The sequence below is a fragment of the Amphiura filiformis genome, chromosome 10, assembly GCF_039555335.1.
Source record: "Amphiura filiformis chromosome 10, Afil_fr2py, whole genome shotgun sequence".
In the NCBI taxonomy this organism is placed as follows: domain Eukaryota; kingdom Metazoa; phylum Echinodermata; class Ophiuroidea; order Amphilepidida; family Amphiuridae; genus Amphiura; species Amphiura filiformis.
Window position 1 is genome coordinate 13,458,913 of NC_092637.1, and position 144,179 is coordinate 13,603,091.

At 38.1% G+C, this 144,179-nt stretch overlaps 4 protein-coding genes across 4 annotated transcripts; 1 reads left to right on the forward strand and 3 right to left on the reverse strand.

Annotated features, from left to right (window-relative positions):
• Positions 1-236: 236 nt before the first annotated feature.
• On the reverse strand, positions 237-30,967 carry LOC140162523 (aspartate aminotransferase, cytoplasmic-like). Its single transcript, XM_072185772.1, has 9 exons — positions 30,762-30,967; positions 15,101-15,282; positions 14,567-14,675; positions 13,697-13,809; positions 11,355-11,459; positions 9,599-9,749; positions 8,463-8,628; positions 7,239-7,381; positions 237-5,188 (listed from the first exon to the last, which is right to left on the reverse strand). Exons 1-9 carry the CDS (start codon positions 30,868-30,870, stop codon positions 5,034-5,036), a joined length of 1,233 nt encoding a protein of 410 aa, XP_072041873.1. The 5' UTR covers positions 30,871-30,967; the 3' UTR covers positions 237-5,033.
• An 8,133-nt stretch (positions 30,968-39,100) lies between these two features.
• On the forward strand, positions 39,101-76,247 carry LOC140161683 (condensin complex subunit 3-like). The gene is made up of 21 exons (XM_072184984.1): positions 39,101-39,190; positions 46,146-46,254; positions 54,291-54,524; positions 55,155-55,383; positions 56,189-56,334; positions 57,351-57,435; positions 58,575-58,770; positions 59,766-59,915; positions 60,502-60,636; positions 61,494-61,707; positions 62,597-62,773; positions 63,746-63,853; positions 64,577-64,696; positions 66,361-66,603; positions 67,478-67,659; positions 68,635-68,809; positions 71,377-71,547; positions 72,357-72,674; positions 74,004-74,172; positions 74,842-74,962; positions 76,055-76,247. The coding sequence occupies exons 2-21, from the start codon at positions 46,153-46,155 to the stop codon at positions 76,245-76,247; spliced, it is 3,468 nt and encodes a 1,155-aa protein (XP_072041085.1). The 5' UTR covers positions 39,101-39,190; positions 46,146-46,152.
• An 8,296-nt stretch (positions 76,248-84,543) lies between these two features.
• On the reverse strand, positions 84,544-120,436 carry LOC140162130 (carbohydrate sulfotransferase 11-like). Its single transcript, XM_072185406.1, has 4 exons — positions 120,181-120,436; positions 89,095-89,224; positions 88,362-88,462; positions 84,544-85,706 (listed from the first exon to the last, which is right to left on the reverse strand). Exons 1-4 carry the CDS (start codon positions 120,193-120,195, stop codon positions 84,750-84,752), a joined length of 1,203 nt encoding a protein of 400 aa, XP_072041507.1. The 5' UTR covers positions 120,196-120,436; the 3' UTR covers positions 84,544-84,749.
• Positions 120,437-130,743: 10,307 nt separating this feature from the next.
• LOC140162524 (uncharacterized) lies at positions 130,744-136,178 on the reverse strand. Its single transcript, XM_072185773.1, has 3 exons — positions 135,760-136,178; positions 133,906-134,142; positions 130,744-131,534 (listed from the first exon to the last, which is right to left on the reverse strand). The coding sequence occupies exons 1-3, from the start codon at positions 135,940-135,942 to the stop codon at positions 130,935-130,937; spliced, it is 1,020 nt and encodes a 339-aa protein (XP_072041874.1). The 5' UTR covers positions 135,943-136,178; the 3' UTR covers positions 130,744-130,934.
• Positions 136,179-144,179: the final 8,001 nt, after the last annotated feature.

The window sequence follows — 144,179 nt, forward strand, 5'->3', positions numbered from 1 at the left end:
AAAAAATGGATAAAAAAATTAAAACAAGATTATAATTTTTAAAAAAGAGAAAAATTCGTGATTTTCAGCTTAAAATGTGTGTAAATTTTTCTTTTCTTTTTTAGGCCTAAATATCATAATATTGATAGGTACCAATCATTTTGATACATGCTGTACACACAGGTCATATTCTCAAAGACCATAATAAATCATACACCACTGTAGCACAAAAATGAAACAAATTGACATAAAAACTGTTCTGCATTTCAGACTTTTCCATATTTTAATACACTATTTCGATGATCTAAGAAAATGTTGAAAACATTCACATTTGAGACTATTATCAATAATGCCACACTGAAAAAATAAACTTGTTTTTGAAAATCTAAATTTCTATTTGAATAGAATATTTCTTGCATTTCAGATTTTTCCAGATTTTAATACACTATTTTATTGTAATGATACTTTAGGATTCAATCATGTTTCACACTTGTTCATCACCGTTTCGCGATTTGTTAAACGGTGAAACATGATTGAATCCATTTCAACAACAAAAACAAGCTAAATATCATCTAATTCACATGATTATTCCATGAGAAATGACAGTTAGTCATTGAAACTCAACCTTACAAGGAGATCTGTGATTTCTCTGTTGATATCAACAATAAAAGTAAGAAAAAAACGACAACGTTTAGCCACTACCTTCAACTGAATTCAACATGTAAACACACAAGTTCCAGGCATAACAAATTTTACACGCTCACGCGTAACGCATAAACACGCTTCTGTTAACTTGCATTCGCGTATAAGTTACTGGAAAAGTGTGGATTCATCACTGATTAACAAGGTTTGGCTCCTGTACAAAGATTAAGATATAGGAAGAGCTGTTGAAATAGATATTTAAATGACCAAACAAAATGTTTAAAACATTCGCATCTGAGACTATTATTATATGTTACACTGAAAAATAAAATTGTTTTACAATTTTCTATTTTATAGAGACCAATTTATCGTTAACATTATCAAAATAAAGGATGAAATTATACAAACTATAATAATAGTTTAATGCACCTTAAAATAAAACAATATAAATTTAAAACCATTTATACAATTATGTTTTCAGACTCCATTCTACACTATTTAACACTATATTTCTAATATACGAACTGTATAATGCACTCCACCAAAGGCTAAGATAGGCAGTGTTTAATGGTGGGTCCGAGGGGAGCATAGCCTAGTGGTGTTTGCATTCAAATATTGATACACATAAAGCCGACACACAAGATTTATGGTATGGTTCGAAAAAAGGAGATCCCAAGGCTTGCTATAAAGGGTGGCATTTCGACCCCATGTGCATGATTTTTCTCGGTAAGGGGAAAACGCCCAACAATTTTGATACATTATTGGCCATAACTCAAGAACCGCAAGACCTATGGAATTATAAATGCAATTATTGACTTCCTTGAATTATTTCCTATAAGATCAATGCAAGAAATACACTGAAGTTTTTCAGTCACATGACTAAAACTGGAAAATTATGGCTCCTGCCATCTTTGTGGCCTTAAAGGAACTTATAATGTCCATTTTACAAAGGTGATTGGTTGCATATAGTTTCTATAACTTTAACCTTTTCCCAACGCTCCAGTGTATTATGAAATTAATTATAGTACACCCTCAAATTACCTTACTACTTAGGCGCCCAATGCACTAATTAGGTAAAAAATGGCAGGGTCTTGTAGACCTAAGATTTTGTAAACCTTAAGATTTACAACCCAATATTTTCATTGAATACATATGTGATTACGGTTCATGGGTTGACATGGTCCCAACATTTTGCTGACCATGTATTACATAACTCATGATATTACAAGCACGCTTTATCCATCGTAACTTCCGTTTTTCAGTTTGCAACAAAAACTTTTCATTTAATTCTTCCCATTGCATCCTGCATACGGGGCTCGAAAAAATGTTAATTTCCCCGGAAGCAAGCTAAATTTCCCACAATTTATAGCATGTTTTTATATACAAAAAGACACAATTTCCTCCGAATACCATAATTTCCTCCAAACACCAACATTTCCTGGGAATGAGCTTCCCAAATTCCCCACTTTTTCGAGCCATGCCTGCATAGATAAACCAAAAAAAAAGTAGTTTGTTTCAAAACTGATGATTTTTCCTACAGCTCCCAATTTGTTTAATTTTTAATCCATAAATGTCAATAAACTGCTGACAAGCATAATATTGAATCTCATTTCATACAAATAAAATATCAATTTTTACAAATCATGAAAAATACAAAATTGCACACTAAAATAAATTCTTCATCAGCTTTGAGACAAACAATTTTTAGCCAAAATAAAGTATAATTTCTGTGTCAGCACAACTTGTTTGGCTGCGTGCAGAGTGTGCACCATTATTGAAGATGCGCTATTCCAGTTGAAATCCATACCCCTATGGAAGACATGACCTTAATCTTCCACATAGGGAGTGTGAATTTCAAATGGGGTTACCTGAATGGGCACCTCCATATAAAATCTACACCCCCTGCATGGGAGATTAAGGTCATGTCTTCCAGAGGGGGAGTATGGATTTCAACTGGAATAGCATGATGCAATTCTGAAACTCATTTGAGCAGAATCATGGCAAGAATTGATTATCTGATACTAACAAAATCTAAAACTTTACTGCTCAAGGCAAACCTGGTGAAGAAATTGACTTGAACCTATGCTACACTATACTATGATTAGCTCATAACAGGCAGGACTCATAACATCGTGGATTAATAAAGAATGGCGTGCTGTACAGAGGGCTGAGCACATCACCTACGCTTTGTGCAAATGGTAATTTACACGAACAACAGCTTCGCGATTTGGTGGGAGAAAGACATTTTTGCTATTGTTATTTTCGCAATTGCTCAGTTTTCTTCTTACATCAAATTCGCAAGATGTTAATTTTGCAGATGGAACTCCCATTCGCGAAATCTACAAAAATAAAACTGATGCGTGCTTTTGTGAATCTACACAAGCGTTAAGTTTAGACTTTATTAACACCTGCAGTAACAAATACCGATAAGTCTCACCTAGTATGAGCTGATCATACTTAGTAAAGGTTTGGCATTTGATGCCAAAAAAATTAAATTGATGAATATTTTGCATAAAGTAAAACGGCACTATCCTCAGCTGCTAAAGCGAAGAAAAAAAAGTTGTACCGGCCCAACAGACCCAGATTTTAATAACAAATCTGGGGTGAAATTTAATCATCCACACTTGATGGCATTCAAACATTTATACGAAAGACAGACATGTTTCATGCTCATTCGGTTGTTTATAACTCATAAACCTACAATTTGCAACTAGTCACATTAATTGCACTATTACAGTTGAAATCTTCTCACCCCTATAGGAAAACAGGGAGTGTGATATCAAATGAGGTTACCTGAATGGGTGACTCCATTTGAAATCTACACCCCCTGTTTTGGATCTCAAGATCAGTAGCATTACCAGCGACAGTTCATTAGGTGCCGATAGGGGCGCCCTGTGGCTATGCCACAGCTTGAGATTCTAGTTTTCATAGACTACTGTCTTCATTCATCAACTTTCTGGGTTGACAACCGAGAAACTTATCGTCGTTGGGTAGGAAAAACCTCCTATGTGTCATTGGCCTCTGAACATGTTTAAATCAAAACCTCCTATGTAACCTGTTGGGAGTTTTGTTTTAAACATGTTCAGGGGCCAAAAGTACATACAAGGTTTTCCTGCCCAACGATGTTATGTGTGAAAAGAGTGTCAGGGTTTAAACCAGAATCTGGCAATGAGACTGCGCAGTTGTGCCATATTGACCTTTCGACCATGTTTCTTTTTGAACATGGAAAACTGCAGAGCATGATCATGTCACACAGCGCGTTAAGACACAGGCACCGAAAGGATATTTTCATAAGTCCGACATGATACGAATGGCAAGTTTTTCCGTCGTCACTACAATTGTAAAACAAATATATGCGCAGTGCAGACTACAAAGGATTCATTTTATAGTTTTCATATTATATAGGACAAACAATTGCTGCAAAATCTTGAGATTGTGACTGATGCACGGTTGATGCACGGCATTGATGTGCCGCCATTATGATACCAAGTTAATTGGTCCTTGTGTGTAAGAAAGTAATACTATAATCTTATTACTGCATGAATGTACGCAAAATTTGATTTTGATAAAATCACAAACATTTGCCACAAGAATGAGAATCCAGTATAACTTTGCTTTGTAAGCACGGCTTCACAGTTTTGAACAGATATGGCCCCATTTCTGAGGTTCAATAGGTCTGCATCATACACAGTACACAATGATTTTTTTTAAATATGACAAGAAAGTTATTTGGGTGGGTCTACCGATTATAATATATCACTTTTCACGTCAAACGTTGCAAACTCTTGTTTCAAAATCTACAGGACCAAGAGAAAATGGCCTTAGGTGACAAAAAAACAAAAAAAACTGTTTTACGGGCTAGACCGACTCAGAGTTTGTGTTTGAGGGAAATTTTTTATTTAATTTTGCTAAAATCATGTAAATCAACTGTTTTTAGCCAAAATTAAGACATTTTGCAATATGTTTGCAAAAAAATCATCAAATTTTGCCAGATTTTTCAAGCTTTCGGTGATAGTTTAAGACTAATAATTTATTTTAGCCTCTAGAAAAGTTTTTTTTAATCTGTTCCGATTGACCCTACTTGATAAGTCCTGTCTGTCCATAAAACGGTTGTTTTTTTGTCACCATTCGACATCCTTTTGTATTGATTATTGCCTCATGTCAGTATACTGTTTACAATGAATGGGGCATTCAGAGGGCTGATAACGATCATCTGGATACATAAAGTACACAAAATTTGTTGTAAGTTTCTCTTTTCTATGTCAAATTGTTCTGAAAAAAAAAAGAATAAACTAATCACCATCTCTGAATGCCCCTTTCAGCTTTTCACATTATTAAAAAAAAAAAAAAAGACAGAAGCAAATAACTTCCATCATGTGCCACCTTCTCCTGGCCCATCCAAGCCAGTATATCTACAGCTTTGGGTCTTCGTGAACTTTAGACACAGCATCATGGATTGCATTAGCTACGTAATCTACATTCTTCGTGGTCAGCGCACACATGTTCATGCGTCCGTCTTTCATCGCATAGACAGCGTAGTTCTTCTTCATAAATTCCACTTGGTTCGCTGAAATAAGGAAATATAATGTGACTTCAGTAATGAAATATATTATGCATTTTTTTTCCACTTAACTCAACCTCAGAGTGATACCCGAGTTAGGCTGGGAGTAATATCGGGGAAATCGATTCCCGCTCGAAAATGTTGATACCAAGGTACAAAAAAACATCTGTTCGATACATTCTGGCCTCTTGTAATTGGATTTTGTGGCTACTAGGACTACAGGGACTAAGTTTATCAACTTGCCATGGGCCAATTGAACTTTGCCACTAAACTTTATTTGTATTGCCTTGCCCTGACCTAGTTTGCATGAAAAGTTTGCCTACAAAGTTCAATAGGCCCATAGCGAGTTGATAAACTTGGTCCCTGTAGTCCTAGTAGCCACAAAATCCACTTACAAGAGGACAGATTTCAATGTCAAACAAAGCTGTTGTTCAACTTGTTTACAAATACTTTGCAGGTATATATTATCAATAAATATCATTGCTACATACACACAACTGCTTGGAGACCATTTAAAAAAACACAAGTACAAATTTTGCATACCACATTTGACTTGATCGATTGTGATACTTGTACCCTGGTACCCGCCTGGAAATTACATAGGTTCCCCGGGCACAAAATTACCCCAAAATCACAGCCTTATACCTGGGCCTCAAGGAAGAACAGATGATTATTTGCATTTTCAACTGATTGAGTGTGCCCGGTTAAAGAAGAAATAAAACAAAACAATACAAACTAGATATGGTTGCGGTCGCCTGCGACCGCGAGCATCACAAACGCCAGGTATTTTAGAAGGTATTTTGTTTAACACCGGAAGTGACGCCTCATAACCTTTGACCCTAAATAAAAATCAATAATGTAAGCGAGATCTGATTATTACGCCTGCGACCGCGAGGATGCACAACCAGCAGTGACAAATGAGTTATGGCTCCGAATCTGTGAGAACCGGAAGTGATCCCTTAATTACCTTTGACCGCGCAAAAATATTACATAGTGCTTAGGATGTCATAAGGAATATTCCTGGTGAATTTTCAGCTTTATCGGAACTTATACATGGATTATGATTTTTTAAATTTATGATTGACCTTTTGACCCCTTTAATGACCTTTGACCTCAATGAAAATAAAACCTTATATACAACGACAAAATGCATTGTTCCACTTTTAATTAAAAAATTCTACTATGTTTAGTTGTTGAGATAAAAATTCTTGAAGTTATTTAGCTAAAACAGGAAGTTACCCCTTAATGACCTTTCACCCCCAAAATAAAAAATACCATGCATACACCATGTAACACTAATTCATGTATGATGGGTATATTACTCTGGTTTGTTTACATTTTGAGATTAAAAAATAAACTTTTTGATAATTTTGGTTTTTGACGGAAGTAACCCCTTAATGACCTTTGACCCCAAAACTGTAGGCATCCTAAAGACCCTAGATAATAGCGATGCATGTGTGCTAATGGCGACTCTCTGCTATGTAATTTGTAAAGACAGTGATTTTTTGAATATTTTTTACAAATTTTTCAGACTTTTACCGGAATTGACCCCTTAATGACCTTTGATTCCAATTTTGTGGTATAACTTTTAGACACTGGCTATAGATGATGCATGTGTGTAAGTGGCGTCCACGGTGCTATGTAATATGTGGGAGGAGTAGCATTTTAGTGAAAATCCAAGTTTTGGCCATTGACGGAAGTGGATGACATTTGACGGAAGTTGATCATGTGACATCTGTGGCACCACCAAGCGGTTATACTGACCAAGTATGGTCAACATGCCTGAAAGCATGTGGCTACGATGGCTGATCATAGTGTTGACAGAAGAAGAAGAAGAAAGAAAGAAAGAAGAACGCGGTAAAAAGAATGCACATCGCCGATGGCGGATGTGCAACAAGGTTTCTCCTGGCCATTTCAGTTGGAATCCATATAACCCCATATGGAAGACATTACTCTAATCTCCCACACATGCATTCCCTGTGTGGGAGATTAAGGTCACATCTTCCATAAGGGGTGTAAGGATTTCAACTGAAACAGCTCAATATGTTATACTTACGTCCCAAGCCAGTGTAACTAAACATGCCAATCTGGTCTGTAATGTGATGCCATGTGCCGGGTGTCCCTAGAGCTTTCAGACGCTCATAGAGCGCTTGCCTCATCGATTTTATACGTGATGACATGGTTGCAATATGCTCAAACCTGTAATATGAAAAAAGAAAATAAATTAGAAATGAGGTTGGAAAATTACATGTTTGTTTAAAGTAGGTCAGTAATTCTCAATTGACGCTTTGCACAGCCATCTCAAAACGAGGTTCCATCCGCAAAGGTGTGCGCGGATATGCATGTCAAACGCATGCTTTAATTACCACATACACTTTGCACAAGCCTTCTGGGATGTTGCAAGAAAAGCACAAGCAATAAAAATGTGATGCGTTTGCAGGGAGAATCTTGTTTTGGTAGCAAGATGGCGGATCCGTGCAAAGGGTGAATAGGCAGCCTGAGGAAAAAAAAAAAAGTAATTTAAATAATGCTCTATTAATGGATAACAAATGGTCTAAAAATGGAATGAAATGGAACAAAGTAGTTGTGACCGTTTGAAGTAAAGGTGAGTTGGAGTGGTGCCTGAGCCAGCAGTGTTTGTGCTTTATTTAGAGAATATAATATAATACGTTGCAAAATAAGAAAACTTTTGTGAGGACATCCTTGTTGTTTCAAATGAACAAAACCGTCATGAACATCTAAAGCCCCTGAACCGTGTTCATTGTTCGCGCATGTGTATCACACGAACGGCCTAACAAACGCATTAACACACAATGATTGAGGATCAACAAGCATGCCGTCGTTGCGTGGCAGCGTTCATGCCGTCTTATATCACTATCCACTATCGTGTCATACTGTATAGGTGAAAACCAATCATATTGGGTGCATTTTTGACAAGACACACCAACTGAATAAAGAATGATAAAATAACCCCCACAGGCACACTCATATGGAAAGGTATGGGTTCAATAATTTATTGTAGAGGATACCAGCAAGTATAGTTTTCAGCACAGTGCTTCAGAGGTCTGCCAATTTTGGCGCAGTTTATGGCGGATATGGAAGTGGGGTCCTGATTGGCTGATTGAATCACATCATCATCACATCGGCACCTCATTTGCTAGTCAAACTGTGTAGCTTTGTGTGACCTAGTTCTTTTTACGCGATAATCAGACAGAGCAGACGGACACTGCTGAAGTAATTTGCTGAATAGTATAGCCGGCATCCACTACTCACTACTTACCACTGAGCCAGTAGAGTTGGATTATTTAATACTGTACTGACGATCCTAGCTCCATGATTTGGTGGGTTGGACCACAAAACTCTTGCAATAATTTCCATCTGCGACTTAATGCGTAGTTTGACCTCTGGGTCATTGACTACCGATGTCAAGCACCCAATACGCTCGTCTGTATAGTGAAAAGAAAAGAAAATAGGGCATGAATAACATGGCAAAAGTGGGCTAATCCAGTTGAAATCCATACACCCCACATGGAAGACATGACCTTTATCTCCCATACAGGGAGTGTGAATTTTAAGTGGGTTTACCTGAATAGGTGACTCCATTTGAAATCTACACCCCTTGTGTGAGAGATTATGGCCATGTCTTCCACATGTAGGGGATGAATGGATTTTAACTGGAATAGCCCATTGAGGGATTTCCAAAGAGATTAGACTGGTCCGTATGCACGAAACAAGTTGGACCTGGTCTAACTTTAGACCCGGTTTAACTTTAGACCTGGTCTAACTATGGAGATTAGTCCTACGAAGAATGAACTTTTTGGTATTTATATGTACCTCATTCTATATTACTGTAGATCCTGTTAAGGACAAATGCATGACTTACATGTAGCTTAATAATAGATGGCGGCAGTTTAACTTTGGACTTAGCTCGAGTAAAGGAGGAAAAGAAAAGAAAAGATTAAATTTAATTCTAACATCCATAGTTACACCAGATCTAATGTTATACCTGGTCTAGCTTGTTTGTTGCATACAGAACTTTAGAGTACAGACTCGGAAGAGGCTAGTGAAGCAACTGCCTTATGGTGTTGTTGTTGTTGTTGTTTTTGCTCCCAAAATATATTTTTTAAATGAAAGAGAAAGGAAATGAATGTAAGAAAATTGAAGAGAGAAGGGGAAAGGAGAGTTAAAGTAAGAAAGAGAAAAAGGAAAAGAGGAAATGGAGAAAGAGAAGAGAAAAGAGGAAAAAGGGGAAAAGAACAAGTTAAATTGTACATAATTTAGTAGGCACATGCCAAAAAAAGCTTTTTACATGTGTGAGGACTCGAAATAAACATAATGTACACACAGTCTAAACTGAGTTCTTCGAGTATGACCAAGCACAGACAAATAAAATATTAAGAGGCAAGATAAACTTACTGTATAATCCAAAGTTCTTTGAGTAAGACTGAGCACAGAATAATTCAATGCCCTGGCTGAGGAAGTATGTTACTGGCCACCTGTCCGTTTCCACTGAACCACTTGCAAACCCTACGTATGCAGCATCAAAGAATACAAACAGTTTCTTGGCCTGAAATATAAAAATAATGTCATTTAGGCGACGGAAAAAACCCTGTTCTACGGTACGGACGGACGGACCTATACAGTTGGGTTGGTTTTTTTGCAAATGACCCAAAAAAATACCAAAAACAAAATGTTGTTTCTGAAATTTGGGTCCGCATTCAATTGTATAGGAAAAATTTGTTTTCCAATTTAAGTAAAATCTGGGTCGGTTGGGCCGTAGAACAGGGTGGTTTTTTTCGTCGCCTTTCGTAGCACAACTTCAACAATGGGCTAATCCATTTAAATTCCACACTCCTGTGGAAATATTTGGAAATATCTTCCAGAGATGGAGTATGAATTTCAAATGGAATTAGCACATTAACCAACTCTCTTTGAAACTTACCCTAGGCTCACTCTGTGGACGATTCAGGTTGAATCTTTCTCAAGAGGGTTTAGGAAATTCAAACGGAGCTGTCTCCAGTGTAATGTCTTCATTCCATTTGAAATTCACACTCCCCTTGTGGAAGATATTTCCAAATTCTTCCACAGAGGTAGTGTGGTTTTTAAATGGAATGGTCCAATATGCTATGAAATCATTCGCCCATAACATTGCACGATTCCGCCATATGACAGGAGAGCCTCGATCTAGCAGCATACATGAATAGGAATTGAACCAGTCACATAACATTGTGTACAGTTACATAATTCTTCCTTTCAGGTCTATTGCCAGATCAAGGCTCTCCTTGCATATGGCAGAACCATGCAATGAGCAAATTGAACTGTACACAGGGATTTGTTCCCACATATACATATATACTACAGCAAGCTTCTATGTGTGATGGTCAAATCTATTAATAATTCAAATCATGGCTTGCCTGCTTCTTGCACAATTGGACAATCACACGGCCATCTCAAAACGAGTTTCAACCTGCAAAGTGTGTGTTGGGTTTGCATACTCTGTCAAACACTTGCTTTAATAGCCGTGTACGCTTTGCAAAAGCCTTTCTGGCACATTGCTCGAAAGTGAGAGAAACAAAAATGCACTTTTTGCGCCTGCGTTGGCAGGGAGAACCTTGTTTTGGTAGCAAGATGGCAGATCCATGCAGTTGTGCAAGACCCAAATGTGAGTGTGGAACACACATGTAGCCCTGCCTCCAACTGGCTCCAACGAAATAGCAAACATTCTGAATGCCACATGTACTTGATGATATGTGATGCGATCAAGCAAAATCAGTCGGAATTCAGAAATATCAAATTTTCAGTTTCTTATAGGTTAGTAAAACGCATTTACAAAGCTGCATTTTGCAGAAAACCCCACTGAAATTGGACAACCAGTTCCGAAGATATGAGCAATTAAAGAGTTTCCAAAACAACAGGAAAAAAAGAAAATATTTCCTTTGTATGGTTATATCTCAAAATCAATATTTCCGAGTTCCGACTGATTTTGCTTGATCGCATCACATATGAGTGCTCTGTCTGTGTACAAAGAGCTATACCTGAAAATGTAGCTAATAGTCAGTTTCAAATATCAGCAAACTGATATACTGTATATTGTCAGTGAAGGCAGTAAAGCTTTGTTATGAGCTCAGCAAACCATTCTGGCTGTACTCCCTAAATAGGTTTGTATACCTACCTTGCAGACCTCAGCAATTTGCTTCCACTGTTCCCAGGTGGGATCTACACCTGTTGGATTGTGTGCACATGCATGCAAGATGACCACAGCATTCTCTGGTGCACCCTATAAGATAAATAATAAAAACAAATAAATAAATGTTGGTATTTATACAGCACCTTTCACAGGTGTCAAAGCCTTACATTTATTAGTCGTTAGAATATGTCAGCTGCCATACAATGCCCAATGCATGCTCGTACCTTTGGGTGGCGCTCAATAGACAATATTCATTCCAACAGCTCCCCATTTCACCACTGGGTAGAGAGAGAGATGCAAATGAACACACTTGCACCGCCAATTGCAAGGTAGCGCCCATGTTGATGATAACACATGGGTAACCAATGGTGAAATAATTCTATTTCCAAAAATAATCAATTTGTTTAACAAGTACCCCAGACATGCCAACTTTGAAATCCAGATTTCCGTACTCAGAAGAACAAAAATCCGTATTTTGCACCCTAAAACCGTATTTTTTAAATAAGTACCTTTTGCATACCTGCCAACCCCGGAAACTCCAAAAGTAGAACACATAATTGAGAGGGAGCACTTGTGCGACCGAGCACGTAACGGCCCGGGTCCAGGGGCCCACTTTACAAATTTGCAATCAAATTTAGCAATACTAAAGAACCATTCCATCAAAGTAATAAATCAATACAGAAAGATGCTTCCTTTACGAGTTATCACTCATTGAAAGTGCTACTTTGCTATACTTTACATGGAAAGCGGCCATCTTAAAGTCGTCATATTTCCTTAATTACATAACTGATCAAGCTGAATTCCGGATATATGATGCACAGTGGAAAATTAATTTTTAAAAGATTTGGTGACCTCAGTCGACCTTTGACCTTGTATGTGACCTTTGACCTCACAAAATTGGATAAAGTATCTAGACCAAACAAATTGGGTTTAGTTACTTCTAATGTTGTTAGAAGCATGCTTTGTTAAAGTTCAGAAAATCATTGATCATCATCATCTGAATCTGAATAAACAAAGTGGGAAAGCATCTTGTAGGCCTATTAAATATTTCTTTAATGTGCATGCATGGTGCGAAAGTCGGAAGTAAAAGGAGGGCCGAAACCTTCTTGTAGGTTTATTCTTTTGCACCAATAGAGCTAAATAGTTAACTAAATACCTTCAGAAGACATAGCATTAGGTGGTTAATAAAAAATATTAATGTGCATGAAAAATCTGCAAGTCAGAAGAAAATTATTTCGGAAACCATCTTGTATTTCTTTAATGTGCATGCATGGTGCGAAAGTCGGAAAAGGAGGTTGGAAACCTTCTTTTATTTATGCCTATTCTTTTGCACCAATAGAGCTAAATAGTTAACTAAATACCTTCAGAAGACATAGCATTAGGTGGTTAATAAAAAACATTAATGTGCATGAAAAATCTGCAAGTGGGAAGAAAATTATTTCGGAAAGCATCTTGTAGGCCTATTAAATATTTCTTTAATGTGCATGCATGGTGCGAAAGTCGGAAGTAAAAGGAGGTTGGAAACCTTCTTTTATGCCTATTCTTTTGCACCAATAGAGCTAAATAGTTAACTAAATACCTTCAGAAGACATAGCATTAGGTGGATAATAAAAAACATTAACGTGCATGAAAAATCTGCAAGTCGGAAGAAAATTATTTCGGAAAGCATCTTGACGGCCTATTAAATAATAATTTTTTAATGTGCATGCATCACCGAAAGTCGAGAGAAAAACGACGTAGGCAACCACTTTAACAGACAAAGAAAGTGGTCAAATGATACCAGTAATTCAGTCAGTAGTCTAATCTTGCAGCTGTTTATCTTTTTAAGACCCAACATTTTATTATTTTAGTCAAAATTCTGGAATACCGTATTTTTTTTTGGGTGACCGTACTACCGTATTTATCACGTTTTACCGTACAAAATACGGTGAAACCGTACTAGTTGGCATGTCTGGTACCCGATTGTTTGAAAACATCATATCACAAGTATCGCTTTTCTTCTCGATTTTTTAAAGTATACCCATGGTCTCAAGATCACATCGGGGAATCCGTTCTCACCATCTCCCTCATGAGCAGTCTATATTTGTTTAACATACTATGACAGGGACTAAAAAAACTTACAAGTTGACCTCAATGACCTTTGACCTCAGTATATGACCTCGTACACCACCCAAAAAAAGTAGCCAGAGTTTCTGACCATGCAGACCTATCTTGAAAATCTGAAGTCAATCCACTCACAAGATACAACATCCGTACGGAAGCACGGACATTGCAAAAACAGTATGCCTCGTGGTGGAGGCATAAAAACTGTGAATATTTATACTCACCCTGAGATCCTCCAGCATTCCTTCAATATGAAGCCCTCTAGTGTCTGCTTTGAAGTAGCGATACTTCCTCAGCTCACTAAACATGGCCGCCTTGAAAATACCATTGTGATTGGCTGGAAAAGAGAAAAAGGCAGGATGAAATATTAAATGCAAATGAGCTAATTGACATGAAATATGTTCATACATTGGGAGTGAAGTGAATGGGAGAGAGGAAGAGATGGGAGCAGGCCTCGAGGCCACAAAGGCCATGTCTTGTGTTGCCCTTAGAACTTGGCCTTGGTGGCCTCAAAAGTGCCCTTGAAAATTTTAAATTGCAAGGCATGGATGGGAGAGAGACACAGTGGAGAGACACACAGATAAACAAAGAGACATACATTTTAACTGTACAGAGCCCCCCGATATTTGAAATGCCTGAAAAAGTTTGACTTTTGTTTAGAATTATCACAATTTTAAATATAATTATGTTTTACAGATTTCAACCACTTTGATACCAGCTATGTACACCCAATGTCATAGCCAAGAGCGCTGGGAAGGGGGCAGAACTCTTACCCTACTGTGGGATGCTGGCCGTCCCGATATTTAAGATTTTGAGGCCTTTAATCTGTACGGTACTTTTTAGCCCATTTTTGACCATTTTCGTATCATAAAATCCCCAATCCCCACCTCTGAAAAAGTCAAGGCTATGCCACTGTGTACACCTTAGGCTTGGGCATCATCAGTCTTTTGCATATTGCCTGTCACTATTTCTACATATCGTCATCGCGATAAGAATTTAATATCGCGATATATCGCAGGACACAATATCGCCCATGCCTAGTACACATTTATCCAAGAATTAGAAGTGGGAACAATATCTCTGTCTATACTTACGCCAGGTAGGGTCTGGCAAGTACACAATATTATACTTGGCTTGCCTTGACAGAAACTCTGCCCCCAAACGTAGTGCACCAGTACCGCTAAGAGCTTGAAAACCAAGAGCCTGTCAAAAAAAAAAAAGAATTATGCAATGTAATATAACTTTTAACAAGATCAACATCAAACATGATGAACATACATCATCCTTTTTAAAAGTACAAGAGAAAAATTGCATGGAATTGGCATGGTCATACATACATGTACTTACTGGCAAGTGCCGAGTAAATGACTACTAACAGTAGCAAGTTCAATAAAGGCTGTCAGCCTTTCACCATCTTGTGGGTACAAATGATACATGTGTTCATGCGACGAACATTACATTACAGGGCGCAGCTTGCCACGCAGCTGTTATCACGCATGGAAATCGAATGACCATCGCAGCGTGTACCCACAAAATTGCGGCATATGACATCACGCTGACGGCCTCTATACAAAAAGCTGATTGCTATGCAACAAAGCAAATCACTTAGTGCATTCACACATACATACCCTATTCTCCAAAACTGCAGGGTTATCTGCTCCTAGGATGAGGTTAACTGATGCCGACGTGAACTCTGGCAATCCACTGATGGGTAGGTACTCATGATTCAATGAGTGGTCTGCCGCAAGCTGGGTTTCCACCTGACGCACAACTGGCAACACCCATGGCTGGCTGTCGTCAGTACGGTATGCTAAATAAAAACAATTTTACACAGTCTGTCAGTCATATTTTTAAGCTAATAAAAACGTTTTGTAAAAATACAACAACATTGGTCAAATACCAATCGCTCGGCGACAGAGTATAAATATAGCTTATTTTGTAACGAACACTACGCCTGAATGACAACAACAGTAAAATACAACAACATTGGTCAAATTATACCAATTGCCGCAAAAAGGTTAAATTTTTGTTTTGGGACTTTATTGGGGGCAAAAGTTCTGACTGGGGAGCATTTCCCCGCCATTCGCCATTATACCAATTGCTCCTTGACGGACGGAGTATAAATTCAGCTTTTATTGTAACTCAGTGGCATGCGCACCTAGCAACGCAATATTAGACTAGAGCCACATGATTGGCTACATGGCGTATTTCTATTGGTTAGTTTACAACCTGTGCAAAAATAAATATTTACCTGATGTTGACTCTGTGCATCAGATCTCCTAGCTGCAATGCATGAATGCCTAAATCTGATATTATTATTATTTTAATCTAAGCCAAATCAAGATGCAGACATGCATGCATGCCATCACACACAAGCTAATATACGACAAAAAAGCCAGTATTAATTCTGAAGAATGGGTGCGCACAGTAGGGTGTGCCGAAAACACTTTTTTCTCAGATCGACTTGGAACTCTCCTAGCATTTTACTAGGGTAAATACTCCCGAGGGGGGGTTCTCAGTACAAATGACCATACGAGGACGTGCCGCAAATATGGGTAGCATTTTCAGCCTTTTGGTATATCAATGACCCCTTTTTCAAAGCCTATTTTGGTATATGAATCGGTCCTTTTTTCAAAATTTTTCTCAATTTTTTCGGAAAATAGCCTTTCCTTAATCTAGCCAAAATTTTCAACATTTTCCCAAAATTTTGGGAAAATTTGTAAAAACTAAGACAATTTGGGTTAAATTCGGCCGAAAAAATTTTGACTTTTGGTATATCAATGGGTCCAAATTTCTTGAAAAATTAGTATATTTATGGGTCCACTTTCAAATTCTCAGCGGCACGTCCCTATCAAAACCAAACTTGAGTACCCCCCGGGTAAATAGTACATGTACTACTGTGCTGAAATATCAGTGAGGAAAGATCAGAGCATGTTTTACCCAGGCAGTAGATTTTCACAAAATCCCTACTTATTTGCAATTTCTTACTGTATGACTCTATATAGAACCCGGTAACAACAACCTGGGAATAGTAGGCATTCAGATGACAACATAGCATAAATACAATATATTAAACACTTTGGTCAGTATGCACAAAAGAGTTAGACCGGGTCTAAAGTTAGACCTGGTCTAAGTGAAATTAGTCTCAGGAGAAAGGTTTTTTTCCTTTACATTTGCTTAAGTTATTTTGTATTATTTTTGAACATATTGCATTTTAATCTTTAGAATTTGCTAGCTACCGGGGTACTCTAGGAAGGAAATAATAGTAAAGGGCCATTCCTGATGGAACTAAATTCCACTTAGACCAGGTCTAACTCTTTTGTGCATACGGACCTTTGGGTAGTTTGTTTGGACCATCCAACAGGTAGTAAAAGTCCGTAAGTATATTCCGTAAGTTCGTCAGGATTGTCATTTGTTAATTTTCTTGTTATCAAATGCAGGTTAATATTGGGTAAAATGATGTTTAAAAATTTTACAAATGATGGCTATATTATTGTTCAGGTAATTAACAATATACGCAAATATCTATATCCCCATGAGAACTACCTGCCGATTGGCCAAAAAGAAGTTTTCATTATCAATTGGACCAATCAGCTTTCAGCAACATTGTTAGAATAATAACCACGCAAAAAAATTGGGGTGAATTATTTGCAAAGCTCCATTCTGATTGACGATTTAAGTGCAGATATCATGTAATTGACCAATCAGAGGTAATGTTAGATTGGCAGGTAGTGCTCAGGGGGATATGGTATTAGAGTTGCTAAATTAAGGGGTTGAGGTAGTAATATGGAGTATTTCCCAAGTTTTACTCTGTTTCATTTTGCATAAAAAGCACAAAAATATAATGAGATATGATTTAAGGTTGGTCTGAACCTTGGTCAAAATTCAAAAAAATAAAAAAACGGTCCCTAGATATTTTTATCTAGTTTTTAAAAATTAATTAAAAAATTTTGGGGGCAAACAATTTTTTTGTTACGTTGCACGAACAAATTTGGGCCAAAAAACCCGTTTTGGGGGATTTTCTCCAATTTCTCCAATTTTCTCCAAATTGGACCTCACAGATGAATTCATCAAATCATTTCCATTCAAAAATGTATACTTTTATATTCTTTAGACTAATAATTTAGCCGTTATGAGGCCCGAAAGTTTTCATAATTCCAGGGTTCAGACCAACCTTAAGTATGAATTATTCTGTGTAATTTTTCTTACATTGCACAAATACTTTTAAACAAAAGTGTAATTACGTAAACACAGGTGACGAGTTGCATTCAAGGAACACAAATTTGTGTTTTCATCTACAACATTTTGCTAAATCTAAAAGTTACATGAGCCTTGCATTCGTGTCACGGTATGACCGTGCCATGGCGAATCATCACTATCAGACAGGCCGCGACAAATTTTATTTTTTAGCTTGCCCGATCGGGCAGGCAATATCCAAAAATTGGTTGCCCGAAATTGCCCGAAATTAACCCATATTCCTGGCAACAATTGTCGACAAAGTCACATACCATACTCATCATGCAGTGCAGTGCATAGTACCGTAAGTGTGCCGAATTGGGCAGTTTCATTCTTACGGAAATCCAATACTTTTCTCAGTTAAGTTGATAAATAAAGGAGTATTCAGGAAATGCATAAAAAATTTCATTCAATTATTTCACTGTTTGTTTCTTACATGTGGAAAATAATGTGTATTTTATGTGAAATTTTGTCAGTAAAGTCACGGCGATTTACATATTTCGCCAACCACTAGTACATCTCAATCTCAATCATATGCAAATACATGGCCAGCTGACGTCATTGACGTCATGATATTTGCACGAAACAGGTTCTATAATTGGCCAAACTTCCAATACGTCACGTAACGGCATGATGTTCATTAGCATATATATACACATGTGGTCGCATGTCATGAATTGGTCATCTTTTGTGTAACATAATGTAAAATGAGGAAAATATCACCAATTGTGATTCACTTCAACACAACTTTTAATAAATACATTTTAGACCATTATAAGTATATATTTCTGGAAAGCTTATATTACAAGGATGTCAAATCAACAAAATATAATATCATAATACAGGGTGGGTAAGAAATATACAGGGTGGAACATCAACAAAATTAGTAGCATCTTTCTTGTCACAGTGAACCCCATATTTTTCTTTTCTGAAAGCTATGTAGCTCAAAATAAATATGGATTCAGAAAGACATTTCATGGGCCCATCAAACAAATTAGGAAGAAAGAGTTTGGTATCCCTACAAGTGTTAAACATACAGGGTGGTCCAAAATTGTAAAATAATTTTACAATTTTTATGACATTTATCAATCAAAACTTTTTTCCCCCATTTCTGGCACTAAAACTAATAGCATAATTGAATTCCTCATCAAATTTCCTTAAAAATATGTGTACTTTTGAATAAGCAGGATGATTCGCGCCAAAGATAGGCAATTTAGAAATGTCAGAGCATTACGTGTACAGTAACATATATAGGAAAAACTGTCTTAATTAGCATTTAATTAGGCAATTAATTAGTTACATCTTTTGTTACAGTTGATCTACTATGAGGTAGATCTACAATCCAGGATGTTATATGTGCAATTTGTGGTCCATGCTAGTTGTACTTTTTAAGATACAAAGGTTTGAAGTTTGCCATATTTTCACAATTTTGTGTACAACCCTATGGGGCTCCCCCGCCCCAGCTCCCCCGCCCCGGCTCCCCCATTGACAAATCTTTCATATTGAAGTATAAATCTCAAAGTAGTTGTCCAATTAACTTGGGGTTTTTTGTATTTGATAAAGAACATAATTAAATTATCTACAAAATGACACCAAACTTTCCACAATAGGTACTATACTTTTAGAATAAACCAAACTTGAAGTGTGAAGAAAGCATTTTCATGTTATGGCTCCTCCATTTTTGGGTGACCTATTTGTGACATGCGACCATATACATTTGGTCGTGCGCCATGAATTGGGGGCCAAATGCGTTACATACTAAAAAATTCAACGATTTACATGTTTTTGTACTTAAACTGATCTAATTCATATTCTGTTCGTCAAAACCATATAAAATTATACATCACTGTAAAGCTTAGAGTACCAGGAATACACACAAATATTTGGTCAATATACAGGGTGACACAAATGTCATATACCGTATTGTTTGTAATAAACGCCCCGGGGGCGTTGCATTTTTCCAAAAGGGGGCGTTTATTTGAAGTGAATTGTCAGTGAAAAAAGCTTTAAAATCGTGTTCAATTTCCCGATGGTGCTCCTATTAAAAGGAGGGATTCACACTATACATGATGGCGGCGCCCACGGAAAATGATATTTTCGTGGGGAATACAACAAAATTACACCTGTAAGTGCATGGAATTAGTGAAATTCTACCATATTAGGCAATGAAATGGATGGGAGTTGAGTCATAATAGGTTTTGTCCATTCAATTTAGCGATCGTGACTGACATGACTGATGCAAGTTTTAAGGTAAGCTTGTCATGGAAATGTTCGCATTTTTGTCAATTTTTCACAGAAAAATTGGGGGGCGTTATTAGAGGGCAGCCCTCGAATTAACCCACGGCACCGACGGCATATTGCCGTGGGTGCCCAACCCCACTGCCGTAATGCCCTCAAAAAATGTCCTTGAAAAAATTTCTGAAAGCTATGTAGCTCAAAATAAATATGGATTCAGAAAGACATTTCATGGGCCCATCAAACAAATTAGGAAGAAAGAGTTTGGTATCCCTACAAGTGTTAAACATACAGGGTGGTCCAAAATTGTAAAATAATTTTACAATTTTTATGACATTTATCAATCAAAACTTTTTTCTCCCATTTCTGGCACTAAAACTAATAGCATAATTGAATTCCTCATCAAATTTCCTTAAAAATATGTGTACTTTTGAATAAGCAGGATGATTCGCGCCAAAGATAGGCCATTTAGAAATGTCAGAGCATTACGTGTACAGTAACATATATATAGGAAAAACTGTCTTAATAAGCATTTAATTAGGCAATTAATTAGTTACATCTTTTGTTACAGTTGATCTACTATGAGGTAGATCTACAATCCAGGATGTTATATGTGCAATTTGTGGTCCATGCTAATTGTACTTTTAAGATACAAAGGTTTGAAGTTTGCCATATTTTCACAATTTTGTGTACAAACCCTATGGGGCTCCCCCGCCCAGCTCCCCGCCTGCTCCCCATTGACAAATCTTTCATATTGAAGTATAAATCTCAAAGTAGTTGTCCAATTAACTTGGGGTTTTTTGTATTTGATAAAGAACATAATTATCTACAAAATGACACCAAACTTTCCACAATAGGTACTATACTTTTAGAATAAACCAAACTTGAAGTGTGAAGAAAGCATTTTCATGTTATGGCTCCTCCATTTTTGGGTGACCTATTTGTGACATGCGACCATGTATATGTCTGCAAGTCTGGTGTGGGATACGAGTGCCTAGCGAAATTTGAGTTCCATTTCAAGAAGTTTTCTACTTTGTTTTGACGTTTTTTTACTTCTGTGAACATGCCAAGTTGGACAGAAATACTCCATTTTAAATCATCAAGCTTTAATTGGTTTAAATTTAGACTTGCCCGACCGGGCACAGCTCTTCAGAGTTTTAATTGCCCGACAAAAAATGTGATTGCCCCGGGCTATCGGACAGGCGATTTGTCGCAGCCTGCTATCAGATCTCTTCAACTACAATGTATATGTAGGCTGGTTGCAGCCAACCCAGGCCCAAACCTATGTATCCACACTTAGATTGTAACATCCACCAATTACATCTGTGCAGCTCCCCAAATTCCTTTGGGTGAAGGAAGGAAGTTTTTTGATAACCAAAGAACTAATCACCGATTTTTGATAGTAATGAGGAAACTGGAGATCCCAGAGAAAACCTGTGAAAGCAAGCATAGATCGGGATAAACCAAGGGCACATACATTCGCAGCTGGGGCTTGAACCCGATCCAAAAAAAAAAATGTTTTTGTATGATTTCGCAAAATTTTGCGCATGCAATTTATGTTTTAATGAAGCAAAGGGGTTTTAAAGCATTAAAAAAAGCAACATTTTCGGGACTTTCTGTTCCGCAAGTTATGTTATCCGTGCCAAATACCAGTTACATAAGCTGTTGCAATACAGTGTGTGGTCTAGATAGCGAGATCGATCTTGTGTGGTCTAGGGAGATACGCAAGATCAATCTCGCTGAATAAATGTATAGCGATCGCTGAATTGGAGATGCGAGGAGGTGACGTAAAGTTCTTAAGAACAGGACATGTTTAAATCTTAAAATGCTGAATCAAAGTCAATTGACGTCAATTGACTTGAAATTTGAAATGCCTGAAAAGTTTTATTTTTGTTTAAAACTATCACAATTTGAAATAATTATCTTTTATTAAAAAGATTTCAACCACTTTGGGTTTAGAATGGGGCAGTTTCCCTCTGTGAGATGAGAACTCTTACCCCACTGTGGGATGCTGACCGTCCTGATATTTAAGAGTTTGAGGCCTTTTCTGTACTTTTTAGCCCATTTTTGACCATTTGTAAAATCCCCCCTCTGAAAAAGTCACAGCTATGCCACTGTGTACACCTGCGTCCGAGAATTAAAATGGGAACAATTAGCCCTGTCTATAGGGTCTGGCAAGTACACAATATTATACTTGGCTTGCCTTGACAGATGCCGTGCAATGAACATGCGATTAAGTTATAATTGTGTCATGGCTAATTGCAGTATATATAATGAGTAGGACGAGCTTCTTGAACCTCTTCGTCTTACGTATAAATATATTTTTCTCAAAAAAATCTGGTTGCTCTGCATATGGCTCCCAAGCTGAAATACAGCAAGATAAAGCCATGGGAATGAAAGTTTTAGATAATTTGCATCCACTGCAAATGTGAAAGAAAAGCACTGATATTAAAAAAACTTTAAGGTGGTACTACACCCCTTGATAAATCTGTGACTATTTTTGCATTTTTCTCAAAAACTAATAAAACACTGGTAACAAAAGTTACATGTATGTATATTATAGGGGTAAGGAATCCAGTTACTACTCTGAAATTTCAGTGACTCAAGACAAGTACCGTAGTTATTGATTTATTGATCAAAAATTGGTTTTCCTTTATTTGACTGTAACTCCACAACTGTTGTCTGTGCTGAAATAAAATTTTCAGTGCAGTAGTTGTAGTCCTTGCCCCTATAATATACATCTTATTTGTCACCAATGCACTTTAATTTTTGAGAAAAATGCAAAAATAGGCACAAAATTGGCCAGGGGTGTAGTACCACCTTAAACTTAAAAATTACCTCTGCTGGGCTTAGCTCTGCAATCTTAATCCAATATATAATGGCTCAAAATATGCTAAGGTGTCATATTATAGCCATATATTTTGACATCTTTTTTTTTAAATAATAATTATAGAAATGGAATATTTGCTAGTTTAGTGGCAAGTTTAGGTAGTAAAGACATAGCATACACAATTTAAGTAAAATCCTTTCACTCTAAATAATAAAAAAATAAAAAATAGCTGTAAAAATGCCTATTTTTACACTTTTATTTGTAACATGCCAAGAGACGCCTTTTTTCAACAGCTTTTAATTTTTTTTATGGATCCTTATAGAAATTCATGTGACCTGTTTCCCAAAATGGTGCAGTAAACCAATCAAAAAAACAGAAAGAGGCATTATGAATTACAAGTTAACAGATCAAAAAAGGATTTAAAAGTTTGCCTTATGTATGTTACTATTGTCTGTCAAACTTTTGATTGATTTTGAAGTCCCTCAGTTTTTTAAAAACAAAGACTTGAAGCATAAACTAAAGGGTAAATCTATTGTAAATAACTTCATTTCTCCATATTATAATCAATTTGTAAGTGGCTGCCATCTTTTTTGAACATATAACAATTTTAAAATTTTTCTTGAAATGTCTGTCAAATAGTAACATACGCAAGACGGTGCTGTAATTCCTGCTAAACTAGGGTGATACAGCTAATTATGCTACATGACATAGCATTTAGCTCCACCTAGCTTTGTGGCACTATCACTTTGTGAGGAGAAGCTTTTTTGATGACACAATCCATTGTTAAGTGTTGTCTGTCAAACATTTGTACGCAAGTAACATACGCAAGATTTGTATGTGTCTGTCAAAAGTAACATACGCAATACGTTTAAAAAAAATTAAAAATCACTTGATGTTCACATTATGATGATAGTTTAGAGTTTATAAAAGTGTTTTAAAACATGTGATTTATAAACTGCATGTGATCTTTATTTAATTTCCCATCTTGAACTACTGTTTTTGCCAAATTATTATTCTGTATGTTACATTTGACAGACATCTTGCGTATGTTATGGCTTGACAGACACACATATATTTTATTTATAACAATTTATCCTCCTTATTGTAATATTTGGACACATTTGTTTCCACAATCAGTTGCTGTAGGTCCTACACCTAAATAACCACAAAATACCTTATGTAATACTTTATAAATTTTTATTTGATTGCAGAAAATCATCAAAATTGTGTCTGTCAAATATAACGCACGCAAGGGCTAGACAATCAAATTCGTGAAGTAAATGGTCTATAACTTATCTTTCTTTTAGTGTATTATGAACGATATATGTGCATACTATAATTTAAACCTGGTTGGAGACCAAAAGAAAAGAGCTGGAAAAATAATTGTGTGTTACACTTTTATGACACCTTAGCTTAAATTTTGAGCCATATATATGTTAAAAAAATATTCAAACCCATGACACCATGTTGACACTGGTTAAATAAGCTGTATTTTCACTCGCAAGGGTGATAGTCACTGACAGCGTTCGAAATTTTGGTGGTCCGGTTGCCCGGGACAACTAAAAAAGTCGCCGGACAACCAAAAATACTGATTCGGTTGTCCGCCGGACAACCATAAATCTAACCAAAAGTCACATTTGTAGGCCTACGGACAACCAAAAACTTAGACGGACAACCAGAAATTGTAATCTGGTTGTCCGTGGGACAACCATCTATTTTTCCTAAATTCGAACACTGGTCACTGACACTTCTTAAGAACAGTTCGCCCTTTGAAAAGTGGACTTTGACGTATGTGATGCGAAACTTTCTTGTCACCAGTCACCAAGTTTTTTTTACGTTGCTTCCCGATTCTTCCGATTATGTGGTTAAGCAGTGCATGAGCGGCAATGACACAGTCACAGGGCAATAGCTTAGCTGCCTTGAGCATGGCAGACTGGAACTCATAATATTGTGCAGTATATACAGGGTGTCCCAGAACGATTTATACCAGGAAAGTTGAATTTTTCACATGAAAAGCATTATTATTGGTAGTATTGTTTAAATTTCTAAGATTTACATACATTTAGCTTTCTTAGGAATTTTAGATTTTAGAAATTGGACGTTTCCAATAGATGTTACAGGATATTGCGTAAAAATGGTGAATTCCAAGTTTTGACAAAGTTTTCTACTAAAAAGTCGATAACATTATCTATTGATTATTGATGATATTAAGAAGCAATCCTTGTACATGGACTATGAACTTTGACCTCTATTGAATTAGTGCGCCACATGATCCCACTTCTTTTTTACTTGCTATCAGTTATACATACATATGTATACACACCTCTAACCAATCATCCAAAAAGTAACATGCAATCTTGTTGGCGCACATTTCTATTACCAGTCAAATTTCCACTTTTGTGCTGCACATAGGCAATATAATGCCAATTTGGAGCAAATTATGAACTTTGACCTAGCTATTAATAAGTGCGCCACATGATGCCAAGTAGCTCTTGCTTGTTTATTGTCTACTAGTCATCAAAGAAGCTAGATGATGAAAAATGAAATTGGGATCTTGTTGGCGCATCTTTTTGTAATGCACTAAAAAACCCAAATTGTGCTGCGCGTCATTGTTCAAGGGAAATGAGGTCAAATTGACCTCCACAATGAGGCCAAGTCAATTTTCAAAAAATCATTAAAATATTAAGATCAAGAGATCCCAAGCTCATTTTGTCATTAATTGACAAAGCATTATGTCTTCTTTGATGAGTTGCTATTCTGAGAGTCAGGTGACGTTGGCGGCGGCGGCGCGCATAAATACAGGCATGTAAAAATGCCTGAAAATAGGGAATTTTGACCTTTGACCTCTATTAACTGTGCGCCATCAAAATCCAAAAAAGTTTTTGCTGGAAAATGAAACTTACCATGGAGGTCTTTAATTTCAATATAATTTTTTAGAGAAAATTTAACTTGGCCTTGGCTATTTAACATTTTATGGGGCACCGAGGCCATGATGCCAGGGCACCAGTCTTTATTATTTAGTTATTTATATATTCATTCGTTCATTCATTCATTCATCCATCCATTATTTATTCATTCATTTATTTATATTTATTTATTCATCCATCAATCCATTATATATTTAATAATACATTTATTTATTTATATATTTATTTGTTCATTCATCCATCCATCCACCCATCCATTATCTATTTATTTATTTATTTCATATATTTATTCATTCATTCATCCATTATTTATTTATTTAAGAGCCAGTCTCCCTAATTATGTACCCAACTGCGATACCAAAAAAAAATTCAATTTTCTCTAAAAAATTATATTGGTACCGGTACATATTAAAACCAACAACTCACATGTCAAATATGAACGTGCACAGCGCCCTCGTTCAGCTGAAACAATTCCTGAAATTGCGGCCTCTCTGAGCTTAGTTTACAAATGACAAACTTTGGAGGGGCATAACATCTTGCCCCATCATTATCCCAACCTGCATTTTGCATTTTTTGAAGTACCAAATGATTACATCACAAAAACCAAGAAAAAAAGTTGGGATCTTGATGGCGCATAAAAACAGCAAATCCAATGTTTTGATGAAAAGCGCCCTCGTGCAAACTTCAAAGCATCATAACGGGCTGCGCCATCGAGATCCCAAGTCCGAACAAGTTTGAAATTAAAGACCTCCATGGTAAGTTTCATTTTCCAGCAAAAACTTTTTGGGATTTTGATGGCGCAGAGTTAATAGAGGTCAAAGGTCAAAATTCCCTATTTTCGGGCATTTTTATGTGCCTGTATTTATGCGCGCCAACGTCACCTGACTCTCGGTGCCCCCTAAAATGTTAAATAGCCAAGGCCAAGTTGGCCTGCCCTAAAAATAACGAAATTCGAGGCTTGCTTGCTTACGTATAAATATATTTTTCCCAAAAAAATCTGGTTGTTCTGCATATGGCTCCCAAGCTGAAATACAGCAAGATAAGGCCATGGGAATGAAAGTTTTAGATAATTTGGGTCCACTGCAAATGTGAGAGAAAAGCACGGTATAAACTTTAAACTTAAAAATTACCTCTGCCGGGTCTTCCAATATGTTAAAAAAAACGATGACACCATGTTGACACTGGCTAAATAAGCTGTATTTTCACTTGCAAGGGTGACAAGTCACTGACAGTTCTTGTCGCAATTTTGCCATTTTGATTTTTCGCAGAAGACTTGACCTTTTGAGGTCATTTTAAGTAGACTTTTTTACCAGTCGTTTTGTTTTCGTAACAACAATTCGCTCTCTGAAAAGTGAACTGCGACGTCACTCATAAGCCAGAATTGGCTGGTCTCTATGTGAGAGTGTGAGGTTAATAAAGATTAATTTAAACTAAGGCTGCTAAGAATACGCAATTGCGTTATTTGCACTTTTTTTTTTTGACGATTTTTTTTCTTCACGGATTTGGAGAGTCCCTGGAGTGACCTAACATATAAAAAGTGCTACCATCATTTTAAAAAAATTTTAAAAAAAATCTAAGATATAGACTTGTGTACAAAACCAATGCATTTTTATTATAGACTATGCAGTGAACAAAAGTTACAAATTTTTTGGTAACTTTTTTCCAAATTTTTTAAATCAACCACAAATGATTGCAGTACTTCACTCTAAATCCGCAAAAAAAAATTGTAAATTTTTTATTTATTTATTTTTTTCAAATTTTTTTTAATGATGGTAGCACTTGATGTTAGGTACAGAGACTCTCTAAATCCGCGAAAAAAAAACTTTAAAATCACAGATTTTGCGTTTTTGGCGGGAAATCACAGATTTTTGCGTTTTTTGGCCTCCAAAATCGCATATTCTTAGCAGGCCTAAACTAAACTAAACTATGTGGTGCGAAACTTTCTTGCCATCAGTCACCAAGTATTTTTACGGTGCTTCCCGATTCTTCCGATTGTTAGCTTAAACAGATAGCATGAGCGGCAATGACACAGTCACAGGGCCAAGAAAAAAATTGTTTGCTTGCCCTCAAATATGAATTTTAACAATTGGGTCATATGACTCAAATGTCATAGATACATTGTCTATTGATCTACCGTACTTGAGCTAAGGATTCTTGTGATATAAAACTTGTTTTGATTGGATAAGGGGAACAGGGTGACATTTGGCCCTAAAATAGGTAGACGAATCAGCCGATAGCTACTATCGAGCATGGCAAACCCGGATGTCTATTGTCTATCAATCGTCATGCATGATGTGCATGCATGTAGGTATGCTAGCTAAATTCAAATTGCCATCAAACTGCATCATTTTATATATCAAATTAAAGCCCAAACAAAGCCAACACTTAAAACCTTTTTTTCATAGCACTTTCCGTAGCAAAGTTACATCTTGTCAAAGATTGACTTTCATCAAAAAGATTCAGCTAGCAAAATTCCCCAAAACGGCATTTCGGGGTGTTTCTAGATCTTCTCATTATGATAGCAGTATTAGCAGCTTTTTTTAATGGAACTGCTATCAAAATCCCTCTAAAATTCCATGTGCGATTGTCTTATCACCATAAAAAATCATATATTTGGGTCAAGTGAAGTATAGAAAACATATTTAAGTAGGTTTCCTTCTTCGGCCAGTTGTTTTAAATTTCTATATGTAAATATGCATTGACATTGTCGGTGAATTTGGTTGACTAGCATGGCAAATGTGTTAACTAAGGTTTGCCTGGCATACCTAATGCATGCATGCATGGCGATCATCCATATGTCATTATTGTGCATGCTCATTGCATAGCACAGCTGTCTGGTCAAATCTTTTCTGCACGAAAGTGGGCCTAACTTTTCCATATGGTTCAGAACAAGAAGTTATGAGCTACCAAAGACAGTAAGTGTAATGCACTTATCAAGTCTTTCCCGGCCCTGGGGACCCGGGACATAGCGGGAACATGCCGGGACGTGGCCGGGGATGTACACAAAATCATTGCCCCGCAGGCCGGGAAGTTAGCCGGGACTTGGCCGGGGATGTACAGTAGATCGTCCCCGCTATGCCGGGCCAATCATTCATGTTAGCGGGGCTTTTGCCGGGGTGTACAATTTTTTCCCCCGCACTGCCGGGACAAAGCGGGGACTTTCACGAAGGAGTCACACCATTAAAAAACATCAGTACCCGGTACCGTATACAAAGAACTGCCGATTTTGACATGCATACTCTTCTGTAATGCTAGACATGTCCACATTGCTTATTATAGAGGGCGACATTCAATCCAAAAAGTTGTGTCCACAGTAGCTCACAGTCAATGGCTTAACTGTGTAATCCCCATAGGGAAATACAAAATGTGAAATTTGGACACCAGAAACTTGACGACGTAGTCTAAAAAGTGCTGGTACTTTATCCTTGATACAGAAGTCAGCATGCAGTGAAAGTTAGATTTCATAAAATAAAATCGCCTTTGTGTAAAATGGATCATCGTGGTAAAAAATGATGCATTACATGCTTTTTTTGTACAGTAAGTCATTGTAAGGCATTGTCAATGATGGGCGCAGAAAAGTGCAGTTTTTAAAAAACAGACATTTGCCCATAACTTCGCTAATTTTTGACCTACAGACATGGTTGACCCCTCATTTTTAAGTTAAATAATCACCTTTTTAAACAAAATAATTTCAATGTGAAATATCCTACTTGAAAATTTTGTGAACATGCCTAGTAATGCATTATTTTCACGATTGTGGCGCTACAAAGCAAACTGAGGAGTGGGGTAATTACTTGTTATATAAGTAGGTATCCTAGGTGAATTCAAATTTGCCATCAAACTGCATCATTTTATATATCAAATTAAAGCCCTTGAGTAAACAAAGCCAAAACTGAAAACCTTTTTTTCATAGCACTTTCCGTAGCAAAGTTACATCTTGTCAAAGCCTGACTTTCATCAAAAAGATTCATCTAGCAAAATTCCCCAAAACGTCATATCGGAGGTGTTTCTAGATCTTAGTCTCATTATGATAGCAGCTTTTTTAATGGAACTGCTATCAAAATCCTCTGAAATTCCATGTCGGGTGACTTATCACCATAAAAAATTATATATTTGGGTCAAGTGAAGTATAGAAAACATATTTATGTAGGTTTCTTTCTTCGGGCACAAGTTTTAAATTTCTATGTAAAAATGCATCAATTGACATTGTCGGCGAATTTGGCTGACCAGCAAATGTGTTAACTAAGGTTTGCCTGGGTTACCTAATATAAGTAACCAATATTATATTTTAAAAACCAATTTCGTGCATCTATTTAAATGAAAGTCTATTTTTTTTTAAACACTTTATTTTGTTTTTAAAAATCCTTGCGTCTGCATGTAAGTTAAGGCTTAAACATGTCGATGTCTTTTAAATTATCGGCATGCACTATTAAATCGGCCGTGTTGTGTACGATCACTGCTATCCAAATAATCCAATCGATCTTTTTTTTATTAGGCCTATAATGTCGTTCATTCAATAATCGACACAGGTATATTAAACTCTGCAAGATGGGCCGGGGCATAGCCGGGATTGTACATTGTTTTAACGCAAGTCCCGCCCATGGGGTCGGGATTGTGCCGGGATTGTCACACTGTAGCCCGCTAGCGGGGCCGAGTCATAGCGGGGAATGTACAGAAAATTTATGCCCGTGGCGTAGGCCGGGACTTTAACGGGGTCAGTGCCGGGGATGTCACGCTGGCAAAATGTACTTCCCCGGCTAAGTCCCCGCTAGTCCCGGGTCCCCCAGGGCAGGGAAAAGACTTGATAAGTGCATAAGCAATGCAATGACACTCGCGAGTGCTAAAAAAGGGGGTCCAGGCCAAACTTCAAACGGCCATTTCTCAAAAACGACATGGCCTATTTAGGCCAATTTTTAGTATGGGTTCATTGTGGCCACAAAGATTATTCTAATGGAATTTAATCAAAATCTGAGAGGGTCACCTGGGGACCCCTGGTTGATTTGACATGGACTGACCCCAATCATGAATTTTAAAAACATTGATTGTAATTTGTAAGCTTACCTCCCACACCGCAATTTACTTTATTAGGATTGCTGTCTGCTTTGTAAGCTGCTGTCAGTGCAAACACCGCAACTGGCGGTGCTTGTTGGATTTCAGAAAATCGAGACATATTTGGTAAAATCTACCGTTTTCAGGTCAGAATCAAGCTCGGCTCAGCTGGGAAAATTATTGCGGATGCCTGGAAGATCAAAGAAAGATAAGGTCACGCACGTACGATGAAGTTTAATTTACACTACATCGCTGAGGGATATCGCAGATTCTTACCCAGATTAGCCAATGAAATATATCGCTTTTTGTTGCGCTGGGAAAATTGTGCTATCTTATTGGTCAAATGCAATCGCTCATTGCTCAGCGATGGAGTGTAAACTACGCTTTTAGAGATGGGCAATATCTATGATTTTGATCCGACTGTCAACTGCCACAGACCGATCCTCACTGCTAGCATGCTGCATGGGGGAGGATCGGGGAAGGGTATTAAACATTTCAAAACCAAAAATTGATTGCCCCCCACCCAATCTCAGCCTGTCAAAAATTGCTAATACTCCCACTCTCGGCCTGCCAAAAAAATCTTTGCCACACCCCTTGCGTATGCCAAATTTCGGTCAATCTCATCCCAGCGAAAGTAGGCCTAGGGCCTATATTTAAAAAAATTAAAATATAGTCCTATCATCACTCAAAATAGTCCAGGCCCTAGCTAGAACCCGGCCTACACCGGATAGGGCAGAGATTTTGACACTTGATTTGGGTTATTGGACCTTTGAGGTTAAAGAATCACGGAGGTGCTTTTGCGAAAGCGGCTGCGAATTCGAGAAATCCAAGATGGCCGCCGGCGGCCATTTTGAAAATTTTAAATTTTAGTTTTCACTCAATATTCATGTGTAATACATCATTCTATAGGTTTTAGCATACAAGGAATCAATTTCTGACATTATTTTTATGATTGAAGGTCAGTATAACATGTTTACATTCAAAATGGCCGCCAAATGGTTGCCAAAAGATGGGGTTTTCATTAAAATGTATTTAGAATTCAACATTTTAAGTTACTTGATGTTAAAAATAACCATGGGTTGCTGATATTATGGTGACAACAAAGCACAAGTCGTCTATGTCATTTCTATCATCTCCTGGATATGTTTTGAAAATCAAAATGGCCGCCAAAATAGTCTTTTTCATTAAAATGTGTTACAGGAGCATATAAAGTACCAGATTTACAAGGAAATGGTGTCAAACATTGTGTTCTTTTGTATTCAAAGTATCTCTCTGGTAACGGGGTAACAATATGACATCGGCATCAATTAATATTATCTCATGGGCATGTAAACATTCAAAATGGCCGCCAAAATGGCTCCAAAAACATGATTTTTTTCATTAAAATGTTATTTAAAACAGCATTTTAATAGATGTTGTGTTAAATATTTTCATGGAACGCTGATGTAATGTTAAAGTGGTATTTCTATCCAAATTTCTTCCTGCTCATGTGTTATGAAAGAAACTTAAATCCAAATTTTCATGCAAATCGGACATTCAGTTGGCGAATTGTGGGCTATAACATATATTTCAATGGTCCATAGGATTGTGTGTGATACCTTTTGTTGGCGACAGAATGAAATTCAAAATCGAACATTTCAGCCGGTTTCTCTAGATATAAATTATAAATTTATAAAATAAATTTGCAAGATTCCTTTTGCACATGATCATTATGCACCTAGTAAGGGAGACCGGGGCAGGTTGGCCCCCTTTTTCCCACTCGTCTGGAGAGCTCAGTTTGTGGGTTAGGAGGCTCTCAATTTGATACTTGAGAGCTGTTAACTCTAGGTAAATGCTAACGAATTTATATGGCTCTGTGACTTATGGTAGTTGTAGGAGAGAGCGAAATGAAAATTAACCAGGCCGGGGCAGGTTGGCCCACCACACGGGGCAGGTTGGCTTCTATGCACAATTTACCGTGTGTTATTGCCATATTTCTTTCCAATGAAACATTATAAATTTACAACTGCAGTAAGATAATACCTATTATAGTTCCAAGACATTATCTGTCAACAAATGAAATTCATTTTGCGCCATCATGGGTCATTCTTGAGGAAATAGCTAAAATCAAGGAAATAACGTTAACCAATCATCTTATAAAAAACCCATAACGAGAAATTGAAAGGCTGTGGACAACAATTATAATTGTCTTTTTTGTTCATTATTAACTATTCTGAGTGATGAATTACTTTTTTTTGTACAAATTCCCAATTATAAAAAAAATATGATATTGAAAAATTGGTATTTCTAGTCAAAAAGTGCTCAAATAGGACGACAACATAGATTTTTTGTGTAAATTGTATTTTGCTTCATTTGACACGAAATGGGTGAAAAATTGAGAAAGTATGCATAGTTCTTGCCCATAAACGCAAAGGGGACCAACCTGTCCCAGCGCAAGTGGGCCAACCTACCGGTGGTACCCCATAGTGTATTTTTCGTTTTTCCATCAAATTCCGCAGAACAGAAACAGGATGGACAGCTTTCAACTATATGGCATTTTAGGCAAGACCCACACCTTCCAATTAATCATGTTAGAATTAAACTATCACCGTACGCGTATTAATATGTTGAGGAAATGCGATATTTTCTGAAACCAAAAAAGTTCACTTTACATGCGAAATAATCGTTTTCCTTGATAAATCCGGAACTAAAAGGAGTATGATCATAAAATTTTATATGTATATTTTACATGACATGGATAACTTTTTAACACCCCAATAATTCCATATCAACACCTACAAAAATACCCAGAAACACAAGGTGGGCCAACCTGCCCCGGTCTCCCTATATAAGGGGTCCTGTTGGTGAAAATCTCAAAAAGCTTGGTGTGAAGTGGGGGTCGGACAAAGGTTCGCGAAATGGCCCTTTAACAACAAAGCTCAAATTAAAGATGGCTGCAATAAACTTCATGTTTTAAAAACATAGAATATTATGCCATTTCCATGCTTGACATTTAAAAACTGCCAAAATGGCCCCAAAAATATAGGTATTTGTTTTCAATTAAAGATATCCAGCAACTTACAATTTACCTAATGTATTATTTGCAACAATAGTGCTTTCTTTCCTTTCTTTTTTCCAAAATGACCATGCAAATAGTTTTTAAATTGATAATATTATGTCTCAACAACATGTAATTTATCTGATTTTCAAGGAAATGGCGCCACATGAGTGCTTTCTTCGAGATCCAAAAGTATCTTTGTGGCAGAGGGGTAAAACATGTCATTCAAAATTATCCCATGGGCAAGTTCAAGGAATTAAAAATGACTCCCAAAATGGCCACCAAAATATTATTTTTTCATCAAAATCTGTTACAGCAACACTAGGTATCTGGTTTTCAAGGGGATGGTGCCATAAGAGGAGAGTATTTTCCCACATAATCATTATAGCATAGCAGTAATAGGAAAACAGCATGGTCTTATGGGCAATTGGGCATGTTTAAAATTCAACTTGGCCACCAAAATATATTCTTTAAATGACTGTTACACCAACATACAAGATACCAGTTTTTTCTAGGAGATGATGTCATTTCTTCAGCTTCATGGCATATGGTTAACATTCTGTCATAAAATGATCTTGCCGACATGCTCGTACCAACGGGACCCCTTATATACTAGGTGCACAATGATCATGTGCAAAAGGAATCTTGCAAATATATTCCCTTTCCAGAGAAACCGGCCAAAATGTTCGATTTGGAATTTTATTCTGTCGCCAACGAAAGTATAACACACAATCCTATGGACCATTGAAATATATGTTATAGTTCATAATTCGCCAACGGAATGTCCGATTTACATGAAATTTTGGATTTAAGCTTCTTTCATGAATGTAAAAACACATGAGCAGGAAGAAATTTGGATAGAAATACCCTTTAACATTATATCAGCGTTCCATGGAAATATTTAACACAACATCTATTAAAATACTGTTTTAAATACCATTTTAATGAAAAAATCATGTTTTTGCAGCCATTTTGGCGGCCATTTTGAATGTTTACATGCCCATGAGATGATATTAATTGATGCCGATGTCATATTGTTACCCCTTTACCAGAGAGATACTTTGAATACAAAAGAACACAATGTTTGGCACCATTTCCTTGTAAATCTGGTACTTTATAATGCTCCTGTAACACATTTTAATGAAAAAAGACGATTTTGGCGGCCATTTTGGCAGCCATTTTGATTTTTAAACATATCCAGGAGATGACAGAAATGACATAGACGACTTGTGCTTTATTGTCACCATAATATCAGCAACCCATGGTTATTTTTAACATCAAATAACTTAAAATGTTGAATTCTAAATACATTTTAATGAAAACCCCATCTTTTGGCAACCATTTGGCGGCCATTTTGAATGTAAACATGTTATACTGACCTTCAATCATAAAAATAATGTCAGAAATTGATTCCTTGTATGCAAAAACCTATAGAATGATGTATTACACATGAATATTGAGTGAAAACTAAAATTTAAAATTTTCAAAATGGCCGCCGGCGGCCATCTTGATTTCTCGAATTCGCAGCCGCTTTCGCAAAAGCACCTCCGTGATTCTTTAACCTCAAAGGTCCAATAACCCAAATCAAGTGTCAAAATCTCTGCCCTATCCGGTGTAGGCCGGGTTCTAGCTAGGGCCAGGACTAAAGTAAAGGAGTCATCAAAATTGTCATCCTATAGGTATTTAAAAAATGAAAAAGGAAAAAAAAGGAAACAGCATCATCGACAACGTTGAAGCCCAATTTAAAGCTTTAAAATGAAGTAGGCCTACTAATCACTCTCTTTAGTTAAAAATATTAAATGATAGGCCTATTCGTATTTTTACCATGAAAGTTATTTTGGAAGTCTGAATAGGCAAAATTTTAATAATTTGCATGATCAAAAATTAATTCAAATTGAATTGAAATTTTAAAACCATTTTAAAAACTCCATAATAAAAGGTTAATTTCCGTAGCAAATTTCTTTGAAAGAGTAACAATCCCCGTCGGCTATAAGCTGTTATAATAGGCGCCTAAGTAGGCTAAGGCCTATAGCTCTAAATAGCCTATTATAGGGATAGGTCAGATCTCTCTTGGGTCCATTGTATTGTTAGGCTGTGTTTCACAAAAAAACTTACCTTTAATTTATATAGGGGATTATTACTTTTTCAAAGAATTGCCCACTCCGGAATTCGTAAGGGGGGTCCCAAATTTACAAAAAGTCGGCGTCAATTGCGCCCCCCCCCCCCCATTTCGGAAACAAAAATTGTATGACCCCACCCACCCACCATCGATACACCTTATGGCCTTAAGCCTACCCCTAAAGAGGCTAAATCAGTCTTTTTGAATACAATAAACCAGCTTAAACCCACCTGTACTGTGGTCATCTTGTGACTCCCTACATTTTATTAGTCATCAAAAATTTTAAGCTATTTTATGCCCCCCCTATTTTTCTTTCCAAAAATGTATGACCCCAGTATATTTGGGACCCCCCCCCCTCCCGAAGACAATGCCATCACAGCCCCCCTAACACTAACGAGTATATAGCCTAGAAGCTTGCGCGCTTTTGAAAAAGCTTTTGCTGCATAGTCATGATATTTAGGGGTGGTGCAATAATTATGTGTACCCCCAGGGTGGTGAATTATAGGGAGGGGGCAAAGATTTTTTGGCAAGCCAAAAGGGGGGCAAGCATTTTTTGGCAGGTCGAAAGGGGGGGGTCAAGCGATTTTTGGCAAGCCGAAAGGTGGGGGCAAGCGATTTTTGGCACAGATATTTTGGGCAAGGGGTATGAACGTTTGGACATTTATTTTGGGACATTAGAACACATCAGACATATCGAATTGCATTCTGAATACGAAGAATGTCCTTCTGATATCAAATAATTTTGATTTTTGAAATTCGCAATTTAATACACATTTTATGGCAAATCATTAAAATTGATATTTTGATATTTAACAGTACTCGAAGTAAACTTTATAAATCTGATGAAAGTGTATGTAGGTGGGATGAAAAGCCGACGATCAATTGAAAATTTTGACCTTTCGTATTGAAGATATGGATTTTTTTCCCAAAACACCAAAAAATTAGGTCTTTTTGGGAAAAAAATCCATATCTTCAATATGAAAGGTCAAAATTTTCAATTGACCGTCGGCTTTTCCTCCCAGCTACATACACTTTAAGAATATATCATTAGATTTATATAATTTACTTCGAGGACTGTTATATATCAAAATTTTGAAAAATGTAAAATTTTTATAATTTGTCATAAAATTTGTTTTATATTGTGATTTTCAAAAAATGAAAATTATTTGATATCAGAAAGACATGCTTCATATTCAGAATGCAATTCGATAGGTCTGAGGTGCTCTCATGTCCCACAAAAAACACTGTCGAAACGTAATAAACGCGACACGTTCAAATATGCAAAATTTTCCCCCAAATCTTGCATGTGTAAGGAGGGGGCAAAGATTTTTTGGCACATCAAAAGGGGGGCAATGGTTTTTTGGCACGTCAAAAGGGGGGGGCAAAGATTTTTGGCACGGCCAAAATGGGGGAGGGCAATTCCGGCAAGCGATTTTTGGCAGACCATTAAGAATTCACCACCCCGGGGTACACATGATTATTGCACCACACCACCCCTTAGTCATGATAGTATGTCATCAGGTGGTGGGCGCCGTGCATTCTCTAAATTCAGTAAATTTCCATCGTCAACCGTGTAATATTGAATGGGATTATTTTGTAATTTTAAAATGAAATAATATAGGCCTAAATACAAGTTAAACCCGTTGGGGTTCTATAATGAACCACACAAAACTAACCGAGTATTATGATGGAAAATGCAATACACGGCCGAGCGGTTTTGCCGGCTCGGACCTCCAACAGTTTCCGACCATCATCAGTGCCACTCAGTCGTCGACTGATGTCATGTCATGCCGACCGGTGGGGGGGGGGGGGCACTCAACTTTAGAAGTGGTATAAGATGTTGTTTAAAAAAATAAAAGAGGGGGTTCATTGATGGGTACAAACAAAATGAAAACGGGGGTCATGACAATATTTTGAAAAAGAGGTTCATTGGGTATGAAATTTCAAAAAAGTGGTCATCGGGTAGACAAAATGGAGCAAATGATGCCTCTTTGTTCCAAATTTCCCAAATTTACAACACTGCTGAAAGTTTTCACATTTTATACCGAGTAACATTTGTGGCATCGTTTTGATGCCCGGGTTTTGATGATGATCTTTGAGAAAAAAAAATGGGGGCGGTCATTGGGTAGCGGCAAAATGGGGGTTATTGGATGACCGTATAATAAATTTTCAGCGGGTCATCGACTTCAAAAAGGAGGTCTATTGACATGCACATATAATCATATTTGCCATATTCAGCAAATGTTATAATATGGCTTTAGTTCCCCCCCCCCCAGCTCCCCCTCCGGATTGTCTTTTGGAATGGGCCTTCAAGGAATGCTGTTTAGAGCATTTACAATAGAACATAAGGATCGAGAGAATGGTAGCTAATGGTCAACTAAGGAGACCTTGATCACTCACCTATAGGCGCACTCGCTCTCCGTGCCCCAATGATATTTCGGGGCTGTCCAATATGTGTACCCCCGGGGTGCATGAACTGGTCTGCCAAAAATCGCTTGCCCCTCCCCCCCCCCCCAGCTGACTGTGCCAAAACATCTTTGCCACCCCCCCCCTTTTGACATGCCAAAACTCCCGGATCATCAGAAATTTTGCCCCCCCTTTCGACCTGCCAAAAATCGTTTGACCCCCTAATTGGACCTGACAAAAATGCCCGCCCCCCCCCCTTTGGCCTGCCAAAAAATCTCACCCTTCACCACCGTAGGCCCTAGGCCGTAATTTAGCCTTACACCACCCCTCACCCTAGCTCCTTATTTCACCGTGAGACATATTTTAAGGTGGAGGCGCACTTTTGGACATTGAATTATTTCATTAATTTTTCACCCTGGTAAGTCGGGTAATTCAAATAATTAAATATCCAAAGCTAACGCTAAATAGGGCCCCTCCGCCTAATGAACATCGGACACTGCACCGGAACAGCCGATGAACATTTACGGTATACCGCCCTGCACTAGATAAGCAGATGCTTTGAAAGGTCAAAGGTTGTAAAACGAGCAGTTCGACAATCCCATTATTAAAAAGGTATATGAAAATTTTATTTTGTTCCAAAGATTCATAAATAATAGAAACTTCACCAAAATATTGCCAATTGTTACAAATATGTTGAATTCATTATGCTGCTTATGTGATATTTTCTTTTATAGTGAGCAAAAATAGTTTGAAACTTGCAACATTTAAGATACTTTATAATAATCCTACCTTTGAATTTTAGACAAGTCCGTCATATTTGCGATTCATCAACAAATAGCGGTAATTCCAATTTGAAAATACGGAGTTACAGAAAACAAGGTAGGTGACATAAATGTCAATAAAAACAAATTAAACATGCAAAAACTACATAATAAAAAGAATCTTTGCTTTAAGAAGTACTTATTCAAGCAGGTGCACCTACTTGACTTGCCGATTGTCATAATACTACTCAGAATTTCATGATCTACAACCGTCGCATTTTGATTTTCAAATCGTGTTCATTATCATTGTTGACATCAATTGACATTGCCAATCATTTGCCAATTTTTTTGCCGTCATTGCTAGCCCGAGGTACTCACACCTCCGTCACTTCGATTTCCACTGTCCTTCTCCGTACGAAGGTCTGCTAAACGAATTAATCTGCAAGAAATATTTTGTACATAAACATTATGTAGCCAGAGGTTTCCAGTGATATAAAAATCTCCACTTTTTTTGAGAAAAGTGGGGGGATGAGGCTGTGCCTGGCTGTGGATCACGAAATGCCCCTTTAAAGGTCCGTAACCCGATCGACAGCATCATCCCCCCCGATTTTTTTCATTGTTGATGAGGTTTTGGTATCACATAATAGATAATATTTTTCTCATTACTATCCTGAAATTTGACGCTCCAAGTCGATGTATTTCCGGAGAAATCATGAATCACAGCGGTTTTTACAGGTATACCAGTTTGTAAACAATGGTAAATACTTTGGATTTCTGGGAGGGAATTATGAACGAAATATCAGTCACCGCAACAGCTACTTTGGTTTCAAGCGTCATACACATTCTGTGAAAAAGCGAACCACACTAACTGCTGAGGAGACGGTGCGCCGTATATAGTTATGAAAACGGCAACAGTTAGCGTGGTGTGCTAAATAGCTCAATTGACTAGCGCGTGTGTTTTTTACCCGAGAGGTACCCGGTTCAAAACCCGGTCTCGGAAGGTTTTTTTTCCTCTCCATTTTACCCAAACTTTTTTATATTCATTTGCAATGTACATATTGCAAGGGGAAATATATTTTGTTTCCTTTTTTCTGAAACGGTACGAAAAAAAAACATTTTCCGTTCAATACGGGCCGGGCATTGTACAGCATGTCAGCATTCGTCATTGCCTGCCCAGAATGCAATTCACGATACCAAGGTATTGGATTGCAAATTTGGCTATTTATTCACATTTACGCTGAAAATGCTCTCGCTTTTTCACAAAGCAGCATAAAGGAGGCGATATTTGATATTATTATGTAATTTTAAAGACAATCCATATCCAAAACCAATAGGGTTACCCCCCTTTAAATACCACTTCCTACCATTCCTCACATGATGAAGATGAGACTTAAACAAAACATATTTGGTGCATGTTCATAAATTTTGAGCACATTTGAGGATGTAAAAGACCAGACTTGTGACTGTTATCGTCATGCCGTGTTTTGAATTCTTCCTATAAATAGATGCCGTCAGTGTGACGTCATCACCGCGACATGACTTCACGGTGCCCCGTTTTTACGTACGTATGGCACTCATGGCCCTAGCATGCCTAGTGAGGAAGGAACAGGGTCAGGGCCATGATGTTTCGGGCTACGTCATTGCATGCCCAGTCCATGAGTCTATGATTGCATACATGTATACTATATGTATACGCATGTACAGTGGGCACAATTGGTTGCTACTATGTTGTGTCAACGTCAATATCTAACGTTGGACGACGGTTGCCTGGAGGATGGATATGAAAGTTTTTTTGACGCCAAAATAGAACGTTGGTACGACGTCGACGTTCAGCGTGGTGCAGACGTGAGCAAACGTCGATCCAACATTGACCCAACCCTAATAAAGATGTAATTTGTGACGCTGGGCTAACATAATATCGTTGATGTTGGGCCAATGTTATTAATCCATCCATTGACCAACGTTAAACCAACCATTAATCCAACGTTGATCCAACCATTGGCAAGTAACCCCAAAGAGACGAAAAATCATGAAAAAAAGAAAGAAGAATATTATTTAGTAGCATATACTCTGCTTACACAGAGTCTTACACTTAATACTGTCTATATTACAACGGAAGCAAATTTCCTAGCTTAATTTTATACATAACACTTACCTTGATGTACCTGCCGGGATTCGAACCCATGACCTCTGGATTATGAGACTGATGCCCTACTGACTGAGCTAACGGGGTTTACATATTCTATGAAGTGTTTTAAGTTAATATACCGGTAAGCAATATTTTGATGGCTAAACCTGCTAAAGTGCATTATTTAAAGGATATTGATCAAATTTACTGTAAATATTGATAACATTTACTAAATTTGTTGATTTTTTTTCTTTTTTTTTTTAAATAAAAAATCTTACTGACGATTGAATTCCAAAATTTTATTGTTAGTATAAATATAATTATATATTCATTATTATTATTATTATTATTAGTTTATCTAGTGGGCTTTTATAGTCTTTATTTAATGTTACACTTTAATGCGCCTAGTAAATAGAAAATTTTGGACCAACTTGACCATTCCGATGACTTGGAAACAGTAGGCCTGTCAACTGTCATGCTGTTTACCAACGTTGGTCTGATATCGCGGACAGCATTCTGACCGTCATATTAAGGTTTGTGCGACGACGTTTCCCCAATCTCGGCGTAAGAAACTGTCATTTTAAGACAATATATAAGCCAAATGCAACATATTTATCGTCGGTCGTATCGATGTCGCCAATGAAGTGTTACTTCAACATTAGTATTGAGGTCATACGACAACCAGCGTAAGGCAGACGATGTCGTCAATGAAGTGTTACCTCAACGTTATATTGAGATCTTACAACAACCATTGTACGGCAGTCATTATGTGACCTTAATACAACGCCTTTATCGCAGTTGTACCGATGTCGCCAATAAAGTGTTGCTTCAACGTTAGTATTGAGGTCATACGACAACCATCGTGACGGCAGACGCGTTATTGCGACGCCTTCAATCATTGGTGTACCGATGTCGCCAATGAAGTGTTACCTCAACGTTGTATTGAAGTCGTACGACAACTGTCGCAGGGTAGTCAACAGGTGACGTTAATGTAACATCTTTATTGTCAGTTGTACTGATATCGACAATAAAGTGTTGCCTCAACGTTATATTGAAGTCGTATGACAACTGTCGCAGGGTAGTCAACAGGTGACGTTAATGCAACATCTTTATTGTCAGTTGTACTGATGTCGGCAATGAAGTGTTGCCTCAACATTGTATTGAAGTCGCACGACGATCGCCTTACGGCCGACATTACCACAACGCTTTGTGCGACTGACGCCCTAGATTATTACTTGTGTTAACGTTGGAATTTGGTTGCCCGACGTCCGATCTTATTACAACGTCCATACAACGTAGTTTTTCCCGATTGTGCCCACTGGGAGGGTACCTCCGGCGTAGTTCCAGTAACTGTAACTCGTCATGCATACCTAGCATGACCTAGAGTTACAGTGCACTCTACAATGCTCTATTAATATCTATTCCAGTGCTCTATTAATATCTATTCCACAAATAAGAAGTTACATCACAATATGTGGGCTCATTTTGGGCTCTTAGGATGTAGCTGAGGAACTCTCTCAAGTTGTGGGAGACTCAAGGACAGTTTGGGCATGCACTGCGCACTGATGATTTTAATCCCATTGTAGTCAGGGTTTGGGCGTGCGTGGATGATTTTAATCCCACTGTACTAGTCTATACCGTACTCACAAAGTTAAGGTAATTGATCTACATTAATAACATTGATCTCATCTTTTGGGTGGGTTCAAAAATCCCTGAGCTGGCAAAACCTGCAATCTTCATCATGTTCATGGGAGTAATTTACTTCTAAAGTGCAAAAGTGGTCAAAATATTGCTCTGCAATATGTCTTGATTTTCATGATTTGGATTTATCATATTGAGCAGTATTCTACTTGTGATGTTTCTACCCTGTGTAGAGAGAGTCTACAGCATCTCTGAGGTAAAACTGACAAATACAAGCCACAAGGTATATTTCTTGATGCTTGAAGTTTGGATTTCTTAAACGTACAGTGGCAGTGCATCCCTATATACTGCTGCAAGACTTCAGGTCCGTACATGTAGATGTCATTATGTTTATGATAAAGACTGAAGTCTTGCTGGCAGGACTACCTCCGGCGGGGCACAGTGTCGACACCCTATAAACTTAATACTCCGTTGGTGAGCGACGGCCGATTGGTATTTCACCGAACGCAAGAAAAGTGAGCCCCATCTGATTGGCTAGAAATCGATCGATAGATCGCTCAGTGGTGGAGTACAAACTCAAAATGGAGAGATGTATTCGATTGAAATCAGTATTCTATTATTGACGCAGATAAAGAAAGGGGTATAGTCATTTTTAATTTACACACCCAAACCTGTATGCAAAATTAGTCACAAAATTTATCAGGGGGTGTAGTACCACCTTAAGGGAACTTTGATGGGGAATTATGCCATTGGTTTTGGTGTAGGGAATGAAGTATTGAGAATGAGAAAGTCATAAAATTAAAAATATTAAAATTAAGGGCATGTAGGGGGCCTACTATGTAGTAGGTATGCCAGGCAAACCTTAATTAACACATTTGTTAATCAACTAATTTTGCCTAGAACACAATACATATTTTACATAGAATTTTAAAAGAACAGGTAGGTCAAGGTCACAAGGAAACCTACATAAATATGTTTTCTATACTTCACTTGACCCAAATATATGATTTTTTATGGTGATGAGACAATCGCACATGGAATTTTAAGAGGGATTAGAGGGATTTTGATAGCAGTTCCATTTTAAAAGCTGCTATCATAAGGCCCTTCGCACTTGATTATTAGTTTACTGTTTATCGCCCGCGTCCAAAATTAATTATTTTATTTTTATTTCTAATTTTCTCCTTTAAAATAAAGTTTCTTTCAACAACTTCTACTTGCCATTTTCTGACTTTAATATATCAACAATAATGATGAATGAACAAAGAGTACAACTCCACCAGGTCCACCTTCACTTATTTATAAAATCAAATATTGTTGTGAAATAATTAAATGCCCGCTCTAGTCAAAACGAGTCAATAGTTGCCTATAATAGTTCAAACTAAATAAAGAAAATAAAAGTTAATTAATAATTAAAAGTCACCTCGTCCCTTTTTCAAAATCTTTAACAGGAAACTAATAATCAAGTGCGAAGGGCCTAATGAGACTAAGATCTAGAAACACCCCCGAAATGCCGTTTTGGGGAATTTTGCCAGCAGAATCTTTTTGATGAAAGTCAATCTTTGACAAGATGTAACTTTGCTACGGAAAGTGCTATGACAAAAAGGTTTTCAGTTTTGTCTTTCTTTACTCAAGGGCTTTAATTTGATATATAAAATGATGCAATTTGATAGCAAATTTGAATTCACCTGGCATACCTATATGGCTCAAAATAAGCTAAGGTGTCATAAAAATGTAACACACAATTATTTTTCCAGCTCTTTTCTTTCTGGTCTCCAACCAGGTTTAAATTATAGTATGCACATATATTGTTCATAATACACTAAAAGAAAGATAAGTTATAGACCATTTACTTAACAAATTTAATTTTCTAGCCCTTGCGTACGTTATATTTGACAGACACAATTTTGATGATTTTCTGCAATCAAATAAAAATTTATAAAGTATTACATAAGGTATTTTGTGGTTATTTAGGTGTAGGACCTACAGCAACTGATTGTGGAAAAAAATGTGTCCAAATATTACAATAAGGAGGATAAATTGTTATAAATAAAATATGTGTGTCTGTCAAGCCACAACATACGCAAGATGTCTGTCAAATGTAACATACAGAATAATAATTTGGCAAAAACAGTAGTTCAAGATGGGAAATTGAATAAAGATCACATGCAGTTTATAAATCACATGTTTTAAAACACTTTTATAAACTCTAAACTATCATCATAATGTGAACATCAAGTGATTTTTAATTTTTATAAACGTAATACGTATGTTACTTTTGACAGACACATACAAATCTTATGCGTATGTTACTTATGCATAAATGTTTGACAGACAACACTTAACAATGGATTGTGTCATCAAAAAGCTTCTCCTCACAAAGTGATAGTGCCACAAAGCTAGGTGGAGCTAAATGCTATGTCATGTAGCATAATTAGCTGTATCACCCTAGTTTAGCAGGAATTACAGCACCGTCTTGCGTATGTTACTATTTGACAGACATTTCAAGAAAAATTTTAAAATTGTTATATGTTCAAAAAAGATGGCAGCCACTTACAAATTGATTATAATATATGGAGAAATGAAGTTATTTACAATAGATTTACCCTTTAGTTTATGCTTCAAGTCTTTGTTTATAAAAAACTGAGGGACTTCAAAATCAATCAAAAGTTTGACAGACAATAGTAACATACGCAAGGCAAACTTTTAAATCCTTTTTTTGATCTGTTAACTTATAATTCATAATGCCTCTTTCTGTTTTTTTTGATTGGTTTACTGCACCATTTTGGGAAACAGGTCACATGAATTTCTATAAGGATCCATAAAAAAAATTAAAAGCTGTTGAAAAAAGGCGCCTCTTGGCATGTTACAAATAAAAGTGTAAAAATAGGCATTTTTACAGCTATTTTTTTTTTTTTTTATTTAGAGTGAAAGGATTTTACTTAAATTGTGTATGCTATGTCTTTACTACCTAAACTTGCCACTAAACTAGCAAATATTCCATTTCTATAATTATTATTTTTTTAAAAAAAGATGTCAAAATATATGGCTATAATATGACACCTTGGCATATTTTGAGCCATATGTAGGCAAGGTCTTAGGTAGGATTTGAAGGTTTGTGTAAATTCAAAAACCTGGGTGTGTAAAGTAAACATTTCTGCACAAAGTATTGGGCAAAAACTGGGTGTGTTATTAACAAATTTAGGTGTACCTTTCCTTGTATACATAGGGGCATGCAATGCTGATGCGCATTGATGATTGTGGACTTGTCATGCTTGTTAATCAGTAAACCTTTTTTTTACTTTAGATCGAAAATGGGAAAATCCAAGACGATACACGAGGCATTTGTGGAGTGTCAGACGACCACTGCTGTACACACCAAACTAATATCAGGCTTGAAGAAAACCTATGATAAGGTAAGGGCCAAGACGATACACGAGGCATTTGTGGAGTGTCAGACGACCACTGCTGTCCACACCAAACTAATATCAGGCTTGAAGAAAACCTATGATAAGGTAAGGTCCAAGACGATACACGAGGCATTTGTGGAGTGTCAGACGACCACTGCTGTCCATACCAAACTAATATCAGGCTTGAAGAAAACCTATGATAAGGTAAGGTCCAAGACGATACACGAGGCATTTGTGGAGTGTCAGACGACCACTGCTGTCCACACCAAACTAATATCAGGCTTGAAGAAAACCTATGATAAGGTAAGGGCCAAGACGATACACGAGGCATTTGTGGAGTGTCAGACGACCACTGCTGTCCACACCAAACTAATATCAGGCTTGAAGAAAACCTATGATAAGGTAAGGGCCAAGACGATACACGAGGCATTTGTGGAGTGTCAGACGACCACTGCTGTCCACACCAAACTAATATCAGGCTTGAAGAAAACCTATGATAAGGTAAGGGCCAAGACGATACACGAGGCATTTGTGGAGTGTCAGACGACCACTGCTGTACACACCAAACTAATATCAGGCTTGAAGAAAACCTATGATAAGGTAAGGTCCAAGACGATACACGAGGCATTTGTGGAGTGTCAGACGACCACTGCTGTCCACACCAAACTAATATCAGGCTTGAAGAAAACCTATGATAAGGTAAGGTCCAAGACGATACACAAGGCATTTGTGGAGTGTCAGACGACCACTGCTGTCCACACCAAACTAATATCAGGCTTGAAGAAAACCTATGATAAGGTAAGGGCCAAGACGATACACGAGGCATTTGTGGAGTGTCAGACGACCACTGCTGTCCACACCAAACTAATATCAGGCTTGAAGAAAACCTATGATAAGGTAAGGTCCAAGACGATACACGAGGCATTTGTGGAGTGTCAGACGACCACTGCTGTCCACACCAAACTAATATCAGGCTTGAAGAAAACCTATGATAAGGTAAGGGCCAAGACGATACATGAGGCATTTGTGGAGTGTCAGACGACCACTGCTGTACACACCAAACTAATATCAGGCTTGAAGAAAACCTATGATAAGGTAAGGTCCAAGACGATACACGAGGCATTTGTGGAGTGTCAGACGACCACTGCTGTCCACACCAAACTAATATCAGGCTTGAAGAAAACCTATGATAAGGTAAGGTCCAAGACGATACACGAGGCATTTGTGGAGTGTCAGACGACCACTGCTGTCCACACCAAACTAATATCAGGCTTGAAGAAAACCTATGATAAGGTAAGGGCCAAGACGATACACGAGGCATTTGTGGAGTGTCAGACGACCACTGCTGTACACACCAAACTAATATCAGGCTTGAAGAAAACCTATGATAAGGTAAGGGCCAAGACGATACATGAGGCATTTGTGGAGTGTCAGACGACCACTGCTGTCCACACCAAACTAATATCAGGCTTGAAGAAAACCTATGATAAGGTAAGGGCCAAGACGATACACGAGGCATTTGTGGAGTGTCAGACGACCACTGCTGTCCACACCAAACTAATATCAGGCTTGAAGAAAACCTATGATAAGGTAAGGGCCAAGACGATACACGAGGCATTTGTGGAGTGTCAGACGACTACTGCTGTCCACACCAAACTAATATCAGGCTTGAAGAAAACCTATGATAAGGTAAGGGCCAAGACGATACACGAGGCATTTGTGGAGTGTCAGACGACCACTGCTGTCCACACCAAACTAATATCAGGCTTGAAGAAAACCTATGATAAGGTAAGGTCCAAGACGATACACGAGGCATTTGTGGAGTGTCAGACGACCACTGCTGTCCACACCAAACTAATATCAGGCTTGAAGAAAACCTATGATAAGGTAAGGGCCAAGACGATACACGAGGCATTTGTGGAGTGTCAGACGACCACTGCTGTCCACACCAAACTAATATCAGGCTTGAAGAAAACCTATGATAAGGTAAGGGCCAAGACGATACATGAGGCATTTGTAGAGTGTCAGACGACCACTGCTGTCCACACCAAACTAATATCAGGCTTGAAGAAAACCTATGATAAGGTAAGGGCCAAGACGATACACAAGGCATTTGTGGAGTGTCAGACGACCACTGCTGTCCACACCAAACTAATATCAGGCTTGAAGAAAACCTATGATAAGGTAAGGTCCAAGACGATACACGAGGCATTTGTGGAGTGTCAGACGACCACTGCTGTCCACACCAAACTAATATCAGGCTTGAAGAAAACCTATGATAAGGTAAGGGCCAAGACGATACACGAGGCATTTGTGGAGTGTCAGACGACCACTGCTGTCCACACCAAACTAATATCAGGCTTGAAGAAAACCTATGATAAGGTAAGGGCCAAGACGATACATGAGGCATTTGTAGAGTGTCAGACGACCACTGCTGTCCACACCAAACTAATATCAGACTTGAAGAAAACCTATGATAAGGTAAGGTCCAAGACGATACACGAGGCATTTGTGGAGTGTCAGACGACCACTGCTGTCCACACCAAACTAATATCAGGCTTGAAGAAAACCTATGATAAGGTAAGGGCCAAGACGATACACGAGGCATTTGTGGAGTGTCAGACGACCACTGCTGTCCACACCAAACTAATATCAGGCTTGAAGAAAACCTATGATAAGGTAAGGTCCAAGACGATACACGAGGCATTTGTGGAGTGTCAGACGACCACTGCTGTACACACCAAACTAATATCAGGCTTGAAGAAAACCTATGATAAGGTAAGGGCCAAGACGATACACGAGGCATTTGTGGAGTGTCAGACGACCACTGCTGTCCACACCAAACTAATATCAGGCTTGAAGAAAACCTATGATAAGGTAAGGTCCAAGACGATACACGAGGCATTTGTGGAGTGTCAGACGACCACTGCTGTCCACACCAAACTAATATCAGGCTTGAAGAAAACCTATGATAAGGTAAGGGCCAAGACGATACACGAGGCATTTGTGGAGTGTCAGACGACCACTGCTGTCCACACCAAACTAATATCAGGCTTGAAGAAAACCTATGATAAGGTAAGGTCCAAGACGATACAAGAGGCATTTGTGGAGTGTCAGACGACCACTGCTGTCCACACCAAACTAATATCAGGCTTGAAGAAAACCTATGATAAGGTAAGGTCCAAGACGATACACAAGGCATTTGTAGAGTGTCAGACGACCACTGCTGTCCACACCAAACTAATATCAGGCTTGAAGAAAACCTATGATAAGGTAAGGTCCAAGACGATACACGAGGCATTTGTGGAGTGTCAGACGACCACTGCTGTCCACACCAAACTAATATCAGGCTTGAAGAAAACCTATGATAAGGTAAGGTCCAAGACGATACACGAGGCATTTGTGGAGTGTCAGACGACCACTGCTGTCCACACCAAACTAATATCAGGCTTGAAGAAAACCTATGATAAGGTAAGGTCCAAAACGATACACGAGGCATTTGTGGAGTGTCAGACGACCACTGCTGTCCACACCAAACTAATATCAGGCTTGAAGAAAACCTATGATAAGGTAAGGTCCAAGACGATACACGAGGCATTTGTGGAGTGTCAGACGACCACTGCTGTCCACACCAAACTAATATCAGGCTTGAAGAAAACCTATGATAAGGTAAGGGCCAAGACGATACATGAGGCATTTGTGGAGTGTCAGACGACCACTGCTGTCCACACCAAACTAATATCAGGCTTGAAGAAAACCTATGATAAGGTAAGGGCCAAGACGATACACGAGGCATTTGTGGAGTGTCAGACGACCACTGCTGTCCACACCAAACTAATATCAGGCTTGAAGAAAACCTATGATAAGGTAAGGTCCAAGACGGTACACGAGGCATTTGTGGAGTGTCAGACGACCACTGCTGTCCACACCAAACTAATATCAGGCTTGAAGAAAACCTATGATAAGGTAAGGTCCAAGACGATACACGAGGCATTTGTGGAGTGTCAGACGACCACTGCTGTCCACACCAAACTAATATCAGGCTTGAAGAAAACCTATGATAAGGTAAGGTCCAAGACGATACACGAGGCATTTGTGGAGTGTCAGACGACCACTGCTGTCCACACCAAACTAATATCAGGCTTGAAGAAAACCTATGATAAGGTAAGGTCCAAGACGATACACGAGGCATTTGTGGAGTGTCAGACGACCACTGCTGTCCACACCAAACTAATATCAGGCTTGAAGAAAACCTATGATAAGGTAAGGTCCAAGACGATACACGAGGCATTTGTGGAGTGTCAGACGACCACTGCTGTCCACACCAAACTAATATCAGGCTTGAAGAAAACCTATGATAAGGTAAGGTCCAAGACGATACACGAGGCATTTGTGGAGTGTCAGACGACCACTGCTGTCCACACCAAACTAATATCAGGCTTGAAGAAAACCTATGATAAGGTAAGGTCCAAGACGATACACGAGGCATTTGTGGAGTGTCAGACGACCACTGCTGTCCACACCAAACTAATATCAGGCTTGAAGAAAACCTATGATAAGGTAAGGGCCAAGACGATACACGAGGCATTTGTGGAGTGTCAGACGACCACTGCTGTCCACACCAAACTAATATCAGGCTTGAAGAAAACCTATGAAAAGGTAAGGTCCAAGACGATACACGAGGCATTTGTAGAGTGTCAGACGACCACTGCTGTCCACACCAAACTAATATCAGGCTTGAAGAAAACCTATGATAAGGTAAGGTCCAAGACGATACACGAGGCATTTGTGGAGTGTCAGACGACCACTGCTGTCCACACCAAACTAATATCAGGCTTGAAGAAAACCTATGATAAGGTAAGGTCCAAGACGATACACGAGGCATTTGTGGAGTGTCAGACAACTACTGCTGTCCACACCAAACTAATATCAGGATTGAAGAAAACCTATGATAAGGTAAGGTCCAAGACGATACACAAGGCATTTGTGGAGTGTCAGACGACCACTGCTGTCCACACCAAACTAATATCAGGCTTGAAGAAAACCTATGATAAGGTAAGGTCCAAGACGATACATGAGGCATTTGTAGAGTGTCAGACGACCACTGCTGTCCACACCAAACTAATATCAGGCTTGAAGAAAACCTATGATAAGGTAAGGTCCAAGACGATACACAAGGCATTTGTGGAGTGTCAGACGACCACTGCTGTCCACACCAAACTAATATCAGGATTGAAGAAAACCTATGATAAGGTAAGGGCCAAGACGATACACGAGGCATTTGTGGAGTGTCAGACGACCACTGCTGTCCACACCAAACTAATATCAGGCTTGAAGAAAACCTATGATAAGGTAAGGGCCAAGACGATACACAAGGCATTTGTGGAGTGTCAGACAACCACTGCTGTCCACACCAAACTAATATCAGGCTTGAAGAAAACCTATGATAAGGTAAGGTCCAAGACGATACACGAGGCATTTGTGGAGTGTCAGACGACCACTGCTGTCCACACCAAACTAATATCAGGCTTGAAGAAAACCTATGATAAGGTAAGGTCCAAGACGATACACGAGGCATTTGTAGAGTGTCAGACGACCACTGCTGTCCACACCAAACTAATATCAGGCTTGAAGAAAACCTATGATAAGGTAAGGTCCAAGACGCGATACACAAGGCATTTGTGGAGTGTCAGACGACCACTGCTGTCCACACCAAACTAATATCAGGCTTGAAGAAAACCTATGATAAGGTAAGGTCCAAGACGATACACGAGGCATTTGTGGAGTGTCAGACAACCACTGCTGTCCACACCAAACTAATATCAGGCTTGAAGAAAACCTATGATAAGGTAAGGTCCAAGACGATACACGAGGCATTTGTGGAGTGTCAGACAACCACTGCTGTCCACACCAAACTAATATCAGGCTTGAAGAAAACCTATGATAAGGTAAGGTCCAAGACGATACACGAGGCATTTGTGGAGTGTCAGACGACCACTGCTGTCCACACCAAACTAATATCAGGCTTGAAGAAAACCTATGATAAGGTAAGGTCCAAGACGATACACAAGGCATTTGTGGAGTGTCAGACGACCACTGCTGTCCACACCAAACTAATATCAGGCTTGAAGAAAACCTATGATAAGGTAAGGTCCAAGACGATACACGAGGCATTTGTGGAGTGTCAGACAACCACTGCTGTCCACACCAAACTAATATCAGGCTTGAAGAAAACCTATGATAAGGTAAGGTCCAAGACGATACACGAGGCATTTGTGGAGTGTCAGACGACCACTGCTGTCCGCACCAAACTAATATCAGGCTTGAAGAAAACCTATGATAAGGTAAGGTCCAAGACGATACACGAGGCATTTGTGGAGTGTCAGACGACCACTGCTGTCCACACCAAACTAATATCAGGCTTGAAGAAAACCTATGATAAGGTAAGGTCCAAGACGATACACGAGGCATTTGTGGAGTGTCAGACGACCACTGCTGTCCACACCAAACTAATATCAGGCTTGAAGAAAACCTATGATAAGGTAAGGGCCAAGACGATACACGAGGCATTTGTGGAGTGTCAGACGACCACTGCTGTACACACCAAACTAATATCAGGCTTGAAGAAAACCTATGATAAGGTAAGGGCCAAGACGATACACGAGGCATTTGTGGAGTGTCAGACGACCACTGCTGTCCACACCAAACTAATATCAGGCTTGAAGAAAACCTATGATAAGGTAAGGTCCAAGACGATACACGAGGCATTTGTGGAGTGTCAGACGACCACTGCTGTCCACACCAAACTAATATCAGGCTTGAAGAAAACCTATGATAAGGTAAGGTCCAAGACGATACACGAGGCATTTGTAGAGTGTCAGACGACCACTGCTGTCCACACCAAACTAATATCAGGCTTGTAGAAAACCTATGATAAGGTAAGGTCCAAGACGATACACGAGGCATTTGTGGAGTGTCAGACGACCACTGCTGTCCACACCAAACTAATATCAGGCTTGAAGAAAACCTATGATAAGGTAAGGTCCAAGACGATACACAAGGCATTTGTGGAGTGTCAGACGACCACTGCTGTACACACCAAACTAATATCGGGCTTGAAGAAAACCTATGATAAGGTAAGGGCCGTGATCTGATCTGCAGGGTTGCCATGTCAACCCAAATCGCGGGTCAAATAATTGAAAAGTCACCCAATTTTTCTCTTTTAAAACCATTGGTTTCAATGGGACATGAAACTACCAAAGTTGTGGGAGCCAATGATGAAAAGAACTTTTTTTTTCTTATCCATTGGTTTCTGGAAATCTTCCTAGCTGGCCCAAAAGGGCCAAGTGATTATTGCTCCTTATGTCTACCCCTGATTGTGTGAATATTTTAAGTGTATTTTGCTATTCAATCTCAATGGATGACCATGTATACTTTTTATAGCTCAAATTCCAAATCCATGTTTCAGGTAAACACTTTTTTGCAATGTTATATTGTTAGCAAGCCTTGCATACATCGGTTGTTTGATTGACTTTCAGATTGATTTAAACTTACATTCATCCAGACCAGGGTTGTAGCTACACTGGGCGGTGGCGGGTGGACCCGCCCGGCACTCTTTAATTTCCACTCGGCAATCAAGTTAATTTTGAGCCCAAATACCCGGCACTCCATTCTCAAATGTTTCAAAATCAATGAACAATCAGTATAGAAATTATCAAAAAATTTTTACCATTTCATATAAATTTCACCCAGCACTAAAATTTGCCTAGCTATAACCCTGATCCAGACTGAGGAGGATAAATGCATTCTTCAAAAATAGTTCTGTCAATGTCTCAAGTATGCCATGGTGTGTGATGGCTTGCATGATTGATTGATCGACTGATTGATAGAGTGGTTGATTGATTTCAATTCCCAATACAGCTAAACATTTGGTCAGTACCTCCAAGTATGACATGGTATGTGATGACTTGCATGAATTTTATCGATTGATTACTTGATTGATTAAAAACTTGATTCATTTTAATTCTTATTCATCCATACAGACTGAAGACAAAGACACCTTCCACCAAGAGTTCCTTCAGCATCTCAAGTATGCCCTTATAGTGTTCAAGCGTGAGCCTGCTGTGGAGAGAGTGTTGGAATTTGCTGCCAAATTTGCAGCCTCCGTGACAGATGAAGAAGTGGCTGTTTGTAGCGCTGATGATGAAGGCGAGGCGGAGACCAGTGGTAAAGGAATGGGAGATTTGCTGCTGTTTGTCTTTAATTTTATGTTGAAGGTTAGTAGTGTGGCCCTTGAATGTCGACATTTATGCAAGAATGACTTGAGCCTAAATCTCAGGCCAAAGTTGAGACGATGTATCGCATTGATTGTTTTTTACAACTTCACAGATCTGACAAGTTTCAGGAAATTTCTTGAAATTTTAAAGAAAACTTTTGCTCTACCCTTCCTGTGCAAAAGAATAGGGAAAAGTGCTTTTTCAGAGGTTTCCATGCTTATCAGGGAATGTTGACAACATTGAAGATAGGGGACCTGATCAACAGCCTCATCGCCCCACTTTCCTATCAAAATGGAGATCTTGGCATTAAAGCTCATATTTCTCATAATCCCAGTGAAATTTTAGGCCTAAAAGATAATTCTATGGGCTGTTGTGAAACACGTTTTTACTTCTAATATCAAAATTTGGGAATTGGATTATTTTGGTACAGGCTTCAATGTGATACAAAACATGATGATACGAAAAAATCTTACTACCTACATTGTACCTTTAGGTGGCATCTCTGCAACTTTCACATAACTGGCACTTAATTAAAAAGTACTATGGATTTACTTTAAGTTATAGTCAAATGATTGAAATGTATGCTAAATTAAAAGGAACTCAATCTTTTATTACAATTTTCATTCAAAGGTCCATGGTGCAAGAGACCGTGCTGTCCGTTTCCGGTCGTGTCAGATGATCAACAAACTCTTAAACAGCATGGGACAGGAGGCTGACATTGATGATGACTTGTACACCAGGATATACGACGGGATGCTGATTCGTTTAAGAGACGTGGAGGCGTTGGTTAGGGTACAGGCTGTGTTGGCATTGGCCCGGTTACAGGACCCAGAGGATGCTAATTGTCCTGTTATTGCAGGTACTGAAATTGGGTTCAAATCAGGAACTGCCTTTTGCTCTCCTGAAACCTGATATAGGAGAGTGATTTTTAGCTCTCCTAAACAGCTCTTCTTGAAGGTTTCAGAAGAGCTATTTAAAGCTCTCCTGCAAATTCCAAAAGACAGTCTCTGTTAAAATCTATTGCTCTCCTTAAATCTGATATAGGAGAGTGATTTTTAGCTATTCTTAGTTGACCATTCTCTCCTTACATTGTAAAAAATGCTCTAAACAGCTCTTCTTGAAGGTTCCAGAAGAGCTATTTAAAGCTCTCCTGCAAATTCCAAAAGACAGTCTCTGTTAAAATTGGGCTATTGCAGTTGAAATCCATATGCCCCTAAGACATGACTTTAACCTCCTACACAGGGGGTGTACATGTATATTTCAATGGTGTTACTTATTCAGGTAATCCCATTTGACTTTCACACTCCCTGTGTGGGAGATTAAGGAAATGTCTTCCATAGGGGTATATGGGTGTACTGGAATATCCATTAGCATGTGTACACATTTAAAACAATCCTTCGTTTTGCAATATTTAGGCTATTACTGAACATTGACAACTGGAAAATTATAATTTCCCACAGATATGGATTGAAAGTAACATGTGTTTTGTAAGTGTGTCCATGAACACATGCTGACATAAAATAAACAAATTGGGAAATTCATTTTTGAAGACTTGTTAGCTGCTATGATATGATGTGTCACTATATGCAGTTGGATTTGGGCAAGATGTTGTTTTTACGATATAGCCTATATTTGTAACTTTAACACTTTGTTTGTCTTACCAGCTTACATGTACCTGCTAAAGTGTGATCTGAGTCATGACGTACGACGTGCTGCACTCGTCAGCATAGCGCCCTCTGCCAAGACATTGCCAACTATTCTAACGACAACGAGAGATGTGAAAGAGTCCGTCAGAAAGCTGGCATATGAGGTGAGACTTGTTGGACACAAAAGAAAAGGGCTATAACTCATTTGAAATTCACACTCCCTGTGTGGAAGATTAAGGGCATGTCTTCCATAGGGGGGTGTATGGATTTCAACTGGAATAGCCCAATTGCATGTTTCATTTGTGAGTGTTTGGTGCCATACCTGCTAAGGCCAAAGGATGTCGCGTTATTGGTGCATGACTTGTCCAGTCCAGTTTGGCCATTATGAAGGCCTTGTACCAAAAAATCTCTGAATGGTCAAATTGGCCTGTCAATAAATTTTGGGGTACTCAAATTTATTTGCTTGTGGACCATGAAGAGCTAAAGACATTTAAAATATGTGTTTGAGGGCCAAATATACTTTGTTTTGCTGCATTTTGCATTGCATATCATTTGAAAACCCCCTATGGAAGACATGACCTTATCCTTCCACACACACGGAGTATGACTTATCGCTTTACCTGAATGGGCGATTCCATTTTAAGATTAAGGCCATGACCTCCATTAGCTATAGTTACAGCTTGTAGACAGCAGTGCTTTGATGTGGATAGATCATCATAGATAAAGTAAATTGTGATTTCAGTCCAGTTCTGGACTGGATTTCCAAAGACGATAACGTTAATGCTGATATTCTACTTCATCGTGCCACATACACTTTTCTAGCGGTAGTCACCCAGCAGCACCTCGTTGCTGCTGCTGAAGGACTCTGAAAGCCAATATTGCCGCTCTGTGCTTATTAACCAAAAATCGTATTCTCATTCGTCAAAACTAAAGCGGAGGAGTGATTGGTATATTGGCTTGCTGCTGGTCACCACAAAATCGATGTGCAAGCAGCAGGAAAATATTAAACCAGCATAAGAGAATTAACCACAATCCAAAGTAATTAGGCTAATCACCTACATGCATATGTATGGCCACTAGAAAAAAATGGTATGTTGATGGTACATTCCACAGTGATTATTCTAAGACAAGTGAATACTTCTAATGTCCTCTGGTGTTTAATTTATTCATTTTGTTACAGATTATCTCAGAAAAGGTTCACATTCGAGCTTTGACCATAGCCCAGCGAGTCAAGCTACTCAAACATGGACTATCAGATAGGACAGGTAAGATGCCACTAAAATTTGCCAGCAAAGTGTTACGTATAATCCTATTATCACTATGTCAACTGGATCACGCTTTTGAGTCCTGCACCAAGATCAAAATGATCACAACACAAAGTCTATGGCATGACTACCAATTCCAAAAGGTGCATGATCCAGTTACTAAGGAGTTATGTAACCACTTGGCTGGGGAATTGACAGACATGTAGCTTTGCTGGAATTTTTTTTTTACACTTCAGCATAAAAACTAGCAACAAAAAAAGGCCAAATAAATTTTCAGGATCTATTTCACTTTTAACCCTTTGTAATTCAAGTAACCGCTTGCAAGTTAGAAATATCCTTTTACTAAACGTAAGTTTACGAAGGGTCCCTGTAGTTTTGTTATAATATTCAAAATTTGTGCTAGTAATACAAGTTTGTATCCTGAGTGACTAGCGCAAACTATATGTTGCCCAATGCCCGTCATAAAATAGAATAAGCTAAATTGGACTTGGACAGCAGCAAGAAATCACTCTGTGTGCAAATACGCAAGTTGCGCACATGTGCACTGTTCCATCGCATACAAAGCGTGCAAAGGGAAGTCATTGTCAAAATACCATTAGACAGCTTGGAACGACTATTCAAGGCTCATCCGGGTCATTGAAAAGACCATTTACCGCTTAACCCCATGAGAACTACTTGCCGATTGACCAAAAAGAAGTTTTCATTATCAATTGGACCAATCAGGAACATTGGTAGAATAATAATTATTTCACTACGCAAAAGAATTGGGGTGAATTATATATATGCAAAAGCTCCATTCTGATTGGTGATTAAAATGAGGATATCATAACCATGTTAGATCGGCAGGTACTACTCAGGGGGTTAAGAGGTACTATTTACGGGTGGGAGTACTATGGTAGAATTCTTTTTTGGTCATGAGAATGTGATTCGCTCTTAACCAATCAATGAACAAGAATATGTTTATGAAGTATATAATACCAATTGAGAGGCTTCAAATGGACTTATTGGACTATCTTTAGAAAAAGAAGTTCACCCAAAGGTCTATTTTACACTCTGTTAACTTGGCCTGGGTTTAAAAAAAATTTGCTAGATATATCAATCAATCATTTGTTTTCAAAACATTTTATTTTTTTAATCAGCTGCTGTCAAGGAGGCATGCGCCACCAAGTTGTTGCAGTCCTGGCTGCGCACATTTGACGGTAATGTCTTGGACTTCCTCAAGTGTCTTGATGTCGAGAATTCTACTGACGATACGGCCGAGTTGGCTCTAAACGTGATTTTCAACAAAGTCTCACCGGCAGAACTAGTGGACAACTTTGAATTGCTGAATGAAAAGTAAGAGAAATTGATGTGACAATATTATATATATATCAGCAAGTCATGTGTCATGGGCAATATCAATATTCTTAATTGACTCTGATCAGCTCGTAATTGGTGGGATTCTCAACATCGGGTATTGATAGTGAATGGCATACACATAGCTGGGCTCAGCACCTATGGGAAGTGCATATTGCATGACTGACACATGACAGAGAAATTGATGTGACTATATTATATATATCAGCAAGTCAAGTGTCATGAATTTATGCAGGCGTAAGTTGGAACTTAATGACTCACGCAAGTAACAAAAAACATCAAATTCTCGTTTCTAAAAATTACGTAACAGCATTAGCATAAAATCAATAGACTAGGGACACTGCCAAATCACGCAAAAAGGCGGGCCTTTTAAATTACAGCAAAGCCACATGTTTAAAATGTCCAAGAACAGCAAAAGTACAAGGTGCGTATGGCTAGTTTTGGGCAGGAATAAACACTAGGTCCTAGGTAAAATATGAGACTTGCCATTAAACTTGGGTGGAAATGGGACGTCTGGAAACTTCAACAACTTTAGGCTTTGAATGGAATCAAATTTATTCTGCAAAAATGGCGAAAATGATAAAGCAGTTGTTACAAATGACATTAATTATCTCCCAAACAGAATACTTAGTCATCATCTAGGCCAAGTTGCCCCTACTTGCAGCTGAATTGTACTTACTCTCTGTATAATTATATACCAAATTATTCTTATTATAATTCAATCAAATGTCATTCCTCGTCAAGTGCAGGGAAGTTTGCTGAAACGTTCACAAGTAAATTTGTGCATTATGCATAATTGGGTCAGATACAATGAACATTTCAAAAGTCAAACAAAATGGAGGCTAAAAGTCAAGATAGTGTTAGACCAGTACAACAATGTATTTTAAGACATAGGTTTCTCAGTCATCAACCTAGACGTTGACCGATTGAGGACAGCATTCTACTACACAACTATTGAATTTGTTTTCCCTCAGTCATGTGATTCCAGCCACAGATTTGACCTGTGAAGGCGCCCTCTATTGGCATCACTTATGCGCTTTCCTGAAGACACAAGGAGCCACTGGGGAGGTTCTCATTGACAACTTGGTTCCAACAGTATCTGCTTTCTGTGAATACCTTCAAAGGTAAGATGAAGGGAACCAGCATAATGGTTGTGTTTCCAAACTCAAAACATACTATAATTGGAGATAATAAGACTAGTTTGCTGACCTGTGCAGTACGGCATTTTTGGTCTGCTTGACAGGACGTCATACGCAAACTGGTCTTTTTAATTCGGTCTTCAATTATAAACATAATTACAAAAATGGACCCCTTAAATAAGTCTCAAATAATATAATAAATAATGGGATTTATATTAAATGTGCGGTTTGACATATCCACCAATTGCTGCTGGGAAGTGCAAATTAATGCTGCTATAGTGTGTGCAGGCCCTGGATGTCTTTGAGGGCCCTTAACTTTTTATGTGCACAACATTCCCATCGTCTTCATAAGAATTACCTTGAGGACCTGCATAAAATTCTTACTTATTGCAAGGCCTGCACAGTTAGTCTTTGAATGTGCAGAAACAAAGGGAACTTGTTAAAATCATTAATTATCATTATCATTAACTGGCACCCTGACAATCATCAGTTGTAAAGTACACAAGTATTATGTGAGTTTGAAGAGTGTTTCATGTAATGCTGACAATTTTTGTCTGTTTTGAACCTCTAGCTTTGTGAAGACCTTGAATACAACTGTCGGAGATGCCAATGAAACCGTTGTGGAAGAGTTACTGAAGAATGAGTTCATTGCTGAGCAGTTGCTACATATAGCAAGTCTCTTGGATTTGTCTGATGAAGTAGGCAGGTAAGGGTACTAAACATAATTCCTCTCTACAGGGTGTGCATGTGCAAGGTTCGATTTACTTTGAAAAATTTATTTTAGGCGATGTTCTTATAATATTAGCATATATTTACATTGTAAATAATTGCTATACAAGCTGAAATTTGTGTAGCAGGTTGTCCAAAATGGGGAGCATTTTGCTCCACGACACCAGTTGAATCGAACCCTGTGCATGTGTCACAATAACATGTGTCCCTATGTCAAGTCCAAAAATCAGCCACATTATACTTACAAGTTACATTGCATAGATTGCTACACTAAAGATTCAACAGCAGATTCAACTATTAAATTGGAACTGGGGTGTAATATAATGTGAGTTCCAAACTACAATCAATTGCCAAATTGCTACAACACTTGCACAGTTCAATGACCCTCCCTGCTTCCCTTATTCAATGTTGCTTAGCAAGCGCCTCACTGTTGTGTAATGTGTTACTGGTGTCCGCTTATGTGAATTTGCTCGAGCGTAAGTGAGGACTTTATTTTGTCGTGCTAAGTAACAAAAAACCGAATAATTTTCCGTGTTATAAGCCAACAAACTTTACTTGTGTGCTTCAACATTGATAGGTGGGGTGGGATGGGATTCAAAATAGATTGGAACCTATATACAAAAACAATATTGTATGGTAAACTTCACATGGACAGTATGAAATATGAACAATTACCAGGTACTTTTGCACTCAATTGTAGACACCAATGCTTCTTGTTAGGTATGAAATCAAAACTCGGACGGAACCGGCGGTCAACAGCTGGTCAAGTTTTGATTTCGTCCTCTAAGCCTACTATGCAGTGTGCATTATTTTATTTTTATTTTTATTTTTCAGGAAACGCCTTGACAGCACCATACAAGAGATGCTGATAGCACCCTATGTTCCGTCTCCTCTCGTTAAACAACTGGTGGAGCTCTTTAATCGCATCCACAGCAACGATGAAGAGCGCATCACAATCATGGCTGAGATCATTGCTGATGTGAGGGAACCCATCACAACGGTGGAAGTAGAGATATCAGATGAGGAGAAGAGAAAGAAGGAATTGAAGGTAGGCTGGAGCTGTACTGGTAATGTTGAACGTGGGTGTCGACTGCAGACGACAAGTTTCAAATTTTGTTTTTAAGATTACACATTTTCAGAAATGTAACTTTTCATGACCATATTTGGAATCAGCATGAAAAATGCATTAAAATGAGTACAAACAAGCCTAGTATTGCTTCAGTGGCTCTTAAGATAGCTCTTGATATTTTGAGAAACTATCTCAAAACTTGGGACTTTTTATGTTGAAGTCTAGTATGCAGAGCATTAAATCAAGATGCTAGTATCCATAAATAAGTTCATCAGGATTGTCAATGAATAAACTTTGCAAAAGTTCTTGTAAAAAAATCCAAAGGAATTTTGAGTAAAATGATGTATTAAAACATACCTCAATACGTTTTGTGCTATGATCAAATTGATTACCAATTCTCCCACTCGGGGTTGTAGCTTGAAAATTTTTAGTGCTGGGTGGTATTTGAGGGAATTTTCGTGAAATTGACAATTTTATTGACAATTGTCTAAATTTGGCCAAGTTCTATGTGATTTTGCAATTTTTGACACTTGAGTGCTGGGTGCTAGAGTTTAAATTGTTTATCAGTGGTGGGCTCTAAATCTGAGTGCTGGGCTGTGCCGCCCTGCTTCCACTCGTCGGCTTAATCGTCTGATTTCTGTCATAAATATGCAGTCATCGACTGCGAAGATGCAATGCAGAAATAGCAGAGCAAAACAGAAATAGAAGACACATGAAAAAAGCAATTTGCATCTGGAAAAAGAGGCTAACACACTAATCTGAAATGAGGGAAATCATTTTCTATCGCATATATATGAACAGCTCCTGCAACCCAAAACAGGTTCTAAATTTGAGCCCTTGATTATGAATTCTTGTTTGTTTGTTTCAGTTGGCAAGTATTCGTGTACAGCTCAACGAGACGCGAGACACTTTGGAAGACCTTGTCGCCAAACAGGACTTTGGCAAGGCTGCTGAGTACAAGAATATGCTGGAGGACCTGGAGATGAGTAAGGCCTCTCTGATGGAACAATCTAATGTTAGTACTTATGAGAAGAAAGAAGAAAAGGTAAGGTTGGCAAAAGTGGTGTAGCCAGGACTTTTTCAGAGGGTGGGGCAACATTTTACGAATATGGTTATCAAAATGGGCTAAAAAGGACAAAAAATGGCATGAAAATCTTAAATAGCATGGCGGCTGGCATCATACATGGTGGGGGCAAGAGATCTCATTGGGGCAGGTGCCCCCCTGGCTATGCCACTGAAGTTCAAATAATCAGTACCCATCTTAAAATTTTTGTATGTTTTTTACATACTGTTTGAGCCTAAACATATAGGGCTGACAACATCTCTCTTGTTGGGATATTAGGATCATATATATTTATATATAAAAGTTTGAATAAATAAATAAATATAAAGATGGATCAGTTCATTAAATCTTATTCATATCCTACAAACTTGTTTCAAGAAGACTGCTGTCTCCTCTCATCAGGGATAGTCAAATGTAATGAAAACAAAACAAAACAAGATGAAGTGTATCTTTCCTGTGCGTAATTGCGGTATTAGCGTGCGCATTTAACTCTCTCGCGTGCATTTAACTCTCGCGCGCGTATAGGTTGTGTCTATGCGAGATTTTTCAGTTTGAAGTTTGCCGCATGTCGGCATGCGCTAATTAGTTCAGTTTTTTTATTTAAAGATGCCATTTTGGGGTGGCGTATGATGGAAGTATTTCTCCATGATGCATAGGTTGAATATATATTTTGAATATATAATCTATGAGATATGATAAATATATTGTGATGATGTAATAATTATGCAACCTTATTTGTGTGAAAGACAACTTGATACCCAAATGGGCCAATGACAGTTCCTTGAGGAAAACCATACTCCATAGGGATTTACTTAGAGCAGTTTCCATCAACATCTCTATCATCGTATGTTTGCTAGAGAAAATGACAAATAAACAGCTTACTTTCTAATACAAGCTTTTAAAATTCAAATTGTTGATACATTGTGATTTGATTTTACATCCATCCTCTCCCAGAGTGACCCTGCTACGTTAGTGAAATGTATGCGGATAGCCAGTGAAATGATGCAACAATTGTCTGTCAACAAACTCAACCCAACTTTACAGACTCTTATTGACACATTGGTAAGTTCACCCCTACACCCACCCCACATGCACAAACTCCCTACCTAAAGTTTTTTTTTTCTTCATGGCGCAAAATTATCTTCATAAGGTTTTACCTGAATCCGTAATCGGCTCTACAGGGTATACCCATGGAGACCTTTACTGTATTAATATTGTGGCAATCAGTCTGCAGCAATTACTAATGCCCTGTGGAATATTTTTCTTTAATGGAACATTATTTTGTGTCTGCACAAGGAAAATGATCTTAGGTTGTTTTGGCTACACGTGATGATAAGACCCCCCTCTTCCCATCCCCTCACACACCTTTTTCCCTGCATCTGTCTTCTCTTCCTCCCTCCCTCCATGTCTCTTCATCTCTATCTCAATTTGTTTCCGTCTCTCTTTTCCACCCCATGTTTCTCTCTCTTTCCGTCACTGGTAAGGGACGCACCATTAGATTCTCAGGGGAGGTAGGAAGTTAGGGCCGGGGAAGTTGTTTTTTTTTTCGCAGCAGAGTGTTGGTCCCTAAGATGCGCCAGATGTCAACTTGGTTTCTATTTGCTTACATCCACAGACACCAAACCTTGAACATCCCCAATCTCAAACCTACTTCAGGATGCCCCAAATAATGTGAGTCCAACACAGGTATACCTAGGTGTGAAGGCTCCATGGATTGATAACAATTAAATCTGAATCTTAATAAATCTTAAAATGCTATACTCATCTCAATTCATTTCTTTACAGGTGTTACCAGGCATACAGAATCAAGATCCAGCTGTCAGGAATCTGGCAGTGAATTGCATTGGGCTGGCATCTCTACTCAGTAAGACGTTTGCTTGTCAACAACTACTTCTTTTGATGCAGGTAAGGTACTAATGCTGGGCCAGTTCCTGATTTAGACTGAGCTTCAATTTGGGTTTTCACAAAACAGATTTACAAGAATCAATTTGCTTCAAACATCTCCAAAGATCACACACACAGCCGGATAACCAAGAGATCTGTAAAAAGAGATAAGGTCTGGATAAGGGAAGTTGGACTGTATGTGTAAATTTGTAATTATACTGACTAGCGGGACACCCGCGCTTCGCGCGGGTCCCCGCTAGATGAATAAATGGGAGCGTTCACTATAACAGGAATAATTACTGAACAGGCAAAATCATTGAAAAGGTACATTTTATTTACCTAAATCTATCTCTTCTTACATTTTCTTTTTTAGTTTCTTATGCTTAGCTTGTGATTTTCCGCTTCCATGTTATTTATTTAACCCCGCTCCCATTATTTTCTAAATCTTGTTCTTTCTTACATTTCCTTTAGCTTCTTTGTTTATTTGCTGCTTGTGATTTCCCGTTTCCATGTTTTTTATTTAATTCTGTTCTCATTATTTTTAGCTTCTTTTTTACTTACATTTCCTGCTTAGTTTCTTTCCTTCTTTGTTTCGCTCCTCCCTTTCATTTAGTTACTTTAACCCGCGTCCGCTGGCCTATTACTCGTATTTTTTTGTCCTCATTTTAATTTTCTTTTCTTTATAGTACCGCTTCATGTTGTTTATACAACACACATCCTATTCCCGTATTTATTATGTCCTCTCATAGCATGTCTCAGGGTGCGTTCACCCGTTATCACCCGTCCATGTACCTTTTTGTCCTTTATTTTTCCTTCTTACCGTATTATATCATGTCCACTGGCCTCTGACTCGCAAGTTGCGTGGCTCTGCGCCGTTACGCGCGCATTCGCGTAGTGCGCAATACGCACGCGGCGCCGACGCGCTGCCGGCCAGCTGCAGTGACGCTGTAGGCTGGTAACCAATTTTCATAACAAAACCCCGCTTTTACCCATATTTTCACTGTTTTGCAACCAATTCTTGACCGCTTTTCAACCAAATAAAGTTTAAACACGCTCCCGTATATTCATCGATCTCCGGTATGAATTTGGCGACATTTGGATCGAAACTGACGGAGCTTTTCCGTTCACACACCCACAACATTCCCCTATTTATAGTAAGATGAATGTCATTATGACCCTGATATGGTAAAACAGTGAAACTCAAAATTTAGACTTTTTTAGTTCAAGTCTGTTTTGGGGTAAATCAAGGGCGCTCTTTTCATTTCTGAAAGTCTTAACTTACAAAATCTTACCGATTTAAAGATAGCTTAACATATCTCTGCCTTGATTTTGATTTAAAGTTTTGATCCAAACACAATGAATTAATTCCTACCTCAGTATTTTCAGATGGTACTCCATCTTTCATCAGCAAATTAGTGACTGTATCAGGTCATGATCTGTAAATTCCGAGGTAGGACTTAATTTCCTTGTGTTTGGATCAAAAGTTTAAATCAAAATCATGATTTATACCAACACAGATGAACTTTCATGAACATATCTCTGCCTTATTTTTACTTCTTAGCAATTTTACGGCAAAACAATGTATCTGAATTTGTGTATGTGTTTTTCTCAAAAAGCTTTTAGCATCGTTGTTTTTCCATACCAGGCCGCTTACTTTTGTTCCCTGTCATTTTGTTCCCTGTCAGATATCCCAAGTGGACCAGGAAACCATCAAAGTGACTGCTCTCCAGGCTGTTTTTGATCTCTTGCATCTCTATGGTCTTGAGGCTTTTAAAGTTGACGGAGCTGTTCCCTCTGCCAGTGATGATGATGCTGATAGTGAGGAAGATGAGGAGGATCAGGGGGAGGAGGGGGATAAAGAGGAAAAGCAGAACAAAACTGCTGCTAACAGTGCTGTTGCTATTCTGTCTGGTCTTCTGGATAGTGAGGTACGTTTTAATATCAATGTTTCTCTTTAGAATTAGCTTTTTAAATAAATTTTGATCAGATTTGTGTCCATCCATATCAAAATGATGCACTTGTTGGCTGCTACATGTGTCTCTTTTTACATAATAGCTAAGAATAAATACCAGACTCACTTCAAATCATCCCCAAGGCACATGTTTTAGGAATGTTCTTGGTATTCCTAAACCATGTGATTTACGGTTGATTTAAAGTGACCTTCACTTGAGATGAGTCTGGTTAATTCCTAGCTTAATTCCTGACTATTAATTCCTAGCTATTATAATTCCTAGCTATTATGTAAAAAGAGACACATAGTGGACAAATGCATCATTTTGATATGGATATACACATTTATAGGCGAATGCGCATCATTTTGGCAAAATTTGGGCTATTCCAGTTGAAATCCGGCGTGGTGGCCTAGTGGTTAGAGCGTCCACCTCACAATCGGGAGGTCGAGGGTTTGAATCCCGGCTGGGCCATACCAAAGGCTTTGAAAAAATGGTACCCACTGCCTTCTTGCCAGGCATTCGGCATTGAAAGAATGGAGTAGGGAAAGTTAAACACATGGCTACCAGTGGACTAACCCCCTACTGTAGCTTTTCTGCTTGCAGACATGTAGCCTAGGGTTATGAAACGGAGATAGGCACCGCCCAATGGGCCGAAAGGCTTGGGAAGGATTTAACTTTAACAGTTGAAATCCATTTCACTCCTGTGGTGTGGAAGACGTGACATTAATCTCCCCTTCAGATGGTGTAAATTTCTAATGGAGTCGCTCATTCTAATGGAATAATCCCATTTGAAATTGTGTACATGGTGCAAGTGTTGAAACCTCTGTATGTCCCTATGCTTTATTTACAGAGTTCTGAGATTCGTACAGTGGCAGCAGAAGGAATGGCCAAACTGTTGTTAGCAGGCCGTGTGTCAAGCCCTAAGTTGCTGAGACGTCTTCTCATCCTTTGGCACAACCCAACAACGGAGGAAGATCTGCATCTCAGGCAATGTCTGGGGGCTTTCTTCCCTGTGTTTGCTATGGCTGGAAGGTTAGTTAGTTAATCAGTGTGGTGTGGTTTCACTTTTTTTCCCTCGTTTGTTTGCCACTCCAGTGAGATTTTTGGAGTGGGTCAATAGGTCGGAAAAATATTTTTTATGACTCGCTACTGTATAGGCTTATAGACAATGAACATTGGTCACGTGGAATGGACAGTTATGAATGTTATATAAGTTTTACTGTTATGATTTTCTTCTTTATTATTTCAGGTATATTTTTATTAAAATTCTTAAGAAAATGTTGACCAAATTTAGTTTTGAAATGAAATTTACACACAGAAAAAGTAATAAAAAACTATTAAAATTATAACTAAAAAAAAATTGAAAAGGGCATACCAGATTAAATCAAATAAACGCCTGCTACATTTTTCCAAGGGGGGGGTTTATTAGAGGTCATTTTAGCACGACAATTCCCGTTAAAATCATTAGGTAAGCTTAAAAGTCGCGCTAAAATGACGAACTATGAACTTTTGACACTGACTTCTGGTTCACTTCCGGGTTTCTGATGCAGATTTTCGCCATTTATTGCTGCTATTACCGACCATGTGAGCAACTTGGTAAGCTTACTACACAAGATAGCATGGAAATATCGGAATTTTTGAAACATCTTGGTTGAAAAAAGTGGTGGGGGGCGTTTATTTGAGGGGGGGGCGACTATTTGACGAAATACGGCACCCTTATTTTGGCCAATTTTGGGTCGGTCGGTCGGTGTAGGGCAAGCTTTTTTTTTTTACCTAATGTCAAAGTGGTACTTTTTTTTAACTTCCCAGAGCCTTGATTTGGCAAGAATTAGAGAATCAATTCTTGCAATGATTCTCTGAGACTTTTGACCAATCTTCATGCAGTAAGACAGTTGATTCTTGATAAGTTTGCAAGAAGAAATTCTGATTCAAGCAAAGTGCAACAAAATTGAGCCTCTTATTCCACTGTGTAATAACTTCCATTTTTGCTACTCTAATTTCTCATAGGTCTCAGCAAGAGTGTGTCGAGCAAGCATTCCTACCGACATTACAGACGCTATTTGAAGCTCCAACCACCTCACCATTAGCAAGTATCAATGAGAACAACGTGGCAACATTCTTGGTCCATCTGACTGATCACAGGAATCTCAAGATTGCAGACAGCCAGGATACAGTTGTAGAGGTAGGAATTGAGGTCAAGAAGTTTTACTTCGCTTGTTCCCCTAGTACCTCCCCCGACTGTCCCTGTTCCAACCACCTCCCCATTAGCAAGTATTAATGAGAACAATGTGGCAACATTCCTGGTCCATCTGACTGATCACAGGAATCTCAAGATTGCAGACAGCCAGGATACAGTTGTAGAGGTAGGAATTGAGGTCAAGAAGTTTACTTAAGCGCTTGTTCCTCTAGTACCTCCCCCCCCCCCACCCCGACTGTCCCTGTTCCAACCACCTCCCCATTAGCAAGTATTAATGAGAACAATGTGGCAACATTCCTGAATCATCTGACTGATCACAGGAATCTCAAGATTGCAGACAGCCAGGATACAGTTGTAGAGGTAGGAATTGAGGTCAAGAAGTTTTACTTTCGCTTGTTCCCCTAGTACCTCCCCCCGACTGTCCCTGTTCCAACCACCTCCCCATTAGCAAGTATTAATGAGAACAATGTGGCAACATTCCTGGTCCATCTGACTGATCACAGGAATCTCAAGATTGCAGACAGCCAGGATACAGTTGTAGAGGTAGGAATTGAGGTCAAGAAGTTTACTTCGCTTGTTCCTCTAGTACCTCCCCCCCCCCCACCCCCGACTGTCCCGGTTCCAACCACCTCCCCATTAGCAAGTATTAATGAGAACAATGTGGCAACATTCCTGGTCCATCTGACTGATCACAGGAATCTCAAGATTGCAGACAGCCAGGATACAGTTGTAGAGGTAGGAATTGAGGTCAAGAAGTTATTTCGCTTGTTCCCCTAGTACCTCCCCCGACTGTCCCTGTTCCAACCACCTCCCCATTAGCAAGTATTAATGAGAACAATGTGGCAACATTCCTGGTCCATCTGACTGATCACAGGAATCTCAAGATAGCAGACAGCCAGGATACAGTTGTAGAGGTAGGAACTGAGGTCAAGAAGTTTACTTCGCTTGTTCCCCTAGTACCTCCCCCCCGACTGTCCCTGTTCCAACCACCTCCCCATTAGCAAGTATTAATGAGAACAATGTAGCAACATTCCTGGTTCATTTGACTGATCACAGGAATCTCAAGATTGCAGACAGCCAGGATACAGTTGTAGAGGTAGGAACTGAGGTCAAGAAGTTTTACTTCGCTTGTTCCCCTATGCCCCCTCCCCCACCTGGCTGTCCCTGTTCCAACTACCTCGCCATTAGCAAGTATTAATGAGAACAATGTGGCAACATTCCTGAATCATCTGACTGATCACAGGAATCTCAAGATTGCAGACAGCCAAGATACAGTTGTAGAGGTAGGGATTGAGGTCAAGAAGTTTACTTCGCTTGTTCCCCTAGTACCTCCCGACTGTCCCTGTTCCAACCACCTCCCCATTAGCAAGTATTAATGAGAACAATGTGGCAACATTCCTGGTCCATCTGACTGATCACAGGAATCTCAAGATAGCAGACAGCCAGGATACAGTTGTAGAGGTAGGAACTGAGGTCAAGAAGTTTACTTCGCTTGTTCCCCTAGTACCTCCCCCCGACTGTCCCTGTTCCAACCACCTCCCCATTAGCAAGTATTAATGAGAACAATGTGGCAACATTCCTGGTCCATCTGACTGATCACAGGAATCTCAAGATAGCAGACAGCCAGGATACAGTTGTAGAGGTAGGAACTGAGGTCAAGAAGTTTTACTTCGCTTGTTCCCCTATGCCCCCCTCCCCCACCTGGCTGTCCCTGTTCCAACTACCTCGCCATTAGCAAGTATTAATGAGAACAATGTGGCAACATTCCTGAATCATCTGACTGATCACAGGAATCTCAAGATTGCAGACAGCCAGGATACAGTTGTAGAGGTAGGAATTGAGGTCTAGAAGTTTTACTTCGCTTGTTCCCTATTCCCCCTCCCCCACCTGACTGTCCCTGTGCAGGGGCTGCAGCAGACACCAAACAGGGATTCAAATTTGAGGAGAACAGGTTCTCCTGAAGGTCCCAGCTGGATTACAACTAGGAGAACCAAAATTGGTTCTTGTAAGCTTCCAATTCTCAGATTGCATGTTCTATTATATTTTACCTAAATCTGCAACCGAAATATGATTTGATAATCTCATTAATCCAAAAATATAATTCTGAAATGTTGGGGAAAAGGCATCTTCGCCCTGTCCATTTATTATACAATCATGGATAGGAATCCATGGCCCATACATGCATGTAGCCTACTTTCAATGTTTATATTACTCAACCATCCCATAATAATAGATATGACCTTGCTAGCATAGTAATGAAAGTGTCTCCATTGGTTGCTTTCGCTGTATAAGTGATCACATAACAGGGGAACTACTAGCAATAGATGAAGACAATTTTTTGAATATATCGCCCTGCACTACAATGTACAAGGTTCTTGCAAAGGCCCTTTGCGATAATCTCCCTAAACAGGTTACCCCAATTGATTGCGAACTTGAACCCCTGCCAAAACATGCTTCCCCTTTACCTTATTGCAAAATTTAGTGTATACATGTAGATCATTGTTTGTCTTACTATATGATGACTATCTTTTTCTCAAATCATTTTCTTATAGGATAGTACAGTCCATGACAGCTTAAGCTTGAAGATCTGTAATGAGATTCTTGTGGAGCCTGATGCGCCAGGCATACGTACCTTATGCAAGACCCTGAACATGCTGGCCGTGTCACACACAAACAATACACTAATGAAAGACCTGAGTCTCCTGTCTGGACAGATGATTGGCGTAAGTATGAAATCCATTACACCCCTTATGGAAGACACCACCTTAATCCCCCACATAGGGTGTGTAGATTTTAAATGGAGTCACCCATTCAGGTTACCCCATTTGAAATTCATACAACCTGCATGGAAGATTATGGTCCTGTCTGCCAAAGGGATTTCAACTGAAATTGCCTAATGCCATCAGTGTTGATAACCTTAAAGGTATGTAAAAAGCATTATTATGTATCATCGCGGCACAATGATGCAGTTGTCTGCAAGTTCCATTTTGCGCTACAGACCGGTAAAGTTGAAAAAGGGTGAACAAATGATGGGAATATCAATTCTGAGATTTGCCACATCTTGTCAATGCATGATTTTGGTATCATTGTAAAGGGAATTGAGTGATATCAAAACCTTAATATTTTAATTTTGACCCAACTGCACCCTTTTGCCACTACTGCCATATGTTATGACAGCTACTACTGCCCGAGTCTCGTATAGTTCATGCCTTTTGCGTACCGTCAAGTCACATGACCTTGCTGTGAAAGTTCCCAGATCTAACTTTGTGAACCACAAGAGATCATTTCAGCCCTTTACGCTCGTACTGCCAGCATATGGAATGCCCTTCTTGATTATGTTGTGTCAAACCAGGATAAGCTGAGCTTCAAGCAGGAGATAAATTACTATCTTTTCAACAACCTGTCAGCATTACCTGTAGTATATTACTGCTATTAATGCCCTGATTGGCTTTTTAAGCATAAAAAGATATGCTGGTGATTTCATGATAAAGCTGTGCAGACATTTATTTTAATACCATTTCCTTCCAATCAGGCTGTTGATGAGAAACTCTCCAAAAAGCAGCTAGTAAAGTTCCAGCAAACCGTAGAGAAAGCACTTAACAGTGGTGCTGGTGCTGAAATCAAAACAGACCATGAGATGGGTGCTTCGAGCCAAGAAGATGAAGGGGTGAATAGTCAAGAGGAGGATACACAGGACACCAAGGATACACAGGACACACAGGAGCAGCATACAGGAGAGGAAGGAAAGAGTCAAGAAGTGGAGGAAGAGGAAGCAAAGAGTCAAGAAGTGGAAGAAGAGGACAAGGTGGTATCACAAGAAACTGAAGAGACAGAGGTCACTTCTGAAAAGGTGAGAGATGGTATCAACATTGGGTTATTCCAGTTGAAATCCTTACTATGGAAGACATGACCTTAATCTTCCGCACAGGAGTGTGAATTCCTTTTGAAATCTACACCCCCTGCGTGCGAGATTAATGTCATGTCTTCTATAGGGGTGTGTGGATTTCAACTGAAATAGCCAATTTCATAATAGAATGCACACATTTTTTTAGGGATGGCGAATTAGCGCAGTGGTAGTTCCCTCGCTTTGCACCACTGAGGTCCCGGGTTCAAGCCATGTCATGGCCCAAGGACTCACGTGCACTTGGTTTATCCCGATTCCATGCTCGCTCTCGCAGGTTTTCTCCGGGATCTCCGGTTTCCTCCTGCTTTCAAAAAATCGGTGATTAGTTGTTTGGTTAACAAAAACTTCCTTCACCCAATGGAATTTGGGAAGCTGCACAGATAAATGGTGGATGTTAAAAAGTGCGGATAGGTTTGCACTATTCCGGCTGCACAATGCCTAGTCGATGTGATCTGATTGTGATGATTCACCATGTCAGCGAAATTACAGCGCTTTGAACACTCCGTGATCTGTGGTAAAGCGCTATATAAATACAGAAATTTATTTATTTATTTTATTTATTTTACTCCTTTGGTTTTTTTTGATAACGTATTGCATGTGGAAGAGGGCTTGGGGTTATCGCAATGATTCTGTCCCCACCATGCTTGCATTGAGCTGTTCCATTCAAAATCCACACACCCCCTGTGCCATCCAGTTGAACCTTATGTTCAATCAGTCCAGCTGGAAATCTTTGCTAGTTTTATATAAATTATATAAATTCCTGATGAAAGTTTGAAATTGATATAATCTGGTTGAATTTTTACACAATTTGGCCTCAAATGAGTAAAATGTGTTTGGAATTCCAAAATCTGCTGCACCTTTTCAATTTTTTGTGGATGAAAATCATTGGATCTGAAATTATTTGTACTGTTAAATTTGGTTTGAATTCCAAAACCCTTGAGCTATTTGAAAAAAGAAAAAAAAAACATTTTGGAATTAGATCATATTTTGAGCATGACAGAGAGCGCGGGGTGATACAAGGTAGGCTGTTGCTGGGATGAGTTCTCCATAATATTCATTTCACAGGCATGAGAATCTTCAGGTTTAAGCCTTTTGGTTCAAATTTCTGCACTTTCTTTTAATTTCAACCTGTTTTGGGCCTTTTTAGCCTAATTGGCATTCCTGATATTCAGGATTTGTACAAGTACCTGTGTTACATGTACAATTTTCTTGAATGCTTGTCTTTTACTTTGTATAATTAATTATAATTAATATAATTAATTGTCCCAATTTCAGTCTGAATCACCTAAACCAGTTGAAGAGGAAAGCATAGTTGAAGAGAGTACATCCAAGAGAAAGACCAGAGGCAAATCAAAGAAGATCCAAGAGGAGTCCATTGAGGAACGATTTGCTGCTCCTGAGGAAGAACCACCAACAACACGGAAAAGCACAAGGAAACCTAGAGGTATGGTGTGAGGATTACTGGTGGATATGCCGAAGGGTTATGCTGAAGGGTCCGAAAACTCAATAACCTGGTTATTAATAGGTTAATAAAAGAGTATCACCTCACTGTGAGTAAAATTGTACCGAATGCATCGAATGTTCGAGCCCCACTATTAATCCGATGTCTCAAATTAAAGAACACATCAGTTACTGTATGATGCTGGCTTTAATTAAATTGACATTATATGTCACAAATTCGTAGGTTTAATGTTTGAAAATATGATTAACAGTAGCATCTTTACATAAATTTTGACTACTTATCCCTAGGCCTGGAAAAAATGAGCAATTAGGCAATCTCCTTCCCGGGAAATTTGATGATTTGGAGGGAAATTTTGCTTTTCTGGATAAAGAAATACATAAGAAATGGTGGGAAATCATCAGTCAGAGGAAAATTAGCTCTCTTGCCGGTTCCAGGCCTGGTTATCCCAGCAAACACAAAACTTTTTTCAACATTTTTTTGCAAAAGGTTAGAAAAGATTGCCAGAAATGTTTAAATGTCTGGTTATATAAAGGGTTAGTGACAAACTTTTTCATGAAATTTAAACACTTTTTTGTTGTTGAAAACTTGTGCTTTTGCATCCAAACTCTTCAAATATTGATTAGGCCTGTTTTCATGCTGTTTTGTTTACAGGAAGTAAACCCTCTGTCAGTAGTAGCAGTCAGAAGAAGGCTACATTCAAGACTCCTGCAGAAACCACAAAGTCAACACGGAAAGGAAGGACTACTAGAACATCCAAAAAATCTGTTTCTGAGTAAGTTGCTTGCATGATATTATTATATTTTCTCACTGGCCACAGTGGTCTACATTCATTTCAAACATCTGTGTTTGAGTGCTAATTGCAAGTACACATTGTTGTGCTATGTTAACTGTTTATTTTCAGAGCTGTTCCAGAGCCAACCACAATAGACCTTTTCAAACTGATTCATTCCGATAAAACCTGAAGCATGAAATAATTTCCCCCATCGTGTGTGCCTAAAAATACCTCTTCAGCATCATCTACAGTGCAAAGTTCCAATGTGTAACAGGTATCATAACTGCGATGAACTTTTGACGCTCAATTTAGGATGGGAGAGGTACTTTGCCAAGGATACTCAACGTGCAATCAAGCGTGTGGTAGTATGTCTTATGTAAGAGACTGACTTGTGGAAGAGGTGATGCATACATGTATAGTCGCGGTTCTGTAAAAAGAACATTGGCTTAATAAGCTGTAAAAGGGTACAATTTGGTACAATTTGACCCCCTAGCTTACTGAATAAATAGTACGGTTTTCCGATCTTGATTCGAAATGGTGTATTGGTAGCGGGTCGGATCGGGCCCACGGACTGCTTATTGAGAACCCCTAGAGTCCCCTCATACATGTAACTGGGCATATTGAGTATGGCCAAGTCACACACTGTTTGATATTCACAATCTAAGTGCTGACAGGGTATGCAACTTGTAGCAGCCACCCTCAGGAAGCGATCTGATTCTAATATCACCAATAAGCAGCAGCACCTCAGAATATGATTTTGCATGTTGCAATATAAATGTATTTGTATGTATTTCTGAAACTCCAGGAGGAACTCGGCTGGGGCGATTGCAATCACGCCAAGCTGACACACGGTCAATTTCTATAAACTTTTACGTGTTTGGAAACATCATAGCCTGATAGTCCATTTTTGGATGGTACAATGATTACTCTTGGGTCAATTGAGTGGAGGCAATGGTCGAGATGGGGTTCAAACTCCCAACCTTGCGATCATGAGTCCAATGCTCTAGCTACTGCGCCACACGACCCAAAAGTTTGTTTATTAATTGATCGTGTGCGTAATTGTATATCTTTGTCTCTTTATTTTTACCACAGGGATATAGATAGTGATATCTTGGCGAGCCCAGAAACCATTGCTGTCCCTATGAAACGCAACATCAAGAAGACCAAGGTCAATCTGGCAGCGCTCCTCAGCGACAGCGAATCTGACGCTGAAAACGTCGGAACCAACACCGCCACCAAGCACAGGTATACAGAATCAGATAGCTCATGGTTTGATGACATCTGATAAATGCATGAACTATAACCTCCACTATGAACTTTGACCTCAACTATGAACTTTGACCTCAGCATTCACCTGTCATCCTTTCATCATCCTGTACTTCGCCATTCTGTATATCAAGCTAAGCTCATCTGTCATCCAGATAGTTTCTGTGACCTTTAACTCTTAGTAGTCCATGTAGACATCTTTCTCTGCAACTCAGTGTGAAGCAAATACCGGACATGTGTTACTGAGCTCAGACTATATGTGACGTGTCATGTCAAAAGGAGACACTTTTGGGCAGGTTATCAATTTTGAGGATTTTACATTTCTTAAATATAGAGATATTTTGCTCCACAATGCCGTTTTCACCAATGAAATCGGACATTCCTAAGCGAAGATATTGAGTTTGTATGTTATGGTATTATAAAATTGGAAATTGAGATATCGGCCTTTAAAAATATTATTGACAATGTTGAGAGTAGGAATTACCTTGAAAAATGTCTCAAAAAATACAAGATGCCAGTAATATTCCGGTCTGAAACATTAATAACATCACAAATGCGCAACAATCCCAAATTGTGAAAAAATCACCCCCGGTCAGATTTTTGGATATTTCTCCATTTACGATCCTGCCCAAAAGTGTCTCCTTTTGACATGACACGTCACATATATCCTGCTACTTCTACCAGCCATCATTTTGTCTTTGTCATTCTGTATCTCGTAAAAACCTCTGCTGTCATGCAAAGTACCAACTTTCACTTTAAACGAGCAGAGCAGTTCTTCTGGGGTGAACCAAACCTCCAGGGAGTGAATTGTCCTTGATCATGTTAAGAAATTGTTGCCAAACAATTGACTCTGGTGTGGTATAAACATAGGCATTAGCTAAGTTACTTGTCATGCAATTGTCACTGATTAATTTGACAACCAGGCAGGTTTGGTTCACCCCAGAAGAACTGCTCTTTGGAGCTTCCTCTTTAAACCCTGTGTGTCATCCCCAAAGAGATTAGAGTTAAAGAGGACCAACTCCGCCACGTTTGTGTGTTGATCATGGAGGACAAAATAGTGCACTTCCGTGTTATTTTGCCATGCGCATGGTAAACTTGCCAATAACTGCAGGAGGTACGCAATTTTGGTGTCCAGGGGTGACCCAAGTTGGCAGTCACTTTTGGGGCAATTTTGTTCTCTTTTAATTGTAATCTCTTAGGTCATCCCATTTATCTTGTAATCTAAGCTTGCTGTGAAGTAATATGTTGGCAACCAAAAGCTTCTGCTTCTGTACGTACCCGCTCACCTTTGAACTGTAGTGAACTTTGACCCAGCACTAACTACCCTTGCACAAAAGCTAGCTTCCTGCCAGTGCATTAACCGAGCTGATTTCACAACATATTACTTGCAATTAATCATAAGCCTCATTGGTATGTATGGGAATGGATTTAGATAACATCTTTGAAATCAGGCTTTGAAAAGCAAGAACGAACATTTTCCAAAGTTGGGTCATAGATCTCTATTATATACTCATCTTTCAGTCACACCAAAACAATACTTGAGTGACATTTAGACAATTGCTTGGAGCTCAAACCTGATAAAAGCATTTAATATCTCACATCCCAACTTGTATTATACATCACTGCATATTGCATGTAGCCAACCAACTTTCTGCTGCATTTCATTCTCTTCAATATTTGGGATATTCCAGTTGAAATCCATACACCCTCTTTAATTGGAGTCGCCCATTCAGGTAACACAATATGAAATTCTCACTGTGGAAGATTTAAGGTCATGTTGTGCATAGGAGATGTATGGATTTCAACAGGAATATCCCAATAGGTGACTCCATTTGAAATCTACACCCCCTCTGTGGAAGGTTTCTTAGGGGGCATATAGATATCAAATAATGTAGAATAGCAATTTCTTTCCAGCTCCTGCTCCACATGATCAAAAGCATGAAGCATGTATAAAAGTGTTTTTTACAACAAGTAAAGTAAAGTAAGGTTGTGTAAAAGCATTGCCCACTGGCTGAAGTGGTCATCTGTTCTTTCTTTGGTATTGGGCTATTCCATTAAAATCTACACTACCCTGTGGAAGATTTTGGAAATATCTTCCACAGGGGGAGTATGAATTTCAAATGAAATGAACACATAAGGCAGCTCCATTTGAATTTCATACACCCTCTGAGAAAGATTCAACCTGAACCTTCCCCTGGGGAGAATGAGTTTCAAATGGAGCTGCTAATGTGTTATAGTACTTTCCAATGATTAATTTTGATTTGATCCATGTCTTTCTCTACACACAGAACAACACGTGCAACACGAAGGGGTGGGCGATCACTACGAGTATTAGCTGATCTCTCAAACACCGATGATGAAGAGTTTTAACTTGATTTCTTAATTAAGCAAGAAGATTGAAGAAGCCCTATTAACTAGTTTTGATAGGGAGGGGGTTACAACCCCAGGGGGGCACTTAACTGAAATTTTGGCAGGGGTGTGCAGTGCAGAGCGCCAAACTTTGGGAGCTTAGAACTCATTTTGGGCAAAATAGGGACTTTATGAACTGAAATTTCAACATTTTTGATGGGTCTTGCAAACTAAAATTCTGCCAAATTATAGCCTTTGGAGCTAAAAAATCCAAAATTTTCCAAATTTGAGCTAAAGAGCTATAATTGTCAGAGTGTGAGGCTCAAAGAACTGGAGCATGATCCAAATGTGGGTCTTAAGGAACTCCCGGAGAGCCTGGAAAATTATGTCAATTAGGTTTGTTATAGTAATGAAACCAATGTAACCTTTTTATAATAAACTAGTTTTTATATACCTTCATCAATCTTTTGGTTCTTCCAAGGATCATGTAAATAAATCAATTGAATTTCTCTGGCTACAAGCTAGCGAAAGATTCCATTAGGACCAAGCTTATAAAGGACATACCAACTATATTGTTGTGGTTGCAGCACAGAACAACTTCTGGTATTGCCTTCATCATGTTAGCCTACATTAAATTAGCATATTGTCAAGACTTTATTCGGTAAGATAATTCCTGTTTTTATACTAGGCTAACTTGAAGGTAATACCCAAATCCCAGACACCATCAATATTATCTATGATCATTTTCCCCTTTTGGAAAATGCAACACCCCTGGGGCGTTAATAAGATAGAATACAGTGTACATATAGTACAGAGCATTCTGAATTATTTAAGAAGTAGATGGTATTATGATAGAAAAGGGACTTACGAATTATACAGAAAACTTACTAGATAGTTATATTGTATACTGGTTTGGCACAGTGGTATAGGACTATTCCAGTTGAAATCCATACACCCCTATTGAAAACATTACCTTAATCTCCTGCACAAGGAATGTGGAGTCACTCATTTGTGTAACCCCATTTGAAAATTCACCCTCCCTGTGTGGGAGATTAAGGTCATGCCTTCCATAGGGGTGGTATAGATTGCAACTGAAATAACCCAACTGCTCATAACTGGAAACTGTGGATCTGTTGGTGCATGTCATACCAGTTTTTTATTCTATACTTGACAAATTTGTTTATTTTATATTTGCTGAAATTTGTCTCAATTAATAAAAGACATTGTAAATAATTCCAAATATGAAAAAGAAGAGTTTTTGTTGTCATTTTTTGTGCTACTACCAGGCCTGATTATTCCCCGATTTAAATTGGTTTTCCGATTTTTTCTACATTTTTTTTACATTTCCGGAAGTGGATGATGATATTTCATCATAAAAAGCCTATTCCCAAATCCTAAAAACATAATTGCCCTGGACCCCACCGGGCCCTTAAGCGGCCCTTGACCCCCGCCGTGAGGGCGATACTACCACGTCGCTCCGCTCCTCCGTTCGCCAACTTAAACCAAAACTTTTTTTTTTTTAGGACCACAATCAGGCCTGGCTACTACATAATGATAGACCATCAGGGTTTTATACTCATCAGTGAAAGAAAATCCTTCGGGATCTGCTTGAAATGATCAGAATTTATATTTTTATGATCTTTAATAACATTAACCTACATATCAACTGTTCAGTGCCAGAAGTGGGTAAGTGTAATAGCTGCCTTAAGTAAGTTAAGTAACTGCCATGAGTATATGCGTACAATATACTGTGTGTAAATTGCCAAATGTTCACAGGGCAGCTATTGCACTTACCCACTTCTGGCACTAAACAGTCATTATTCTGTGGATCTTATCAAAGGGTTAGTACAAGTAGGCCCTATCTGCAATACTCTGTGTTCAATCAGCTATTGCTGGTAGGGGCTAGGCTCTTGCACTAAATGCAGGTTATGTGGCATAATCACTGGAACTGATGGCCATCAATCACGACGGAAACTGCCCAGCAAACAAAACGTCTACAGAAAATGTCAGTTACATGAAAAATATACATGTACAACGTTTAAATAACATTCAAAAACATTTATGAAAACTTACTGCAAAACAGTCCAACATAATAAAATGTTATTTAATTGTTGACAAACTATTTTGCCCAAAAAAAAAATTACAACAACATTTCGACATTTTAAAAATGTTTTGTAGTGTTTGTTCATGTGAAACATTTCAAAAATGTTTTATGACTTGACATTTAAATCTTAGTAAAACGTTTACCAACTCGTTTTAAAAACATTTGTGTGTTTGTATTCAAAAATCAATACCCTATCTAAATTTGTGAATCATTCAGGTAGATAAACATAATAAAATGAGTATTTGTTTGTTTTTTGATAGCGACAGTTTCACGTCTCATCCAAGACGCATCATCAGGCCGACTGATCTCCCCTGTGACGTCATACCATCAACTGTATCACAAGTTAATATAATTGAAGACCGAGTTAAAGACTAGTTTGCATCTGACGTCAGAGCAAAGGCGCGATGTGATTGGTTGCTGACCTGCGCAGCACAGCATTTCTGGTCGAGTTGACTGGACGTCATACGCAAACTAGTCTATTTAATTCCGTCTTCAATTATTATAGTTCAGTGCCTGATCAGTCAGCCTGATGATGCGTATTGGATGAGGCGCGATACTGTCGCTATCAAAAATGGTAAGTCCAGATAAACAGGTTTAATACTCATTTTATTTTAAATACTATATCTACTGCTGATAGCAAGAAGTTCATTAATGCCATATGATGAAAGCAAGTAGTTCTTCAATGCATATCTACTGCTGCATAGCAAGTAGTTCACCACATTCCAGCTACTGCTGATAGCAAGTAGTTCATCAATGCCCTATCTACTGCTGATGGCAAGTAGTTCATCAATGCCCTATCTACTGCTGGTAGCAAGTAGTTCACCAATGCCCTGTCTACTGCTGATAGCAAGTAGTTCATCAATGCCCTATCTACTGCTGATAGCAAGTAGTAGTTCATCGATACCCTATCTACTGCTGATAGCAAGTAGTTCATCAATACGCTATCTACTGCTGATAGCAAGTAGTTCATCAATGCCCCATCTACTGCTGATAGCAAGTAGTTCACCAATGCCCTATCTACTGCTGATAGCAAGTAGTTCATCAATGCCCTATCTACTGCTGATAGCAAGTAGTAGTTCATCGATACCCTATCTACTGCTGATAGCAAGTAGTTCATCAATACGCTATCTACTGCTGATAGCAAGTAGTTCATCAATGCCGTATCTACTGCTGATAGCAAGTAGTTCACCAATGCCCTATCTACTGCTGATAGCAAGTAGTTCATCAATGCCCTATCTACTGCTGATAGCAAGTAGTAGTTCATCGATACCCTATCTACTGCTGATAGCAAGTAGTTCATCAATACCCTATCTACTGCTGATAGCAAGTAGTTCATCAATACGCTATCTACTGCTGATAGCAAGTAGTTCACCAATGCCCTATCTACTGCTGATAGCAAGTAGTTCATCAATGCCCTATCTACTGCTGATAGCAAGTAGTTCACCAATATCTATCTACTGCTGATAGCAAATAGTTCATCGATACCCTATCTACTGCTGATAGCAAGTAGTTCATCTATGCCCTATCTACTACTGATATGATGTAGTTCACCAATGCCCTATCTACTGCTGATAGCAAGTATTTCATCAATACCCTATCTAAATTTGTGCAAGTAGTTCACCAATGCCCTATCTACTGCTGATAGCAAGTAGTTCACCAATATCTATCTACTGCTGATAGCAAATAGTTCATCGATACCCTATCATTAATGCCATATGTTGAAAGCAAGTAGTTCTTCAATGCATATCTACTGCTGCATAGCAAGTAGTTCACTAATGCCATATGTTGAAAGCAAGTAGTTCATCAATGCATATCTACTGCTGGTAGCAAGTAGTTCACCAATATCTATCTAATGCTGATAGCAAGTAGTTCACCAATGCCCTGTCTACTGCTGGTAGCAAGTAGTTCACCAATGCCCTATCTACTGCTGGTAGCAAGTGGTTCACCAATGCCCTATCTACTGCTGATAGCCCTATCTACTGCTGATAGCAAGTAGTTCACCAATATCTATCTACTGCTGATAGCAAATAGTTCATCGATACCCTATCTACTGCTGGTAGCAAGTAGTTCATCAATGCCCTATCTACTGCTGATAGCAAGTAGTTCACCAATGCCCTATCTACTGCTGATAGGAAGTAGTTCACCAATGCCCTATCTACTGCTGGTAGCAAGTAGTTCACCAATGCCCTATCTACTGCTGGTAGCAAGTAGTTCACCAATGCCCTATCTACTGCTGGTAGCAAGTAGTTCACCAATATCTATCTACTGCTGATAGCAAGTAGTTCACCAATGCCCTATCTACTGCTGATAGGAAGTAGTTCACCAATGCCCTATCTACTGCTGATAGGAAGTAGTTCACAAATGCCCTATCTACTGCTGATAGCAAGTAGTTCACCAATATCTATCTACTGCTGATAGCAAGTAGTTCACCAATGCCCTATCTACTGCTGATAGCAAGTAGTTCATCAATGCCCTATCTACTGCTGATAGCAAGTAGTTCACCAATATCTATCTACTGCTGATAGCAAATAGTTCATCGATACCCTATCTACTGCTGATAGCAAGTAGTTCATCTATGCCCTATCTACTACTGATATGATGTAGTTCACCAATGCCCTATCTACTGCTGATAGCAAGTATTTCATCAATACCCTATCTAAATTTGTGCAAGTAGTTCACCAATGCCCTATCTACTGCTGATAGCAAGTAGTTCACCAATATCTATCTACTGCTGATAGCAAATAGTTCATCGATACCCTATCATTAATGCCATATGTTGAAAGCAAGTAGTTCTTCAATGCATATCTACTGCTGCATAGCAAGTAGTTCACTAATGCCATATGTTGAAAGCAAGTAGTTCATCAATGCATATCTACTGCTGGTAGCAAGTAGTTCACCAATATCTATCTAATGCTGATAGCAAGTAGTTCACCAATGCCCTGTCTACTGCTGGTAGCAAGTATAGTTCATCAATGCCCTATCTACTGCTGATAGGAAGTAGTTCACCAATGCCCTATCTACTGCTGGTAGCAAGTAGTTCACCAATGCCCTATCTACTGCTGATAGCAAGTAGTTCATCAATGCCCTATCTACTGCTGATAGCAAGTAGTCCATCAATGCCTCATCTACTGCTGGTAGCAAGTAGTTCATCAATGCCCTATCTACTGCTGATAGCAAGTAATTCATCAATGCCCTATCTACTGCTGATAACAAGTAGTTCACCAATGCCCTATCTACTGCTGATAGCAAGTAGTTCACCAATGCCCTATCTACTGCTGGTAGCAAGTAGTTCACCAATATCTATCTACTGCTGATAGCAAGTAGTTCATCAATGCCCGATCTACTGCTGATAGCAAGTAGTTCACCAATGCCCTATCTACTGCTGACAGCAAGTAGTTCACCAATGCCCTATCTACTGCTGATAGCAAGTAGTTCATCAATGCCCTATCTACTGCTGATAGCAAGTAGTTCATCAATGCCATATCTACTGCTGATAGCAAGTAGTTCATCAATGCCCTATCTACTGCTGGTAGCAAGTAGTTCATCAAAGCCCTATTTACTGCTGATAGCAAGTAGTTCATCAATACCCTATCTACTACTAATATCAAGTAGTTCACCAATGCCTATCTACTGCTGATTTTGCCAAAAAAAATTACAACATTTCGACATTTTAAAAATGTTTTGTAGTGTTTGTTCATGTGAAACATTTCAAAAATGTTTTATGGCTTGACATTTAAATCTTAGTAAAACGTTTACCAAAACGTTTATAACGTTTTAAAAACATTTTTTGTGTTTGTATTCAAAAATGCAATGAACGAAAACATTTTACATCGTCTTAGTACAGTGCTTATGTTCATGACTACCGCTACACGATATGTTTTCAAGTTCACAAGGTTTATTGTTGTATTGAAAACTATTTTTTACATGAAAACATGTAATGGATGAATAATGCTTTCAACTATATAAAGGACTTACCATGTTTGCTCATTTTCTAGTTTACAATAGGCCTAACTACAAATTTGTAAATGTCAATTTCACCCACTTTTTTGCAAATAAATTTTATTTAGTTTATTCTCCGGGCCTCCCTAATCTGGGCCCCTCTTGGATCCTGGGCACAGGGCCCACGTCCATCTGGCCCTGTGGTAAATCCGACTCTGCTTCTTCATCAAACACTCCTTGGACCAGACTTGTTATTGTATCATTAATAGAGTACCCAAACATCTCATAATCAAGCTCATAATATTTCCACAGCCGTCGTAAAGAATTCAAAGGCACCGTCTGATAGGCTTGTATAAGAGACTGACTCGCGCGGGATGCATGAACCGGCGGAAATCGAACGATATTATCCACACCCAGCCAGCGTAGCACGTACGGACCTTCGATCTCTAAATTCTCAAAATGACCTATAAAATCGTACTTGATAACACACGGGTTAGCGACGCGATGTATGGGTAAAAAATGATCTCTGAACTCATCCATGTTGATCTCGCTACCCATATCTGTAATAAATTGTATAATTTCATCTAATTGTATATTTAACCACTCTGTAGAGTTGATATGGTAATTAGCATACGGGCGGTACTTTGCAATTATCTCCCTGCCGTAATAAGTCTCCCATATTTTTTGCGTTTTCAAATGATTAGGAGATTGAAATTTGCTTAAATAGGCGGATAGCAACCTTGTAATTGGTTCTCGGACAAATAACACTTTCTTATACGTGTTCAACCTTTCTTTTATTTCGGTATCGTTATAATCCTTCAGTCTTGGAAAGTAGCCGCCATTGGAATGGAGTGACCTCAACCCCATGAATATTTTCTTCCAGGTGGTGCAGGACACCTTAGGAACATAATTAAATAAAATTTTATGATGATCATCCACGATGACGTGTATTGTATAATCATATTTTTTGAAGACCATCCAGTGTTTTTTGTATAGAGGTAAACGTTCGCGCTCACAAACGCGTTGTAGAATCTGTTGCCGTTTTTCCTGCTCTCGTTGTATGACGTCATCTAGTGATTCAGTTGTCTGAAATTGAAAAATATGAATTGCGCATGGCATTAATACAGCTGATAGAAATAGTCCGTATTAGAATGACTATATCCACGTGTGACGGCGTGGAGTCCTTCTTGACGGACTAGATAGAAATGTATGTGGTCTCTCTCTGGACATGATAGAGTTCCAATTTCTACCTAAGACTTTAAAATAAATCGAGAAGTTTTAAACTAAATGTGGCCGCCCACCACAAACCAGTCGTAAAGTCGGCAAATTGTATTCTGAGTTACAATGTAAAATGTACATGAAGGTCGTATTCATAGGGACCTCAAGTTGGTGCTACATGTATCTCATTTTGCTAGTGCCAGTCAAACACCTTTTAAACCAATCAATAATCCGATTGTTGAAGAGGATAATTAATGAGCTTCTATTTATGTCTGTAGAATTCTTAAATAGCTAGTCTTTGCTTTGGCTAAATCCTGTTCAAGTGGTAGGTTACAAAGCATTGTATTTTGTCTATAGATATGTATATCCAACAATTAACAATGAGAGAACATTCCTGAACCTCGTTCACTTGGGGATGATTTGAAATGACCGCCCATTATAACTTTTTGATATTTGAAAAAGAGACAAATGTAGAACCGAAATAAAGTACCATTTTGTTGAAGGAGCAAAGTTCAACAAACTATAACCCGCTCTGGATATCGTTTAAAGTCAAATGATATACAAAATTATTTTAAAGCTTATGATATATTTTTTCTAAACACGAAATAAAACTAAATTGTCCGGGCCGACTTTATTGTGGTTTGTGGTGGACGCTCACAAATTTGAAAAATATAAAAGTTACGGTATAGATGAGGTGACATGTGTTTACATTTGATACGCCCTCTGTTGGTCTGTGATCAAAACTGTCAGGCAAAAAACACTATAGTTTACATGGAAGAAGTTCATTTTTATTCATTAACTTTGGTTTCAAAGCAAATAATACAAAAGATGGTATCAATCTTGTTTATAAATGCATCAAGCTATATACATAATATCACATTAAACTTCAAAGGTTTTTAAAAGTTGAGTTTTAAAGAGATTTATGTGGTCTGTCATAGACACTTCTGTGTTATTTTGCCTGACTTGAAACAACAGAGGGCGGTCTGAATGTAAACATGTGACATCATAGGTCACCTCATCTATTGGTAGCCTATTTTGCCTTCTACGTGTTCCAATTTACAATGTCTGTAGACAAAATGCTGTTGTGAAAGTTGCAGGTCAAATCCAAATTGGGCTATTCCATTTAAAATCTGCACTACCCTGTGCAAAATTTTGGAAATATCTGTACAGCGGGAGTATGAATTTCAAATGGAATCTTCCCCTGAGGGAGAGTGATTTTCAAGTGGAGCTGCTACTAATGTGTTAGTTCCATTTGAAATTCATACTCCCCTTGTGGAAGATATTTCCCAAATCTTCCACAGGGGTAGTGTGGATTTTAAATGGAATAGCCCATTACACGTTTGGACATTGGACCTTACTACTTTATGTGTGGAATTTCTCACCGTAAATTCAAGTCTTTAGGGTTTCTGTAACACTGGTAGTTAGGCGTTTAATTTTTCATTTACACAGTAAAGGTATAGGACAGTTTCACTGGGCTAACACCAAAGTAAACACATAAACACCAAGACTAAACACGTGAGAGTATTTATATTCTAAACATTTAACATGTTTACTTTCAAATTGTTTAGAAAGTACACAACAAATCTTTACAAAGTAAACACCGTCTGCATTTTAAAGTAAATGTGTTTAGAATCTACATACTCTGTCTTTACTTTTGGTGTTTAACGCAATAAATGAAAAATTAAACGCTAGCAGTGTTTAAAAATTGTACAGAAACAAACCTTAAACTTTTGACAGTGCATGCTTATCAGAAAGTGCACAATAGTTTGGGAGCTTAGCAGCTGTAGTCTTGCTTGTATTTTACAAGTTCTGAGTTAACCCGTATCGGACTTTAGTATAATAATATTCTGAATTCATTTTTTACACAATTCGGGCCTATTAAAAGTTACTGGTAGCACATTTTGTTTGACACACAACTGGTCCATTCAATTCTCCGCGGAAACATGGCATGTTGCCTCAGGGGATCGATGCTAAGTCAGGTACCGCGTGAGCAAACTCAAAAATAGCGCAAACAGGCTGAAACAGCGCGAGCGTACCGTACACAAAAGAAACTTCGCGAGTAAGATAAGCGATGTCGCCAAGTCTGTACGCTGTACCGGCGTCAGCTGAATTCGAGTACGCTTAGAGGGCACAGGCATGGAAAATTCCAATCTGTGTATTAATAATCTAAGGCCTGACCTATGTTTGTTTCTGCATGATGCTTTGTATTAAGCATGGTGAGAGTTAAACCCAGGGCCAGGGGTCTCTTCAAAAACATTTGTACGGGGATATGTGCCATGCTGACTTTCTAGTTCTATATATACTTTTTGCTGGTTTTACTACCCATCAGTATACCAATTTTCAACAAAAATCATCCAAATTTGCCCTAATTGAGTGCTTTTAATGGCACGTTTGCCAAAACCAATGGCGCATTGGTCTTCACTGAAAACCCACGCCCATCGATATACCAAAATTGCTGAAAATGTACCCTCAAAACAGTGGCACATCCCCGGAGTTAAACATGATAAAATCAGTTTTACTCACAGTGATAGTAGTGCTATTTGGAGCCAAAGTAGATGTTGGAGATAGTGTTGTAGTTCCTTGCTTATTTTGTACCGCAAAAATCCTCCTTGCTGAAGGTAGTTCTTGAAATAAAGTACAATAAAATAATTATAATAATTATATATTTAATATGGTAATATCAAAATTAATGTGCGACAGTAACAAGAATGCTATTAAAATGCTATCTAATCGCTCTATGTATAAAAATCGATCACGAGAAAAATATTGGTTTTAGGGTTATAAAAATGATTCAAACACGTTTAAAAGTGTTTCCCGCCCCTTTTGAAACAGGTTCTTCGCGGCGTGACAGTCGAATAGAGTTCATTGTCTTCGCTGCGCAAATTTTAGCCGCTGCGTCTGTCCATGATGGAATTTAAGTTTTTGAAAATTATTGAAAATAATCAACACCGCGACCACCATTTGACACTCTTCTGAGAGAATTGGCCTTGTTCGTTATGCCATGATCTGTACTGCACAGATTCTTCGTCCAGGATCCACAACATGCTCATCTATCAGGGGCACATTCTTTAACCATGCAATACGAATAACCCCTCGTACATTTGTTTATTTATTGCATGACCTTTGAAATTATGAGTACAAAAACTCATACTCTGCAACTTGAGATCAAATTTTGCACTACGATTGTTTAAATGAGGTTATTGAACTATGCCATTGGAATGAGGCCATTGTAATCCTTAGTGCCTAATACACTTACCAAGTTTCCAATTTGCGCCTAGAATCCACGGTTGATTATCTTGAGTCCAGTTGTAATATTTGCCTATACTGAAGCCAAGTAACAATGCTATGAAAACCAATATCGCTGGACGATATGACGTTCCATTGGCCTTTAATATGAAATAAATCGGTAAAAGAAATAACAATCTAGCAAGACAGAAATAAGAAGCATTTTGAAAAGTCAAGCCAAATAAGGGGCCCCGCCGTAGCGGGCGCCCCCAAAATACATGCAGTTACTTAGGGAACAAACCAAAAGATCGATTACGTCTTATAAACGAAACTAGTTTCGTTTAAGGGGGAGGGGGTAAAAATAATCGATTACGTTTGTACAAAAACATCGGTCTGAAGAATGTGTCATTATTATTAGCCTATGTCAAAATGTTCAACATTTCATTACGTTTCTGGCAGGGAGGGAAGGGGTCGGCTGAGAAACGAAACTAGTTATTTTGCTTTGTTCCCTTAAGGCCCAGCAACGGTCTAAAAAAATTAAAAATACAAATTTTATGGCAAATTACTAAAAATTAAAATTTAAAAAGAAAATCAAAATTATTTGATATGCGATTTGAAGACTATTTGATGTGTCTGACGTGCAAACGTTGCTATACTAGGCCTATCCCTTAAAAGTGAAGTATAAGTCATGAATGAAAATTGTCATTAGGTATAGAGATATTAAGAGTTTTCTTTGGCTTAACCACTCTGTTAACACATCCCTGGGGCATTCCTATTGGCACGCGTCATGTGCCAGTGATCCCCTTTTTTTTAGAAATTGACTCCAAATTTGTTTCAGCAATTTTAGTTTTAAAAAGGCAAAACTTTGTCACAGAAACTTATTTTTCACAGTCAATGACATCCAATTTAGCATTTCCATGATCCCCATTTTCTTGGAGCCTAGCCGCCACTGAATGACCCCCTTTTTCGACAAAAATCGCCACCGATATAGGCACAGGTATGTCACTTTCATATTCGAGTGCCCCCCCCCCCCCTCTAACACATCTATGTTGCTAACGAAGGTGCAAAATTGATGATTTTTACGATTTCCTAATGAACAAATCATTGAGTATGCCTTTAATAAAGTGTGACATACGCTAATGCTGATTATGATATCAAAAACTGATTACAATATAATATTTGATTGACATTATCTTGTTTATTTAACGTTACGGTGAAATTAAGAATCGTAAAATCGATATCAACTCAATATTATCTTTTATGAAAATGAACTTTTCCATATTTGTATTTCATAATTGTGCTGTTTTCTGGCACAGCTGAGCAAAAGGTACATTTTACTCGCCGCAAACTAAGGCCTTTTTATCCATTACAAAAACATAAAAACTTCGGTAAATGTATATCCCTGACCCTGAACACAAAGACTAGATAAAGCCTTTGGGGCTTCTTTTAATTAATTAATAATTAATTAATAATAAATTATTCAACTATTTATTTATTTGTTTGTTTTTGGTTTGTGTTTTCTTCATCTTTTTCTTCTTCAATCCTAGAAAAACCGATGAACCTCCGAAATCCTTTCAAATTGTACTATTAAGAAGTATTTTAAATAGCTTTAAGGGATCTGGAATGAGCGTTTTGACAGTATTTTTGTGGGACATGAGAGCACATCAGACATATCGAATTGCATTCTGAATACGAAGAATATCTTTTTGATATCAAATAATTTTCATTTTTTGAAATTCACGATATAATACAAATTTTACGACAAATTATTAAAATTAGATATTTTTGATATAACAGTCCTCGAAGTAAATTTTATAAATCTAACGATATATTCTTCAAGTGTATGTAGCTGGGAGGAAAAGCCGACGATCAATTGACAATTTTGACATTTCATATTGAAGATATAGATTTTTTTCCCCAAAAGACCTAATTTTTTTTGGTGTTTTGGGAAAAAAAATCCATATCTTCAATAGCGGCCTTGCATGTGACGTATCATCCCGTAAATATGGCGGACTACTCAAATGCATTCAACAAAAGCATGATTGCAATCTACCGTGGCAGTTCGTCAACTACGATCAAATAGGTTGATGACAACATTTGATTGAATGGACTGCACTCCGCCATAACTACGGTGAAGGACACCGGCTCAAATCCTTTGTTTGGAGCCAATCGATAATTTCATGCAGGGCCTCAATACGAAAGGTCAAAATTTACAATTGATCGTCGGCTTTTCATCCCACCTGCATACACTTTAAGTATAAATCATCAGATTTATAAAGTTTACTTCGAGTACTGTTAAATATCAAAAATATAAATTTTAATCATTTGCCATAAAATGTGTATTACATTGCGAATTTCAAAATATCAAAATTATTTGATATCAGAAGTAGGCCTACATTCTTCGTATTCAGAATGCAATTCGATATGCCTGATGTGCTCTAATGTCCCACAATAAATACTGTCCAAACGTTCATACCCCATCCCTTAAATGAATCATTGAAAATTATAGGAGCTTGGCATAAACGGAGGATGTTCAAAGTTAATTTCAAAATTTAACGACGTGTAATGAAAACAATAAGATACAAAGCAATCATACCCTTCTTTTATCCAAATCTCATTATCATTACCATTTTACTTTCTCATAGACAAGATGAGAATATTTTATCAATTAATTAATTTTTGCAATCGTTAGTATCAGCAAAGCCAATACAAAATGTGATCAAGCCTAAATGAGGAATATATGCATACAACTATTAATAGGATTTTACAACAAGAGTGGTACAATATTGTTCATTCTATTGTTTTTAGTAAAAATTAAAATAATATTAATTTTTAGGAACCGTATGCCCAAATTTGATAGGTATAATTTAATCATAACCACCATGATAACTGGTATATAAAAAAATGTTTGCTTTATAATATAGCAAATCACAGCTTGTAAGATAGAAAACAATAAATTCAGGAATCCAAAGGTATCCTTAAAGGTGAACCTCATTGAAAATAAAGTTATATATCAATGGAAAGCTTATGATATCAGGATATTAAAAATAATTTTTTCCGATTTTTTTGATGGCCAATAAAGCTGAAAAATTAAAAAAATGATTGAATTTTTAGTCTTTTTTAAGGCGCCCAAAAAGCACCCAAATCAATCGTCTTTGACCTTGAGATTGCTCGTGACGTAAGCTCAGGGTTCGCAGTCACGTGATCCTACTCGGAAACATGTAAACAAGACTTGCTTCCTGTACTTTGCAAGCAGCAAGCTGCCCGGCAAGTCTGATTTTCACAATAAAGCTTGAAATGAGAAGAATCTTCAAGTTGCTGATTCCTTCTATATATATTAGAAATAATAGAATTATTGTCAACACGAAAATGTTACGTAAATTCTTGACAAAATCAGTCATAACTGGCTGGGTATAACTGGGTAATTGAGTTTGAATTTCGCGCTGGGATCAATTCCATGCGCAAATGATTGCTGCTACCGTATACCGTTCATGTCATGGACTGACTAAACATGATCGAATAACAAATTAAATAACTTGTTTGTGACATTCGCTATTCTTGATTCATTTAAAAATATCTGATTTTTAAAAATATCTTGTAGTGTGTCTTGTAGTAATCAAAAATTAAAAAACCGCCGATTTCATCAAATCCAGCCCATAAAGGTTTTCATATTATAGCGCATTGCGGTAATACATTCTCCCGGTACATTCTTTCCACACAATCACGATTGAAAGAAACAGATACTTTATTATAAAATAAATACAATTTAGGCTTAGTAGACCGTTATTTGATGGAATTCTGAAATCTGAATAAAATTAAAATATTGTCACTTGTGTCACGATTCTTTTAATGATAACAGTGTACTGAAAAAGTGAAACATTCATGTTTTATGGATTACCGAACACGATGCGTAAATTGCTGCTTTTATGCTGAAGAAATTACAGGCAGCCGCGCCGATCAAGGTGGGCAAACACAGCGACTCGCTTCGTCTCTCCGGTAGCACAAGTTCAAGTTGCGCCGTGTTTCAGCAGATTTGATCAATCGTTCCCTTATATTTGGAACATCTACAGGAATAAATTTTGCTGATGAAGTAGCAATAAGTTGGAAATACTGTAAAGCTATTTAATTTCGCTAGTACTTAATTTCGCTAATTGCCAATGACCACCATTTTTGTGGGTATTTAATTTCGCTAATCCAGCAATTTATGTGTACAATTCAATGTAAAACTTTTCAATTTGCGGGTATTTAATTTCGCGAATTAAGGCTTCTAGCGAATTTAGCGAAATTAAATCCCTAGCGAAATTAAGTGGTTTTACAGTATCAGAATGTGAATATCAAATCGGTCATTTTGTCTGCAAGTACAGTACGTACAGTCGCGGATACGGAACACTCGGCGACTGAGTGAGTTCACCCCGCCACGTATGTATCTACGAGTTCGCCTATCATACATGACCGGTTGTAAAGTTAAGAAATAATTAAAAAATCCCGTACATGTACTTTATTATATTCCTTCATTTTCTCATTGTGATAAGTTCATCTCAACTTGGTGTGACGATCTGAACTGGTAGCACTAGCAGTTATTTTTTGCAATCTGTTTTCATTCCGGTTCTTCGGCGAATATTCGCTCTTCGTGCTTTACTGTAATATTCCCTGCATATCGTGGATGGCTTGGCCTATCCCAAATCACCCCGGCCGGCACTTTTCCCATTTTTTAATCCACACACTTTATTCAGGAACTTCATTCTTGATTTGATCATGATGTATTCTTCATGTTATTGTGGAGATGTATGGTCGTGCGCCCCCTCCAGCCAAAGCGGGTTCTTCCGACTTTTCTTGTTGGGTTCTCCCCCGATAAGGCGGGATCAAAAAGAGGGAGAAAGACTGATGGAATCCCGCATGTGTTAGTGATTTTAAGATGAATAATAAAAGGCTAATAAAACTGTTCCTGAAATAAACCATGAAACCAATTTGTCTTATTCTGATCATCACCCTTTTGTCGTTGTGGCCCCGAACCTCGGCACGCAACATATGGTGGAGGAGTCCGGCGATTATGACTTTGTAAGTTGTAGTACACATCACATGTACACGGTACCTCACGCAGCCAAGCCAAGCCAAGCGAGTGACTCAGGCATGCAGGACTCACCATGCACCGATACCGTAAGAGCTATCCCCGCAGTGTTTAAACTGATCTAACTTTCATGACCATGATGATGACTTTAATTAATTAACTGTCCAGTCAGATTTTGATTTACCTGCCACAAAATGGCGTGTCAAAACGCATTCAAACCGACCCCCTTTAATAGGTATAATACAAAAAAATTTGAACTTTTTTTGATTCTCATCAAAGTAATCTCATATTAAAGAGCTAAATGAAAGAAAACTGATGAGGCATAAATGAATGTCATACGACATGTGGTTGCGGAGATATGCTAATTTGAATGTCTCAATTTTTCAGCCAATTTCCTGTACAAACTGTTTGTGCATGCACATATTAAAATGCTTATAGGCCTACATGTATACTGTGCATTGTGAGTACACAATTTTAAGAAACAAGCACTTGTCATTTACCGGTACTGAACTGTAAATGTAATCCTAGATTGATTGAATTTGTATTGATGTGAACATAAGGGCCTGGATCATTTTCCTTGGGAAGGGGGGGGGGTCCCAAATATACACAGGGGGTCGGGGGTCCTTTTTTTGGAAAGAAAAATAGGGGGGTCATACAATTTTTGATGACCAAAATGTAGGCAGTCTCAAGATGACCACAGATAGTGTGTTTATCTTATTCAAAAAGACTGAATACAATTTTAGCCTCTTCATGGGGTACATAGGCCCTATGGTGTATCAGTGGGTGGTGGTGGAGGGGGTCATAAAATTTTGTTGCCGAAATAGGGGGGTCGCAATTTTATTGATGCTGACTTTTGTAAATTTGGGAGCCCCTTCCAGCAGAAAATGATATCCCCTAATATACAAATGAACATGTATGAGTAACATTTTGTTTTATTTCTGTTTTCTGATGCAGATTCCAGCTTTGACAGAGGATGGTAACCAGGGACTGTCTTTTGGAATTTGCAGGAGAGCATTAAATTAAAGAGCAGTAGAGAGTGATTGCTCTCGCTCTCCTCAAAAGGCAGTCCCTGGGAAACCACAGAGAGGGCCAACATCATGCAAAAATAAAGAAAAACTGAAATTTGTGTTCAGGTGTCTTATTTTGTTTTGTCATTGAAAAACTCACGGTTTCTATACTACCCACCCGAGTACACCTTTTCACTGATACAAGGGGGGGTAATTAATTATTATAAGCACTAGCTGATGCATTCACCCCCCCCCCCCCAGGAAAATGTTTTTGAGTAGGCACCCTTTGGAGCACTGGCTGGCGCATGCTCCCTATTCTGAAGACCATTGCGGAAACTCAAGGGCCAGTTCACTTGATCATCAGAATGGGGTCATTCCTGCTCACGTATGAACCCCATTGCCCCCTTCCCCCGGCTTAAGTTTTGTCTTTGAGCAGGCACCCTTTGGAGCACTGGCTGGCGCATGCTCCCTATTCCGAAGATCATTGCGGAAACTCGAAGGCCAGTTCACTTGATCATCAGAATGGGGTCACTCCTGCTCAAGTATGAACCCCCCCTACCCCTTCCCCCCAGCTTTAAGTTTTGTCTTTGAGCAGGCACCCTTTGGAGCACTGGCTGGCGCATGCTCCCTATTCCGAAGATCATTGCTTGAAACTCGAGGGCCAGTTCACTTGATCATCAGAATGGGGTCACTCCTGCTCAAGTATGAACCCCCTACCCCTTCCCCCAGCTTTAAGTTTTGTCTTTGAGCAGGCACCCTTTGGAGCACTGGCTGGCGCATGCTCCCTATTCAAGATCATTATGAAACTCGAGGGCCAGTTCACTTGATCATCAGAATGGGGTCACTCCTGCTCAAGTTACCCCCCCCCCCATGACGTAGCGTCATAGGAGTACGTCCCCCCGCCCCATCAATTTGAACATTTAGAAAATCAAATAGGAAAATGGCCAAAAAACGGCCTGTGTCCCCCCCCCCGGCCATCATACCCGATGTGCCCACCCCAGTCATTCAGCATCTATCATAGCAAAAATCTGCTAGCGCTATGCATGATGGGATAGGAATAGGAAAGGTCCAAATTTGCTTCTTCCCCCGACTCATAGTCGGCACAGAATGAGAATCTATCCCAGCATTCACAGCATGAGCCCATTCAATTAGTATACGCAAACCATGCCGGGTTAAACATGTTCACTCACTGGCAAAAGTCGCCGAATTCGTACTACACAAAGTCCCCAGTTCACTCACTTTTTGCGCAAGGCATCCATCAAATCTCATCAAACCAAACATTTTTATGTACAAAAAAAATACCTTTATTCACCGCGTGCTCCATTTAACTTACCGCTCAATTCCGTTATTTAGATATTTGGAGAGTAATTTCCGAAAAAAATTAGATCGAAATCGTCACTTTCAAACCCACTAGAAAGTCGCCAAAATTTGCCGCGACCACGTGCGAATCATCTGACCTCTTCCGGGTTATGATCAAGTTTAACCTTTTGACTTGGCCTTGTAAGCTTTGGAACTGTTTCTAACTCGATCTAAAAACATCGCCGTAAAATTTACTACCGGTAATGAATTTCCAAAATGGCGCCGGGTGCGCGATTTCCCCTATGCTGAGAGAGGCTGAATATTGCGCATGCACAGGTAAGGAATGCTCACATACCTACCTTTAAAGGCTCACATCAAGACGTTGAAGATTGGTTAGACTCTTTTGTCCGGTATGCGGACTACGCAAATTGGGACGACAATATGCGCTTCAATGCTCTGCGGGCTTTACTACAAGATTCAGCTGCGCAATGGCTGCGCGACAAGCAGCAGAGGAACTTGACGACTCACGAAACGCTGCGTCCAGGCATTGTTGGAGAAGTATAAACTCCAACCAGCTCAGATGTTTCAGTTACGTCAAAAGCTTGCAAATACGACACAAGGTTGCCGCGAGGTAAAGGACTATACGGAGGAACTTGCCAATCTCTGCCATAAATTGCAAATTGACGAGGATGGGCAGTTACACCACTTTATAAGTGGCTTACGCCCCCACATTAAACAGCAGGTTCTTCGCTGCCAACCTGCAGACCTGCAGGAGGCACTCCAAGCAGCCATAGCAGAAGAAACGGCGGCAGCAATTGTCAGCAGTCCTGCAGACCACGCATCGACGTCAGCTGCTCCCATGGTCGCGACAGTGCAAAGTCCCCAATGCCAACTTTGTCATGCTTATGGACATGTCGCACCACAATGTTCTGTCATGTACCGTCCCCCACCCCCACCCCCCACCAGACGCCCCAGGATTCCTCGCAACCAAGTGCAGTGCTATGCGTGTGGTCAATTTGGACATTATCGGCGTGAATGTTTGCAGGGAAACGGACAAGGCCCACCCCAACAACCTCAAGGCCGGCGCTAATGGAGGTTGGGCCCCACAAAACTGCTAGCCCAATGAACATGTGTGATAATAAAGTACAGCGAACAATAAAAGCTACTATAAATGACAATGTGTTGGTATCAAAAACAAATGTTGAGTCAAATACAAATACAAATCTAGGTCAACATGTGCATGTAGGTACACAGTCAGTACATGTAGATGTTTTGCCCAATGATGTTGTTATGATGTCAAATAAATATGCAAATGTGAGTGACATGTTAAATAATGAGAATGTTAGGCCAAGTATGTGTGATTCCATCAAATGGTGAAACTTATGTGTCAAATAATGTTGATAATGATATTTCAAATTTGCATGTCAAGTCAAATGATGTACATACCAATCCAGGTGTAACTTTTAGTACAGGCAATGTTATGAATTGCAGTGATGGTAAACAGTCTGGGTCTCATACGTGTAGGCCTATATCACACATTTCTTCTCAGGTCACTAACTGCAGTCCTCCTTGTGATAAACCCCGTGTTGCAAAGGTCCATACAGTCAAGTCACCTTGTTTAGGCAATTATACATCCGTTCAGATTCAAACACTCAAATTGTTTGCTCTGGTTGATTCTGGGGCGGATATTAGCTGTTTCAATCCAGACTTGTTTAAATATCGTGAATTTCATAGGCTCAAAATTCATGCCTCAGACAGGGACTACATAGAAACAGCCACCGGTGACCGTACACAAATTCAGGGTATGATTTTTGTCAAGTGCAAAATTGCAGGTCACATGATTCAATGCCCTTTTATGTTGTACCCAATGTTCAGCCATCTCTCCTATTAGGGCAAGATTTTCTTACTGCGTATGAAGTTGGACTGCAGTTTGGCAGAGACGGAATGATGTCATTGTCAATAAACCCAAAACGTCAAATTGTGTCAACAACCCAGGTCACTGTACCCCCAAAGTCACAGGTAGCATTTATTGCACGTGATCGAGGTTCACCCCTACCCCGGAGGTGTGTGGCGTGACTTCGGTTCATCTAACTTGTTGTCAATGGGGCTTTTGTCTACCAAGTCATTATCTGTTAACAAACATGGACTAATACAGTATGCATGTGCAAATTTCACAGATGAACCAGTGCTAATTTCAAAGGGTGCAAACCTTGGTAAGTTCACAGCCCTATCACGTCAACATGAATTGTATCATATACCTGATGATAGAGAGGTGGGCACACAGGTTGCTACAGTACATGTAGATTCAGGGCCAGTACATGTTGGTAAACAAGAGTCAAGTTCTGTTGTACAAGATACTGTTCAAAATATTACTTGTGTACAAAATGGTGAACCAATTCTTTGTAATGTGCCCAATACCAGTCATGTCTCAATTCCAGATGTTGATGCCACCAAGAGTAACCATGTACAGGGTGCGACAAATGTACAATCTAGTAGTGATCATGGTGATACATGTAGTTCTCAAGCATATAGGGTGTCACAAAATCTTGATTTAACAAAGTCGAAAGTTACTGACCAAGAAAAACAACAACTGTGTACCTTAATTGATAAGTATGAACATGTCTTTGTGGGGCCAGATCAGAAGTTAGGTAAGTGCGATGTTATCCAACACAAGATACAGATTGATCCACAGCACAAACCAATTAGGCAGCGCTATTATCCAATGGCCCCAAAACAAAAGGCTATCCTGGAAGATATGATTTCTGATATGCAAAGGCAGGATATTATCCAGCATTCCACATCCCCTTGGGCTGCCCCATGTTTGTTGGTTACAAAAGCCAACAACAAAGGGTATCGATTTGTTGTTGATTACCGCGGGATCAATAAGTTGATTGCGTTGGAAGCGAACGCCTTGCCTACCACTGAAGAAGCTCTTACCAGTGTTGGATCCTCACATCCTACCTACTTTACTACTTTAGATTTACAGAGTGGATTTTACCAAGTAACTATAGATCCTAGTTCCACTCCTTACACTGCTTTCAGATGTCATTTGGGTGTTTTTGAATTTAAGAGACTCCCCATGGGCCTCCGAAATAGTCCATCCACATTCCAAAGGGTCATGGAAGCTGTATTACATGGCTTAAACTGGAAGTACTGTCTGGTATACATGGATGATGTGTGTATTTTCTCGCCACAGTTTGATTTACATTTACAACACATAGAAAGCGTTTTGCAACGCCTAGCTGCAGCGGGTCTAAAGCTAAGACCAGATAAGTGCCAATTTGCTAGAGACAGTATTCATTATTTGGGACATGTAATTGACAGCACTGGTATTTCCCCAGACCCAGCTAAAGTATCAGCAGTCAAAGAGTACCCCACACCCACCAATGTGAAGCAGCTCAGAGCCTTTTAGGTCTTTCAGGCTACTACCGGCGTTTTATCAAGAATTATGCAGCTGTCGCTGCCCCTTGTATGCCCCTCACCAAAAGGGTATTGAATTTGTGTGGTCCCCACCATGTCATTCAGCATTTGAACAATTGAAAGATGCATTGACATGCTCCCTGTATTAGCCTATCCTGATTATGAGCGCCCATTCAAATTGTTTACAGACGCTAGTTCCTTCGCAGTGGGAGGTGTTTTGAGCCAAGATGACACAGAGAGTAGAGAACGTGTAATATGCTATGTTGGTCGCTCGTTGTCAGACACAGAACGAAATTATGGGATATCTGAGAAAGAATGTCTGGCACTGGTATATTGTGTTAGAAAATTAGACTGTTATCTTCGATTTTCACATTTTACAGCCATTGTTGATCACTCGTCACTTCGTTGGCTCTTTTCCTTACAACAGCCAACAGGAAAGTTTGCTCGTTGGGTGACACACCTGCAGTCATACTCATTTGAGATTGTACATAGGCCTGGTCGCGTTCATCAAAATGCTGATGGTGTAAGCAGGAGAGACTATGCACCATCATCTCAAGAAGATCTTCAACTTGATGAGTGCAATCTGCAACTTGTTGGGTCTGAGTATGACTTTCCTGATGCTTTACCACCCAAAAGGCCACAATTTCAGCTATAAGTGTAGCCAAGATTCAGCAAAGAGCAACAAAATGTGTGGCACCAGAAATGCAAGACAAAGCGAGACAGGTAAACTTTGACCTGCCAAATCTTCAGCATTTGCAACAAACAGACCCAGAGTATGAAGATGTCATCACATTTCTGCAGTCGGGGAAACTTCCATTAGAATCTACAAAGGCAGCCATTGTAATCAAGACTTTCAGTAGTTATATGCTAGTAGATGGTCTGCTGTATCATGTGTGGATACAACCAGGTAGAGGAGACAAAACATCTCGCAGTCATGTCCAGTTAGTTATACCTAGGCAGCTTGTTTCGCAAGTCCTGACAGAAGCTCATGATTCACCACTGGCTGGTGGACACTTGGGGATAGCCAGAACAATGGAAAAAGTGCGCACAAAGTTCTTTTGGCCCAAAATGTACAGTGACATTGTTAATTGGGTCAAATCCTGTATCCCATGTAACCAGAGGAAATCCCCACCAGTGAGAGTACGTGCACAGGTCATACCTATGCCAGTGCCTACCATGCCGTTTGAACGCATCAGTACAGACATTTTGGGACCACTTCCTGTTTGTCAGCACACAGGCAACCGCTATGTGATTGTGTTTATTGACTATTTTACAAAGTATGTAGAGTTGGTGGCTGTTCCTGACATCAAAGCACACACTGTAGCATGGGCATTTCTCAAAGAAGTTATTTGTCGCCATGGAACCCCCAAATTTCTCCACTCTGACAGAGGGACAAATTACCTGTCAAATATTGTGAAGGAAACTTGCAAACTTTTGCAGATCACCAAGACACAAACTAGTAGTTACCACCCACAGTGCAATGGCCAATCAGAAAGGTGTATGTCAGTCATTTTGGCATCATTGGCAAAGAGACTAGATCAGCAGCATGACACATGGGACCGCCATTTGCCTTTGGTGCAGTTTGTCCACAACACCTCGCCGTGTCGATAGTACCGGTTATACCCCTGCATTTATGACATATGGAAGACATTTACGCTCTCCTCTTGACACATTGCTTCCCCAAATCCCAGATCCACCACGGTCTGCACAGGAATATGTAGCAGAGCTTTTACATCTGGTTGAATGTGCCCGAGAGGATGCTGAAATTACCATGCAAACCCGCAAACAATACATGGCTGATAAGTGGAAGGAAACTGCTCATGATCCACACTTTCTAGTCGGAGATGAGGTTTTTTTATATCTACCTGTTCTCGACAACAAGCAGTCAGCCAAGCTTATGTCTCCATGGACAGGACCATACTACATTTGTGAGAAATTGTCTGATGTTAATGTCCGTCTCCAAGAAAGCTGATAACATGCTAATTACTGGCCTGATTCATGTTAATCGCCTGAAACCGGCAGTTCAGAGACGTCCAGATAACCAGTTAGATGGATGTGGGCAGGCACAGCCTGCGGACAATATGACACACCCATCTGACATGAACCAACCTGTACATACAGAGAAAAATGACTCTCCACGACAAAGTGGTACAGGCCAGGTGTCCGCTGCACCTGACAAAGTAATCCATAGAGTAGCGCCAGGAAATGACAGCGAGGACACTGGGCAGGCTACAAGCTCTGTACCAGATCAAGACACTACAGCGCCAGTGCACAAAGATAATTGTGAATCAGCCCAGCAAACAAATGTGTACTTTGAAATTGAAAAGATTGTGGGAAGCGATACGCATCACTAGATGATGACTGGGAGTATCGCGTTAAATGGCGAAATTTTCCCACAAAGACAATAGTTGGGTCAAGTTTGTTGACCTTAATCCTTCTTGTCAGCAGTTTGTCAAAACTTCTACAGACAAGATACCTGTATGCACAAGCAGATGCACAAACAAGAAAAAAGCGTACACTATAATAGGGATGCAAGTTTTTTTTGGTACTAAGTCCAGATTTGCAGTATTGTTTTGAGACCATTTTGGTAGAGTTCACACTGTGTTTTTGGTCATCCCTACTATATAAACATGAGTGCATATTATTGATACATGTACACAGGCATGAGAATAATCAGTTTTAAGACTGAATTCAGTGTAGTCAAAATTTCTGCATGTTTACTTAATTTAGGCCTGTTTTTGGTGCTTTTGCCCAATTTCATGTGCATTTAAAAAAAAATTTTTAGGAAAGTGCAGTCTCATGCCTGATGTACACTCTTGGTACAAAATGATTTTTGGTACACAACATGTGTAAATTAATTGTGTCAGATAGATGAACAGTCATGGTACAAAGTGATTTTATGTCCAAGACATGTGTAACTAAAATTCCTGGGTGTGTCAATCTATACATGTAAGTACATGTATCAGTGTTCTATACAAACTTGGTGAGGTATTATTATGTGTACTGCAGCGGTGTTCACTCTATAGATTCAAGTATAATTTGTGTCATCAGGTTTTGCAAATTTGTGTCATCTCTGTTTTAGGTAAATAATCCCACCTTCCCACATCACCAGTACACAAGTTTGTATTTGCAAGAAATTTCAGTGTGTTTTCAAATGATACTTTTCTCTTTCACAAAATTTGCTGCTGTTTGAACATGATTCAATGAATCAAGCTTTGATTTTGTACAAAGTCTGATTGTGTCCAGTTATGTGATGTATGACAAAATGTACCTTTATAAATCATTGGGTGCCTTTGTAGGGAGATATGAGCACATCACCACAGACAGGTGTTTTGAGCCATGTATAAAATGTTAAACATAATATTGAGGTACAGAACACATACCATGTTTAATTTATTGTTGGCAAAGTGTCATACATTATATTTGAGCAATAAAATCCATTATTTTGACTCTAGGCCTTCACATGGTGAAATGGCAAGGCTCCAAAAGACTGTAAAAATGACTTTATTTTGATGCACATGCGCTATATAAATTGTTGTGTTTTTGTTTACATTTGTAGGGTTCAAGCGGTAGACATTCGCTATATAAACTGTCGTTTTTTACATTAGGATTCAAGCGGTAGACATTCGCTATATAAACTGTCGTTTTTTACATTAGGATTCAAGCGGTGGACATTCGCTATATAAACTGTCTATCATATAAAAGTTACATGTTTTACCTGCTCTTGACAGTACAATGTGATTCAGGAGCAACATGACTGTTAAAATAGGTACAAATTAATTTTATATTTTTGTCATGGTATGATATTTTGTTTCTTGAAGTTCAGATTGCTTTAAGTACTACTACTATGGCATAAATAGTGTTTTTGCTGAAAGTACAGCAACATTTTAGATGTTTTAACATCTTTTTCAGATGATTATAAAGTTTTACTTTTAATTTGGTGACATTCCAAATTGAGATCCAAATTTAAGTGATTTGCACAAGAAACAAGCAGATTCATGTAGGTTGACATTACAAGTCATGTCATTTCAAGTAATGTTTTATATAGTGTTGTATACAATGTGTATGAAAGGTCTTGGTATTCATTTCAAAATGTGTGATGAAATGGGTGGTACATGCATGTACAGCTAGGGTAAGGGAAACATGTATGTGAGTAATGCTTGGTAAATGATATGTTTTGTAGGTTTCTGATATGTACAAGTATGAGTACTGTGATGTGTGAAATGTACACATATGGGCAAGCCAGGTAAAATTGTGGAAAGTTCATGTTGATGATAAAATCATCAGGTTACCATTTAAAGTTTTTACTCCAGTGTCTTATAATATAAGTGTTCTAAATCACCTTGTGCATACTTCTGACTTTCTTTTATGCAGAGTTCCAAAATACTCTATGGAAAGTTCTTGCGTGGCGGTTTAGGATTCATTTTATTCACTGGATGATGTGCTTCCTCAGATAGATGACACAGTGAAATGTATTATTGTATTATGGTACAGAACTAATTGTCTCCATTTTTAGAGATACCAATCCATTTGGGGTACTGTTCATAATAATCTTTGTAATGTATTGTGTCACTACAAACACTATAACATGGTGTATAAATGGAATACTTGATAATGTAAATCATTTTCTAATCGAGAACTTGTTTTTCAGAAATGATACAGACACTTCAAATTTGCCCATTTTTCCATGTTGGTGCATAGTTTGCACTTTGTAAATATCTCGGTTAAAATCGGTATTTCTGCTTTTAAAAAGAGATCCCGTGGACCCATCCCTGGTCTTTTGCCATATTTTTGGTATGGGTAACCTTTCTTCAAATTTTTGAGCGTGTTCACTTACAAAAATTAAAGGGGGGAGATTTGTTCACTTGGGTCTTGAAATTTTCACAAATTTTTTTTTTCACATTTCTTCATATTTTTTCAGTATCCTAGGTTGTTGTCATTCATGGTTTCTTGGGCTTGATCACCCTTGGGAAATATGAATACACCTCCCAGGCTCCCTTCTACTTGGTGGTTTGTGCGCACACTCCACTGATGTAGAATTTGGTGCTTGTATCATTTCTCAACCTTTGCATATACCTGTGTTCATTGTAAATAAATGTGATTACCACTGCTTACTTAAAATGTTATTTACCACATTTTAACTTTGATGTTACCTTTTCCATGTTTTAAATCTCAGGATATTTGTCAGTTTTAATGTTAAAAAGAATTGCACACAATCTTGCCTTCATTGGTTGGGTTGTGAGCAATTGGGAGTAGTTGTCTTTTATCAAGTAACAATTGCAATAATGCCGTTCAAAGTTTTAAGTAAATAAGTTCAGCTCGGTGGATCTCGCTTGGAGGGCGAGGGGGTTATGTGGAGATGTATGGTCGTGCGCCCCCTCCAGCCAAAGCGGGTTCTTCCGACTTTTCTTGTTGGGTTCTCCCCCGATAAGGCGGGATCAAAAAGAGGGAGAAAGACTGATGGAATCCCGCATGTGTTAGTGATTTTAAGATGAATAATAAAAGGCTAATAAAACTGTTCCTGAAATAAACCATGAAACCAATTTGTCTTATTCTGATCATCACCCTTTTGTCGTTGTGGCCCCGAACCTCGGCACGCAACATTATTCTTATTTTATTGAAGATATTTTTCATGTAAAGTAAGTTGGCAATGACTGAGTTCGTGCATTGGCCCGATGCATGCCACAGTAACACATGGACATTGTGTTTACAATCAAACCCGGAAGTAACTGTGTGTCCCCATGTTGACGTCATCATTGAAAGCGCCCAATTTGAACGATTTCGTTTTGTAATTTAGGGGGGGGTGCCAATATCCAATCTTTGCATGGAGATTATGTCTATCCTGGTGCGTTAGGCAAATAAAAAATATTCTTTTCTGCTTCCTGGCATCACAAGCTTTCCATTGATATATAACTTTATTTTCAATGAGGTTCACCTTTAAAATATTTTCGATATTTTACAATTACCTATTATGTGTAACCTTTTAATATTACGTTCAGATACCACGTTATACGTCGTTTATTTTATAAATCAAAATATTACTACCGCATTATTAAATAGGCAGGATCAGAATATTGGGATTGTAATGGAAAGATAATCTGCACGACTTGCGAATGAAAATAGAAAATTAATACAGTCATTTCAAAGTAAATAATGGAGATGCTAAGCTTTCTCGATCTCTAACATTTTAATGACTTGTTTCTCACTTCTCAGACACCCACCTGCGTCGCGCAAGCGACGGGCCATTATTTCGATTTTTACATCACCCTGACTGCCCCCCACTTTCAAAATCGTTTCGCCGCCCCTGATGGTATCACGCTGTATAAATGTCAGTAATTCCATTAAGGAACTAGTCACATTTACAAGGAACATTTTACGTGTTCTTTTTGCATGAATGTTTGAAAGGGACGACATTTAAAGTTATTATGTAAGTTTTAAAGAATTTGATTTTCCAAATATATCAGGTCACTTTCCTTTAACTAAACAAATCGACAGGGTATTTCTCAGTATTAATACATCAATCTTATATGAGCCAAGGAATTTCCATATTTGTTGCGGTTCTTCGGTTAAGGCCAAGTAAAAATAAAAATAGGTTTCTCGTCCGGGTTTTTAAAAATTAGGAGGATGAGGGGCTTTTTATTTTCTATTTTTTATTGGAAAACGACACTAAATACCTGTATTTGGCACCATATTGGGCTATTCCAGATAAAACATGCACCCCCCCTATAGAGGGCAACGGAAATCCAGATTTTTTGGTGGTCTTTGGGGCTCGGAATTCCAGCCTATTCTACTTATGCTGTTCCAAATTCCAGCCTATTTTGCCTATGCTTGGCGCAAAATTTCCAGATTTTTCCACCATTTTGTTAGTCTGAAGGCATAGAGGGTTTGGGAATTCCAGGTTTATTGTGTTTATCCTTGGTTGGATTTCCAGACTTTTTTGCCTCTGGTCAATAAAATAATCCATATTTTTGTCCATTGAGGTGCTGGAATTCCAGATGGTTTTGTTAGTAATTTGTCGGGATTTCCAGCCTTTTGTGCAAATAGATATCAGGAATTCCATTCTCTTCCAGGTTAATGCAATTTGTCATTATGTATGTGCATAATGTATGTTGGGGCGTTTTCTCCCCCCACAAGTTGGTGGTACTAGTAGTTATAATCATCATGATTGACAGCCCAAGTGACCATGACAACCAACATTCTTCAGTTCTTGTTGAGTAAGCCCTAATTATTAGTAGGAAAGAAAAAGAGCAAGGTACACCAACTTGACGGAAAACAAGTCGCAGGGTGGCGAATCAGACCCCTCCCCTGCTCAGTTGACAGATATGTTGTGACAAAATTTACAATTTGCATCTCCTTTTGGCCTATTTTAGACCAAAATCTTGGTAAAGCCATTTGAGTGAGTAGATCTGCGACAATCATGTTGCCTTGCCCACAGGACCATCAAAAGGTAAATCCGGCCATATACCAGGTATATGATATACACATTTTAGGCTATTCCAGTTGAAAGACATACACCCTGTATCATGGAAGACATTACTTTAGTCTCTCACACAGGGGGTGTAGAATGAAGTCACCCCCAAGAAAATGGTTGCCCTGAAAATAAGCTGTTTCTTTACTCAATTAATGAGAGTTTCATTGAGTAAAGAAACAGTTTAATTAATGAAAACAAGTTCACAGAAAGCAAGCACACTTCGCGAGGGGTTTATTTTTGCGGATTTCGCGAATGGAGTTCCATCCACGAAATTAACACCTCGCGAATATATATAATAATGTATTGCAAGTATAGGGCAAAACTAAGCATCGCGAAAATAACAATTGCAAAAATGTCTCTGTATGTAACTCCAAATCGCGACAATAACTGTACGCGAAAATTACCACTTAAACAGTAATTTAGTACGAGCAGAGAAACTCTCTGGACTGACCTTTCACAAGTTCAACAAAAGTCAATACTATTACGTAATTGTTTGTTCATGGGACATAGTGCACACACACTTCATCCATGCAGTACAAAGTGTTATCTGTTTCCAAATTTCCTGTGTGCTTTATTTTAGCAGATTTGGGTAGCTACCGTATTAATAAACTGAGGAAAATATTATTCTGTGTATGAAAAACAAATCAACCCATCGTGGCTTGGGGTTTTAATAACAGGTTTAATTTCCGGAATTGATTGATTTTCAAAGATGGATACAAATTTTAAGTTTAGCATCAGTTTTTTTTAATATTTTGTTAAGTATTATAAAATGTTGCAAATTAAAAAAAAAATTAATAGTATCAAAGGCTATCCTTCTCTACGGGGCCAACCGACCCGGAATTTGTTTTTTTGAGAATTAAAAAAACCAAACATTTATTTTGCTTAAATCATAGAAAATATGTTGGTATTAAAAAATTCTTCAGATTTTGGTGATATTTTAGGGTAATTTCAAGATAGCCTCTCTCTAGAAATAAAAATACAAAAAACACCCGACCCTATACTTGAAGTTGAAAGGTACGCCCGTAGAATAGGGTGGGTTTTTCTTTTTGTCGCCAAAAATACAATAAATAACATGACACCATAAAACAGAAATTTTGACAATAATAGTTTTTTTTCTGATCATTTTAATGTAAATTTTGACCAAAGTATCAGCAAATTATGATATAGCTAGATTACACATAAATATAAAATTTGACATTTAAAAATCCAAAAGCATAAATCAAGAAGTGCATATTACCGGTATTACTATTATTAAAAATGATTTATATTAAATGATGCTCCCCGTCTTAAAAAATCCGGACATTGAGTTTTTTTTACATGTTTTGCATTTGGAAAATGTTCCATTACAAACCAAATGTCAGTCGAATTCGTCTCTATGGATTGTCTGAGTTGATAACATCTGAGGGATAGGCCTATATGAATCCAATATCGTACTATAGCTAAAACTACTGTTCTTTGAATGGAACAAAATGCAGATGTTCAATCGAAATATATGTGAAGATGAGCTCATCTTCTCTGATGTTATGCAAAATATGGTAATATCAAATATCATCCATTTTATTGTTTTATTATTCACGGGATGTGATTAATTAGCATATTATAAATTTGATGAGGAATTTAAATATTTATATGCCATTGGGTTTTGTGTATAGGGGATGGAGGAAAAAAACTTTGATTGATAATGTCATTAAAATATTAAGATACCCTGCATCTCGTTTCTACTACTCATTATAATTATCATTAAAGTTTTGCTTTTGTAAAGCCTACAATGTTCTAGCACATCTAAAATTCTCCTGCATGCTGAGTGAACATAAAAAGGTTGAATAACACATGGAGATTAAAAAAACGTAAGTAAACAAAATCAAACGAAACTGGTAATTTGCACAACCTAAACCACAGAGCAGTACATGTATTAAACAGAACAAGATCTTGTTCATGGTTGTTTGTTTAACCATGGATATTAATTATCCTCTTCAAACACATTTTAAAAGGTTCCATGACTTGGCAAACAAAGTTATACACACTTGTGTTTATAATACATGCAGTCTTCACAGTCACTCCAGGCTGTTTTGGATCGGGGGGGGGTCTGCTTGATCAGCAAAAGAGATATTTCTCCCATCTTCTGGTATTACAGTAAAGCTATCATTTGCTGCATATTTTGCTCAAATTTGCACTTCTTACATGATTGTAATTGCCCAATGCTATCTGAAATACCATGTAAAGGACTAAGCCTCCAAAGTAAAATTTAGAGGTTTTATAATAAAACTGGGATCCCCCAAAGCTCTACAGTTAAGCGGCTAAGTCGGTTTTTTACTTTTTACCTCATTATTTTCGCTTAGTTAAAACTGAGACTAGTAAACCTGAGACTGTTGGTTTACTAGTCTCAGGTTAAAATGATCAGAAGACCCCTTGACAGTAGACTATGCCATAGTCGAATTTTATTAAAAATATGTTATTATTAGTCATGATGAACCCATTTCGTTGAATACAAAATTATACTGATGTTTATTAAAATTAAAGTATTCAATAGTAAAATGGTCATAAAGAGTTAAAAATATCAGATAATTAGTGACAATAAAAGTAACTGAATGCAACATTATCTTGCATAATTATAATGACTGACTTTAATACTGAACAATTCTGATTTTGGAAGTACCAGTTTATTGATAGCGAACCCCAAAAATCCTGGAAGCTAACAGAGGGAGTGCGGTGACTGAAAAGATCAGATACAGATGTGAAAATCTATCAGTTGCACACAAATCAATATAAATCAGAGTTTTATGCTTTAAATGTAATGGCCCGAGTATGCAAAATGGGCAAGTGGACTACGGAGAAGTCTACCTTGACAGATAAAGTGTTACTAGTACCGTAGCAGTAATATTATGTAATCATAGTAAATTTTGACAAAAATGAAGAACAAAATTAAAATTTTACCAAAATCGTACATTATGTCTTTTATAATCTCCAAAATAGGAAAGATAAATGGTCTATGGTAAAACCAAATTTATCGAACGTAATCAAAACAATAAAATTATTATTTGGCCAAAACAACAACTCTGTCCCTGCCCCTTTGAGGGATTCTGATTTTCGCCAGCTAAGAGCTGGCTATCTAATCGGAGATCGTCTTTGTTTGCTAAAGAGATTACGGGGTACTAGCATTGGTTTGAATTACTTTGCGGAACTTTTTATGGTGAAAATATATATGTAAGACCTGTTATTCGATTTGTAAGAAAAAGAAAGTATGCTTTGCCGTTTTAACGAATGAAAACGAGTGAGAATTTCAAAAGTTATGGTTTGAAGGAAATATAACATTAAAAGTTATATATATGCCAGGCCTATAATAGTTTCCACAGCATATCAACGAAAGAAAATGATAGTATCCTTGTTATCAGGCGTTCTTAGATTTACATTTGCAGACCTCCTGGAGATCAACACAGCATGAGATGTGAGTGTATTGATAATAACATGATTAAAACCTTTATGGACCTAAAAGTCAAAGTAAAAATATCCTATATCCTGTATCGTTTTATGGATAAAATGACTCAAAATGTCATTTATGAAATAATTGATATCTTAAACATCAGTTTTGTCTTTTCAACAGGAAAAATTCGATGTAAATTCAAGGCCTATTTTTGATATGGGTACAATTGATATACATGTAGGCCTATTGAACAATATCAGTCTTTATACATTTTATAATGTGCTATGTATAAATTGCGAATTAATATATAAATTAATATAAAATTAATGTGCATGTATAAGGCAAGTAGGATGGCAGTTTTAGCCAATTAACTAAAACTGCAGTGTATTTCTTTATATTAATAATGAGCTAAGGGTGGCCTAAAAGGCAGAAAAGACAAAAAGACAGAACAATTTGGAGTAATTAATTAAAGAGTTGACAAGAAGTTATAGGAGTTAATGTTTGGTTTTTCTGTGTGCATGTTCTTATCATTGATGGTTTGGAGCAGGCGGCGAATGGCATGATAGAGCCGGCAGCTTGTGAAACGGCCCGGCCGTATGGCATTTTCCAAATACTCAGTTAGTTTTGGGGGTTTATTATCAAACCCCATGGTTTTAGCTTGTATTTATATTATTTATTAACATATAGGCCTATTTGTTTGTGAAATTTCAAGCGTTGTAAATTTTCAAAATAATCCCATTCAATTACACGGTTGACGATGAAAATGCAATGCGACCACCACCTGGTTTGGTGGACTGTCATCCCGGACTGTCATGGAACATGATGGATCATAAAAAGAGTGATCCTAAAAATGCCTTCCACCTAAACTAATTACAAGACCTCTTCTGCATTGAAGCTGGCTTCCCCTTTTAAAGGGAATTGGTATCTTCTTCTTTTATTTCTTGCATAAAAGTGGAAAATTAAAGTTAACATATTGGCAATACAATTTGCTTCCTCCTCTTAATGATCAATTTTGCATTGTAGAAAAAAAATAAAATGAAAAAGTTCTCCCTTTTTAAAATTTTTTCTGTCAGTGTCGTTTTTAGCTGTGGGCCTACTATGGAGTGCAGCCTGTAGTGTAGAGGTGTATCTTACTGACTTGCTTTTAATACTGACTTTCTAACTTTTATAATTTTATAATATATAGTTACCCTTTGGCTCTAAAATCATAATTGCAAGACTCTGAATTTGTAAAGCTATGTAGACCCTACCGAATACTGGCCACTCGTCCTTTATACCGTATTTAAATAAAAGTCTCCCCTCCATAAAAGTACCACGGGGCAATTCATAAAATAATACCATAACACATGTGATATGCTGAGGAAGCCTGATTACCTTTTAAAATAGCTGAGTGGGAGGGTTTTCAATGAAATATTTTTTCATGTCAGTGAAATGATGCCATTTGCCCCCACATCTCATATGCACAGTTTATCCCTTACATACCCTGTGTCTTGAATAGCTATATAGCCCAACCCTGTGGTTAAGAGGCTAGGAAATAATTCCTAATATCTCATACCCTAGTTTGTATGCCTTTATCTAATCTTGCCCCACATGACAACTTACTATTTAGCCCTTAAACCCAGCAAAGAGTCTGCTCAGTGTAGGAATTTTTTAGCCTTTTTTTTATAAATATGTTTGCAATTGGCTTATAACCATCACATGCTGACAATGCACATAACTGATTGGTTAATCAAACTAGCAGGTCATGGTCAGGCCTAATCACAAAGTAAACATATCATCTGTAAATAAAACTATGCAGCAGGCGACTTACTTCAGAAAAGGTTCAATATAACTACATTGCATAAAACTAAGTCCATTATCTATAGTTAATTGGTCAAATGTTTATTGACTCTTGTAATAACCCATGTGTAGTAACCTGTATAATATTAGTGTTCATAAAAGCAGGACTATGAGACAAATATCCCTGACCCTGACAAAAACTAGCAAGAGCAAATGGCTGTGTAATTTGTTTACTTTAGTAATAAGGCATCTTGCATACATGTACAATTTTCATTTTATTTTATTTATTTTATTTATTTATTAGACTTTATACTTCGTAGTTTATAGCCAAATTTGTTTCCTGGAGGTGACTTAATAAAAATTCCTTTAAAAAAGGAATGGGGCGCCCAATGTGAGCTTGGTCGTGATGTATTGAATTTCATGGTGTTTAGATTTGGTATTATTATCTCATGAAACCCGGTGACACCTCATTATAGAAATCAGACCTGTTGATAGGTTGTAAGAGGATAGCCTTTTCCAGTCACGAATTGGGCCAGAAAGTTTTGCTACTTTGCAACGCAATAAAAACCCTAAATGCAAAATGAGATCCTGTAGTGTAGGTGGCTTCGAGGTGGCTTAAAAAACTAAATGCAAAATGAGGTTTAAAAAAATATTGTTTTTCAGAGTCAAGACACAGGTATCATTATTAAGCCTCATATCACTTATTTATTGTTGAATAAGTGCAGAGTAGGTTAGATATGAATATTAAATGTTAGACCAAAGTAGCTCAAAGTATATGTACTATACACCTGATCCGTGAACTTATCTTTTTTAAAGACAAATTCTTGTTTGTGTAAAAACTGAAGCATCATAATGTGTAAAAGAATATTTTAATATTAACTGTACATCATATATAGCGATTCGTGATACCCAATCATGCTTCAGTTTATGTGGTTTAGGAAGCAGAGAATTTATTTCAATTTTATATACGCCAAAATATTTTCTGAATAATAAAAATTAACACTGAATTGATGGCGGAAATTTTATGTAAAATTTACGTAGGTCCCCACTAAAGATTACTGTTTCGTCTTTATGGGAATTTAATCTTTTAATATCTGAAAGAACTTTGGGGACCTACGTGGACTACGAATCCAGACCGTCTTACAAGAAAAATGGTAGGCTAGGCTCCCTACCTTGCAGGGCACGTGCATGCACGAAATGAATTGTGTATGTATCATAGGCCCCTCGTATTGTTTGTATGCGCCTGAGAATTCAACAATATTAATAGGCCTAATGCTAGCTCTACACATTAATGTTTTTAAGCAGATAAAATTCCAAAATACGGTACATGATGCAGTCATGTCTACAGTGGAATTCACCACGACCTTTGCAGGACTTAAACCCCATTAAAAGCTATTAAACCAAGATAACACTCATTGAAAACAGCTCAACTGATTAAATTATATCTTCTCTGGTTAAATACACGCAACATATGTTTCTGCTTTACATGTACAATGGAGCAATGAGCTGGTATTATAGTTTCAGTTGGGTGAACGATTATAAAGCGAACGCTAGAGAACAATTCTGTGTGGGCTTTTGTTTACGAAATGAGACAATACTCTGCTTATTGTTAACCAGCGTTCTTGAAAATGAGAAGCATGGTGGTTTGCAGACTTAACACGGGTTGGAAATAATTTCTTCATATTTTTGGTGTTATCTGTCGTTTACATATCCTTCCTAAAACACCAAAGTACGAATATTTCCAAACATCTAAATTAGCTAAAAAATTTAGGACATGTTACAAAACTATATTTTCTAGAATTGGCCGGTTATTTTCACACACCGACGTTAACTAGGCAATTACCCATACTTCTAACATACGCTATTTGTAGAGGTTACGCGTCAACGGTAAGAGCACTGTGTATTGTGTATAGGAAAATGGACAGTAACTGCAGTATGACGTTTTCTGTCTTTGCTTGTCACGTGGTATGTTGAAGTAATGAAGTAATTGAAGTTGTGATTATATGTTCAAATTTTCAAGATGGCCCCAACAAGTCAGTTGGTCAGGGTACAGGCGCTGGTAATATGTCGATACTGTATACATGATAGCGGTGCAGCGTGGGTTCGAGCCCCACCTCTGCCGAACTAAATTTCCTTTTTTTAAATTTCATATTATGTTAGGGAAATGTGGCTGGGGGAATTTATGTATGACGAAGAGTGGTGTGGGTCGATAGGTTCATCCCCTGCAATGGTGATCCCCAGCCCGACTTGGGTCTTCACTCTTCATTCTAGCTTGTGCGAAGATTTTGTGTTTTTATAGGCCTATTTGTTTAAAACAGCATCACACTCACTCCCACAGCCCACACCCCCACACACAACGCATGCGCATCACAGTATAGACATATGATATCCCTATTATCATTGATTAAATATTTTGAGCTCAAAATGTAGAAATATACACTTTGAGCTCATCTTATAATAATAGCTATAACAGGGCAAGGAAAGAACTAGGTCACTTTATTATTACTTGATTCATGTCGTATTTTATTCATAGACTACATGTCGTATGTATACGGACGTTGAAACTTTAAAAAGTAACAGTCCCCAACGAATTTAGATATGAGCTCTTTGATGTCCACTCCCCAATCAGGGAATTCCCTTTTAACAAAGGAGCACCTGCGTAGTACAAGGTACTGCGGCAAGGTTGCACTCGTTCTACTTGATGTGGCTTCATGTATTTATCATGCAGCCTATTATAAATATATCTATTTCATTCAAATACAGGTATGTATTTAATATAAAAAACAACATTTGAGGCTTTAGGTATTTTAGTCTCAGCTCAAACCAAAGTAAGAAAGTTTGAATTCTTATGTACCGTAAACGTTCGCCTAATGGCGCACATGGCTCCTTTGCCTTGGGGTAAATTTCATGTACAAAGAGAGAGCTACCTCCTCTAAAAAATCACAACAAGAATTAAGGGTGTGTGCATGCCCTTATTTGCTGGTGGGAATTTTGTGGGAGGGCGCTTTAAGTTTGTGTCTAAAATACCAGTTATATCAAAGGGGCCCATAGCGCCATTAGGCGAACGTTCTACGGACTTCCATTGACAATACAACAATATTCGTGTTGTAAAGTAGGGTAAAAAGATCTAGGCCTCAAGAAAGAAAGAACAGGAATAAATAAAGAATAATTAAGGACATAAAGAAAGAATTTTGCCCTAATGAATTTTTAGAAAGAGCTGAAGCAAGAAACTGAGTTTCACAATACAATCCTTTTATAGTTCGAAATGTGTGCTGCCGACAGAGTATGCGTCCCTTTGTGTGGTTCAGTTCATGGACCTAAAGACCCGGTTTAACAAGAATGTTAAAATTATGTTACGCCAATCAAACATTTTTTAGGCCTAATATACATTATATTATCATTGATTAAATATTTTGAGCTCAAAATGTAGAAATATACACTTTGAGCTCATCTTATAATAATAGCTATAACAGGGCAAGGAAAGAACTAGGTCACTTTCAGTAGTGTACGCAGGAATTTTTCAAGGGGGTGTGATGATAAAAAATAAATAAAAAAATGGCCGCGTAGCGGACATCGCGTCGAGCTTGCGCGACGCGAGGGGGGGGTCTGAGGGGGGGTGTGCCCCCCCTCAGAAGTAAGAAACTTTTGCAAAATGAAGACCTAATTGAAGCGATTTGGTGGACCATTTTGGTACTATTAGCGTGTAAAATTTTAGTCTGAAAAAGTCAAAAATTCGTGAAATGACGCATGACAGTCCATGAAGCCTTTTGTGAACAAGTTTTCCCTTTAATTGTAGGCCTATAAATTGTGTTAAACACAAATTGGTAAATGTCGAAAGCAGAAGCAAAATGGCCACTTGTTTATCCACTCTGCAGGGGGTGTCTGAGGGGGATGTGCCCCCTCAGAAGTTAGAAACCTTTGCAAAATGAAGACCTAATTGGAGTGATTTGGTGGACCATTTTGGTACTATTAGTGTGTAAAATTTTAGTTTCAAAAAGCCGAAAATTTGTGAAATGACGGTCCATGAAGCCTTTCGTGAACAAGTTTTCCCTTTAATTGTAGGCCTATAAATTGTGTTAAACACAAATTGGTAAATGTCAAAAGCAGAAGCAAAAATGGCCACTTGTTTATCCCCCGGGGTTTATCCACTATGCAGGGGGTGTCTGAGGGGGATGTGCCCCTAGCCGCAGTCTGTGACCCGCACGGACGCAACCTCTCTGGATAGTATACTAAATAGCAACAGAGCCCGAAAGTAGTGCTAATGTGCCCCCTGAGAATTTTGAAACTTTTGCAAAATGAAGACCTAATTGGTGCGATTTGGTGGACCATTTTGGCACTATTAGTCTGTAAAATTTTAGTTTCAAAAAGCCGAAAACGAGTGAAATGACGGTCTACTTGAGGTGAACAAGTTTTTCCTCCTCAGATATGTTGCAAAATGAAGGTCCAATTGAAACCATTTGGTGCATAATTTTTACACTATTTCAATTCAAAATACTGTCTAAATATGCTTTATTTTAATATATTCTTTTGAAAAGCGATTAGATTTAGATTACTAAGTAAAAATCATCTGAAGTACATAAAGCTTGCGTAGACGTACTAGCACCATGTTTTGACAGAAAAAAAAAAAAATGCAAACGATTTTCAGATGATAACATGGCGCAATTAAATGCGGTGTAAGAGATACAGTTTTGAAAGTGTGATGATGGGGTTGACAATTTAAACTTTTAAGTACGTTGCTGGGGTGTGGGGTGTGTGGGAGGGAGGAGGGGTGTAAATATGTATACCCATGGCAATTAACAATTAAAACCTTTACGCATGTACGTTGCCAGAGGTGTGATGATGGGGGGAGGAGTGTTGACATGTATCAACAATAAACACATTTACATATGTTGCCGGTCAATACCGGGGTATAGGGGTGAGATAATTTGTGTGGGGGTTGTTAAGTCATCTATAGGCTTATGATATTATTGTGATAGTATGTCCCCTATGCCTTGCTCATCTTCCCCCTCCTCCCCTCTATCTCTCTCCCTCTCTCTTTCTTTCCTTTTCTTTTTCCCATTTTATTTTTGGACAGATCCAAGGGGGTGTTTCACACCCGTAACACCCCCCCTGCGTACGCCAATGGTCACTTTATTATTACTTGAGTCATGTCGTATTTTATTCATAGGCTACATGTCGTATGTATACGGACGTTGAAACTTTAAAAAGTAACAGTCCCCAACGAATTTAGATATGAGCTCTTTGATGTCCACTCCCCAATCAGGGAATTCCTTTTAACAAAGGAGCACCTGCGTAGTACAAGGTACTGCAGCAAGGTTGCACTCGTTCTACTTGATGTGGCTTCATGTATTTATCATGCAGCCTATTATAAATATATCTATTTCATTCAAATACAGGTATGTATTTAATATAAAAACAACATTTGAGGCTTTAGGTATTTTAGTCTCAGCTCAAACCAAAGTAAGAAAGTTTGAATTCTTATGTACCGTAAACGTTCGCCTAATGGCGCACATGGCTCCTTTGCCTTGGGGTAAATTTCATGTACAAAGAGAGAGCTACTTCCTCTAAAAATCACAACAAGAATTAAGGGTGTGTGCATGCCCTTATTTGCTGGTGGGAATTTTGTGGGCAGGCGCTTTAAGTTTGTGTCTAAAATACCAGTTATATCAAAGGGGCCCATAGCGCCATTAGGCGAACGTTCTACGGACTTCCATTGACAATACAACAATATTCGTGTTGTAAAGTAGGGTAAAAAGATCTAGGCCTCAAGAAAGAAAGAACAGGAATAAATAAAGAATAATTAAGGACATAAAGAAAGAATTTTGCCCTAATGAATTTTTAGAAAGAGCTGAAGCAAGAAACTGAGTTTCACGATACAATCCTTTTATAGTTCGAAATGTGTGCTGCCGACAGATCAGAGTATGCGTCCCTTTGTGTGGTTCAGTTCATGGACCTAAAGACCCGGTTTAACAAGAATGTTAAAATTATGTTACGCCAATCAAACATTTTTTTGGCATAATATAGAAACTAGTAGGCCTACATACCACATATTGTTATTGAAAACCTGTAAGGAGAACAGCAACCCTTCACAAAAGAGAAGCTTAATTTTAGTGGTTACCTAGGATACCAACACCAGTGGCGTGCGAAAAGGGGACAGGGGATGTGCCCCCCTTTGTCAAAAAGATCGGGGAAATAATGCACCTAATCGGGGGGAACTGGGGAATTAGTTATTAAATTTTAAAACAGTCAGAGAATCGAGACCCCTGAACCAGACTTTGAAAACCTGCGTACGTTACTGCCAGGCCCAAACGCAGGATTTTTTGTTTGGGGGGCGCTGATTTTGAAAAAGTGGACTTTTTTCCAAAGGGGGGCGATTTTGTGAAATGTGGACTTTTCCCCCCAAATTTGGACCTTTTTTGACCAAAAAACCATAAAAAACCGGATTTTTTTGCTCGCTACGCTCGCAAATGCTTCAATTTGGGGACTTTTTGAATACTTTTGCAAATTTGGGGAGGGTGCAATCGCACCCCCGCCCCCCCCCCCCCTGCGTACGGGCCTGGTTACTGCCAAACACACGCCTTGGTGGTGGGCCTATATTAGGCCTATACATGTAAAACATCATAGATGACTTGGAATAAATGCAGATAAAGCAAATATAATGTAACCTTTACAACAATAAACACCTATACACGCCTAAAATAACTCTAAAAACCCTAACATGGAATTCAAGACTTTTTGGTAGTCAATTGAAAAATTCCAACTTATTTGTGTAATTTTAGATACCCTCTATAGAGGGCGATGGAATTCCAGATTTTTTTGGTAAGTCAATTGAAAATTCCAACTTTTTTTTGATAATTTTTAAAACCCTCTATACCCCTCCATGGAATTCCAGACTTTTTTGCTAGTCAATTGAAAAATTCCAACATTTTATTTGGGTATCTTTAGAAACCCTCTATAGAGGGCAATGGAATTCAGATTTTTTTTGGTAAGTCAATTGAAAATTCCAACTTTTTTTGACAATTTTAAAACCCTCTATACCCTCCATGGATTTCCAGATTTTACATGCACTAAACAGGGCCGGAAATCCAGGTTTCTTCCTCAAGTATGCTTTGGAATTCCAGACATTTTAGAAAAAAAACATTTTGCCCTCTATAGGGGGGGTGCATGTTTTATCTGGAATAGCCCATTTTGGATATTCGACATACAGATTGATATCTGAGAAAAAGGAGGAGACCCTTTTTATTTTATTGTTTTGAGAGGTAGGCCCCTCTAGTGATCACAAAACTTCTTAAATGATGTATTATGTATTTACGAAGCTGTAAAATAAGTTTCACGTTCTGAAACATCTTTTTCAACAAGTTATAACTGAAAGTTTACAAAATAAAAAGTAATTTGAAAAATCTTCAAAAAAGGAGGGAAGGCCAATCAAAACGAGCTCAGTTACAAAGTGGGTGTATTCCCTTTCCGAGAAAAATCATGCACATGGGGCCGAAATGACACCGCTTATATTAAGTCTTGGGATTTTATAAAAACCCAATCATTACTCTAGTGTGTCAGCTTTATTTGTCTCAATATTTTAGTGCAAACACCGCTATATAGTAGGTCATGCTCCCTTCCAAAACGCCTTAAAAGCAACAGAAAACCCAACTCACCTTTTTCGGATTCATATTTCCAACTATTTATGCCGCTGTATAACCAATTTCACCAAATATGGCATGTAAAAAGAGCTAGATCCTTTGGTGCATGTCGATGTACGGCGAAAGTTAAAAAGTTCAAATCTCTGGATACAAAGTGTCTCATGAAAAATGTCCCTTTCTTATCCGCATTTCGAAGAATCGGCATTCAAACGAGTATGTCTATAACACTGGCGTTTCGAGGCGATCAACAAAATAGGCCTTATATCACTGTCGCGAGATGCCGCTGAAAATTTTCTGAAAAATCTTCAAAAACGCGAGAGGAATCGCCGATACATTTCTTCAGTAATTTCAAATCTACAGGCCTAACTACAAACTTAATGAACATCGCGAAATATTTCGTTGTCCTCTTTAATGCCATGTAGACCAGCGCCACTTAAGTCCACTTAAAAACTCGGTTAATTAATATACATCTTCGTCTATTGTCTCTGTGCCAATTAATTATCATCGTATAATTCATATTGATAAGAGACAGCAGCTTGGCCTTGACAGAGATAACAATTAAAGTATAGAGTTGTGCAATTATACCGCTTTCTATTATATTAGCACAGCTGGTGTCATTATGATAATTACAATTATAATTAATACTTGATTTTTGACCATAATGGACATTATTCTGTTAATTCGCAATCTCTTAAAACATAAGTTCGTATCTATTAAGCTCAAAATTCATGAGCCATATAGCAGTGAGCACACTCCACATTTTCACTGCAAATCACCTTTGACCTCGATATTAGCGCTTATCAATTTGAAATGTATTTTACACACGTGGGTCAGCAGAATGACCTAAAATGCATGAACGTTTTTGTTCGGGGCACGGTTACACTTCAAGATATTTAGCACATCACATCAAAGCTCCCATTGGGCGTCCCATTCCTTTTATTTTTATTACACCAAGTTCAGCCCCAAGACACATTGACAGATCCACTAATTTTGCAAGGTATCTTTTCGCACACAATTGCATCCAACATGTCCTATGTCGCACAAGGTGTATACTCTCACTTCCCTGTTCAGATTCATCCGATGGTCATGATGGTGATTGTCACCTACATCAGGATCTTAGCAAGCTTAGGCTACTGAGTGGCAGACTAAATGACAAAATGAGGTTCAATGAGATGAAATTTTTTGAGATGAGAATTACCAATGCCAGTATCTTCAGGAAATATCTTCAGGAAACATATAATTGCTATAGTGTCGACATCTCATGAACCATCGGCACTTTTCACGATGTCTTACTGCTAACTAGGCAAGCCCAAACCGTACACTCGGTCTTATTCGTCAAAATGGAAGCCGTTCATGAAGATCTTTTAAAGTTATTTGAGTGTCAACATCTCATGACCTAAAATGGAACCAGCACTTTTCACGATGACTTACTGCTAAGGCAAGCCCAACCCGTAGGCCTACACTCGGTCTTGTTCATCGTAAACTGGAAGCCCGATTGGAAAGTGTTCAAAGAAGATCTGTGAAAGATGAACGACGATTTATGGTCGCTACAGTAGCGTGTCGTATATAGTAAACACAAACTGCAACGTTCAATTCCGAACATTCGAACACTATCTGAATATCTAATATCAAAAACAGAATGCCATGATTTTATTGTCAACTGTTTTGTGCGTATAAAGTTCCACTGATTTTCCCCGCAATTGCTATGCTATTCCTATTATAGTAAATCATTGATGACAAAATAATTTTAGAATTTTAAATGCACTGGTATAGTTTCGTGTATCAACCAGCAAAACTTAATGGAAATGAAAGTTAATTATGGAAATGATTAAAAATGCATAGAAAAACAAAGTGACATTTGCAGGTATATCCTTTGTAAAGCGTTTCCCAATACAATTCCTTTCTCACTTGCTCGGTCAAACCCAAGAACGCTTTTAACATGATTTAACCCTTACTGTAACACAGGCCATGTGGACATTAGGAAATGAATTTGGTGAAAACCTTCTGTTAATCAAATACTATGCTGAGCAACCAGCCTGGGTGGCTCACGCTCCAGTAATGTCAGATGATTGAGCTCAGTAATACATCAAAGAATGTCTTCCAATTCATGAAAACAAATAGATAATCAGCTTATCGGATTAAAAGCTTAGAGGGAAGGTCTTGCTGCTCAGCGAGTGTTTGTAATTATCAGAAGATTTTCTCCAAATTCATTCTCTAATGAAATGTTAAATATTTTGATCGATACAATTTATTACCGGTATATCGCCACCAGGGTACGATAGAAAGAGCCATCGGGGCCATCGGGGCACCAAAACATGACAGGGCACCAATAGCGTCATGGGGCCAAACTGGACGTGGTGCATTGTATATACATGTATATCGACTGCTCAGTGACAGAAATGGGTAAGTGCAATAGCTGCCCTGTGAACATTTCGCAATTTAGGCCTACACATAGTATATTGTACTCATCTACACATGGCAGCTACACATGGCAGCTATTGCACTTACCCATTCCTGGCACGAGCAGTCAATATAATGGTATCACGAGTATTATACGCTTAGAAAAAGGGTTCTAGGGGTTCTACATACATGACCTCTAGGGTTCTATAGGGGTTCTTGGAAATTACAAGAACACCAACATAGTTCTTATACTGGTCTATACAGAACCCTTTTCATGACTGGCCTTAATTTTGCAGAATCCTTTAAGTTCTTTGTAGAGCTATTAATATATGGTTCTATTTTCAGGACAGCTTAAGAACTACTTGGAACTCTTTTCTAAGAATGTAATAATGAATGTATAGAGAGTATCAAAATGATTGTTACCAGCAGCTATGTGATAGGCTACATCAAAATGCAGGTAATAAATGTCTCATTAAGACAGACCATCACAATATTCTAATTAGGGTCAGGGGTTACTAACCCTAACCCTAACATTAACCCTAACCCTAATAACCGTAACCCCTGACCCTAATTAACATTATTGTGATGGTCTGTCTTATTGACATCTACCAAAATGCAGCATAAGACGCTCATAATGTTATGCCAATAATCATTTAATTGCATTTGAAAGAAACAGACGTTTCAATTTGATGGGGTAACAAGTACTGTCTTTAAAAAAGGCAACGCCGTGGATGAAGATCATGTTTTATAATGTTACATTCAATAATCAGGAGAATCAGGCGTTTCAATATAGGTCATATTTGATGGGTAACAAGAACTGTCTTTAAAAGAGACAACGCCGTGGATGAAGATCATGTTTTATAATATTGTATTCAATAATCAGTTGCATTTGAAAATAACAGGTGTTTCAATAAACACCATATCTGATGTGGTAACAAGAACTGTCTTTAAAAAAGACAACGCCGTGGATGAAGATCATGTTTTTATATAGTGTTGTATTCAAATAATCAGTTGTATTTGAAAGAAACAGGTGTTTCAATAAACACCATATTTGATGGGGTAACAAGAACTGTCTTTAAAAACGACAACGCCGTGGATGAAGATCATGTTTTATAATATTGCATTCAAATAATCAGTTGCTTTTGAAAGAAGCAGGTGTTTCAATAAACACCATATTTGATGGGGTAACAAGAACTGTCTTTAAAAAAGAAAACGTCGTGGATTAAAATCATGTTAATCAACATCACCTTTACGATATTTGATGGGTAACAAGAATTGTCTTTAAAAAAGACAACGCCGTGGATGAAGATCAAGTTTTATAATATTGTATTCAAATAATCAGTTGCATTTGAAAATAACAGGTGTTTCAATTTGATGGGGTAACAAGAACTGTCTTTAAAAAAGACAACGCCGTGGATGAAGATCATGTTTTATAATGTTGCATTCAAATAATCAGTTGCTTTTGAAAGAAGCAGATGTTTCAATTCAAACATCATGATGGGGTAACACGAACTGTCTTTAACAAGACAACGCCGTGGATGAAGATCATGTTCTGTAATTTTTTTTGTTTCTGGATGCGCTTAGAGGCCATTTCCTGTTGTTTTTAAACAAAATTGTGGATATTCTAGACTTAAGTTAACACCAAAATACTAGGTCCCGGTTGCGCGAGAATCACGAAAAAAAAATTTCTATTATAATTTCCCCCAATTTGCAATGGTAAATATGCAGATTAAGAACTTCACATTATAAAACCCGGGGAAAGGGGGGGGGGTGCCGCTTAGAATTTGAAAGTAGACCCATCAATATATACAAGGTGTCAAGGGCGGATCCAGGACTGCTTCCCCGGGGTGCTTTAAAATAAAATATCGTAAATGTAAAAAAATGTATCCTACGTGAAGCGAGCATCGTATCGCAGGGGGGTGTCTGAGGGGGATGTGCCCCCTGAGAAGTAAAAACTTTTGCAAAATGAAGACCTAATTGAAGCGATTTGGTGGACCATTTTGTCTTTATTAGTGTGTAAAATTTTAGTTTGAAAAAACCGACAATTTGTGAAATGACATGGCATGAAGCCTTTCGTGGACAAGTTTTCCCTATTGTTGTAGGCCTATGTTTAAACATAAAATGGGCAAATGTTGAAAGCAGAAGCGAAAATGAACACTTGTTTATCCACTATGCAAGGGGGTGTCTGAGGGGGATATCAAGTTCCCCCCTCGGAGCTGCAGAAGTTGGAAAATGTTGCAAAATGAAGACCTAATTGAAGCGATTTGGTGGACCATTTTGGCACTATATTAGTATAATTATGTAAAATTTTAGTTAGAACATGTTGAAAAAGCCGAAAATATTTGTGAATGACGGCCCGTCCATATGAAGCCTTTCGTGAACAAGTTTTCCCTATTATTGTCGTCTAGTGACTTTGGTGACAAAATGTGAAAAGTAATTTGCACCGTGCTTTTGGTACGAGGACCCGTCTTCAAGTAATGCCTAAAATAATCAGGCCTATATTATAGGGCCTACTTCCGATCGATGTGCGGTCTTTTAGGCATGGACCTACTCAATTACGTGCAATTTAACTTTTTCTCTCCTCCCTTTCTCCTTTTTTTATAGCTTTTTCCCCCTTTCTCTTCTCTCATTTCCTCTTTTGTGTGGGGGGAGGAGGGCCCGCCTCCTAAACCGCGCCTGCTGTAAAGTTATGACCAATACGGGGGTCCACTGTGTTGGAAGGGGCAGCGTCCCCTTGCCTAGGGAAATTTTGCATTTCTGAACTCAATTCGCCCGATTTGGTGCATACTTTTTCCTTTCTTTCTCTCTTTCTTTCTTTCTTTCCTTTTCTCTCTCTCTCTTTTTTTTTTTTTTGCTTTGCTCAAAACTGGTGCGGCGATCGCCTGACCTGTCGCATAGGTTGCGCCGGCCCTGAATAACAAGAACTGTCTTTAACAAAGACAACGCCGTGGATGAAGATCAAGTTTTATAATATTGTATTCAAATAATCAGTTGCATTTGAAAATAACAGGTGTTTCAATTTGATGGGGTAACAAGAACTGTCTTTAAAAAAGACAGCGCCGTGGATGAAGATCATGTTTTATAATGTTGCATTCAAATAATCAGTTGCTTTTGAAAGAAATAGGTGTTTTAATAAACACCATATTTGATGGGGTAACAAGAAATGTCTTTAAAAAAAGGCAACGCCGTGGATGAAGATCATGTTTTATAATATTGCATTCAAATAATCAGTTGCATTTGAAAGAAGCAGATGTTTCAATTCAAACATCATGATGGGGTAACACGAACTGTCTTTAACAAGACAACGCCGTGGATGAAGATCATGTTCTGTAATTTTGCATTCAATAATCATGTTGCATTTGGAAGAAGCTGTCAAGCAGACGTTTCAACAAACATCATATTTGACGGGTAAAACGATTTTGATACAGCCTGTATATAGGTTCGCCCCGCGTATCATACATATATTATAGTCTTTTAAATATTTAACTTTTTATTAGTAATATAATATTTGTCTTTTAATATAAATATATGATATTTGGATGTTTTAATAACTCAATCAAATAAACCACCTGCAATGGGTAAGCACGAGTGCTGCTTTCTACGAATTTAGCGGCCTCTTGTTGAATTGTACAGAAATACTCTCTGAATATTTATACTCTCAGTATAACTACAAACACCTGAGTGTAAACTCATAGTATTAAATGTGACATTTTGTGAATAGAAGCTACATAATTTTATATATAAAACTTCAGCTTTGAAGACAAGAATTGCATCTAGCATCAAGCCCTTTATAATTTAGCATGGTAAGTTGTATAATTATGATGATGGTTATCAGTGTAAATATTCGTGGATAGCACTTTTTTAACACTTCAATGCGTTTATTTCCGTACTTTACACGTAAAAGTATAAGAGGCGTTGCTTACGATTAACACTGCAAAGCGTTTATAAAATAGGGGTATTTTTTATAACAATTATTAACATTCCAACAGGCTTTAATTATCAACAATGTAAACATGTTGATTTTATTATTAAATGGTCGTGAAAAATGTACACCTGTAAACACGTTGTCGTAAGCAACGCCTATACTTTTACGTGTGAACATTGTAAAGTTTGGAAATAAACGCGTTGAAAAACTGCTCAATTTGATTTTTTATTTTATTATTATTATTATTATTTAATCTGTTGTTTATTCCTTTAGATGAGCTGGAGAATTGTCTTCATTTATGCATGCCTGATGTTGCTTTTAAGCAATATGTCTATGAGTGTCGTATCGGGAGCACAATCATCACGATTTAAGCCGAATTACGAGTTGGAAAACCGAAATTCTGAATCTCTTGATCCGAGCAGCAAGCACTCTTTGATGATGGGACCACAACAGGGGGATCCACAGTCGTATGGTACGGATGCGATTTTCGGAGAGCAGAGTGTCAAGAAGGGTGCGATGCTGGGACCAGACTTGGCATTTCAATTTCTAAGCGCTCTTTAAGGTGACGCGATCTTTTGTTGGTCGAAGCAACCAAAAAATAAACGATTTTCATTGTCTAAATCAATATATTATTGAAAATTAACACTTTAATGTTTTGCAAAAATTCATTCTACAAACCATATACTTTGAAAACTTGCTTGATTTATTGTTGTTAATGAGTTATGTACGTTTTACAAAGTGTTGTTGTTTCAGCCCTCTTTACAACATAACTCAAGAACCACATGACCTACACAAGTATATCTGTGATATTTGAATTCTTCTACACGCTCGCTATGAAAATTAGTGATCAATGCCATTTTTGCCAAAGCTCAGTCACTACCATTCGCAAGATGCAAGTGAACTACCAAATCGCAACAGTTTAAAGTAGTTGCTAAACTTAAGTCATTGTTCATTGATAAAACAGTGTGACAAAACAGGCGAAAATAGTAACTTTTCGCACAAGATTTGCAATTTAAAGAGAATGAAATGAATCTAGTAGGCCTATATGGATAATATAAGTGAGCTATTTCATTTAATGACATAAAATTTGAAAAATATTGTAATTGTAAGGATCACTCCTTTTGATTTTTAAAACCTACATTTTGGTCAAAAATTGTGCGTGAATATGTCGTTTTCAAAAGATTTGCCACATTCGCCTTGCTATAAACATTGAATTGCGTCAGCTGTTGACGGAATGAAAAAAGGTGTTTTTAGTAGGAAGTGTTAGCTTCAAAACTTTTCTGATTGGATGAAGGGATCATTCTGGGTTTTGACAAAACCAATCACAGATGCCGTATTTTCCACTAGTCACCAGCTAGAAGCTCACACAGCTTTTATGATGCTATGCACTCAATCGTGTAGTGTAAACACAGACTGTGTAGAGTCAAGGCATTGGCATGCTTGCTTGGACGAATTTGTGTGCTCAGATGTATCGAGGTGGAAAAGCATAGATGCGTTTTTAAGAGAATCATTTTGTAGCCAAACCTTTTGATATGGAGCCACGTATTTAGGGAGGGGTTCCAATTTTACACTGAGATTCGTCATGGCTAAGATAATGGAATCAATTACCTAAACTCTATTATATAAATATTTTATAAGGATACGTCCTGTGATAAAGCAAATCATTCCTATAATTGGCACGTTGGCGGGTTGAACATCGATATCACGTAAACTGGGCTCAAAAAGAAACTTTTTTCACAAGGTCATATCTTAAAATCCTCTCCATAAAAATGAAACAAAATTGCACATAGGATTACTTCAATACTCAACTGCTTGGTTACTGACATGTGTTTAGAGTAGAGTATTGTAGTAATCCTGTGTTTAATTTTGGTTCATTTTGATGGAAGGATTTTACTTGGATATGACCTTGTGAAAAATTATAAGTTTCTTTTTGAGCCCGGTTTATATAGATGAGGTGACATGTGTTTACATTTGATACGCCCTCTATTGGCCTGAGATCAAAACTGACAGGCAAAAAACACTATAGTTTACATGGAAGAAGTTGATTTTGTTTCATTAACTTTGGTTTCAAAGCAAATAATAATAAAAACATTATTAAACTTGTTTACAAATGCATCAAGCTATATTTATAATATCACACAAAACTTGAAAGGTTTTCAAAAGTTGAGTTTTGAAGAGATTTATGTGGTCTGCCATAGACACTCCTGTGTTATTTTGCCTGGCTAGAAACAACAGAGGGCGGTCTGAATGTAAACATGTGACATCATCAGCGAAAACGATGTCAAGAAGGGCAACACCTCAAATCGCAAAATACTCCCAATACTTATGTCAAACATGGGCACTTTTCCTTTTTAAAGGAATTTTTATTATTTCGTTACTTTGTAATCACATGGTAGATTTCTTCCTTGACCTCACTTCCGTTGTTTTATAGTAGGTTACGTTATATTGATGACATATCAATGTTCACCCCACCAACGGCAGGAAGGTTCTAATTATAGGAATGGTATATAGCCATCTAAACCCTTGGGTGTGCATTCCTATACGTTACAGGTCCTTCTCATGCTTATTGACCCTGACAGCTTTATAGTGCCCATTCGCTGTCGAAGTTATATAATAAAAAGGATTAACTATAGCAATATATAAATAACATTAATTTTTGGAATAGCTCGCCCTTCACTACAAGCAGGTTGCACTCATCATAGTTTGAATACAATACCACTCTTTTCAGAAAATTCAAATCTTATAGGTGCGAGTGATCAGCATTTCTTTGACATCTATGGTTCAATGCATAGGTACTGCGTGAACGTTATAGTATAGTGCAGGGCGATCTATTCAAAAATTGTATTCATCTATTGCTATGGTGATTAATCACGTTACAATCATCACTTCGACAGCGAATATAATGCATTATCTGTCCCTCAAATGGCCACTTTGCTAGTTTGGTACAAGACGAATAGTCGGTTATCTGCAGCTGATTTGTAGATTTGTAGTATCTTGAGGTAACATGCTATCAACATATTTTTCATTTAAAAAAATCCATGATCAACTTGTGTCACCACATGGTACACTCTTAGCATAATGATTGTTAATTGAATAAATAAAATTAAATAAAGTTGAGAAACAATAACTTGGAAGCAATTAATTTAATTGTAACTAAATAATTAAAAGGTTAAAAAAACAATAAGTATAAAGAAATTGAAACACAAAAATGGGTATGTAAAATTACAAAAATGCAAATACGACCTTATGAAAATATACCACAGTATACAACTAATGCTGGTTTCATACTTTCTGTCGCTTGCCACTGAGCGGCGTGACGCTTCACTCATGCCACTTGCACTTGCCTGCAGAGGGAGCGCGAGCGGCACACCTGAGCGGCAGCAGTATGACTCTGAAAGCCACTGTTGCCGCTCAGCACCGCTCCAAAATCGTATTGCCGCTCAGCACCCCTCCGAGTAGTCTCGGTACCAGCCGGTTTGTGCTCCTCCGTCACTAGTTTGTTTAGTGACGGAGGAGCACAAACCGGCTGGTACCGAGACTACGCTCCGAGTTGACTCGATGCTACCGCTTGGGCAAAGCGGTGAAGTGATCGATATATCGGCTTGCCGCTGCCGCTAGCGTTTCTGGTGCGACTGCGCAGTGAAGCAAAATCATCTTCAGAGCGGCAAAGCGGCAAGCGACAAGAAAGTATGAAACCAGCATAAATAATGATTCAGTGTCTTGGAATTAGAAGGCACGACAACAAAACATACCAATATTAAATATGTTCCATATAACCAATGGACGAGACAATATATTATATTACAGGGTCATTCAAAAAGTTCTGCCGCATGCCTCGGAACTTCAGTTTTGAAAATGGCAGTCCCTTGAAAGCAATTATTGATAAGAACCTTCTTCTTATCTATCTTGCTGATATAAATACGAAGGCTACGGATTGCAGAAATACAAGTATGAGAACTGTGGCACAACGTTTTGAACGACCGTCCTATACTTGATCAGTTCAGTAATAAATCAAATTCTTAATATTATTTTGGATTCCAAAAGTTTCAGATTAATCTGTGCAATCCAATAAACTGCACCTTAAATGGTTGAAAATATTCTCCTGACCAGATGTCCAATAGTTTTATTTGCAGAATAACCAAACATATCATAGTCAATTCTATAAAACGACACGATTTGTCTTAAATGTTCTAATGACACACTCTTAAATTCATCCACAAATTTTTGCTGGCTTTTCGATTCATGCACCGTCGGGAATGACACAACATTGTCTATACCGAGCCATTTTAACACAAAAGGGGCCTCTGTGGCTAGATTTTCGTAATGTCCAATAAAATCATAGTCCATTTCACACGCATAACCTATGTCATGAACGGGTAGCCAATGATTACTATGCGTCAAAGTATACGCCTTTGATTGTAAATTTGTGACGTATAAAATAAATTCACTTAAAGTAATATTCAACGATTGTTTTGATTTTAAGTAAGAATCCACTGAGGATACGCCTCTGTATTGTTTTGCGATGTCTACGCCATACATGCTTTCCCATAACTGCTTTGTTGCCGGATCGTCCCTTTAAGTTTCCGTATATATCCGGATAAAAATCTCTCAATGGTTCCCGTACAAAGAGCACTTTCTTGTAATCCCGTAACTTCTCGTCCATTTCCGCTTCCGTGTAATCACTTAATGTTCGGAATGTGACGTCATCATCAGACCCGGTGTGATACGAACGAGCAAGTTTAGTAAATATTGTTTTCCAAGTCATGCAAGCCACTTTCGGAACATAATGAAATAAAATCTTATATTTATCGTCAACGATGACATGTCTTGTGCGATATAAGTTGATTGAACTGCTGAAATTTCTGTTTAATTTGTATTTCTGGCAAGCTCGGTCTAGAGTAGCGTGTCGTTTTAATAGCTCAAAAACAATGTTATCATCATCAAATTTCGGTTTGGTTTTGGAAGATGTCTTTTCCTCTTTGGTTCGTATGTGTGACATGATTGACTTACTCACGTTATGTCTTTGGGTCGGTTCACCAAGCACCTGAATGAGAATCAAAAATAGTTGCCAAGAGTTAAACTGAGATCAAAAAAGAAACTTATAATTTTTCACAAGGTCATATCTTGAAATCCTGTCCATCAAATTGAACCAAAATTAAGATTTACAGATTTACTTCAATACTCTACTCTTAACACATGTCAATAACCAAGCAGTTATCCAACTGACACAACAGCAAAATGCACTGACATGGGACAGCTTCCTGGACCACATTCACAGCCCAGCCCTGTTTCATGAAAAAAGTGTATGAAAAGCAGAAAGCAGCACCGTTTTATTATCTGTGCAAGGATCTTGTGTGCATTCTCACAAATTTTTTGTCCTGGGTGCCAAATGTTGGGCTGTGAAAGTGAAGGAAGTCCAGGAAGCTGTCCCATGACAGTGCATTTTGCTGTTGTGTCAGTTGGACAACTGCTTGGTTACTGACATGTGTTTTAATTAGAGTGCTAAGGTAATCCTGTGTGTAATTTTGGTTCATTTTGATTGACAGTATTTTAAGATATGACCTTGTGATTCACAAGTTGTAAAAAAGTATAAGTTTCTTTTTGAGCTCGGTTTAGATTGATTGATAATTCATGCACTTAAAAACTATTATTATTAGTTGGCTAAAATGAATTAAAAATATATGTAAATAGCGACCTCAATTCAGTCACAAATATAGACGAATCCAACGAGCCAAGTGATGGTCAGAATTTAGTCGGTCATGACTGGGTCCCCGGCGCACCAAACTGGTGTTGTGACTGCCCAATTGGGTAGATTAAAGCCGCTTAAATATCGATGTTATGTTGTATTGTGTTGTAAACTTTCATCAAATGTAACACGGGTGATGAAATGCAGTTTAAAATCCCCGCCAAGGACGCATCATTTCATATTTTAGGTGGGATATACCCGACGGGACCCAGCCATGGCTGCCATTGAGGTGTAGGAATGCGTGAAATTGGGTTCGTCTATACCGTAATAAAATAAATTTACCACAAAAAGCAGAAAAAGATTAATAAGTTGATAATGAAAGATAATCTAGCTAAAAATAGCTTAACAATATAATGTGTATATTAGTGTGGTAATTATCTAGGTCTAGAAATGGACATTATACAGGGTGGTCCAAAAAGAACTTTGCCCCATTTGAAAGGTAAAATTTTCGGAGTTTAGAGCAGCTATTCTCAAGTGTTACATATTCTAAATGTATATCTTTCTGTGGTGAAAAAAATAGAGAAAAAAAGCTAACATAACAAAATGGCAGTAGTTTTACGTGAGAGCTAGGGTCCAAAATCACTTTGTCCAAAGATAATTCAATATCCCATTGAATTACGTGTGGACAACGTGGTTTTCGACCCTCTGACGTAAAACTACTGCCATTTTGTTCATTTAGCTTATTTTTCTCTCATCATTTAGCTTATTTTTCTCTTATTTTTCATCACATATTCTTAGAAAGATACATATTTACAATATTTAACAATATTGGGAATAGCTGCTCTAAACTCGAGATAGAAGTTCGTTTTGGACTACCCTGTATAATGTTTTATTAGAAAATGCAATAAATCGTCACATCAAATATCTGCCATTCAGAGTAAAAGTGTACCACCAGTAAATCAGTAATACTGTATTTCACTTTGGAAGAAGGTTACTAATTGGGAACATTTTAATGATGGATAAATTTTTCCGACCAATAGTTGGGTAAATTGTAACCAACTGTTTAGTTGTCACTTAACTTGTGAACCAACACAGAGTTATGTCACTTTTTACGCAAGATGAAAAACAAAATTACCCTATACATGGGTGAAGGTGACATTTTAAAACTCAACTGTTGGTTCACAGGTGAACAACAAAAGTTGGTTAAAATATGTTGCCCAATATTGGGAAAACTTTATCCAACTATTGGTTAAGATTAACCCAATCAAACAAAACTTTGCTCAATGTTGGCTACAATATTACCCAACCATCCTGGCCCAACCAACACATTTTTAACCAGCGTTCCGCCAATGGCAAATCGCAAATACTGTTACACTTCATAATGAAGAGCTTGTTTCCAAACCATGTTTCTCATTTACTTGTGTGATACAATCACAATTACTTTGACAAGTTTGACATTAGCAACAATGAGTTGTACCATCAACAAGCCATTATTTACCACAACAATGCTGCTTAACAATATGCAGACTATTGTTCTCATTTGGGAACCAAAGGCCTCACGCAGTATTGTTACTGCGCATCCATCCACTGTTTGTTTGTAGTGGTGCAGAAATTACTCTACCTATAGCATCACAACCCATTGCAATATCGCACAGGTAAATCAGAAACATGTGTTTGTGGACTTAACAGTTTGGAACCAAGCTCTTCAAAATAATATAGACTAACTTACCTCAATATCATATTCTGGATTTTTAATACTTGTCATCAGAAGTCTTTTATTAGGCCCTGGATTAGGCCTAGCTGATCCTGGTAAAACGTACCCCTCATCAATCATTGGTAAATTCCTTGCATAAATAGCGGCCTCTACGACGGGAAAGGAAACCACCCAGAATGTCATGAGCACGCTGAAAAATGACGTCATGAGTAAGGCGCGAAATAAGGTGTGCCATCCATTGAAATGAAAATGCTGAAGAAAAAAAAAAGAATTTGTATTAAAATCAACGTTATATTAAGTGAAAGTGAGATATTGTCAAAACATCGCGCTCCCGGGGCAAAAGGCATAACCGTAACCCTAAATCCTGTGCTCCTAGTGCGATGTGTGTTGACGAAATCTCAATTTCGCAGGATGCTATATTCGTTAATTGATATATCTCAATTTTGCGTTATCATTGAATGAAAATGAGGAAATATTTTTGAAAGCCGATGATTCAAACAACTGTTTGTCAAAAAAACAAAAAAAAGAAGAGATGGGACAGATTTACCTTTTGCTATAGGGCCTAACCCTTTGGCACGGCAATATGGTTGCCCTCTTAGTTCTTCGAATTCGGATCGAAATGTTGCACCCACCCCGCCACTGTTGTAACATTTACGTTATTGTAAGAATTCTTGCTTAAATTTGAATATCATTTAACTTGTGGCACTAAAAGTAGGACAATTGTTTTCTAAACCCGGGCTAAAAGAAGGTGGCCATGCAACGTATGTCATAATGTCAACTTCCTCTTGCTGTATTTTTTTCTTCAAATTTTATTATTATTAAAATGTTTTAACCAACCATTGTTTAAGCAACCTTTGTTGTTCAGAAAGTGATATACACTCTTAGGAAAAAGTTCCAAAAGAGTTCTAAAGTGTCCTCCCGGGAGAATACGAGAAAGAACCCTCACACTTGAACCTTCACTTGAAAATGTTCCTGAAAATTCAATAACCCATTAGCGAACCATTAGGTTCTGCAACCTCTGTAGAGAACCAAACAGTTCCTCAGACTCATCAGAGTGACTGATGGTCCTTTTTACCTGAGAGATAAAATAAAGAATCCCTTTTTGAAAATTCTCCAAGAGTGTCATGGTGTATCTTTTAACGGGTGAGGTGCAAAACACAGCAATAAATTGGTTAACAAGGCAAATATGATCAACTTTGCTTACCAATTTACCGATGCATATCCGATGTTGGGTAAAATGTTTCAACCAACAAATTTTGAACAGTGTTTTGAAAGTACAGTGGAACCCCGGCCCCAAATCTATCACAAAAAAATCTGATAACGCAAAGGAATTTTGAAGTTCCTGGCATTGTTTTTGTATGTTTAAAGTCCATGATAACACAAACTCCTGATAACACAACCTGAAACCTGTAACCCCATAGATTTCGTGTTAAGAGGTTCCACTCTACAACATGCACAATACAGACCGTCCCTAAAAGAAATGTACAATCGTAAATTTTCATTATATGCCCGAACCATAGGTGTTTGATTATTTTGATTATTTTTTAATTTTAACAACTGAATTTGAAAATCACATCTCTGTGCCTGGTAATTCAGCTAGCGATCATGTTGATTATATCTGAATCGTTGGAACTAATTGAAAAATTCTTAAAATTCTGATATAATGTCGAATCTCATCAAAATCATTTACTTTGTTAAGTTGGAGTCATCTGGGCCTCGACACTCGAGGAGTCTTAAATTGTCGTGCCAAATCGTACTCTGTACAAGTCTGCCAAGCAAGAAGATGCATGAAATGATCGGTCATGTTTGATTTTGGGCATTAAAATATCTGAGTAAAGTGTCCGACGTACCACTTAACCGGGCACTTACCTTTAGAACTGAAGGAGTATAAATTCTCTCTTTCTTTTTATCACGGTTTCCATCTTTTCCACATGTTGCACAATGATTCTTGTTTATCGCGGCCTGTCCACACTCGCAATTCTGACTACTTGCCGGCTTTGACGAAGTAAACATTCCGCGCCATGTCATCATAGTATTGCTACGACCAGCCATTTTTGATTAGAAATGTCGATTATAGTTATTAGGCAAACTGCATTACATGTATATCCCTAGTTATATAATGCCAATTTTTACTAAGACATTAATCACCATGTAAATTTTAAAAACTTGGTGATGACTTATACGGTCTATATAATACAATAATACTGAAGTTGACACTCCTAGATTTGCAGACGACACCGAGATGATTACTGTATAGGCGTAGCAGACGACGTCCTTTGATGAGGTTTTTTCTTTTGGACAAATCGGTCATACATGTCATATGACTTTCGTCAATTAGACATATATGATGTACGTTAAACTGAAATGGCTAAGGAATCAGTTATAGGCGCTAACCAGTAGATTGGTTTGGTCGAAAATGCAAATTAACCCAAATGTAGGCCTATGTCTATAGGCCAAAAGCATGCTGGGGAAAGCCTGCGTGTAAACTTTTATCACATAATTACGCAATTCTGTGAAACGGTTCACTTACGAGTATGTCTATTATAGCCTAACACGTGTTGCCCAATCTATCATCAAAACGGGTGTTAGGCGCCCGGAGTTTGGCGAAAAGACAAAAGCCGCCCAACTAATTGTTAATGAACTTCTATCGGACGAAATTACTCCATAGGCATGGCAGAAGTCGTTAAAAGGTAACCCAATCAGACGGGTTAACTGCGGCGTTGGCAACACTATGATCATACTGCAAGTTATGTGTCAATATAACGTACTAATTACCCAGCTGAATGGTGCAATTGTCAATTAAAAGACAACACAAGGGAAACGCGACTAATTAGCGGGTTGTTAATCACCCTGATTATATAGAGCCTTGATTGAACACATCCGTGTGAAAGGAAATCATCCGAAGATTCCATCTGCTTCCAAGCTTTCCTGTATATGTAACTAATAGGCCTAGCCCTAACAGCCTAAAAAACTATACAGACAATGGTCAGGGTACTTTTTTACTCAATGTAATGTTCATTAATTTTTTATAACTCAATATTTAAAAGATTTTCGTGGCTTTAGCATAAACAAGTAGGCCTACTACGGGCTATTCCATTTGTGAAGGGAAGTGTGAATTTCAACTAGAATAGCCCAATTATTGATACGACAAAGTTCCGTTTTTATAATAGAAACAACATAAAAAGTTTTGAATTTTGTTTGGAAACATATACCGTACGGTATGGTATGCTTTAAAAAAACATGCGGTCAAATAAATAAAAGGTTTTTAAAAACATTGCGTTTGCTTGGATACAGGACTCCGTAGCCTATAGCATCAATCCGAAACAATTGCAAATTTGGTTATGATGCTATAGCTCCCTATAGGCTTATCATATAATAATTCACAGAACGCTTACACCATTTTCGGGAGGCATTATGGAAGTGCTCTAAGCATGTTTTAAACAGATTTTAATTGAGTAGAGCAAAGCACACTTATCGATATGCCTTTTGTTTGAAGAAAATCGGACATACGGTTTTCAAAATATATCAATTTATATTTTCTTTGTATTTTATTGTTTTTATCAATAATCAATGAAGTCAATGAGCTAAAATGACTGGAGAAGCTCATTAACCATTGTTAATATGTATTTTTTTTCCAATATTTTGCTAAAAATCCATGCATAAATGTTCAGGGTATATACTTTTATTTTGTATACTTTTGCCCTGAAATGTGGTCAAAGTGTTTCTATAACAATTATGTAGTGTATTATATGTTGAAACCGCCCTCTAATTTGTATATTTGCATAATTAATTAGTATTTATGCAAATTAGCTCATTTATGAACATTTATGCAAGGAATTTTAGCAAATATTGGCAAAAATTACATGAGCCTTTACAGTCATTTTAGCTCATTAACTACATTCATTAGAAAGAAAATATAAATTAATGTATTATAAAAACCGTATGTCCAATTTGCTTCAAACAATAAGCATATTGACAGTGTACTTTGTGTACAATTAAAGGAGTATTTCATGATCCTAGCATCCTCTTTTTATGACATTTTTCAGTAGATATCCACGAAAAAAGCTTATTTCCAAAATTTCAGTTGATTCCGATTTTTCGTTTGCGAGTTATGCATGATTATGTGTATTACACTGCTCCATAGACAATGTGTTGTAATTTCGTTCTGGTGCACCAGAACGAAATTCAAATGTGGCGATATTTTTGCTAAACGAATTAATCTGCAGGAAATATTTGGTACATAAACAATATGTAGCCAGAGGTATCCAGTGGTGTAAAAATCTCAACTTTTTTTGGAAAAGTGGGGGGATGAGGCTGTGGATCACGAAATGCCCCTTTAAGCTGCATTTATACTCGATCGCTTTTGCAGAAAAGCGATTCTCACGCATGCTCAGTGTTAATTACATTTCCAGAGCGTCAAGCCGATCAATCGATTCAAATCACTGAGGCAAAAACGACGTCGCTTTTGCAAGTTGCAGATATCTCAACTTCCCAGCGATATCGCTTGACAGGTGAATGCGTCAACCAATCATATACAACCAACTGGATCTATTATTTGATAATTAATTTACCTTTCTCGATTATTAATTTTTGGTGATGAATTAATTCAAAGCAATAATTATTGATAACAACTGATGTTTTAAAAATGTATTTTGTGGTATTTAGAATATTTTAATTGTCGTCTGCAATCGCTATCGCCGTGATAAGTATAAATGCAATTTAAGCGACGAGCGATGCATTGCAAAATTCGGAGATTGCCCATCGCTTTCCAAAAGCGTTTCATCCTCGGCAACATAAATTCAGCTTTAATTACAGAGCAGGGTCACGTGACACAAAACTTCGGACGCTCTGAGAGGTTGCATATCAATCTTCTGTCACAGTTCAATAACAGAGATTCAAGAGTGAAGCTAAAGCAGCAGGCAGAGTTATTAAGCATAGATTTTAAAAAACGAGTTTGAAGAAAATTTATCTTCGAGCCCCAATTTTTTTCTTGAGAAAAATGCAGTTTTGTGATTTTTCTTCCATAGATGACAATGTTAAAACTATTTTTGTTTTTATCCGTTTGTCAAAATGGAGACTCGGATGGCTTTCAAAATAGAGTACCACGTGCCCACGGATATGATGATTGATATAAAAAAGTTTGAAATTGACAACCAAAATCCGAAATATTTTTCATTTTATACCAAGAGAGATTTTCCAATTCAGAACAAAATATTTGATGTGCATTTTACGAAAAATGTCAATTTTAAGCTGTTGAAATCCAAAACGGAAACAATTTTCGTTCCTTCAGGTTGCAAGAGATACGATGTGCATAGAAATGGTCAAAGAGTGTGCTTTTCTAGCACTTTGGAGAAAATCATATTTTCAAATTAATGCAGATATCCCGTTTTGTCGGTTGCGTAGGTCTACATTTTTAAACATTGGATATTGATAAACTAATGATTGATGATCGATAATTGATTATTGATAATCGATAATTGATTATCGATAATCGATAATTAATTAGCCATAATTAATTCCACGCACAACCCCCCCATACCCAGAAGGAAATCATCCTTAGCGATTCCCAGTTTTGTCGGTTGCGTAGGCCTATAAATTTTTCAACATTGAATAATTGTTAAATGATTGATGATCGATAATTGATAATCGATAATTGATTATCGATAATCGATAATTAATTAGCCATAATTAATTCCACGCACACCCCGAAGGAAATCATCCTTAGCGATTCCCAGTTTTGTCGGTTGCGTAGGCTTGTAAATTTTTCAACATTGAATAATTGTTAAATGATTGATTATCGATTATTGATTATCTATAATCGATAATTGATTATCGATAATCAATACCCCCTCACCCCCCCCCCCAGTATCCACAAGGATATCATCCTTAGCCATTTGAACATGAGAGTCTGTTTCATCATTTGCGTGTTAGGGTTTAGAATTTAACTGAACGTTGATAACTGATTGATCATTGATTATCGGTTATCGACTATCTATAAATATATCTCCTCCCCCACCCACACCAACTCAAACACTTCTTAACTTTGGCATCTACTAGCGTGGTCGGAAATGGTTCTGCATTATGAATTTTTTTGGGGGGGGGGATAATGGGCCATTACAGAAATTAACGGCACCTACTCTATAGAAGACATGGGATTCCCAAATTTTTTTATTTATTTTTTTTGATTTACGAGGTCAGATGTGTCAAATTTGTCTTCTATAGGGTATGTGCCTTTTATTTCTGTAATAGCCCAATCTATTGCAAACATGCTCAGAGCTGCCTCAGTATTTCCGGATTTCCAGAAACATCCTCATCACCTTGATAAGACAAATTTCCGTTTGATAAAACAACATGTTTGCTTGATATCTTCATCGTGTGATCTTCTTCTTTATTCCGTCCGTCCACCGCGATCGATGATTCAACATAGGTCTAATATTAATAGAGTTGGCCTACATTACTCTTCTTCTGTTTCAAAAGAGTGAAGATCACTCCTAAAGAGTAAAAATCACTCCTAAAAGAGTGAAAACCACTACTTAAAGAGTCAAAACCACTCTTCCAAAGTTCCAATGTATGATATAAGGGATATTGCTCGAAAAAGAGTACTATTGCGGGCTCCACTCTTTAAGGAGTGGTTTTCACTCTTTTAGGAGTGATTTTCACTCTTTTGGAGTGATTTTCACTCTTTTAGGAGTGATTTTCACTCTTCTCACTCTTTTGGATCTTACTCTTTGAAAATGATAAGTTACAATTATTTCGTTAAAGGCTGACATAATTTTTTATGTCTATACTGTTATATAGATTTGCTATTATGTCTAAGGCTGGCATATATATAAATAGGTTTACTGTTATGTCGAAAGCTGGCATATGTCTAATATGAAATAGGTTTGTCGAAGGCTGGCATATGTCTACATAAATAGGTTTGCTAAGGCTGGCATATGTCTAATATTAAATAGGTTTACCATTATTTCCAAGGCTGGCATATGTCTACTTGCTATCGAATTTCATGAAAGCAAACCTTCGGTATAATAGCCAACCTTATTCCATATTCGCCATAGCAAACCAATGCATATCGAACGATCGCCCGAACCATCGATACATCAGGCTACAGGCCTAACCGAATTTACATGCCTAGAATCATATGGGACCCATTCATAAATGACATTGGCTTAGGAAGATTTTCAATAGGGGGGCTGAAAATTGAAATATTTTTTATCATGTTAAATGTCTGCCATATCGCACTTGCAAATAATCAGGTCCTTAACAAAACCTCGAAATAAAGAGCTGAGCTGGTTTGTGGCAAGTTGAATGTCCGACTCTCTCATTTGGCTTCCATGATCGTATTGTCACAAGCAATATTATAACTGTCATGTTTGCCGAGCGTTTTCACACATCGTCACAAAATACAATTTCGAGCAGAATTTTCAAATGCCATTCTATGTGCCGAAAGTGTGTTAAGTGTTTGTTTTCTTTGTTTGCTTTGATCATCTCATCTGTTGTTTAAGATATCTGTATAGTCAAACGGAAACTGATCTCTAGTCTAGCTGCACCTCACACTTTCATCATAATTCTTCTTTACCTACACATTACAAAATAACAGAAAAAAACATTGCGCACATTAAAAACACAAAATTTATAGGCATATATAGGGAAAACACTATTTCAAAACAACAAAAGAATTTGATTTTGTCCACCAATTCGTGATCTTAGGGGCCTAAGGCCAAAAAAAAGGTTTGTCTCAAAGCTCGCGCGCGCATTTGTAAAATCGTGAGATTTGGAAAAAAAGAAATGCGGAATTTTTCTGCCTCCGCAGGAGGTAGTTTGCTTTGAAATTTACACCTAAAAATGCCGCACATTGCGCGGCATGTAGGCCGATTGTACAAATTTATATTCTGACAAGTACTCTAATTTCCGCCCAATATCGAGAGCCCAATATATATCCCCCACCTCTTTGCGCCATACATAAATTCGCCTATCGCCATTTCCGAATGTTCAAAAAGGTAATCACGCTTCCTCAGCATGTGCAATAAATTAGCATTAAAATTAATCTTATTCTATAGGGATTCTAGAAACACCTAGCACGTGGCGCCAATGGTGCGGGTCTATCAAGCCCATGAATTATGCATTAGAATTTTTTTAAACTCATATATTGTATAATTGAAGACCGAATTAAAAAGACTAGCTTGCGTATGCCGTACTGTCAACCAGACCAAAAATGCCATACTGCGCAGGTCAGCAACCAATCTGACGTCGGACGCAAACTAGTATTTTTTTAATTCGGTATTTAATTATGGATTGTAGCCTCATCACATCAGCAATATCGTAGAAATAAAGTCGGACAACCGTTAGGGAGCGATCGTTATTTATGGCAGGGGGGGAATGGGTAAATTTAGGGGGGGACACGAATTTTTTTTGTGGTTTTGAGGGGGGCACCTGACATTTTTAGTTGAACCAGGAGGGGGATTGTTAAATTTTAAATGGAGAAAATTGGGAAAACAAGGGGAACGCGAAAATTTTGAGCGGACGCGAGGGGGAACGCGAAATTTTTGTCGATATTTTTGCCAAAACACCCATTCCCCCCTGCCGTAAATAACGATCAGTCCCTTATGCTGTGTGTGGCAATGGGAATACACATTAAACAAGGTTTAATTTCATGATTACATGAAACCTGATTATCAATGGAAAAACTTTGGCTGGAGAAGTTGACGCTGACGTTCATGGCGACACTTTGGATGTGATAATTTGACATCATGGATTGTTTTGTGCAAAATTGGAGGTATTTTTGCGGCGAGTCAGCAGACCGACTGACATGCAGGCTAGCATGCTAGGCTCGACTAGGCCGCAATCATCGTGTCTACATCATGATCATAATAATAGTTCATACCCGCTGGACAGCAGGAAGAATGTTTATAACTTACATTTCAATACAATCATGTTACTTTTATCTTGAACTTGGAAGAAACTGATTTCAATAAGAATTTCAATATTGCAAACTCATGACCATCAGTGACCATACATTACACTACACAGTGAGATCCGTGCCGGTTTATGACTAGAAAGTAGAATGGATTATTTATTTCTGTTCATCTTGATATCAACATTTAAATGGTAAGTTCATGAGTTTGACCTCAATTAAAATACAAAACAGAACCCGTGTCAAATCTACATTGTATGTCGCACAATTGCCGGTATGTGTTGTGCATGACTGAGTGCATGATGCTAGCATATGACTAGTCTAGGGCTAGGCCCGGGGCTAGCAAAGTGATTTCAATAACAATTTCAATATTGCAAACTCATGACCATATACCATCAGTGACCATACATGACACTAAACAGTGAGATCCGTGCCGGTTTATGACTAGAAAGTAGAATGGATTATTTATTTCTGTTCATCTTGATATCAACATTTAAATGGTAAGTTCATGAGTTTGACCTCAATTCTGTCGGTCGGACATCCGGGCTATCTCTAGTCTCGGGCCCAAACTGCATGTGGCTCACGGTTTGTTATGAACAACAGAACCCGACTGTGAAGGAGGCTACATAGCGATGTTGTTGGAGTGATATTCAATTTCGGAAAAAACGACACTCGACCATGGAATTTAATTTTAAGTTTGTCAGTATATAAACAGTAAATCAAGTAAGTTTCTTCCACTCTGAAGACTTAGAAACGGTTGTGTGATTCCACTGACTATTTGCGGTCGAAATTTACATAACACCAATGACAGAAATCATCAACAAAAATCAAATCAGGGACTTGTTTTCACTCGAACATCATCAACCGGAAGTGACGTGACACGGACCGACAGAATTGAAATACAAAACAGAACCTGTGTCAAATCTACATTGTATGTCGCACAGTTATGTGTAGTGCATGACTGAGATGAGTGCATGATGCTAGCATGACTAGGCTAGGCCCGGGGCCCTTGGCAGTTGGCAGTATCTGGAAAACACTCCTCCGACACAGCGCTAGTCCAAATCTAAAAAACACTCTGCCAGTCTGAAACTGAAAACCACTGCGCTGGTCCGAATTTGCAAAATGGCGCTATTCCGAATCTGAATTTAGAAACACTGCGCTAGTCCGATATTCGGACTAGCGCCGTGTTTTTCAGATTCGGACCAGCGCTGTGATTTTCAGATTCGGACTACCGCTTTGGTTTTCTGCAGTTTCGGACTGACGAAGTGTTTTCCAGACTCGGACTAGCGCAGTGTATTTCGGATTCGGACTAGGGGTGTGTCGGACTGTTAAAGTGTTTTCAGATTCGGACTAGCGGTGTGTCGGACTGTTGCAGTGG

Bases quoted from the DNA above. Each gene is read 5' to 3' on its own strand.
- LOC140161683 (XM_072184984.1), top strand. From the start codon at position 46,153: ATGGGAAAATCCAAGACGATACACGAGGCATTTGTGGAGTGTCAGACG. The intron at 54,525-55,154 runs GTTAGTAGTGTG...TTTCATTCAAAG, and splicing joins TCTTTAATTTTATGTTGAAG to GTCCATGGTGCAAGAGACCG. The intron at 62,774-63,745 runs GTAAGGTTGGCA...ATCCTCTCCCAG, and splicing joins ATGAGAAGAAAGAAGAAAAG to AGTGACCCTGCTACGTTAGT.
- LOC140162524 (XM_072185773.1), bottom strand. From the start codon at position 135,942: ATGGCTGGTCGTAGCAATACTATGATGACATGGCGCGGAATGTTTACT. The intron at 134,143-135,759 runs GTAAGTGCCCGG...TTTTTTCTTCAG, and splicing joins ATACTCCTTCAGTTCTAAAG to CATTTTCATTTCAATGGATG. The intron at 131,535-133,905 runs GTAAGTTAGTCT...ATTCTCATTCAG, and splicing joins ATCCAGAATATGATATTGAG to GTGCTTGGTGAACCGACCCA.
- LOC140162523 (XM_072185772.1), bottom strand. From the start codon at position 30,870: ATGTCTCGATTTTCTGAAATCCAACAAGCACCGCCAGTTGCGGTGTTT. The intron at 13,810-14,566 runs GTAAGTATAGAC...TCTCTTTTCCAG, and splicing joins CTTGCCAGACCCTACCTGGC to CCAATCACAATGGTATTTTC. The intron at 8,629-9,598 runs GTAAGTTTATCT...TTCACTATACAG, and splicing joins AAAGAACTTTGGATTATACA to ACGAGCGTATTGGGTGCTTG.
- LOC140162130 (XM_072185406.1), bottom strand. The intron at 88,463-89,094 runs GTAAGTGTATTA...CTTTATTTCAAG, and splicing joins AGGCGCAAATTGGAAACTTG to AACTACCTTCAGCAAGGAGG. The intron at 85,707-88,361 runs GTGAGTAAAACT...TTTCAATTTCAG, and splicing joins CAAATAGCACTACTATCACT to ACAACTGAATCACTAGATGA.